Below are 144,179 nucleotides of genomic sequence, written 5' to 3' on the forward strand. Positions count from 1 at the left end.
GGGGTACGTGCGAAGCGCCACGATGCACATCATGAATAGCGCCCTACGTTTTAATGTTTTTTTATTTTTAGAATTAAGGAATTTTATTTATTTATTTATTTATTTCGTGTTATTTTACCAGGGTAGCCCCATCAGTTGTCAATGAACTGTTCTCCCTGGGGGCCCTGGTTATATAGCTGCAGCTGTTTAAAGGGTGCAGGCCAGTAAAGCGGTCCGAAATTGCATAGGCCGGCCAAATCACGATTGGCATGCCCTCAAATTCTTCAGTACTTGAGCATATTGTGGGCCATGCACTTGAGGGTTCGTAAACGATAAGGGTGGAAGCCGTTCACAGAAACGTGAGCTTGTATTTCTGTACAATTTGGATGAAATCGGGACCCCGAAGCGCTCTATTTTTTAATGGAGTGTAGGCACCGTTTTTCAAAATGGCGATGGCCTTCAGGACTACTTTTAAGGGGTGATCATAATTCGGATGGAAATTTTTCCCAAAATCATCAAATTACCCCCAACAAACTGAAAAGAAAAGGAAAGATGATCAAATAAGCTTTCATTTTGATGGTGTCTCGAACACCTTGGAGAGTAAATTGTGAGTGTTTTTCCCGACTTTCTGAAGTGGGGGCACTTATCAGTTGTGAGTTTACTGCACCCATAGAGTCACTTTTACAAGCGAACACTCATGGACACTCTCGGACAGTAGGTGGCGCTCTTCATCCTTGCCGACTGACGTGACACGCTTTTTCCGACAGGCAATTTGACACTCTACAACACACCCAACACCCGCCCCCTCCCCCAGCAACTATTTTTGAGAGATAATCGAAATACATGTACTGCATCGTCACGCACACATTTAATGAAGTATGACATTTTGTAAAGTTGGTATGTATAGGGCATTATCGTTTCCGGACTTGCAAACATCGAAAAAATAAACTACAAAGTTGTTACGAAATCGTGACCTTACTATGATGTTGGTAAATGACAGTCTAAAGCATCCTGTAAAATTAGGGCACCTGCAGTCTGGTGGTGGTCATTTTCAAGAAAAATGATACTTTTGTATACATTTCCAAAGGTGGTCGGCCGACCACCGTTGGAAATACCTATAACTGTTTTTCAACTACTGATCCAAATTTACTTGTTTTTTTCAGTCCAAATTTTGTTTGCTATTGGTTGCATGTTCATGAACGGGTGCAGGCCAGCTAGACTGGTTCCCTTACCTTACAATTTTCCGGCATTTTTGATCCATTTCATCTTGAGTGGAGTCAAGGAACCAGACTACTTGAACATTTTTGTTTTTCTTGGTTTTCCAGCATTTTCGAACACAAAACTTCAAACATGTCAGTGTAACAATATTTGATCTATTATACTAACCCCCCAAATAGTTCCTTTCTGAACATTACAGCGAAAGCCAATAATGTACATTCCCTTTGAAGGACTACAACACCCTGCAAGAGGCCATTCAAATTTTCAATGCTTTTAAATTTGGATTTTTTTTTCCAAGTTGTTTTGACGCACCTACACACCCCTATATTGAAAAAAGTGATTTGTTATGCAGTATTAAATATCAAATACATGTACATGTACATGCACTTGCATGCACACACATTCGTAAACACCGGCAGTCGTGGACCCCCTTGATTTTGTACACACATTTCAATCGAGGACTATCGGTCAATTGTGGACGTTTTGTTTGTGTCCTTACATGTTTGTCCTTGGTCCACGATTTCCGGTGTGTAAATACTCATGTACACACAATACATGTACAACAGGCCCGTCTGTACTGTTGGTTTGTATTGGGGACAAAGTTGGAAAACAAATGCACGCAAGGAACGCTGGTGCATAGGCAAGTCAAAATATCTAGATTTTTTTGTTTTTCTTGCTTTTTTTTATGAAAAGTGAATTTAGATTTTCTATTATACCTTGACCCACCCACCCACAATTTGGAAAAAAAATTCAAATTTAAAAACATTGACAGTCTTTTGAATGGTCCCTTTTGAACGGCCGGGGACAACCAAACCTCGGTCCCTTGGACGGCCGGGTTTTTCTCTCTCTCTGATCGGTAATGATCATTCCGCAAGTTCACCTACAGAAACCTTGTTACGACTTTTACTTTCTCTGAATGATCAAGTTCGATGTCTTCCGGGAGCAGGAGCGAGCCCCCCCCCCCCCCCCCCCCCGCCATGCAAACAAATTTTTTAGCTCAAACTCAGTTTGACAATTGAAAGAAAAAAAAACACCTCCACGTGTTGAGAAACTCCATTTGAAAGTGCACACAACGCTATGGCGTGTCAAACGTTGCAATATTCAATATTTTGTAATATATATGTTGGATGTTCAATATGTGTTTGTTATCTTATACATTTATGTGCGATGTTCAATATAAGTGTGCTATGTTTTCATTATTTGCGCGATGTTTAATATATTTGTGCGATGTTTTACAATATATGTGCGATGTTCAATATATGTGTGCGATGTTTTACATTTATATGCGATTTTCAATTTATATGTGCGATGTTTTTGACGATATATAAATATGTGCGATGTTTTCAATATTATGTTCGATTTTTTGCATTAAATGTGCGATGTTTTTCGATACAATTGTGTGTGTTGTTCTACAATATATTTGCGATATTCTCAAATATGTGAGCAATGTTTCACACATATGTTTGACATTTCGAGCTATTTGTATTCGATGTTTCATCGGTATGTTTGCATTCGATCTTTTGCAATATGCATTTGATATTTCCCTTTTCATTCGATGTTTCTTTAAGAGTCAAAGTGTGGTTACTAGACCGCGAAAGTCTGACTATTTTGCCTAAAGTCAGTGTATGAGACGTCAGGGGATCGCGTAAACTGATTAGAGCCCGACTTAAATGGTAAAAACCGGAATTGTGGGTAATTCTTTAAGCATACGCAATGCGTTCATCATTGTTTGGGTATACCCCCAGCTGTGCCTGTACTACCCATAGTGTTATGTGCATCATCTATGCATTGAAGAGTGCATGACACATGGTCTGAGCTCCAAGGCCGATGTGCACCTGTCCCGTTTAATGATCCAGTTACCTGATAATTTGTTAGCATAAGCCGATGTAAAATTGGGCAAAATTAGATGTTTATGAAAAAAAATCAAATTGTAAGGGGTTTAACCTTGCATTTTCGGGAAAAATCAGATGTTTCTGGAAAATTGCAGATTGTATGGGGTTAGATGTTTATGAAACATTTCAAATTGTAAGGGGTGAACATTGCATATTTTAGCGAAATTGGGCAAAATCAGATGTTTCCGAAAAATTTCAGATGTAAGGGATTAAGGCCAAAAAAAAAATCTCCGGTTTCTGGTATGCGCGCGCGTCGCCGTAGCCATGCGCGTCGGCAAAATGAAAACGTTTTTATTTTCAATGAACGATGATGTCTCAAAACCGCCAAACTCACTGGTTTGACTGGAATCCTGCTGCTGCAAAATTTTAACGTGTTTTTAGATGGGGTTATGATCGAGAATAAGCTTTATGTGGCCTCTCTGGACTCCCATATATTTGCACCAAGTTTAGTCGGGCACCATTTGCAGTCATCAGCCGACATTTGAAGCAAAAAAAAAAAGGTAAAAACAAAAAAGCCGCGTTGCCGCACCACTTTTTGGGCAAGCTCCATACCAGAAACCGGAGACTTTTTTTTTTGGCCTTGCTTTTTTAGTGAAATTTTGCAAAGTTAGATGTTACAAAAATTTCAAATTGAAAGGGGTTAACCTCGCATTTTTTAAAGGCGAAAATCGGAAAAAATCAAATGTTTCTGGAAAATTGCAGATTGTAAGGGGTTAACCTTGCTTTTTGAATTAGATTGGGCAAAATAGGACACAATCAGATGATTCGGAAAAATTGCAGATTGTTAGGGCGTAACCTTGTATTTCTAGCAAAATTGGGCAAAAAGAAATGTTTATGAACATTTTTAAATTGTATACCTTGTATATTTAGTAAAATTGGGCAAAATCAGATTTGTATGAAAAATCTAAAATGGTAAGGGGTTAACCTTGCTCTTTTAGCAAAATTTGGAGCATATTTTACTAAAATTGGGCTAAATCAGATGCTTCTAAAAAATCCAGATGTAAAGTTTCCGCGAAAACAGCTGTTGAAAAAGAGCCCAATGTTGAACTTTACTGAGTCTGAGGTCTATCGAGGGGACGATCCTTATTTCAACTCCCGGAGATTCGCTGACAGTCTCTATTTTTCTTTTTAAGAAAGTCGAAATAGCTGAAGAGGGAGGTGAGAATCTATATGTGCCCAGATACAAAGAGTAGAAACCTACGCGTCTGCCTTTTGAAAATACACAATTGCGGTGTTCATTGTTGCGTAATGATCCGCCTAGCACACGACTGTTTTGCACATTAGGCTGTGTTATGCAGCTTCCTAACAAACCAAACACACTGGGCTCATAATATCGACTTGTTTTTACCCATTAAGGTAAAGCAAATGGACCCAGTAATCTTCCTGGCGCGTTTGCTCACCTATAAAGACAACTTTTCTCAGTTTAAGGAAAATTCTAAGGTAACGAAATGGCCGAGTGGTTACGATTCGTCGTCCACGGTTAGCGGGGTCCCGGGTTCGAATCCCGCTGGTGTCTTTTTTGGTTTTTAACCTATGAGTTCAATTATTCACCATAAGAGATTTAATTTCCCGTCGTAAAGTACCAACAGTACCTTAGCTTAATCGGTAAGCACTGCTGCTGGTACTGTCCGCGAGTTCCAGGTTGGCGCCTTCGTACAGGTTCAGGGCATGTGGTCCACTCGGAGGATCAGGGCTTAGGGGCCGCCCTGTTCCTCCCTTAGCTCTTTGCTTTTACATGGTGCCTGGCCCTCCGGGGTTATATGGATGGATAAGGAAGGAAGTGTGTATTGGTCGGGGACGCCGAGACCCCGGAAGAGAACTAAGGGATCGGCTGGGGCATTGTTATGGCTCAGACCGATCCCTGAAAGCTTGACTAGCACATAACTTTTTGATTTTTTTACCCTCTATCTTTTATACTTTGGTTTAGTTTGATATCTACAGCTGCTCGGCAGGTCTACGGGTAGTATCAAAATTGAAACAAAGGTGTATGTCATAAATCAATGAATATTTCATAATTGACTATAATCAAAACGGAGTTTCGTTCGATCAATTTGACTATCATTATATAATGACGCGATTGCCAATTGACGTAAGAAACGCCATAAATTATACCGGGAAAGAATAAAGATGTACATTGTAATATAAATATTGTTTATACATCTTTCAAACAACGTGTCTTCAATTGTGAGCATTCCAAACAATACAGTAATTCGCAATGGTATTAGAATGGTATATGATAGCACGATCAATGCGTCTCTATTAAATTTAAAATATATATAATTTAGGCCCCTATGTGTGAAATATTCTGTTTATGAAACATTTCAAATAGTAAGGGGTGAACCTTGCATTTTTTTTAAGCGAAATTGGGAAAAATCAGATGTTTCTTGAAAATTGCAGATTGTAAGGGGTTAACTTGGCATTTTTAGCATAACTGGGCAAAATCAGATTTATATGAAATATCTCGAATTGTAAGGGGTTAACCTTGTATTTTTAGCGAAATTGGGCAAAATCAGATCTTTCTGGACAATTTCAGATTGTAAGGGGTTAACCTTGCTTTTTTAGTGATATTTGGAAAAATAAGATGTGAATGCAAAATTCAAATTGTAAGGGGTTAACCTTGCTTTTTGTAGTAAAATTGGGCAAATTTAAATGTTTATGAAAAATCTCAAATTGTAAGGGGTGAACCTTGCATTTTTAGCAAAATTGGGCAAAATGAGATGTGTATGAAAAATTTCAGATGAAAGGGGTTAACCTTGCTCTTTAGTGAAATTTGGCAAAATAAGATGTGAATGAAAAATTTCAAATTGTAAGGGGTTAACATTGCATTTTTTAGCAAAATACGGCAAAACCAGGTGTTCATGAAAAATTTCAGATTGTAAAGGGTTCACCTTGCATTTTTAGCAAAATTGGGAATAATCAGATTTGTATGAAAAATCAAAAATTGTAAGAGGTTAACCTTTGCCAAATTAGGGCAAAATCAGATGTTACTGGAAAATTGCAGATTGAAAGGGGTTAACCTTGCATTTTAAGCAAAATGGGGCAAAATGAGATTTTTATGAAAAATCTCAAATTGTAAGGGGTGAACCTTGTTTTTTTAGCGAAATTGGGAAAAATCAGATCTTTCTTGAAAATTTCAGATTGTAAGGGTTTAACCTTGCTTATTTAGTGATATTTGGCAAAATAAGATGTGAATGAAAAATCTCAAATTCTAAGGGGTTAACCTTGCATTTTTTTAGCAAAATAGGGCAAAATCAGGTGTTTATGAAAAATGTCAGATTGTAAGGGGTTGACCTTGCATTTTAGCAAAATTGGGCAAAATCAGATATTTCTGGAACATTTCAGATGTAAGGGATTATCCTTGCTTTTTTAAGTGACATTTGGCAAAGTTAGATGTTTATGAAAAATCTCAAATTGTAAGGGGTGAACCTTGTATTTTTAGCGAAATTGGGCAAAATCAGATCTTTCTGGAAAATTTCAGATTGTAAGGGGTTAACCTTGCTTATTTAGTGATATTTTGCAAAATAAGATGTGAATGAAACATTTCAAATTGTAAGGGGTGAACCTTGCTTTTTTAGTAAAAGTGGGCAAATTTAAATGTTTATGAAAAATCTCAAATTGTAAGGGGTGAACCTTGCATTTTTTTAGCAAAATAGGGCAAAATCAGGTGTTTATGAAAAATGTCAGATTGTAAGGGGTTAACCTTGCATTTTAGCAAAATTGGGCAAAATCAGATATTTCTGGAACATTTCAGATGTAAGGGATTATCCTTGCTTTTTTTAGTGAAATTTGGCAAAATAAGATGTGAATGAAAAATTTCAAATTGTAAGGGGTTAACATTGCATTTTTTAGCAAAATACGGCAAAACCAGGTGTTCATGAAAAATTTCAGATTGTAAAGGGTTCACCTTGCATTTTTAGCAAAATTGGGAATAATCAGATTTGTATGAAAAATCAAAAATTGTAAGAGGTTAACCTTTGCCAAATTAGGGCAAAATCAGATGTTACTGGAAAATTGCAGATTGAAAGGGGTTAACCTTGCATTTTAAGCAAAATGGGGCAAAATGAGATTTTTATGAAAAATCTCAAATTGTAAGGGGTGAACCTTGTTTTTTTAGCGAAATTGGGAAAAATCAGATCTTTCTTGAAAATTTCAGATTGTAAGGGTTTAACCTTGCTTATTTAGTGATATTTGGCAAAATAAGATGTGAATGAAAAATCTCAAATTCTAAGGGGTTAACCTTGCATTTTTTTAGCAAAATAGGGCAAAATCAGGTGTTTATGAAAAATGTCAGATTGTAAGGGGTTGACCTTGCATTTTAGCAAAATTGGGCAAAATCAGATATTTCTGGAACATTTCAGATGTAAGGGATTATCCTTGCTTTTTTAAGTGACATTTGGCAAAGTTAGATGTTTATGAAAAATCTCAAATTGTAAGGGGTGAACCTTGTATTTTTAGCGAAATTGGGCAAAATCAGATCTTTCTGGAAAATTTCAGATTGTAAGGGGTTAACCTTGCTTATTTAGTGATATTTTGCAAAATAAGATGTGAATGAAACATTTCAAATTGTAAGGGGTGAACCTTGCTTTTTTAGTAAAAGTGGGCAAATTTAAATGTTTATGAAAAATCTCAAATTGTAAGGGGTGAACCTTGCATTTTTTTAGCAAAATAGGGCAAAATCAGGTGTTTATGAAAAATGTCAGATTGTAAGGGGTTAACCTTGCATTTTAGCAAAATTGGGCAAAATCAGATATTTCTGGAACATTTCAGATGTAAGGGATTATCCTTGCTTTTTTTAGTGAAATTTGGCAAAGTTAGATGTTTATGAAAAATTTCAAATTGTAAGGGGTGAACCTTGTATTTTTAGCGAAATTGGGCAAAATCAGAACTTTCTGGAAAATTTCAGATTGTAAGGGGTTAACCTTGCTTTTTTAGTAAAATTGGGCAAATTTAAATGTTTATGAAAAATCTCAAATTGTAAGGGGTGAACCTTGCATTTTTTAGCAAAATAGGGCAAAATCAGGTGTTCATGGAAAATGTCAGATTGTAAGGGGTTTACTTTGCATTTTTAGCAAAATTGGGCAAAATCAGATTTGTATGAAAAATCAAAAATTGAAAGGGGTTAACCTTGCCAAATTAGGGCAAAATCAGATGTTTCTGGAAAATTGCAGATTGAAAGGGGTTAACCTTGCTTTTTTAAGCGAAATTGGGAAAAATCAGTTGTTTCTTGAAAATTGCAGATTGTATGGGGTTAACTTGGCATTTTTAGCATAACTGGGCAATATCAGATTTATATGAAAAATCTCAAATTGTAAGGGGTGAACCTTGCATTTTTTTAGCAAAATAGGGCAAAATCAGGTGTTTATGAAAAATGTCAGATTGTAAGGGGTTAACCTTGCATTTTAGCAAAATTGGGCAAAATCAGATATTTCTGGAACATTTCAGATGTAAGGGATTATCCTTGCTTTTTTTAGTGAAATTTGGCAAAGTTAGATGTTTATGAAAAATTTCAAATTGTAAGGGGTGAACCTTGTATTTTTAGCGAAATTGGGCAAAATCAGAACTTTCTGGAAAATTTCAGATTGTAAGGGGTTAACCTTGCTTTTTTAGTAAAATTGGGCAAATTTAAATGTTTATGAAAAATCTCAAATTGTAAGGGGTGAACCTTGCATTTTTTAGCAAAATAGGGCAAAATCAGGTGTTCATGGAAAATGTCAGATTGTAAGGGGTTTACTTTGCATTTTTAGCAAAATTGGGCAAAATCAGATTTGTATGAAAAATCAAAAATTGAAAGGGGTTAACCTTGCCAAATTAGGGCAAAATCAGATGTTTCTGGAAAATTGCAGATTGAAAGGGGGATAACCTTGCTTTTTTAAGCGAAATTGGGAAAAATCAGTTGTTTCTTGAAAATTGCAGATTGTATGGGGTTAACTTGGCATTTTTAGCATAACTGGGCAATATCAGATTTATATGAAAAATCTCAAATTGTAAGGGGTGAACCTTGTATTTTTAGCAAAATTGGGCAAAATCAGATCTTTCTGGAAAATTCAAATTGTAAGGGGTTAACCTTGCTTTTTTAGTAAAATTGGGCAAATTTAAATGTTTATGAAAAATCTCAAATTGTAAAGGGTGAACCTTGCATTTTTTAGCAAAATAGGGCAAAATCAGGTGTTCATGGAAAATGTCAGATTGTAAGGGGTTTACTTTGCATTTTTAGCAAAATTGGGCAAAATCAGATTTGTATGAAAAATCAAAAATTGAAAGGGGTTAACCTTGCCAAATTAGGGCAAAATCAGATGTTTCTGGAAAATTGCAGATTGAAAGGGGTTAACCTTGCTTTTTTAAGCGAAATTGGGAAAAATCAGTTGTTTCTTGAAAATTGCAGATTGTATGGGGTTAACTTGGCATTTTTAGCATAACTGGGCAATATCAGATTTATATGAAAAATCTCAAATTGTAAGGGGTGAACCTTGTATTTTTAGCGAAATTGGGCAAAATCAGATCTTTCTGGAAAATTTCAGATTGTAAGGGGTTAACCTTGCTTATTTAGTGATATTTGGCAAAATAAGATGTGAATGAAACATTTCAAATTGTAAGGGGTTAACCTTGCTTTTTTAGTAAAATTGGGCAAATTTAAATGTTTATGAAAAATCTCAAATTGTAAGGGGTGAACCTTGCATTTTTTAGCAAAATAGGGCAAAATCAGGTGTTTATGAAAAATGTCAGATTGTAAGGGGTTAACCTTGCATTTTAGCAAAATTGGGCAAAATCAGATATTTCTGGAACATTTCAGATGTAAGGGATTATCCTTGCTTTTTTTAGTGAAATTTGGCAAAGTTAGATGTTTATGAAAAATCTCAAATTGTAAGGGGTGAACCTTGTATTTTTAGCGAAATTGGGCAAAATCAGAACTTTCTGGAAAATTTCAGATTGTAAGGGGTTAACCTTGCTTTTTTAGTAAAATTGGGCAAATTTAAATGTTTATGAAAAATCTCAAATTGTAAGGGGTGAACCTTGCATTTTTTAGCAAAATAGGGCAAAATCAGGTGTTCATGGAAAATGTCAGATTGTAAGGGGTTTACTTTACATTTTTAGCAAAATTGGGCAAAATCAGATTTGTATGAAAAATCAAAAATTGTAAGGGGTTAACCTTGCCAAATTAGGGCAAAATCAGATGTTTCTGGAAAATTGCAGATTGAAAGGGGTTAACCTTGCTTTTTTAAGCAGAATTGGGAAAAATCAGATGTTTCTTGAAAATTGCAGATTGTATGGGGTTAACTTGGCATTTTTAGCATAACTGGGCAATATCAGATTTATATGAAAAATCTCAAATTGTAAGTGGTGAACCTTGTATTTTTAGCGAAATTGGGCAAATCAGATCTTTCTGGAAAATTTCAGATTGTAAGGGGTTAACCTTTGCCAAATTAGGGCAAATTCGGGGGTTTTTTTTAAAATTGCAGATTGAAAGGGGTTAACCTTGTATGAAAAATCAAAAATTGTAAGGGGTTAACCTTTGCCCAATTAGGGCAAAATCAGATGTTTTTGGAAAAAGGGGTTAACCTTGCATTTTTAGCAAAACTGGGCAATATCAGATTTTCATGAAAAATCTCAAATTGTAAGGGTCGAACCTTGCATTTTTAGCAAATTTGGGCAAAATCAGATTTGTATGAAAAATCAAAAATTGTAAGGGGTTTCTGACATTTTGCCAAATTAGGGCACTAAAAGAGCAAGGTTAGCCCCCTTACATCTGAAATTTTCAGATGTAAGGGGGTTTACCTTGCTTCTTTAGTAAAATTGGGCAAATTTTAATGTGCATGAAAAATTTCAAATTGTTAGGGGTTAACCTTGCATTTTTTAGCAAAATACGGCAAAACCGGGTGTTCATGAAAAATGTCAGATTGTAAAGGATTCACCCTGCATTTTAAGCAAAATTGGGAAAAATCAGATTTGTATGCAAAATCAAAAATTGTAAGGGGTTAACCTTCGCCAAATTAGGGCAAAATTAGATGTTTCTGGAAAATTGCAGATTGAAAGGGGTTAACCTTGCATTTTAAGCAAAATTGGGCAAAATGAGATTTTTATGAAAAATCTCAAATTGTAAGGGGTGAACCTTGCAGATATTAGGAAAATTGGGCAAAATCAGATGTTTCTGAAAAAAATTCCGATGCAAGGAATTAACCTTACTTTTTTTTTAGTGAAATTTGGTAAAAAAAATTAGATGTTTATGAAAAAATTCAAATTGTAAGGGGTTCAGCTTGCATTTTTTTTTTAGCAAAAACAGGGGTTAACCTTGCATTTTAGCAAAATTTGGCAAAATCAGATGTTTCTGGAAAATTTCAGATGTAAGGGATTATCCTTGCTTTTTTAGTGAAATTTTGCAAAGTAAGATGTTTTTATGAAAAATTTCAAATTATAAAGGGTTAACCTCGCATTTTTTACGCGAAATTGGGGAAAAAATCTGATGTTTCTGGAAAATTGCAGATTGTAAGGGGTTAACCTTGCTTTTTGAATAAGATTGGGAAAAATGAGATGTTCATGAAAAAAAATCAAATTGTATGGGGTTAACCTTGCATTTTTTTGGCAAAATAGGACACAATCAGATGATTCTGGAAAATTGCAGATTGTTAGGGCTTAACCTTGTATTTCTAGCAAAATTTGGCAAAAAGAAATGTTTATGAAAAATTTTAAACTGTAAGAGGTGTACCTTGTATATTTAGTAAAATTTGGCAAAATCAGATTTGTATGAAAAATCTAAAATGGTAAGGGGTTAACCTTTGCCAAATTAGGGCAAATTCGGGGTTTTTTTTTAAATTGCAGATTGAAAGGGGTTAACCTTGTATGAAAAATCAAAAATTGTAAGGGGTTAACCTTTGCCCAATTAGGGCAAAATCAGATGTTTTTGGAAAATTGCAGATTGAAAGGGGTTAACCTTGCATTTTTAGCAAAACTGGGCAATATCAGATTTTCATGAAAAATCTCAAATTGTAAGGGGTTTCTGACATTTTGCCAAATTAGGGCACTAAAAGAGCAAGGTTAGCCCCCTTACATCTGAAATTTTCAGATGTAAGGGGGTTTACCTTGCTTCTTTAGTAAAATTGGGCAAATTTTAATGTGCATGAAAAATTTCAAATTGTTAGGGGTTAACCTTGCATTTTTTAGCAAAATACGGCAAAACCGGGTGTTCATGAAAAATGTCAGATTGTAAAGGATTCACCCTGCATTTTAAGCAAAATTGGGAAAAATCAGATTTGTATGCAAAATCAAAAATTGTAAGGGGTTAACCTTCGCCAAATTAGGGCAAAATTAGATGTTTCTGGAAAATTGCAGATTGAAAGGGGTTAACCTTGCATTTTAAGCAAAATTGGGCAAAATGAGATTTTTATGAAAAATCTCTAATTGTAAGGGGTGAACCTTGCAGATATTAGGAAAATTGGGCAAAATCAGATGTTTCTGAAAAAAATTCCGATGCAAGGAATTAACCTTACTTTTTTTTTAGTGAAATTTGGTAAAAAAATTAGATGTTTATGAAAAATTCAAATTGTAAGGGGTTCAGCTTGCATTTTTTTTTTAGCAAAAACAGGGGTTAACCTTGCATTTTAGCAAAATTTGGCAAAATCAGATGTTTCTGGAAAATTTCAGATGTAAGGGATTATCCTTGCTTTTTTAGTGAAATTTTGCAAAGTAAGATGTTTATGAAAAATTTCAAATTATAAAGGGTTAACCTCGCATTTTTTACGCGAAATTGGGGAAAAAGTCTGATGTTTCTGGAAAATTGCAGATTGTAAGGGGTTAACCTTGCTTTTTGAATAAGATTGGGAAAAATGAGATGTTCATTGAAAAAAATCAAATTGTATGGGGTTAACCTTGCATTTTTTTGGCAAAATAGGACACAATCAGATGATTCTGGAAAATTGCAGATTGTTAGGGCTTAACCTTGTATTTCTAGCAAAATTGGGCAAAAAGAAATGTTTATGAAAAATTTTAAACTGTAAGAGGTGTACCTTGTATATTTAGTAAAATTTGGCAAAATCAGATTTGTATGAAAAATCTAAAATGGTAAGGGGTTAACCTTGCTTTTTTAGCAAAATTTGAAGCATATTTTACTATGTAAGGGATTATCCTTGCTTTTTTAGTGAAATTTTGCAAAGTAAGATGTTTATGAAAAAATTCAAATTATAAAGGGTTAACCTCGCAATTTTTACGCGAAATTGGGGAAAAAATCTGATGTTTCTGAAAAATTGCAGATTGTAAGGGGTGAACCTTGCTTTTTGAATAAGATTGGGAAAAATTAGATGTTCATGAAAAAAAATCAAATTGTATGGGGTTAACCTTGCATTTTTTTGGCAAAATAGGACACAATCAGATGATTCTGGAAAATTGCAGATTGTTAGGGCTTAACCTTGTATTTCTAGCAAAATTGGGCAAAAAGAAATGTTTATGAAAAATTTTAAACTGTAAGAGGTGTACCTTGTATATTTAGTAAAATTTGGCACAATCAGATTTGTATGAAAAATCTAAAATGGTAAGGGGTTAACCTTGCTTTTTTAGCAAAATTTGAAGCATATTTTACTAAAATTGGGCAGAATCAGATGCTTCTATAAATCCAGATGTAAAGTTTCCGCTAAAAATACAAGGTTCACCCTTACAATTTGAGATTTTTCATATAAATCTGATATTGCCCAGTTATGCTAAAAATGCCAAGTTAACCCCTTACAATCTTCAATTTTTAAGAAACATTTGATTTTTCCCAATTTCGCTTAAAAAAGCAAGGTTAACCCCTTTCAATCTGCAATTTTCCAGAAACATCTGATTTTGCCCTAATTTGGCAAGGTTAACCCCTTACAATTTTTGATTTTTCATACAAATCTGATTTTTCCCAATTTTGCTAAAACTGCAAAGTTAACCCCTTACAATCTGAAATTTTCCATAAACACCTGATTTTGCCCTATTTTGCTAAAAAAAATGCAATCTGAACCCCTTACAAAATGAAATTTTTCATAAACATCAAATTTTTACCAAATTTCACTAAAAAAAAAGTAAGGTTAATTCCTTACATCGGAATTTTTTTCAGACCATCTGATTTTGCCCAATTTTGCTTAAAATGCAAGGTTAACTCCTTTCAATCTGCAATTTTCAAAAATCATCTGATTTTGCCCTAATTTGGCAAAGGTTAAACCCTTACAATTTTTGATTTTTCATACAAATCTGATTTTTCCCAATTTTGCTAAAAATGCAAGGTGAACCCCTAACAATTTGAAATTTTCAGATGTAAGGGGGTTAACCTTGCTTTTTTAGTGCCCTAATTTGGCAAAGGTTAACCCTTACAATTTTTGATTTTTCAAACAAGGTTAACCCCTTTCAATCTGCAATTTTCAAGAAACATCTGATTTTGCCCTAATTTGGCAAAGGTTAAACCCTTACATTCTGAAATTTTCCAGAAAGATCTGATTTGCCCAATTTCGCTAAAAATACAAGGTTCACCCCTTACAATTTGAGATTTTTCATATAAATCTGATATTGCCCAGTTATGCTAAAAATGCCAAGTTAACCCCTTACAATCTGCAATTTTCAAGAAACATCTGATTTTCCCCAATTTCGCTTAAAAAAGCAAGGTTAACCCCTTTCAATCTGCAATTTTCCAGAAACATCTGATTTTGCCCTAATTTGGCAAGGTTAACCCCTTACAATTTTTGATTTTTCATACAAATCTGATTTTTCCCAATTTTGCTAAAAATGCAAAGTAAACCCTTTACCATCTGAAATTTTCCCAAAACACCTGATTTTGCCCTATTTTGCTAAAAAATGCAAGGTTAACCACTGACAATTTGAAATTTTTCGTAAACATTTAAATTTTCCCAATTTTACTAAAAAAGAAAGGTTAACCCCTTACAATTTGAAATTTTTCATACACATCTTATTTTGCCAAATTTTACTACAAATGCAATTTTAACCCCTTACAATCTGAAATTTTCCAGAAAGATCTGATTTTTCCCAATTTCGCTAAAAAATGCAAGGTTCACCCCTTACAATTTGAAATGTTTCATAAACATCTAAATTTTACTTAAAAAGCAAGGTTAACCCCTTACAAGCTGCAATTTTCCAGAAACATCTGATTTTTCACAATTTTGCTAAAATGCAAACTGTTAAATCAATACATTAAGTTTCTCTTTTTCCTTTCTCTTTTGTTGTTGCTATATTTTGCGAATTAACTCATTCGTATGGAATGCTCATAGTCAATCAAAGAATATTTCACATGCATAGGCGACTAAATTATATTTTTCTTTTAAATTTAATAGAGACGCATTGATCGTGCTATCATATACCGTTCTATTACTATTGCGAATTACTGTATTGTTTGGAATAATGCTCACAATTAAAGACACGTTATTTGAAAGATGTATAAATATATTTATATTACAATGTACATCTTTATTCTTTCCCGGTATAATTTATGGCTTTTCTTACGTCAATTGGCAATCGCGTCATTATATAATGATAGTCAAATTGATCGAACGAAACTCCGTTTTGATTATAGTCAATTATGAAATATTCATTGATTTATGACATACACCTTTGTTTCAATTTTGATACTACCCGTAGACCTGCCGAGCAGCTGTAGATATCAAACTAAACCAAAGTATAAAAGATAGAGGGTAAAAAAATCAAAAAGTTATGTGCTAGTCAAGCTTTCAGGGATCGGTCTGAGCCATAACAATGCCCCAGCCGATCCCTTAGTTCTCTTCCGGGGTCTCGGCGTCCCCGACCAATACACACTTCCTTCCCTATCCATCCATATAACCCCGGAGGGCCAGGCACCATGTAAAAGCAAAGAGCTAAGGGAGGAACAGGGCGGCCCCTAAGCCCTGATCCTCCGAGTGGACCACATGCCCTGAACCTGTACGAAGGCGCCAACCTGGAACTCGCGGACAGTACCAGCAGCAGTGCTTACCGATTAAGCTAAGATACTGTTGGTACTTTACGACGGGAAATTAAATCTCTTATAGTGAATAATTGAACTCATACGTTAAAAACCAAAAAAGACACCAGCGGGATTCGAACCTGGGACCCCGCTAACCGTGGACGACGAATCGTAACCACTCGGCCATTTCGTTACCTTAGAGTTTTCCTTAAACTGAGAAAAGTTGGCTTTATAGGTGAGCAAACGCGCCAGGAAGATTACTGGGTCCATTTGCTTTACCTTAATGGGTAAAAACAAGTCGATATAATGAGCCCAGTGTGTTTGGTGTGTTAGGAAGCTGCATATTCACAGCCTAATGTGCAAAACAGTCGTGTGCTAGGCGGATCATTACGCAACAATGAACACCGCAATTGTGTATTTTCAAAAGGCAGACGCGTAGGTTTCTACTCTTTGTATCTGGGCACATATAGATTCTCACCTCCCTCTTCAGCTATTTCGACTTTCTTAAAAAGAAAAATAGAGACTGTCAGCGAATCTCCGGGAGTTGAAATAAGGATCGTCCCCTCGATAGACCTCAGACTCAGTAAAGTTCAACATTGGGCTCTTTTTCAACAGCTGTTTTTTGCGGAATCTTTACATCTGGATTTTTTAGAAGCATCTGATTTTGCCCAATTTTAGTAAAATATGCTCCAAATTTTGCTAATTACCATTCTAGATTTTTCATACAAATCTGATTTTGCCCAATTTTACTAAATATACAAGGTATACAATTTAAAAATGTTCATAAACATTTCTTTTTGCCCAATTTTGCTAGAAATACAAGGTTACGCCCTAACAATCTGCAATTTTCCAGAATCATCCGATTGTGTCCTAATTTGCTTTTAAAAAAATACAAGGTTTGCCCCTTACAATTTGATTTTTTTTCATGAACAATTAATTTTCCCAAATCTTATTCAAAACGCAAGGCTAACCCCTTACAATCTGCAATTTTCCAGAAACATTTGATTTTTTCCGATTTTCGCTTTAAAAAAAAATGCGAGGTAAACCCCTTTCAATTTAAAAGTTTTCGTAACATCTAACTTTGCAAAATTTCACTAAAAAAGCAAGGTTAGGCCAAAAAAAGTCTCCGGTTTCTGGTATGGAGCTTGCCCAAAAAGTGGTGCGGCGACGCGGCTTTTTTTTTTTTTTTTTACCTGTTTTTTTTTGGCTGACTGCAAATGGTGCCCGACTAAACTTAGTGCAAATATTATGGGAGACCAGAGAGGCCACATAAAGCTTATTCTCGATCATAACCCCATCTAAAAACACGTTACAATTTTGCAGCAGCAGGATTCCAGTCAAACCAGTGAGTTTGGCGGTTTTGAGACATCATCGTTCATTGAAAATAAAAACTTTTTCATTTTGCCGACGCGCATGGCTACGGCGACGCGCGCGCATACCAGAAACCGGAGACTTTTTTTTTGGCCTTAATCCCTTACATCTGAAATTTTTCGGAAATTTGATTTTGCCCAATTTCGCTAAAAATATGCAATGTTCACCCCTTACAATTTGAAATGTTTCATACACATCTAACCCCATACAATCTGCAATTTTCCAGAAACATCTGATTTTTCCCGATTTTGCTAAAAGAAATGCAAGGTTAACCCCTTACAATTTGATTTTTTTCTCATAAACATCTAATTTTGCCCAATTTTACATCAGCTTATGCTAACAAATTATCAGGTAACTGGATCATTAAACGGGACAGGTGCACATCGGCCTTGGAGCTCAGACCATGTGTCATGCACTCCTCAATGCATAGATGATGCACATAACACTATGGGTAGTGCAGGCACATCTGGGGGTACTGCCCAAACAATGATGAACGTATTGCGTATGCTTACAGAATTACCCACAATTCCGGTTTTACCGTTTAGGTCTGGCTCTAATCAGTTTACGCGATCCCCTGACGTCTCATACACTGACTTTAGGCAAAATAGTCAGACTTTCGCGGTCTAGTAACCACACTTTTACTCTTAAAGAAACATCGAATGAAAAGGGAAACATCAAATGCATATTGCAAAAGATCGAATGCAAACATACCGATGAAACATCGAATACAAATAGCTCGAAATGTCAAACATATGTGTTAAACATTGCTCACATATTTGAGAATATCGCAAATATATTGTAGAACAACACACACAATTGTATCGAAAAACATCGCACATTTAATGCAAAAATCGAACATAATATTGAAAACATCGCACATATATATCGTCAAAAACATCGCACTTATAAATTGAAAATCGCATATAAATGTAAAACATCGCACACATATATTGAACATCGCACATATATTGTAAAACATCGCACAAATATATTAAACATCGCGCAAATAATGAAAAACATCGCACACTTATATTGAACATCGCACATAAATGTAAAAGATAACAAACACATACTGAACATCCAACATATATATTGCAAAATATTGAATATTGCAACGTTTGACACGCCATACAACGCAGCTACTTTACGATCATTCTTTACCCTACGGGTGCATACCTGCAAATAAACTCCCATAGACACTAGTGCTAAATGCCCGTACTTCAAAATTCTTTTAAAAATACTCAAAACTCTCACAGGTATTCAAGCTGCACAGAAAAATGATGATCAATGTGTCATCTTTCATTTTCTTTTCAATTTATGGTGGGTTGACCATTGACTTTTCGAGATATTTTCACGCAAAGAAGACGACCCCTATTTTCCCCAAAGCGGAAAAGTAGCCATCTTGAAAAACGATCCCTCCACAACATGGCAAAATAGCGCCACTTTCGAGCCCAATAGCATCCAAAATGCTCAGAATTGGAAGCCCCGAGTCCGGGCCAGAGGTTCACTACCATATCTCTTCAATTCCCCAATTTTACGGCGCTCAGAACTCTCTAATATAGAATATTTTGAGGGTATAACTTTTATTCATGAGCTTGGCGGATCGATTTACCGGTGTGTACCCTATAATAGCAGGCAACTTTTAAATTTTAACACAAAATCACATTCAGGACAAGCAGAATATCTCCAAAGTCAATATTTTGAAAAAAAAATGAAAGAAAAATATTATCCGAGGTCGATATTAAGCCCGAAAATAGTGATTGTTTTGCCCCTGCTAAGCTGTAGAGCGCCCCCAGCGACAATAAATTGAGTTCCAGCTACTTTAAAGCTCAAAATGCCCCCCCCCCCCCCCCCTTTCAACTATCAATTGTTGTAATCGGGTGATAGCCTACTGCTCCCTTATGATTTGGAAGCATCTGTTACGGAAAAAAACCCCTGTTGATACCTTTAAAACACTTTTTCCCCCTCCCCGTAGGTTCCGCCCACTGAAAAGACCACTGCCGCGGCACAGCGCATGCGCGAAACGGCCATCTTTGTGATTCTTTATAGGGTGCATACCTGCAAATAAACTCCCATAGACACTAGTGCTAAATGCCCGTACTTCAAAATTCTTTTAAAAATACTCAAAACTCTCACAGGTATTCAAGCTGCACAGAAAAATGATGATCAATGTGTCATCTTTCATTTTCTTTTCAATTTATGGTGGGTTGACCATTGACTTTTCGAGATGTTTTCACGCAAAGAAGACGACCCCTATTTTCCCCAAAGCGGAAAAGTAGCCATCTTGAAAAACGATCCCTCCACAACATGGCAAAATAGCGCCACTTTCGAGCCCAATAGCATCCAAAATGCTCAGAATTGGAAGCCCCGAGTCCGGGCCAGAGGTTCACTACCATATCTCTTCAATTCCCCAATTTTACGGCGCTCAGAACTCTCTAATTCATGAGCTTGGCGGATCGATTTACCGGTGTGTACCCCTACGTTCGGATCGGATCGTACGGCTCTGCAGTGCACGCAGGTGTTACTGCGCCCTCTGTTGACAACAGTGCAGGTAGATTTGGACCTTGCCCCTCCAGAAACTTAGCTGCTTCTAAGTTCTAAGCGTATTTTAACCCAAAGCCTGTGTAAATATGGGGGTTCTAGATGAATTCATTGGGAAAGCTTTCTATTATACCATAGATGCACCGGTAACATTTGTCAGAGGTAAGCTGAATGCGCTTGAAATGTGGTTATAAAAGGGCTCAGTTATTGAACATGTTGAAAGAAATTAGCTTGATAACAACAGAGGGCGCCTGACTAACCCACTTTAACATGTAAAACTCATTCATAGACATATAATAAAACCTAGACACGACATTTGCTATTGCGCCTGTGAGCAAAATGCTGCGCTTATAGAATATGTTTTTTGAAGTAGGCCTTTGCGTGTAAATCAAATTAGCCACAATGATAATTCGCGCATCACGCCAGGCCGCGTTACGCAGCCCGTTTTGCTCACAGAATTTACAATGTAAAAGCAGATAATGTCGTGTCTAGGTTTTATATCATGTCTATGGTAAAACTAGCCCCTTAAATGTGGCCAATTTACTGGACTAGGCCTACCTCTGTAAATAAATGCCACAATTGGAACATGGGCGATTGTAAGTCTGAGTAATTTGGACCCAACTTATCGCCTTCTTAACATTCGGACATGGTCTGGCGATAGTAGGGTCCAAGCTAAACCGCTTATGTCAAGCGACACAACGCTCACATTGACCCAAAACCCCGACATTGCCCAACAAAAACATCAGATTTCACCCTTAAAACGGCCTCCAAATTAATACGCCACCTGAGGTACGAGTAGACACCTGAGGTACGAGTAGACAGTGGATTTTGTTCCCTATAGGAACCGGGCCCGTAGATACACGATCGCCGGAACATGTACCCGAAAATGTAGAACTTTGTCAAATTTTGATTTTCATATTAAAGACTTTATTTATGCTTTAGTTAGAAGCACACTCAGACTAGTATAGACTAGGGAAAGATTTCCATATGCGAAGTTCACAAATTTTCCTCTGTATTGACTAACAAGCCCCCAGATAGCAATTTCATGTCATCAAAGTCAATTTGAGCAGTGAGAAAATACAAGCATTTTCTTAGAAAACACTTAGAGTTTTTCAGTCCAATGTCATAGGGTTTGTACACAGGGTGTTGATTGAACTTCGTATATGGAAATCTTTTCCATCACAGGTTTGCTTGCACACGTTTGCGTATCTGCCGGTATCTAGTAAATTTCAACACGAAATTAAACATGGCATGCAGTTTTCAAAATACACGTGCAGTACGCATGGTACGTACTATATACAAAATGTAGCTGGTCAGCATGCATTGTTTACGTATTCCTCACAGCCAGAGGTTAGTGAAGGAACGTCGAGCATGTTGAGGCTTGGTTGCAGATGTTGTGCCCATTCTTGAAAATCACGCATTCTTAAGAATGTGCAACTGGATCCTTGCGCAATCTTCGCAAAAAATAACTCTTCCAGATTGAGCGCACATTCTTAAGAATGCGCGACAAGATAATGGTCTTGTCGATGCCGAGCACCGGCTACGCTTGGCAAGTCTAGCTGCATCCTCGTTCACTGATTCTCAATAATTATACTGTTGCAACGCACGCAAGGCGCTGAAAAGTAGAGTGGATATGATAAGTATAAGCGTATTGATATGGGGGGGGGGGGGGGACTGGGGAAAAATAAGAGACATAATAATACTAGTGGAAAGAATTCTGATTTTTGGGATAATAAAAGCGGGGGGGGGGGGGGGGGGAACGTAAGAATGAAGAATGTGAAGAATGAGAATGAATACTGCGACATCCCATAGTGGTAATGCTATTTCCCATTTAAATTGCCACCAATTTATTGTTCACACCCCACCATTACGTCGCAGAGCTGGATTCTATCTAGTCAAAAGAGCAATTTTGGCAGCTTCTGGACATCGTTTTTTTTGTGGCATGCATACAGGGACTTGTAACTTGTCTAGCCTAAACAAAGCACTTCCCAGACTAGTTCCCAGTCCTCCGTTATTACAAAACTTCCCATAGTGGGCAGTTATACGAGTACAGAAGCATAGAACATTTTCTTTCCTCTTTATATAAATTGTTTCCATTTTAACCGCTATACATTTCATTTAACATAATTATGTCGTGCAATGTTTGTTAAGATTGGGCAAAATTCATAAATTGTGCACGTGATATTCCCACCCAATCTTAAGAATGAGCGCTCATTCTTAAGAACGCGTGCTCGTTCTTAAGAATGGGCGCTCATTCTTAAGAATGCGCGCACATTCTTAAGATTGCGTGATTTTCAAGAATGGGCACAACACAGACACTATACCTCCACGATGCCAGTAAATAAGCCACCACAGACCCAAATCCCCCACTTCCGACATTCAACAACATGTTCAAATTAAAGTTATTTCGTCTTCTTTCATTTCCTGTTCAACTTAGTTTCACGGTTATAAGCACTTTCATTCCATGGTATGTGATGATGATGTACATTATTGCACATTCAGCGATCTTGCTCAATCGACCTGCGCCGCAACCATGTGGAATTTTGTATGTTAAGTTTTCATAAGATGGAATTTTGCGTCGGGGTGATGTAAATCAAATTAGGGTTTTTTTGGTGCCCTTCACAGACGTATAAACACTGTATACCCAGTGTGTTAAGTTTTCTTTGTCTCAGATTTTGCGCGTCCATTTGTATATTGAACGTGTTGAACAATATTTCACAAGATGCGTGGACGCAGTTCTACAACGATAGGTTAACTGCTTATGCCATGGGGCAAATTTATGCACGTTGCTGTGTACGCATGGTCAATCAAAAACTTCTGCGTTGCCAAGTCATCATGCGTTCCAGCATTCATTCCAAAATACGTCTGCATACTTCCAGCAGCACAAGTTCCTTTTGCCCTGTGAACAAGATGCATTAACGTGAAAGTCCTTTTTGTGGGGGGGGGGGGGAGGGGAGGGTGTTGACCAATGAGTTTTGGTAGAATATTCCATCCAAAGATGATGACCCCTAAATCTTAGTCCTGAAGCCCATCATCACCATGTTAAAAAATTATGCCTGTGTTCTATTGCAAATTTGAGCAATAGTAGGGCCCATTTTCACCCAAATTTCACATAAATATCAGTCATGTCCACCGTTTCGAACCCTTCTTTTTCACAAACCCTCAAGTTTATGGCCCTCAAAATGCTCTAACCTGTTTTTAACCAAACGATTGAGGGCATGCAAATTGCGATTTGGCCAGCAGAGGCAATTTTGGACCTATTTTAGTCTGCACTCTTTATGCATTTTGCCTTTAAACTCATTTCAGTTGTCTTTTATTTCCGTTTGGCAGACTTTGTGGAGCAACAACAGAACAAACGTCCCTACTACTACTACCACAGGCAATACCGGCGTGTGACCCCGGTCGAAGATTGCAATACCGACGACTATGTGTGTCTGTATGAAGCTGAGATGCAGTACAGGAGAGATAGGTATGCAGTACAGGAGTCCTTATGGACTCGGTTCACCATTAACCCTATCCACCCCAACTCCATCAAAATCCATCACCCATTTTGGTGGATTTTGGGGGACTTGGTCCAAAAGGCCTGGCGTGACTAAATATTGATGGAGTATGATGGACTTGGGCCTAATGGCCTGAAGCAGTGCTAGAGGTATCCAATTGAGTTTGCCTAACTTCCCTTACTGCTATTGTGATAATAGCCATGTGTAGCAAGTCCATGAATGTCGATCAGTGCATCAGTGGTGGATTTCATTATGTCATGTACAATTTTGTATTAGACGCACAGTGAATGATAGATTTTGATGGAATTGGTCCAGTTCCTAGTGAAAGACACCAGGGAGTAAAAGTAAATAAACCATCTTGTCCCACCTGCTAACTTTTCCTGCCCGTTCCATTAAAAAAAAATCATACATTTGCAATCTAGTTTGTATTTTTATGTGTTTCCAGCAACATTATAGCCATGTAAGTTCAAAAATCTGGTAGAAAGGGCGACAGCTTTTTATCAACAAACGAGTCAAGAAAACTGAAGAATCCATCCACCATCTTGGAAAATCCGCCAATGCCGCCTTCTTTATTAAAAAAAATTCCAGGAAAAGAAACTTTTTTTTTACTTACATGAGAGAGTTAGTCAGGGCCCTTGAATGCATTGGGGCCATACATGTATGCCTGGCGCTCATGTGAAGACAAAGCAGAGTTCGGCACATTCAGATGAAGAAAACAAATTGTGCATCGCATAACTTGCACTGTGCATGCCCGAACAATTGCACTTACACCAAGTGCGTAGGGTTACAAGTCTAAGGGGCGTGGCTTACTCTCAAACGGCGATAGGTCAATTGCATGTTTTCCTACACTGCAAGGCAGAAGATAGTCTTGGTCCGAGACGTTACTATCTGTTGCAGCTGATGTTTGCTACGCATGAACGTGTACACTTTCGCATTATATTCCATCAACAGAGGGTGCAATTAACAGGACGAGAGCGCTATCTGATGACGGTGGAAGTCCAGAATCGAATAAATGTCTGCGGGAGTTGATATCCGCTAGAGAAACATAATCCATCACAGAATTGATGAATACTGTGGAATCGATTATAAGTAAACAAATTGGCATTAATGTTTGTGGGCGTGTACATAATTCCCCCCCCCCCCCCCAAAAAAATGAATGCAAAAAAAACCCCACAAAGGTCTTGGAACCAAGACCAAGCAGATGAAAGGCAAAATGAAACAGAAAAGATGGCTTTCATTGTATTCACTGTGTTCTTTGTTGTCATTTTTTATCCTTCATCTCTTAGGTTGGTGGATCAGCAGATCATTATCCAGCTCCAGGAAATGGTCGGGGAGTGCTCGACGAGGGAAGGACCCAACGCCAAGTCTGCATGCAGACCTCTCCTGGATGAATATGACGAGGCTGCGACAAACTACGACATCAAATGTGAGTGAGACATGTTGGAGATTATATTTTCTAACAAAGTTCTGACAGATCAGTTTAGGGGAGTTTTTTTTGTTGACATTGTGGGAATATTCCTGGATTCCGCAAATAGCATTCGTCACTCTCATGACAGCCACCTCTATGTGTGACAATTTCCTTTCAATGGGACCTATGATAGAATGAAACAGTGCTCCCTCTAGATAAAAGCCAAGCTGTAATAGGTCATCAAAAAAGAGTGCCATAAAGTTTTAATTGAGCACCGTGCATGTACGCTTTAATACTTCAATTGGCTTTCATAATATCAATCACCCGAACTCCCTTTTCTAGGATGCAGCCTTAGTCCTGCAAAATCATCCAACTGCCTCCATGTACAAATTGTATACAGCCTCAATCCTCCAAAATCCTCCGTCATTTCCTGAATGTTATCCTTGTGGGGGTGACCTCTGCCTCAATCCTGCAAAATCCTCCATCAATCACTGTCAATATGTTGAGGCACAGCCAGTGACATCCTGGAGCAGTGCAAAGGATTTCAAGTTTAATCTAGGGCTAAATTATGCATGGCTGAGCAAAAACAATGCAAGGTCCGGCCCAAGACCTTGACACACTTCATCCTCCAAAATCAGCCACACATTTTTGCCATACAACCTCAATCCTTCAAAATCATCTATTTTGGAAAGAGAATTTTGACGGATTTGGGAAGGTTAGGGTTAAGAAATAAAAACTCCCTTTTTTTTTAAAGCCCAAACTACATTGTACCGTCAGAATACTGGCAACATAATAGTATTGAACCGAAACAAAATGAATTCTCTATATTTGATGTTTTTTTTGAAATCGTTGTTACAGATGGAGGTTTAGGGGCAGCTGGCAATGCAGTCAGATGCATGATGAAACAGAAACATCGCATGTTGGAGGACAGGAGAAAAGCCAAAGAAGCCGGTGAATAGACCCAAATGATGTGCAACAACATAATGTATTTATGTAGAGTACATGTACTTGAAGTTCTGGAGTTTTTGACATGTAGGTGATTTTAAGTTTGGAGGAGGGTACATCGAGAGGTTGTTGTAGATTCTGTTTTGGATAAAGAGGGCTTTTGATGCTTATTTTGGCTCTTCCCCTTTGTTGATGGAAACCTTGGGTACATGGTGGGTTCATGTACATTGTGTACTTTCCGGAGGGAATATTAATCTAGGAGCAAAGAGACTGGACCCATGTCAATTTGCTGACTTGCCGATCATCTTCCTCTTGAAACAAACTTGGGCAAGTCTGCCCTTCCAGATTTGTGTGGGTTCCTGAACAGGTTCTACATAGAGACTTTTAAATACATGTATACTTGTAGTGAGAATGGAATGCATGTACATTTGTACACTGAACAAGCAATGTGGGAATGGTATTTGCTGTTGACGATAATATCTATACTGAGGAAATGATTGAATGAAAGATTGTATAAAAATGTGCCTGCCACACTTTTGGCTACACCCAATTGGATCGAGGTTGACAAGGCTTTCCACTTTAGCCCTAACCCCCTTGAGTGGTTTCCTAGGAACCTTCCTCACTCTTGCAAATTCCAACACCACTATGGTAAACTCTACACCCAAACTGTTGGACTGATTGTGGTGGTTTGTCCAACCCCATGTACAGCATAATTGTACATTGTACAGTACTCACTCCAACAGATTCCTACAAACCCTGGTGTTGGAGTTTGACTGGATGGGGATTGTTAAGGTTTAATAATACATTCACACTGTATGTTAGCCAGTACATGTACACTGTACGGTACATTGTGCAGTACTCACTCCAACAGATTCCAACAAACCCTGGTGTTGGAGTTTGACTGGATGGGGATTGTTAAGGTTTAATAATACATTGACACTGTGTGTTAGCGTTTTATGGTCTACATGAAGCAATCATAACTAAGCTGTGTGTGACCGCATTGTTGCTCCATTGAACCACTGGTTACCTTTGAGAGTTGAATAAAAGTTGTTTTACTGCTGAGAAATTGGTTGTTCAGATGTACACTGGTTCTTTTAAAATTGCACTTTTTTGGTCTTAATCATTCAGTATGCTAGGTGAAGTTTTTCTGCGCACTCAAGAAGATAGGGACTACTGAAAGTAAAGATGTGAAGTAAAGATCCTCTTCACCCCTGCATAAAAATACAGGGCATTTCCCCCCCCCCAAAAAAAAGAGATTAACCTTAGCCCTCCAAGGGTATTTTGGCCAGAAACCCTGCCAAACACAGCAACATGCAACACTTGACTATTAGTGACAAGCCTGCCCAGTCTAGCAAGATCCATCAGGTCAAAAGTCTTGTGGCCAAACTGCCAGAGAGTCTCTGGTAACCGAATAAAGCAGGATACAACTGTGGCATTGTTTAATGGGATTTAACTCCCTTTTTTTTCAGAAATTGGCCGTTTATGCACTGGCGCTGAATGCATCAAAATTAAGGCAGAAAATAAGAATATGTACGTAAACTGTACATGTTTATTTAGCGGTTTTTTTTAATACAGATTGAAGGTTTAGAAAACCTTTGGTCATAAACAGTATCCATTAAGTGTGATGAATACAAAATAAATACCACTAGACTTCATTATTTTTAATCTCATGCAATTTTATTGACCGCAAATTCTTAACACATGCAATTGCAAAATAAAAATATTTGTGTTATCTTGTCATCTTTAAAAAGTGTTCCACCAGATGAAACATCAGAAAAACAATGGAAATTGCAAACTCTTTTATAGAGTTACATGTACAAATGGACATTTATGTACAATATGACATGCACTTGTGGTACAACAATGAATTGTTACAAGTGGCAATATTGTTGAGATAGTGCATCTTTCTATGATGGAAAATAAGTAAGAAGGATTAAATTAGGTGCTAAAAAAACAGTTACTGTACATACACAATGTTCAAAATTTACATACTTTTCTTCCAAAAGATATGTTTAGGAATAAGCCCAGATTTTTTTTCAAGCAATTTATCCATTTCTCATGCATTGCAAAGACTTTTGTCGAATATCAAAATTGCTAATCTATGTACAAGCTGGACGGAATCATTTTCTGTGCAAGATTCATCAGGTTGGGTATTGGTAAATACATGTAACTATAAAAATAAGTGCATTTTGGTGATATACATGTAATTAATAACCATTTAATATTCATGATTTTTTTAATCCCCAACATGTACAAAAGAAACCCCCACTGATTTTAGCATTTTTGCTTGAACGCAATTATGAAAACTTTGATTTTTATTAAGCATGCAGCGCACTTACAACTTCTCGGCTCTCAACACACCTTCATTTCGTCAAGGGATACACACTCTTAGCATAGATCACAATAGACGGTAAATCCCCCCCCCCCCCAGCTTTTCAGACAGTAGTTAGAAAAGACCCAGTTGATTGCATCATTACTGGTAACCAACCAGTCTGGAGGTTGATGGGTACCGGGTGCGGAATTTCATGCACTTGTCGCGGTCGATGAAGATGCTGTTTTTCTTGAGGGCGATCTGTTGTTCCAGAGACATGCGGGTGGCCATCAGGTCGTTGAGCGAGGCGCGGGAGTCGGCGAGTTTCTGCTCCAATCGATCGATGGAGTTCTGGACGTCGCCTACTTCTTGGACAAGCCTGTAAGCATGACCCCAAAACAATGTATGAGTTCACATAGAATGTTTTTGGGTTTATTTTATCATGATTCTAAGCTGGGTTATAGCTTTTTTCTCCAAACTCTATCCAGAAAATGCAGCGTTGTGATCGATCAGAAGTCCATCACTAGTCAACCAGTCTCAAGCCAACTCACAAGCTATTCAAATGAACTGTTATCATCCATCACAGGTTATGTGTACTTCTGAATTGACTTGTGAGTTACTTGCGATCGGACTTGAGATATACTTTTGATGCATCGCAAGCAGCACGACTACAACACTGGGAAAATAGACAACAATCCAACAGCTTGGCTTAAAAAATGGCAGACAATGGGAGACTTTTGAGATGTTGGTGGCAGCAAACATACCGGTCCTTTTTCCATTGTTTACGTCATGCTTATGTCATGTTAAGCCAAAGGGCGCTTGCTCAATGTGACGCAAACAATGGAAAAAAGGACCAGTATGTTTGTTGCCACCAACGTCTCAAAAGTCTCTCGTTGACAGATAAATCAATGGGTTCAAAAGAAATACATTAGTTAAAGTTTGACGTGTATAATTTGATTCATACCTGAATTGGGCTGGGTCTCTGCACAGCTCAACGTTAGGCCGGTGAGTGCGGTGATCCAGGCGTGTCTGGGCAACCTTCATGGGCGCCTCCTTGTTCTTGATCTCCTGCTCCAGGAAATCAATATTCTTCTCCATCTGGGCAATCTCTTCGACAGTCTGTTGGCAAAATGAAAATATTGAAATATCATAGAAACAATTTCAGAATCCAGGAGGCCTCTTTTCAACTACACAGTCAACCAATGTACACTGTACTTGATATTTTACAGCACTTAATGTCATCTTATTCTTTACATGAGAACATTACAACACAAAAACAAATGCATTGAACATGTATGCCATTTTGGCAACTACTACAAGAAGACGTTGAGATTTTTCTTAGTGCACTGCGTTGAATTCCATCACCAAGGTAACATCTCCCTGGAGCACCTGTCTGTATCCCGTTTGTTAGTAAAAATGTCACAGACGCGCGCACCACTGATAACTAGCACCCATTGGCTAAATACTCAAGTTGCGTTAACTTTTGGTTCCATTCGTGCTATGCTACACCGTGTGAGGTTCGCATGGTTAAGTTCAGATGAAGTCACACTAACGAACCTGATCGTGAATCAATCCCATTTAATGTAAAAAAAAAAAAATTGGTTTTCTTTGGCTTACAGAAAAGCAACTTACACAAGACTGATCTAAAAAGCCACGCCCCATAAAGTTTCGACCAATCACAGCAGTGACTGCACAATCACATATTCAACAAAAGTCTGATTAAATATCTGTGCACTTAGGCATCACAAGCAACTCGAATATGCAGCGTGGCACGGCACTGGGGAAACGCACGAACATATGAAGTGGGCGGGGGCTTGAGCCAAATCCTGAACGATCCATCGGACATGTGAGACTGAGTCGCAGCTGGAGCATTCATAACAGCATTGGGGAGACACGTGTTGTTGCCCATGACCATGTGCGAAGTAAGCAGGGCTTACCTTCTGAAGGTGGTTCTCATGCGCCGTCTTGGCATCATTCATCTCCTGGATGCGGTTGGTGAACTCGGCGTTGACGGTGTTGCACTGTTCCCTCATGTCGTTGGAGGTGTCCGTCAGGATCTGGTCAATCAGATTCCTGAGGGCCTGGGAGGCCAACCGCTCATGCTCGGCACGGACAATGTTGTCGTGGGAAAACTGAGCCCAGGACTCGGGTGTGGATTGCCTGAAAGATTTAAAAGAGAAAACGTCATACATGTACTGCGATTTTATTACAAGTTTGCACAAAGTAAAACAAAATTAAACAATCACAAATGGTATTTGATAGTCAAGGTTTGGTTCTCAATTGTTTTGGGGAGGATTAAACTGAAAAGTGAACACTTTGAGTTGATTTCTAGAAAGTCATTTTCTTTTGCAGGGAATGCGCTACTTGTACTATACCATTTCTAGGTATTGAAAAGTCTGTTTTAAGAAATCTCTGGGCTTCTATTTGTAGTTTACTGAGTTGCAGATGGTTGGTCCTTTGTTGAGTATGCTGTCCATAAGAAGCTTTTTAATTCATGAAATATTTTTCAAGTCATTTTGAAACTGAGCCGCTATCAATTACGGGTAAGCTTCGTTTAAAAAACCCTAAACAACGGAGGTGTTTAAAGGTGAAAGATAAGCAGTCTTATGTAAGCTGGTGGAAATGACAAAATCAACGATTAGCCTTAAAATTCAAAACTCCAGTAGGATGCAGAAATACTTACGATGCGTCAAATTTGGCAGAGCCTTCCTTGTACTGGATCTCTGTTGAATTGTTGTTGAGGTTGGCGCACTTTTCGTCAATGTTGTAGTCTCGGACCTTGTCAGACCAGTCCATGGTTAGCTTGTGTTTTCCACCCCGGTTCAATCTGGAAAGTAAGGCATGCAAACATTTGACTTTTTATCACAACGATTTGACAGAGAAGGGCGATAAGTGTCCATAGAATTCTGTACAGGATCAAACCAATCAAGAAAACAAAATTGAGGAGTTTTCTCTCTTTTCTGCATTCTTAACATGGTTTCTTTGACCAGCACTATGATTAGTACAGGTCTACATTGTACACTGTTGTGCTGTTTGTGTTGAGAAGGGGTTGGGGTTGGAAGGTTCTTCCTTGCGAAGATGAACTTACTTGATTTGTCTGTCGGCTTGCTCCAAGGTTCTCTTCAGCAAGTCCTGAACTTTACTGATAATTTCTACCTCCTGTGATCAATAAAAAAAGATGTTAAAAATTAAGCTTTATAGAAGAATACATGTATTCTGACAGTATATTTAGACAGCCTTGGATTGAGAAATAAAATTAAAACCATTGGAGTGGTTGCTCATTTAGGTTCGTATCAATCACCTTATTCAGTGCCAACTCCACTCTGTCTCCAACCAAGTCAATTTCTCTCCGCCTTGCCCGGCAGTCAAGGTTATCTCTTGCGATCATCATAGGCAGCTCTGTGGCATCCAAGGCATTGGCCAGTCGTTTCTTCTGGGCACAGAGGAGATCGGTCTCCTCAATCATCTCCTCGATCTCCCGATTCAGCTCAAACTTCCAGAAGTTGATGTCGTGCATGCGCTCGGCGAGCTTCTTGGTGACGTCGGCCTGGACGCGCTGTGTCAGAGCCTCGGTCTCGTTGGCCAGCTGCTTGGACTCGTGCCGCAGCCGCTCGGCATTGTCCCTGTCGGAGAAGCTCTGGTAGTACTTGGAATAGTTGGCCTCATGCCACTCCTGGGGGATGTGCTTCCCCGATCGGAAGCCCATGGATACCGGGGCACCCATGGCCGAGCCCCGGATGCCTGTCTCAGAGAGGTTGCTCATGTTGGCCAGGCTCTGGGCCAGCTCGGCATCAGTCCTTGTCCCGACCGTGCCCTTGTAAGGAGACATGGGCATGGTTGGGGTGCGAGATTTGGAGAGCAAGGTGGATCCTGCCATCGCCATCTTGAGAGGTGAATTTTGACTGTGAAGTTTCTGATGGTCAAACAAATCTGGGGAAAAAAAGAAAATTCAATAATTTGAATAGAAATGTGCACAACTGTTTTTAATATACAGTAGGCCTATATAGTACAGACAACTTTGTTTTGTTTTTTTAGTTGATAAAGATTAATAATACTGGGCCTCTAATTAATATCAGAAGAAGTAAACATCAAAATAGCTTGGCTAGCTAGCCCAAAAAAATGGGGGCGGGGGGCAAAACAAAAAGTGAAAAATCACAAAACCTTTCTTTTCAATTTCAAACAAACACTGCCTAAACATTAAAAATATACAAGCTAGTTCAACCATGGTGCAAAGAAGATATTTCAACTTTCCATGCTCTTATCAACCATTGTAAACTTGGTCCTCAGAGCCCGGCGAGATGACAGCCTGCTTGTCATTCCAAAATTACCAACCTGAATTGAACTGAAATTAAATTCGGACCAAGTAAGAGATCGTTTCACTTTCAGAAATGAAAATTTCACTTGTCGAATACTAATTCGTTCCCTTGAATTTATAATTTACTCAAAAAATTTCGAAATGCATGATTACTTCAATCTACCAGAAATAATAATCTTACCGGAGTGCACTAATAAACACGCGTCCACCTGTTTCTTCTTCAGTTCATGGAATGAATGGAACAACCTGTCCCCTATCAACAACACGCGACAGCGCCCCTATGTTACTGGTTGCTATGGAGAACGTATTCTACATATTGTTCTCTGGATTATGATTGGGTATCGGCCTTGGCAACGGCGTAATCTCGCAAGATCTCGTGAGCCCGGACTAGTCTGCACCCCTGACCTTTGTTTGCAATGTCTGCGATACTTTGTATAAATAAACAGGGCACCAGACATTTATGTGGTTACGTCTATCCGACGGCTGATGTATGAATAGACTATACTTCTATAAAATGTTACTGTTTCATGTTAAATATTACTGTTTCATACTTATTGACAAAGCGCGGATGTCCTTATTTTTCATTTTTATGAATCGTTTCAAAAACGTGGTATTTAATTCTTATATAAATCAAAATATTACTCAGTTGTATCTTTTTTTTGGGATGAAATTTTCTCTCAAGCCCGTCAACTCTGTGCATGTAAAGTTAAGCTAAGTGGTGCATTAAAAAAACCACAGGTAGGCATGGTGGTCACATGGCATGACGTCATGCGGTCATATTAGGTGATCCATCACTTCCTGTCGATCTGATTCCGCAGCTGTTGTGAATCTGCGATATTCTGCATTGAGACGTCCAAGAAAATGGCCAAAATATCCGGTTTGTGACATCGCTGAAAGCCGATGTGAAACAGGTATGTAGACTATAAAATCAAGAATTGCGTATCTTGTGAATTGAAACAGAATGTAATTTTTCAAAGGGGAAATAAAAGTGACCTTTTTGTTTGCCGGAACTAGACGAATGTGAATCTTTTCGTGTTGAGTGTTGTGTGTTGTGTGCATGATGTTGTGCATTGTTCGTTCGGGTAAGCGTTCGTTCAACGACAACAATGAGTGCATCAACTCAAGTTCGGTGTGTGGCATTGCGGCTTCGTCATGTTCATTGTTGAGCTGAAGTGTAGAATTAATCATAATGTTTTGAAGCAACTCTTCCTACTTCGTTAATATAATGGTAAGATTTACTTTGTTTCCTCATAGTAAAGAACACACTGACTGTCGCTTGATAGAATTTAAAGATCACGTGGCATGGCATGGCACTTAGGCCTACCAAATTGGCCAAGTTCGGGCAAGGACCATGGCATTAGTCGACTAGTGGTGGTTGATTTGTGACGTACCTTACGCCTGCGCACTAATAGCAACGTGCGAACGTCTCTAGTCAAACGCTGGACAAAATGTCATCGCAAAATTTCTGGATCCTGGCTCTCTGCTACTGCTAGTGCTAGCGTTATGGATGAGCGCGGCTATTGGTTACCAGCGAAGCAACCAACCCCAGCAGGCTGGTTCCAAATAGTCGACTAGCATAGTCAACCATCGTCGACTAGACAGAGTTCGGGCAAACGTTAGTTAACCATTGGTCAACTATAGTCCTTGCGCGAACTTGGCTATTGATTCAATTTAGCATAGACATCACAGTAAACTTCCAAACCACCTTTTTTAAGAAAATAGAAAAATAGATTTGGTTCAAAACTAGAGTATGACTATGAATAATAATAAAATTAAACTTTATATTGCGCGGTCTACATAAAAATGATCGAATGCGCATTACATAAAACACCAAGGAAATTACATTAAAAAAAAACGAAATAAAATCGTTACAACTTATGTTAAAAGAGGGGCAAACTACTGGAAAATATGTCAAGACAATAAAAAATTAACAATACACCGATACATAAACATCAACATTAGATAAAAACCTGTTTAAAAAGACGACTGAACAGTAATTCTGGGGCTGATGATAGGCGTAGATGAGCAACAAAATTAGTTAAAAGCCAGTTTAAAGAGATAGGTCTTTACTTTACACTTAAAAATGTCAATGGACTGCAATTGTTGGATATCAGCAGGCAACTTATTCCATACTCAGGGGCTGCATATGAAAAAGATCTACCCCCCAGTATTATGAATATTCGACACTTGGGATTTTCCAAACACACTTTATTGTTGGAACGTAAACAGTAAGCGGACGTCTTCTTAACACCAACAAGATCACTGATGTACTTTGGGGATAGACCGTGTAAAGCTTTTAACGTTAAAAGAAGTATTTTAAAATCTATACAAAATTTTACTGGCAGCTAATGTAATTGACACAAGACCGGTGATACATGTATGTGGTTTTTAGAAATGTCCATAAAGACAGTAATGTCAATGGGAGGATCATGCCGATCAATTTGTGTTACATATTCTGTGAATTGGGTTATTAAAAATTATGCTGACCCAATACTGACATTGTTAGGGAATACTGTCCACAGCAACCCGGGAGCAGAGCTTAGAGTCATAGATGGCAATTGATAGACAATATACAATGTATGTCAATGTTTGTAGTACGCCTAGTACTACACGACATAAAACAAATGTATATGAACAGGAATCCAGTGCTAAAAAATGCTGTAAAGTTTGCCCCTAAACCCCGTCTGATACTTTTGACATACACGTATATGCATAGCCTAAGCATGTACGGTACCAACCAAAGAATGGGTGGAATCGGTCCCGATTTTGCAAAAAGGGGTGAAAATTTTACCCTGAAACAACATCCATGGACACACTTACCTGTGCACCAGTGTGCACATTGGAAAAGTGGCTGCGATTGACTTGCCTGACCATGGCTTGAAATGACAACACGTCTATGGGATGCCGCTGCCGTAGGCGCTTCTTAGCTATATCCCAGCATGCCTTGGTTATGACAGTAGCATCAGATGGGCCAATCCCAGGGCGCTTCAATAGATCTCTCAAAGGGCGCCATCTTCATAGGAAAAACTGCCATCAGGTATATTCAACGCCATCAGGTGCGTGTGTACATGTACATGTACGCAGTGTACAAAATGTTGTAAACAGGTGCGCATGTTGCTCAAAATTTCTTCGAAATACGGTGCAGCCGATGCGTGTCAAGAAAATTTGATGCCCAAAATGCCAATGCGCATGGCAATCTGTAGGAAATAACGTCATTTGAGAGAGACCTTGTCATGCTACATTGTACGTATCCTCGGCACGATAGGATGTATTTTCAGTGAAATGCTGAGGCCGTTTTGCAAGCTTCGGCTCCGTCTCCTGCTTCAGCTCCATTGCCAAACTGCATGCCTGAAGCCAGAGGCAAGGACAAAGCCAAGACTTGGAAAAAGGCCTCAGATTTACCATATGACCACACATGCAGCAGCACCCTCCAAACTTTCTCCAGTGTTCAACAGCTAGAATCAAAAGGATCTCTTCAAGGACCAAATCAAATTCAGATCAAATCAAAATTCAACAATTATTGACTGGCATTTCCCTTCAGGATTATTGTTGTAAATAAGCAGGAGGAAAAAATGTTGCAACCGGACGCTACTTCCACGACTGTCTACAAAGTCTAAGGAGAGTCAAGAAAATTTCCTAACCATTTCCTAACAAAATTGGAAATGTTTCTCATTCCCAGAATCATGTCTTATCATCATTTTTGCAATGAATGACCTTCATTGAGATGATGAAGAAAAAAGTGGCGTCAGGTTGCAACATTTTTCCCAGCAGGATTTCATGAAGTTATTGAAAACTGGTATACATTTCAGTGTTTCATGTTTCTTACAATATATTTTTAAGGAGTAGGCTACTAAATCTCTACTCTTTTAACACATATCAATACTCTTGCATGATTCAGTCTAGCAGGAAATTGTTCCGGACTGGCCTCCAGTTTATCAACTTTTATGCGCAGCGTTTGACACTTTAAATGTGATATATTGGGAGACCAAGGCTCAGCACTAAAATAAATCCAAGCCTGCTTGCTGGGAGGGTTAATAATTGTCTCAATGTGGACATTGACTCATGAAGCTCAAAATGTGGGAAAGAATGCCTCATTTTTTATATCTTGGTCATGAATGATTTCCCGCTACACTTGGTCACTCAAGAGTTCAGAATTGCATGTAATTTAAATGGGAAGCGATGCACATGTACGCATTGTGTTTCTGTTACAAAGTGTGAAATCCTGTACATGTACTACATTGTAGTAAAACTACAGAATGATTTTCAACAGTAACAATTTCAGCAGGAACAAAATCAGCTAAATTATTTCAGTCAAATTGTGTAACACTACCATTATACATACACCGGTACATAATACATAAAATACATACACCGGTACATGTACAACAGGCCTTTTGTGTTCAAATGTGTTCCTGGTCATTTTAAAATTTTGATTTGTGTTTATTACATGTACATGTATGTGGATTTGCAGTTGGAAAATCCTCTGAAAGTGATGTCATACTAATTTTTGCACATACATGCATTTTGTACTGTACATAGGACCGGTTGTAAAGGAACAGGAAACTTTAAATATTCCCAAAATAAACACTGTAAGGCCAAAAAAAATAATAGTTCTGCTTTCAGTTACCCTACCTACACATGTAGTACATGTACGTACATGTACCCTATTTTGACAGCCCCTATCCTAATTTGGTTTGGGAAAAATGAGAAAAAAAACACCAAAACTCATCAATTGCTACAGGTCATTTACCCTTGACTACATGCAGACACCTCCATATGATCGTACACAAAAAAATTGCCAAAAAAAACAAAACTCGCTACCTACCTATTTTCAAATGCCATGTAATCAAAAGCATTTTTTTGACCTAATGAGTACTAACATACATGTAGCCTTTAAAAAAATGACATACATAATTTGTAAATAAGTATGTGTCCCTGAAAAGATATGTAATTAAAGTTACAAAAAAAGGACCAGGAACTAGAACATACATGTACCCTGTATGAATGAATCTTCACCAAAAGAACTTGCTTGCAAGTTGAACTGTTGAAAGCATGATTTGCACTCAAAGTACCGGGTACTTTTAATGCCATTTCTTTTTACTAGTACCGGTACATGGACTTCAAGCATAAAAACAAAGGCCACGTGTGTATTCATTAACTGATTTCTAGTGTTAAAACTGGTGTACCAGTACAAATGAACACATGGCCTGCATGTGTTCCGTTCTGTGCTTTGTCTCTGAAGTTCTTTGTCCAATGGCTTTCTTGTGTTGAACTTTTTACGCTACGTTAAGTTTTAATACTGCTCTGTGGTCAGGGCATCATGGGTACCAGCCAGTCTGTCATTGATCAAGCATGTGCCATGTTGAAACAGCAGGAAAAAGAAATGGGGGGATTTTTCAACCAGAAATTATACTTGAACAATACAAATGTTTTTAGAAGAGTCTGGTTTATGCAACATTTTGAAAACTTTTTTTTCACATTGTGGGCAGGTGGATAGACTCTACAGCAGCTTTACCTAAAAAATAAATTCTTTTTTTCAAATATGTTATTTGTCAAGTGCTGTAAAAAAAAAAATGCAGCGTATTTAGAATTTTACCCAAAGTGTACATTTCTTCCTACAAACCTTGGGGTAATTTACATTCAATTCATTAATACCATAAGTTACACATGTGTAAAAACTGTCAACTATGATTCTGGATAAATTTTTAGCTATGACTCGCTTACCCTCCCTCTCTGGCTGTCAAATTCAACACAGCTATCCCAGCAGTCAAAATCAGTCAAGTCACTGTTTTTAACAGTTAAGACCTCTCAGCCTACAATAAAGCAGGATTGACTGGCTGTGACTGTTTTAGTACATTTGTAACTTGATGCAGCTTTGCCTTGATGGTTGGTGAGTGTTTATAAAGCCAGTTGTACCTACCGGTACATGTATAATAGTGTACACGTTTGCTTTTGTCTGTTGATGGAATTGGACTAGCCACAGTGCTTCCTTGAAATATGATCTGACTGTTGGTGACTAGCCTGTGGAAAAGGCATGGCAGGGGAAGAGGATTGATTTTTTGACTCTGTGACTGTCCAGACAGCAGGAGGGTTAAGATTAAAGAGTAGAACTTACTTGTATACATATCAGTCACTATTATCAAAAATTGCCGACGTCATTTCTAGTCCAAGTTCGTAAATGTTCTCTATGATAGAGTGGCTGATAACGTTCACTTTGTGAAATTATACATTATGGAACTTTGCTAGTTTGATGTGTAAATGTTAATTGCTGTGTGTGAGATCGTGTTGCCTATTAGTATTACTAGGCATGAAGGGGCTCTTGGCAGACAGCACTTAATATGTGTTGGTTATTCATTCATAGACCATTTGCAGTCCACTTAAAGACTTTTTAAACCTGTAGTCAACATAATGTCTTGTGGGCCTGTAGTGCTGATCTGAAGAATGGTATGTTGAGTGTGGACTGTTTAAAATTCATCAGTACTAGGAGGGTTTAAATTGTGTGTGCAGATTTCACAGAATGTGTGTCAGATGATAGGACTGTCCATTTTTGAATAATTTAGTTTTCGATTATTAAAAAAGTCTGCATAATTTGACTGAATTTTTGAATATTCGGAACTCGCTGATCAAGTTTTGCATGCGCCAGCTGCAAGTGCGTGCTGCACCAGTCGAAAATTGCACTCAAAATGCGCCTGTTAAAATTTAGTGTGATGATTGAAAGCTGCAGTATGGGCTGAGAGTGTTTTGCTTTATTCGCCTAGTAAAACTGGATAGGAACAATGAACCGCCGTTGACAAAAATGTTACCGTCGACAAAAAAGTAGTTAACATCTGACAATAAAGCGCCATGACTTTACAATTAAAACAACATCACAGTCGTGCATTTAGTAGCTTTTTCCCTCTAATATTCAAACCAGCAAAAAGCTATTCGAATGTACTGTTGATGATTGAATACCGGTACTTTAATATTCAGTATATTCGGGACAGCTCTATCCGATGACATGAGCCCAACTTCATGGAGTGTCTGAACAGAAAATATTGCTGAATAAATAATGTGCTGAGCAGTACAAGGGTAAGAGCCAGTCGCAAGCAACAAGGGCCAAGTTCGATCAAGGACCATAGACTAACCACAGTTCAACTACATGTAACTCTGACCGAACGCACCCTAGTCGACGATGGTTGAACTAGTCTAGTCCACTTTTCAGGACCAGCCTACTACGGCTGGTCGCGCCACAATACATAGCTGGTTATCAATAGCAATTTTTCATAGCTTAGGCCCCCCGAAAAAGTCTCCAGTTTCTGGTATGAAGCTTGCCCAAAAAGTGGTGCGGCGACGCGGCTTTTTTTTTTTTTTACCTGTTTTTTTTGCTTCAAATGTCGGCTGATGTCTGCAAATGGTGCCCGACTAAACTTAGTGCAAATATATGGCCACATAGAGCTTATTCTCGATCATAACCCCATCTAAAAACACGTTAAAATTGTGCAGCAGCAGGATTCCAGTCAAACCAGTGAGTTTGGCGGTTTTGAGACATCATCTTTTATTGAAAAAAAAACGTTTTCATTTTGCCGACGCGCATGGCTTTGGCCTTAGTGCAGAGGGGACCAACTATCAAAATGTCAAAACCTAAAACTCTGTGCGAGTGCTAAATTTCATTTTCATTGCATAGGTTTTCCATGTTAGTTTACATGCGCGTATATGAATCTGTCACTTTTGTCACCATTGTTCAATAACATTGGCGATACACACCAATGTAAACTACACAATCACTTATTATTTGTGGAAATAAACAGAAACATCAAGTGTCGACAAGTTCTTTAGCCGATACGACCGCCATTATCTCACGGTCATTGACACGACAGTGGTTTGACTAGACTCGTTCGCACTTCAACTGCAGTGCGCATGTGCTTGAGGTACGTCAGGAACCAACAACTAGTTAACCCATTGGTCCTTGATCGAACTTGCCCATGTATGAACGTGAGTAAAACCCACAACATTTTAGCTGGTAACACATTTTTTTTACAGAGCAATTATGTTGTGCTTAGGAAACCTTTGTTCTTAGCAGCTTCTCGAAATTTGCCCCTGGTTAAAACAGAGATAGTCCTTGGGCAAGAAGCTCTGTCATTCCTTGAATTCATGTGTTCAGATGTTAAATTGTAACAGAAGTGTTATGGGCTTGATGGACTGATCAGTAACATCAAGAAAAACAAATTATGTGTTTACGGTAAATTCGGTAATGCCCTGAAAATTATCCAGGTACATGTAGGTAGACCTGTACTACTACATGTAGGTCGGAAAATAACTTTATTTGGCAGCTTTTTCTGTTTTGTCTGTCGGTCTTTTACATTTAAATACCTATTTTGATTAATTTATTAGGTGCTTTTAACGGTATATTGTTTAATTAACCTGTTAACAAAATGTAAGTGTTTAATTAACCAATAGCATACAAAAAACCTTGCATTGAGATTTTATATTTTCAACATACGGTAAATAATACATGTACATGTTTGTTTTTTGTTTTTTTAACTTTTGGCCAGATGTGGCAATAAACAGTTTTGAAGTTGGAAATTTGGCGTAAAAAAATCCACGTAGGTCGGCAGACCGTAAACTAACATTTTGTAAAAGCCTAATCATGTACATATACGTACCAGCTTATAAATTTATTATACATATTCACATGTCGCAAAAATGGATACACGTGAAGCTTTTTTTTGTTTTATGTTTGGTTTGAGCTTCTAATTGCTATCTTACTCTGACAGGAAACGCACTATTGATTGAAGTCCGAGCAAAATGAACACAAACATGTAACAAACTGCCATTAACGGGAAGGCCCACGAAACGAACAATTACCGGTATTATCAATGCTGTGATGAAGAATAATGGTCAGCCTTGTAACTAGACACACGATTGCAATGACTAGTGTGTACATGCGGAGAGCAAACCAGGCCCAATGATGGTTGATGATTCTGATGTTGATGACATCGGTTTTGGTCAGTCAGAATCGTGTTGGAAATTAGCAAGTGGCCGGCATTGCTTTTTTTTTCTGCTGGAGTCCCATGAAAGATTCTGATGAGCTTGATTTGCAAAACTGCACAACAGAAAACAGTGCTTTGTAAGTTTTAATTTTTGTTCCAAAGTTAAAAGCAGATACATGTAAATTGGTAAAAAGCATAAACTGCCAAAATTTAATTTGTGTTCACTATCTATTTGCAACCCTTTCATGCGGAATTTTAAGCACATGCTCAGAATTACCATATGTACATGTACATAGTATACATGTGTAAACAGTCAAGAACATTTAATTGTAAACAAAAGAGGGAAATGTTTGTTGGCCCGTTCTGTGCAAATGGTTCACAAAATTTCAGGAAAGCTGTTATGTACATTAAATTAACGTTCATGTGTTGCATACAGCAGCATTAACCCGCCTACATGTACATGTACATAAGGCAAACATACCGTACATTCTGTGCCAAGTTGTCCTTTCAGTCAAAATCAATCAACTGACTGTTTTCAACAGTTAAGAGCTCCCAGCCTACATACCGGTAAAGCATGATTGACTGGCTGTAGCTACCGGTAGTTACGTAACTGTAGGTGATTGATAAGACAGCTTTGTTTACATTCACCAGTTACCTGCTTTTGTCTGTTGACTGAATTTGACTATAGTCAGAGTGCTTGCGTGGTGACTAGCCTGTGTGAAAGGCTTGGCAGGGGAAGTGGATGGAATTGTTGACTGTCAGTGACTGTTCAAACAGTAGTAGGGTTAATACATATATACATACATTATTCTATGTATCTCAACACAGTACAATTTATGAGGATACACTTAAATTCAAGACAAGCTTCCCGCACTTTAGTGAAAATGTAATGTTTACGTTGATGCAGCCCCTGATCATCATGTGACGCACATCCAGCCAAATCAATCGTTAAGGTTTCTGTTCTGGACTGAGGGGACTGATGATAAATAGTATCCAAATTGCACTCTAGTACCATGGTGCGGTGCACTGTGGAGCGATCAATTACTAAAATGTTTTTTGTTACCAGACATCAAAAACATGGAATCATAATTAACTGCATTACATATTCTGGTCATACTGGCTGTACATATTTTAGAGGTCTACATGTATACATTGACATGTTTCTGATGAGTGAGTATTATTACCCGAACTTTGCAGGCGGATGGCTGTTCCTGCAGTTTTACTGTCAGTTGTCATGGCAAATAGCAAGTAATTTACCATACGGTAATTGCCTGAATGCTAGATGGCCTTATAAGCTAGAGCCAGATAATGCTTGGTGAAATCGTCTCGTACCACAAAGTGCCAGTAAATGGTGGATGTTGACTCACCTGAAAGAACGCTGCTGGAAGGGAAAAGGGAGAAAACACAAACAAAAACAGGAACACATGAACAAGGTTAACTTCCTCATTACTTCCCTGAATCCCAGCAGACAATTTCCATCTTCATAATCCCTGCAGAATTTTATTTGCCATTGTTACGGTAACTGTTACTTGTTTACTATAGATTTTCTTTTACTACAACTTTTGATCTTTAACAAAAGTCCTCAACTTTCAGAAACAACAAGAGTTACAAGGTTTTTAGTTCCCCCTAAAGCTGTAAATGAAAACAAGTTAGAATAGTGACAAAACATCTATTGTAAACATGTAATGATGTATGTATACATACACTTTGTGTCTAGGCAGATTCAAAACAAGTTGTTACACAATGTAGACAGAGCTTCTGTTCCAAATTTAGCGATAATGGGGTCATTAAAACTTCAAGTTAACTCCCTGTGGGAAGGGAAGGGTTTCTGTTGTGTGCAGCAAACTTTACATTGATGAACTTTCATTTTCAGAATCAGTCACACACTAACGAGGATGTGTAAGGCTGTCCGTAATATGGTTAGCAAGCCCTTCAGGACACATCGGCGGACTTAAGAAAAGGTTGTCAAAGATTATTGGTTTGATATTATGACATTTGCTCATTACGTGTACATGTACCGTAGAATTTTGGAGGCAGTACATGTAATTCTCATTCCAGCAGAAAATGGATGGAATTCAAAGCGAATTTTTGATTATTTTATTATTTTGAGTTTTTGAAGCAGAGCCTTTATTTTACGTACTAATGAGATTCCCCCCCCCCCCATAAAAAACGTTGAATGATGTCAATTTGTCCAGAACAATTCAACTCCATGCATGTTTCATAGCTTATTCTTTTGTTTATTGAAAATCTTTTGTAAAATTGTTTAACAGAAATGTACGTTCAGTGTAGGCCCTACACATGTTCAAATACATTGTACATTGTACTAGTTTTTTACCATTATAAAATATACCGGTACGGTACATGTAGTTTGATTAAATTTGCAATGACTTCAGACTTCTCCCCAAATACACATGTATGATTTAACCCCCACCCCCTTTCCCTAGGAGACACTTTTTCAATACAATTTGGCCTTCTTATCTGAAGAACAAAAACATTCAATTGCAAATGGTGTTCATTTTCTTGTGTGCCTGAGGAGTCATTCTTGTTGGAGGTGAAAAAAAATAAATTTACAAGTGAAAATATGGGCACTGGCATAATATTGGTGAGTGATGATTTACCAAATTTACATAATTGACCTTAATATGATTTGCACATGTATGTAGTGATGCTGTGCTTGACTACAGCCAGACAGTTTACATTACATGTACAGGTAGGTGATACATTGTTAACAGATGGGCCACGTGATTCTTATAAATTATGTACTGATACACGTAATATCCCTGTCTGGTTGGAAGATTCACCCTTCATAATTTATCCTACCGGTACCTTCCGCGTGGCTCTGCAATGTACGGTACTTTCAATTCACGCATCGTCACTCTTGTAGGCTGTTGCTTTCTAAATTTGTTTTTGTCTCAGCGCCTGTTGCCATGCCTACTGGGTACATGTTAACATTGTATTCTGAGCTCATTAGGCTCTGTATCTATAACGAGGTATTGCTTCATTGGACAGCGCAGTGAGCGGATGAGAAGACCTGAGCATCACGTGCTGGTGAGAGCAATTTTTTTGTTTTTCCGGAAGACATTTTGAGCCATGAGGGTTATGAATTTGACCCAAGAAGATTAAGCAGAAATTATGACAAGCATTTTTCTTGTTTTGGAGTGAGGATGCATCTTGAAAGGGTGAGCTATGCATCTCATGTGGATGCAGGTGTACAGAGATGACAAGTCTTTGTACATGACATTCATTTCTCAATCGGTACGAGGATCATGTTAGATTGTTTTATGTGGAGCTCTGCGACCATAAACCCTGCGGGCTTGCAAGCGGCTGACTGGCAGGCACACATTTTGTCTCGTGACACTTGGGTAAGCTGGACAGGTACGTTTGGGGAAACATATGGAGTCAGACATCTTCTGTGTGGTGAATTCAACAAACAAATTGTGGAGTTTTTACACGGCAGTTGTGTATAAATTATTCTAGTTAGTATACATGAGCGTAAATTACATACATACATGTACATGTACCGGTACTGTACTGTACAATGTAAATCTCTATGTGTTTACACAATTTAAATCCTCATCCAATTTTCCTTCTTTGACCTTTCATTTTATGACTGTGATATCAAAAGCTTCAGTCAGTAAGTTGTTCTGTGTACATGTACTGGTACATGTACCGGTATACATACATACTGTACGTACCGTAATCTCCTTTTTTGTGAATGGCTGTAATGTTAGGTCCTGATCAGGTTCCGTTGATACAAAAGCAATGATACATTGTACAGGTACTTCAACAAGAGTTAAGTGCTCCAAATTACAAAGTACGTGTACATTAATTTGTTTGTAAAGTCTGTGTGCGTTTTTTTTCTTCTTAAATTTGCTTGTAACATGTTTTGTTAAGGCGTATATATTATATGCACATGAATGTGTACGTACCGGGTATACTGTGTAGAGCCTAAGAGGTACGGGTAGGTGTACTAAAGTGTGAGTGCACTACATGTATGTATACTGGTACAGTATACATGTCCATGTATGGCATGCATTATGCCAGCTTAGTGTCATTAATTAATGCCAAGTAGAGCTACCGTATTTCCTTGTAATCAATCCTTTCAATGTATGTACTCGAATGCTGTAGCATGTACATGTACGGTTCGTGCACATCATGTGCCAGTCTTTGTACTTACTTTCTCGTTTTACTAACAAGAAACCTGGCTACTGCATGGGCAACATTGGTCAAATATAATTTTTTTACCCCAGTTGTTACCGGTACATAGTGTCTTGTACTTTAATTCCATTGGTCTAGAACGGCCACATAAAAATAACCGTTTACATCATATATACTGCGTTGCATGTACCGGGACCAAATCACTTCATGTACTGTACATTGTGTTGCATTATAAACCACCTCTGCATGCATGTGTACAGTAGGGCCTGCTCAATTGCCTCATGACTAGGAAAGTCTGCAGCAACCGCTCAGTCACAAGTCTGGCAGGAAAGCTCGTGCACCTCAGTGATTTACATGTACATGTACATGTAGTTTACATGTATTTCTAGCATAGTAATTACACTTTACATACATATTTACAACCCTTTACCTTTTTTTAATTGTTGGCACGATGTAATTACAAAACAATTGTTGACAATTGTTGGCTGTGCTGTGGTAAATGGCATTTTTAACCCTCCCGATATCCCACATCACAGCTGTCAACAATGGCTACCGGTAATTGTTAATATCGGTACACTAACTGGCTTTTGAGTTTACCAGTCAAACTAACGTTTTATTTTGATGAAGCAAGGATCAGCACGATGAAAAAAAATCCATACATAATGCAGTCCCAAAATACTACCATGGTTGATCAGAAACACAATGTTTGGTGGAATACATGTAGTTATTTTATGCATGATTTTTTGCTTCAATAAATGCACTGTACTGTACATGTTGTCAGTTGGAATTAATGTGAAGGATTACACTGTATCTATACTCTACCGTACGGGTATAATGTGGCACGATTAAATAGAATTCAAAAGCATAATTATTGTGGGCCTGTAGTAGGGTACAGCTGTAATGCACTTTGCCAAAATTCAACACCTGATTTCAAATTCACAAGTGAATACTGCAGAGCTTTTATTGAATTTTTTCCCCCCAAGGCTCTTACATGTAATTTGTGGACTTTGAACAGCTAGGATGTTAGCTTTACCGTCTGGGAACTAATAAATTAAGCTTGGATAATTTACATATTTTACAAATTCCACATTTTCAAGCTTTACATAACGTGTACGTACATTTATATTGTACATTGTAAATATTATTCACAAGTTCTTCAGCAGTTTAATTTTAAATCTGTGCAGCATAAAAAAAACTGGCAGTACTGAACAGTTTCAATTTTATTATCCCATGAATGTTCCTTATAAAATGGCAATGTTGATAAGAAAATTTGGCTATCCAACAAATTATGCCTTACAACCATGGGAGTTTATCATGGGTATATTTATAATGCAAATGTACGTACTTAAAACATGCAAGAGGTCCCTTTTTGCACTTACTGCACATGCCATTTCGAGAGCTTACATGGATTTTTTCAGATCATTTCATTAAGTTCCTTCTTAAGGGGAGGGGCCAAGTGGCAGGCTGGGGAGGGGGCTATTGAATTTGTTGTTAGGTTTGATTTCTTTATCTAATTTATTTTCTTTCAGCTGCTTGATGACTGTACATGGTAAAATATTACTGTACTTGCAATGTACATGTACATATGTAGTTACTTTTTTGATGTCTCAGTGACCACTTTTAGGATGGATAGTGCAGCTTTTAACATAATCCAGTACAATGTAACTTAAAAGTACCGGTAAGGTTTGGCCTTTTGTGTGGAATCAATACAGTAATATGAGGAAACCGGATCACCGAACTGTTATGGTAGGCCACTTTTATTCAGGAAATATGACACCAGATTTCCTCGAATAAGCTGCTTTGTCTTGTCTGAGAACTGGTTTCGCTGCACACAATGCACCTTGCCTCATGGTCAGTATACAGCCAGATCTGGTAAGTCAGGGAACCGGTAAGTAAGTCAGTCTAGATGCATTGAGCAACTTCATACCGTACTCATAGTGATATCTCCCCCCCCCCCCCCCCCCCCACAACACCAATCGAATTAGGCATCAAGTTATGGGGTCTGAATTCCAACCTAGGGTTTGAATTACTGTGGTGAGTATGTGCTGTTGTCATAATTTTCCTTGTGTGTATTTTTTCATAGATAGTGAACTACATGTATGGTACCGGTATTATGAATCTCAGATCTCTTGCCCAATTGGGTCTGTGTGTCATTTCTAATAGTGTAGATATTTCTTCTCTAAATATTCTGTAGACTAATTATGTGTACTTTATACATGTCTGATGTTTGTTAGAATATAGTATGTGTGCATTGTAAAACATGTACCGTAATTTCCTGCGGATAAGACGCGTCTTATCTGACTTTCTAGACCACAAAAACATCGCTGCGCCTTATCTACAGGTGCGCCTTATCTGGTGTCGCTTGAGTTCAAAGTGACGGTCTTTGTGTGAAGAATTCTTTCAATGCCGCAATCAATAATGCGGTCAACCAAGGCTCAACTCTCCAGACACTGTGACCGTATTTTCATTCCAACAATGCCGCGATGTGTTGATCCCCCATGATCGTGCTTTCATTCCAACAATGCCACAATGCGTTGATCCCCCTTAGTGATCGTGCTTTCGTTCCAACAATGCCGTCATACAAACGTTTTTCTTTGTGGCCGTTTTTTCATTCCGAAAATGCTGCAATCAGAATTACTTAAACGTTTGGAAATCGCATTCACTCAAGTTCTATTGTGTGAACGTTGAGGGTGTTTATTGTACAGTTTATTGTACAGGATATACATACACCGCGTTCCCACTTGAATTGAAAAAAGGTGGATCAAGATCCGGCATTTTGGTGTGATCGTTATCTTACCGCAACGAAACCGCAAGTCGCGTTCCCACTTATGCTTGATCCACCTTTTCGTACGGAAATGTTGGGTCCGAAAGGTCACTGAGTTCGGAATTACGCGCGCTCTGTGGGAGTGCCATTGTTGCATGGTTGCATGCTAGGCCAGGATGGGTCAGTTTTCAAACAGCACTATCAGAATTTACAGACAAAAATTACGCGAATTCACCAACATAAATCACGGATCCGTAGAGGATCCGTGCGTGCATAAATTAACAGGTGAAATCCAACAGAGCTGCTCATTGTGTGACATCACGGCAGAAACCAATGCATCGATAAGGGATTCCCTGGTTCTGAAGCTTCTCATTGGTTAGAAACGGTCACATGATGTACTACGACATCATTTTTCACCTTTGTACGTACCGCGTTATCGGCACTATTCTAATCGCATACTCGTAAGCTTTTCCATGATTCTGTGCCAAAGTGAAGTCTTTTGGTGAGTGCGGACTCAGAGTCATTTATGGATGGAAAAATAAGTAAAATTTCAGGCCAAGGAAGGCCAGGATCGGAAACCGCAAGCAAGCATGCACAGCGTGCGTTGGCTGAATGGATGAAGGTCGGTATCAATTTACATTGGTCTTTTCTTCATGGCTCTACATGTGTTCAGCCAATGTGGTTACGGTTTAATTCATCCTCCGAATAGTGTGATCGTTCTAAGGCAACACAATGGCCCCTTTGTGGCGATGTACCGACACTGGGTGACGCCTGGTGTTCTTCTGTGTGCGGTCAAACATGCGTCTTATGCGGCGGTGCGCCTTATCTGTTGGCGTTTGAATTTTTTTTGGGTGATTTTAGGGACCTGCGCCTTATCCGCCGCGCGCCTTATCCGCAGGAAATTACGGTACCGTAGTACAATACACGTACATGTACATACACTATACCGGTATGTAGTTTAAGTGTACATGTACATGTTTTCCTTTTTCTTAATTCCTGGATTAACCGACTACAAAACAACATTCCGGTACATAAATAATGTTTAAATAAAACGAGGAGCATGCAGAGAAGCCATACCGTACATGTATGGTGCTCAGGTCCGTGTACATGAATGTGTACATGTACATGTACATACACAGTGATGTACATGTACATGTACATTGTAAGTACATGTACATGTATGCACTGATTGTACTCGCATGTACAGTATGTATGTGTACATGTATGGTTAGCCAGAATACACATGTGCAGCTACATGTAATTTGCAAGGAGCTTGTGAAACACACACTAAAACCCTTGTATAAATATATTCTAATGGCATATCTGTCGATCATGAATTCGGTGTTAGACATGTACACACATACCGGTACATATGTACGCGTCAGTGGTACTCGTAGGTTACAGGGTTTGTTAAATGGCATGGATTGTCTCATTAATTGCATACAATATTTCCTATTATGGATCATATTTTTGTGACACATACATTGTAAATGGTAGAGCATGACACATGTAGCAGTATGTAGGCCTACCGTACATTGTACCGGTACATATGTATGTACCGGTACAAAGTACCGATATACTACCCAAATATAAAACGTCTCACAGATCTATGCTCCAATTTTGTGTCTTCGCTTTAATTTTATTTATTTTGTCCGTTATCTTTTTTGGTTAGTTTAAGTTTTTGGGTTGTTTTTTTTCCCGAGGAAAAGCACTGATATAATCTGAAACTGTTCGGGGTTTTTAATTTAAATGTAGATGGTGAAATCAATTTTTTTATTAATATTATGTTTTCCGAAAAATGTTGCTAAAATAAAAAAGAAAAAGAAGCATCTATATATAATCCATAAACATGTTTGGAGGGGGGATGCTACATGTACATGTATATGTATGTCTGCCACCCTGTCAAATTGTGTAATTGTGGCCACATAATAGAAAAATCAACATTAGACAAATCAACCTTGACAAAAAAAATTGATAAAGTTGCACATACATGTAGTATCATGATAGACATCCTGGCGTTTGTGTATACATGTATATGTGTACATGGATGTTGTCCATTTTAATGAAACATCTGTCCATTCTGCTATGGGAACGCTTCCTAGAAAATCAATAGGGCCAGGAAATTTCATTTTGTCAAGTGTGAACTTGAACGGGCATGCAGTCAGATATTGGGGGGGGGAAAATTGTTAAACTCTTTTTTTTCTTCTTTTCTGTTTTTGAAGTTCACAATGTGACATCAGGCCAGTCTTTCAGACCATGTGTGGAGAGAATGTCAGTGTGGAATGAACGTCTTGTCAGAATGAGCTCAACAGCTGGCTCTTAATTAGGTTCAGATTTCACGTTGGTGTCCTTTCAACAGGCATTCAATGAGCTCAACTGAAGTAATCACAGTTCGTTTTATTTTGTGACAATGTCTTTTTATACGTACCGGTACATGTTGAATGCATGCATGACTTTGTACGGTACCTGTAAAATTAAGTGGTTAACCCTCCTGCTTTTTAAACAGTCACAGACAATCAACATTTCCATCCACTTCCCCTGCTGTACTTTATGTAGGCTGGTAATTCTTAAAGGCCCTGTCACACTGTCTGCGATCTTGCGATCTTATATGCGCTCTCACTGCGTCCTTGAAAAATAGCTGGGGTGCAAAAACAACTACTAGATCGCAGCGACAACTTCATAGGTCGCCAGATGGGCGCCAGAGGGTCTTAATGGTCCCGATGAGCGCCAAGGTCTTTGAACATGCTCAAAACAATCGCAACACCTCTGCGCTCTGGCCAGGGCGCCGTAATGACGCATCTCGGGCGCTGTGCGAGCGTGAATCGTGCGACATTGAAGTGGCATTGAGGCAGCCTAGGCGCAAGGCAGTCGATGTAGTCTCTATGAGAAAGTAACTCGACTGCGATGGACTTGTAGAATAATTTTGAAACTGGACTGTGTATTGACCGTTTTGTCGTGGTATTTATACAGCGCAAGTGACGTCACATGAGCGTATTTTGGTCGAATAGAGAGCGCGACGCGAGCTACTAGGACGTATCAACAGCGAGCAGAGCGTAGTGTGAGCGCAGTGACAGCGCAGCGGCAGCGACTAGATCGAGTAATTGAGCTTGACAGGGGCGCATAGAGAGCGAATTGAGCGCATCGTAAGCACGGGAAGAGCACAGCATGAGCATAGCTTGAGCTTCTTTTGAGACAGAAAGTTGTCATTTTCTTGCGTCCTCGCTGTGATTGTTAAATTTATGAAATATTTTTAGTCGCCGTAAGGTCTCCTATGAGATCGCATATAATGTGACAGGCCCTTAACTGTTGAAAACTGTCACTTTAGTGGTTGATTTTGACTGAAAGGACTATGTACCGGTACATTTTGGCACAGAATGCATGTTTTCATCTAGGAGGGTTAATATACCGATACATAATGTACGGTACCGGTAGCATTGCAAACATACCTACCGGTACATCTGATTGAATTTTTTATAAATTTTCCTCTCGCTTTTACGTAGGTTGTGTCAGTCCCAAAAATAAACCTACACGTACCGGTACATTTACCTACTAAGTGCAGACCTGTAATAGAAACGTACATGTACATGTGTACATGTGTACATGTCTACATTTGATCATGTATTGTCAAGCAAGTCAAATTAAGGAAAGTCACAACTACATTTACATTGTACTTAACTTTAACACTCGATTCAAATCAAAGTTCCCAGTTGGGTTTGTGTATAAATGAATGTGTACGGTATCACACCAGGTACCAGGTACCGTACATGATACACCATTTATTGGACAATACTTCCGTATACACACATCATAATTGTGCCATATTACTCTGTTTTGTGGCAATGAATGACTCATGCTCATATAAGTTGTCAAAACCAGCCCTCATTGTTATGGAACTCTTCAACTATACCAGTACATGTATGGTAAGTACAATACTTCACCCAAGCGTGAATCAGTTAAAGCAAAAGACTTTGAAGCCGACTGTCAAAGTTAGGTTGCTTTACCTGTCCCCACCCAAGTAGCAGTTGCCAAGTATTCTTTATTGTTTTGTTGTTCACAAAACATAAACCTTGGAAACTCAAAGAGCAATGGCATTGTGTCTCAGTACTGGTAAATGTACAAATACATAGGTGTTCAAGCCTTTGCTTTTGTGCATCGAGTGTAAGTCACACTACAGTAACGGTACTTGTACATTGCAGACATTATGCTTGTTCCACCAAGCAGAAGTCTGCACTATATCAAATATCTGTGAACTCACTTCTTTCTGGAAACTGATGATCTTTGCAAGGTACTGGTACAATACATACGGTAAACGGTGGTATGAATTTTATGTATTTGTGGTGTATGTCCTTGGACCATGGAGCTACATGTATGAAAGATGATGAAAAATGCGTATATTTTGTACATGGCGAGGAAGCAAAAAAAACAAAAGACCACATGAACACTGTTTTTCAGTGATGAGTTTGGGAGAGTAATAAAGGAATAAAGAGAACAATTTGTTGTGATACTGTGGAATCTTGAAACGTGAGTCATACCAAATACCTGAACAGTTCAGATGGTAACAAAAGTCAAAAGACAGGGTTCTTTTCAGTCCTGTGTGAAAATGTAGCCAATAACAGGTCGACTCTACCAGTTTGATTGATGCTCATGACTCATTGCCATCAAAAGCGATTGTCAATCATGACAATGTCCCAGAAATGTAGGAGAAGGACACATCTGTAGTACGGTAGAATGAATTACAGAATGATGCAAGTGCGGGTAAAATGTATTAAGTGCTGCGCAGGTCACCTCTGAAGTAAGAAATTGTTAGGCTACATCAAAAACATTAAGGCAATTTGGATAGTTGGCAGGGGTTGGGGATGTGGAATGGATGGTTCATGAACGTGCGTGAACAATGTACAAAATGTACTGTATGTGTATAATACACAATTGTACATTGGTACAAAAAGCAGCACCAAGCCTTACATGTAAATTTGATAGTTTGCATGCTTTTTGAGTTTTATACATTGTACATACAGTGTACATGTTATTTTGACTTGTTAACAATAGGGTGCTATTTAGAATTGGAGGTTGAAATGGCTGACATACATGTACATGTGCATAGTAATATCATAGTATTAAGGGCTCCGTGCGCCAACAAAAGAGGGCATGTTTTTACCACTTCTGATGGCCCCTTGGACGGGACACTGCGTGTGCGCACTGTAGTGGTTCACACGCAAAGTACCGTACGCATGACTTTTATATCCTGAATGTGCACAAAGCCAAGCCACAGCGTCTTTGCGCATGAGGATCAGGCGTCGTCGGTACGTGAATACATTCGAATATGTTCGAATTTAACTTGCGATGTCTCCAGACTAATCCCCGCCCCCAATAACTTTGGATCATTCGAAATACGCAGTGGATGGATCGGGAACCAGTCTAGGTCTCCCCAACTCTCCTTTTCTGGCCGTTGAAGGGGTACTTGTGCACGAAGCCCATACATTGTATGCTTTGAGTTGCGCACTGCATACGGTACTTGTTCAAGCAAAGACGATTGACTATGCACAGAATTTACAGTGTACCAATTGCAGAATTACGCATGTGTATGTTTGAACATTTACGTACATTTAATGTGAATGAACTGGTATGACAAGTTCAAGCTGCAGAGCAGGTCTATTAATTTTGCCCTTGTTTTTTTTTCATGAACTGAACATGAATGCATTTGGCATGTACACGTACTAGTACGTGTACATGTGTACAAGGTGAGACATAGCAGCTGCAACTTTAGTTCAGCAGATATTCGTTCTCTTGGGGGTGTGGTTTCCTTTAAGGTTACGGCAAGTCCTGCGATTCTCTGGGTCTGGGTAAATGGTGCAATGGATCGTTATCAATGCGATAATGGCGTGGAAAATTTAATAAGGACAGGCCCCGGCCTGGGCATCACCGCAGTTAATTTGTATAATTGCCAATCTACGCATTTGATCGGCGGTTTATTTTGCTTGAGTCAACACATTTACTGAGGGTGGGCAGGGAGGGGGTGGAGAGGGAAGAGTAAAACAATTTTTTTTTGGGGGGGGGAAGGGGGGTAATCTCGAATCCCAATAAAACTTTATAATTGCATCCATTCAGAGACTATTTCAGTTGGGCAATTTAATTTGTCCAAATGTTTCTGGCAGTAACTGAATTTTTCTTTGATGGTTTTACAAAAAACAAGCTCTAGAGAGTGAGAAAAAAGTTCATTTTTTTTCACTGTGAAATTTATACAACATGTGTGCTCATGTGTGCAGACAAAAATGTTTTCGTTCATGCACATTAGACATGTATTACAATGTACATTGTTATGATGTTTACAGTGCATGTGCATACAGCATAATTTATTCAATGCATTTAGTTTACAACTTCAAATGCATGAGAATACATATATTGAGAAGCCAAAGGAGCGGTACCGTTATAACGCATTACATGTACACATGCATGTTCAGGAAAAGTCATCTGATCTTGGTAGAATTCCATTGATTAATGCCACATTCCTACATGTGTAGGCCCTATTAACTGGGGATCACATTGCTCTAGCTCTTAATGTTCTTTGTCTTGACTGTCTATGCCACAGTCTACGGTATCATCAGTGGATATTTCGTCTGGGCCAGCAACCCCACACATACAAACACATGAAGTACGGCAGATAGGTGATGGGATTGTACCTTAAAGGGAAGATACAACATTTGCAAACATCACAAAACCAATTGATCCAATTATCATGAAATACCTTACTGAATTGTTAGGGAATGACAGTCTAAAACATTCTGTAAAATCGTGGCTCCTAGTGTGCTGTCATTTTCAAGAAAAATCGAATTTTTCCAACGCTGGTCGGCTGACCAGCGTTGGAGAAAACTGGCTTTTTTTAAAAAGTGCTTCTAATTTTTCATTATTAGTTATTCCGCGTTTTCTTTGCAATTGATCACACGTCTGTGAAGGGGTACAAGCCTGCTAGACTGATTCTCTGACCTTACAATTCCGCAAAGGTTATACATTGCTCTGTTTCATCTTAAGTGGGGTCAGGGAACCAGACTACAAGAACATGATTGGTTTTCTTGGTTTTTCCAGCATCTACAAGCCCAAATCGTGAAACAAGTCATTTTAACAATATTTGCTATAACATACTAATCCTCCAAATCCATTTATTTCTGAAACTTGCAGCAAAAGCAAATGTTGTACATTCCCTTAAAGTTAAAGTACATGTAGATGATACAAGCATGGAATTTGGCACACAGTCAGAGTATGTCATGAGAAAGATATTTTGCTATAGGGCCATTGCAGGTTTGTCCTTTGAATAATATCTATAGGTAGAATAACAAACAATGGCAGCCATTTTGAAAATTTTGAAAAATACTTATGCCTTTAAGCCATCACCGTCGATCACTGAGTATGTTGGTATGCATGTGTGATAATCAGCATTCCAGAAGAGTGGAATATCATGCATGAAAATGCGTATTGTCACCTTTAGAAAAAAGCTTGAATAAGAAGGATGTGTCATTCCTAAAGCGTTGCCAAGCAGATGTCCTCTCTGGGGACTGGTTCATTTACGTCATCTGCATGGCATGTGTGTCAGTATCGACCCTATCAAAATATATTTTTAAAAATGTTTGCAGTAACCAGCTGACAAATTGCATAATGGTGTCCTTTTATGTTGTTGATTTACAATGCATATATGGACATTTTTGTCTTGAAACATATGTGTGGTTCTACTGTACAATGTGATCTATGAAAAGTCTGAGCTTATTGCCTTGAAATTGTGTCCACTGTCGGCACACTTTGATTGGAAAAAAAATTGACTAAAATGGAATTTTGTATCACTTTATTGCAGGTCAGCAGTTTGAGTGAAGAAACTTTCCAAAGAGGTACCTATATGCGATATCAAGTCTAGAGTTGAAGCAGAATGTCTTCAAAGAGATTCCCATTTTCAAAGGATGCTAGGATGATGTGAAGTGTTTTCAGCTGCCACCATCAACACCACAGCTGCCAGGGACACCAAGGAGCCTCAATGGGAAAGTGCTTCTCCAGCTGTACCCAGAACAGTGGCTCAGACAGTCATGGCAAGACCAAGTCAGGCCTGCCGTTCCCGGACAAGAGTGCCACCTTGACGGCTAGAACCTCCTTGCCTGACACCGAAAGTGCCCCGCCCCTTGTGCCCAAACGTGAACCCATCGTTGCATCCACCAACACCAACACCACCACCCCCCCTGCACCCACAACTCACCACCTCACCATGGAGCAGCAGCCGTTGCGCATCTCAAATGGATCACACCGATACTCGGAAAGGTCAAAGGGGATGGCCACCCGCAATGGACTGGATGGAGTGACTCGCCAGTCCAAGTCGGACTATTCTGAGAGCAAAGTGAACCGGTTGTTTGAGCGGTACCGGGACAGTACAGAGGATGCCATCCTTGCTGATGGCATGGAGCGATTCTGTCTGGATCTGCAGGTCAATCCGGCTGAATTCATCGTTCTAGTCCTTGCCTGGAAGTTTCAAGCCTCCGCAATGTGCCGCTTCACCCGGACTGAGTTTGTGAATGGCTGCCGTGCGCTCCGGGCGGACTCTCTCAAAGGCATCATGAACAAGTTCTCAGACCTCAGGAAAGAGGTGAAAAATGAAGCCACCTTCAAGGACCTTTACCGCTTCACCTTCAACTTTGGGCTGGACGTGGAAGGCGGACAGCGTTCCCTCCCGTGCGACATGGCTGTGCCTCTATGGAAGCTTGTCTTCTCACAGCGGCAGGTGACAATCCTTGATCGCTGGTGTGACTTCCTGTTGGATCAGCAGGTGCGCGGCATATCTCGGGACACTTGGCAGATGTTCCTGAACTTTACCGAGGTCATCGGCGATGACCTGAGCAACTATGATGACAACGAGGCGTGGCCAAGCCTCTTTGATGACTTTGTTGAGTACGAGAACGAAAGACAGGCCCGTAAACAGCAGGAAAAGCAAAGGACAGAGAATGTAGATGATGGTTATGATGACAGCGAAGGAGTAATGGTGTGAAAACTAACCAGCAGGCACCTTTCAGATGAGGAGTTTTTGATCAATGTTGTGATTATCTTCTCTACAGGTATAACTAGTGGCTTGGGCAGTACTTTCTGCTTGCATACATGTGCAGGTTTCTTAACCATTCAGGTGTCGGCATTAGTAAGCAAGAGGTTGTAGAGTTTCAACTCCCGCTACAATGGTGCCATTCTAGTAAGAAACACCATAAAGGGAAAACCTTGTCTCGTTGTGTAAACCACTTGTAAAATAAGAATATTAATTTATAGCATCAAAGTTTTTACCGTACATTGGTATAACATGTATCTATAATTGTCTGAGTAAATATTTGGAAGTGGTATGGGTTTTTTTCCCCACTCACAACATAGCGACTCAGCAAGCCTTTTTATTTTAGTAGCAAGGCAATTAGTTTTGTACAAAGGCATTAACATCTCAATGGAGAGTGATTGAAACTATGTTATGTTTACTTACTTTAGCAAATGTAGCAAATGCTACTAAAAGACCTTGGGTGTGTTCGGTAATATTGCAGGTTCCTCTTGACTCAGATGTAGGCAGATCTGAAAGTACTGGTACCGGTAGCCATAGAATAGCAAAGGACATCAGTTTTGGACAAAGCCTACATACATGTACACGTACATAAAGATGTACCGTAAGTCGTGTTAACCCTAACACTAACAGTAGTGGTGGGAGAAGTCAGAGATTTCAAAATCGGTGTTCCTCATTTTTTCAAACCGAATAACGTAAGTCATGTAACGTAAAGTAATAATGTAAGTCATGCCCACAAAAGTGACGAGTAAGGCGCTGCACACAATACCCTCCACAATGATTGGGTATGTACGGTAGTTTGCAGGATTCAATGACCACTGGGCCTTTACAATGAGAAAGCATGGAGCAAATTGGGGGGTATATTCTAGGGTCGTTTTGTTTAGCTTGTGTCACAAAACAGAAGCTTCGAATATATCCAGTCTCCAACATCCAAACGGAAAAGTGGAAGTCAAACTGAATTTCAAAATATCCGCATTTCAATGCCACCCAAAACTGCCATCCAAACCAGGGTTTTAAAGAAACGCAACTTGCAATGCACGACAGCTCATAATGCAATCCGAGTTGGGGTATTTCTGGTCAGCAGATGGCAGCAGACAAACTCAGTGCTGACAGTGCATGAGCACGTATAGTTGCACAGAGACTGTCTGTTGATTGAGCGAAAGCATTGTATGACCATGGAGCCATGGTATGACCATCCCAATATCTGCCATTAGAGTTTCTATGCATTTGGAACATTTACAATGTTATCCTAAACATTTGAAAGTTTGTGAGCAGTTGCCCTTGTTCAATTGAAGATGCTGTCTTGAGAATGTCCAAAGTCACTATTAAAGTGGTCTTGAATACATGAATTTTTGCGTCACACATAATATACAATGTACCTGTATATCCTTTTGCTGTTATTTTCAGAAATGGACGGAGTTAGGGGGTACATGTAAGTATTTTATTGCAAATATCGTTCCTCTGACCTGTTTAAACTTTTTGGTTAATGGATGCCAGAAAAAAAAGAAGGCTGTTCGTGTAGTCTGGTTCCCTGAGCCGACAAGCTGTAAAATGCAACATTTTATGGTCAGGTGAGGGAACCAGACTACATGTACGTAGCTGGCTTGCGCCCATTCACAGATTTGTAACCTATTGCAAACAAAATGTGGAATTACTAAATTAAGTCAATTGTGGGCAGTACTTGGAGAAAAAAAAACATGTTTTTTCCAAAGGATGGTTCGGCCGAACCAGTTGTTGGAAAATGATACAAAATTCCACTTTTCTTGAAAATCACAGCATACCACGCACAAAGATTTCACAGGATGCTTGAGACAATTAGTTACTTACAAGTTACAGTCAAGTAAGGTATTTCATAATAATTTGGTAGTTTCGTTTGTCAATTGATGTTGTACATTGCCTTTAATGCAGCACCCTATTGGTAGCTGTACATGTACATGTACATGTACATGCCTAGGTGTTTAAATTACCACAGGTTGACTCCTACATGTACATCATTGGTCCATTGGACTTTAGACTATGGAAGCCTATGGAAGCAGCTGCAGCCACTTCTCATAGACCCGTGTGTTATATCCAGCCATAGCCAAGTCATCTGGATGCGGCGTCACAGGTATCAGATTTTAAGTGGTTATCTGCAATAAGCCGGAGATTCGAACGCATTATTGTCAGCGCTTGACGCTCATTCAGAGATGCAACTGGTTTATGTGACACTCGGAATAAAATCAGTCGTGCGTACATGTACTTTGAAAGTGGTAAAAATGCGACATCTATTGTTTATGCACGGAGCCCATAATTATGGCTGTGTTCAATTTATGGCTACAGCTGCCTTTAGGTGTATACGGTACATGTACATGTACCGGTATATATGTATTTGTAGTTTGTGTACATGCGTCCATGGGAAGTGGATTGAGCAGCGTCCATACCTTTGCATGTGTTATTGCTAGCCATAGTCATGTACGTAATTTGGACCCTGCTGCCTACATGTACATGTAATGGCAAAGGAAACAAGGGAACGGAGGATCCATGGTTTACTTGCTGAAAAAAAAGATATACATGTGTACATGAACACTTGTCTCTTTGCCAACATATTTCATTGGTACAGGTGTACATTTTCCCCGCTGACCAGTATTCAATACATGCGGCTGTCAAAACCATTGAGCTAGCTCTATGCTAAAACTGAGCAGTGATTTGGCCGACAAGACCTTGAATTACTGTCAAGAAAATATCCAGGGTGAACAGGGACAGTCCTGCATGTGGCCTAGTTAACGGCAATTATAAACCAATTTGCCTGTTTCTCAGATACAGTTGGAGGAGGCTGTGGTATGAATTCAAGGTTTGAATAACTGTGCTGGTCTCGTGGTTACAGCCATGTTGCAGTAAGACAGTCGGTTGATTTTCCAACATCAGTTAATGGAAAATTATTTTGTCATTTGGCATGTCTGAAAATTTAGTACGGTAGATGAAATGATTGGCCTGCAGTTCATTCTGTTCCTAAAGTTCTTAATATCTAGTGAACAGTTGCCACATTTGTCATCCTTGTAGACTTTTAAAAAAAAAGCATTACAGAAAGAAAATACGAATTAGCAAGTGTCATACATGTACATGTATATCATAAATCTTATTAAGCAAAGTGCTACAAAATGGTTTGTGTGCTTTGAAGCAATCAGTTTGGCCAAACGCAGTGCAAAAGGTAACAAAGTTCTTATTGGTTGGCCGTCTGGTTAAAATGCACAACCTACATGTAGTAGATGTGAAGTAAATGTAATTTGAACTGTTTGTCATGAAAAATATCCACTTTGATCACAGTGCCTTCCACTTTTACACTTCGTTATTTTAGAAGGTTTTTTGCCGTTATGAATATGAAGTACATGTATGTGTACACTGTACACGAAAAGAACTAAATACAGCGATTAACACGATAACATACTGTTAGCATAATGCATTGTAAAGGCCCCCCCCCCCTCCCCAATTAACATTTAGAATCCAAGTCGCAAATTTATAAACTAGCAAAGTTGTATACAAAATGCATTCATGAATATTTTTTTAACTGATGTTCTTTGGGACGTGCTGCTACATTTATGTACAGTGTTGGACTAACATATTTTAAAAGTATGATTAAAGGCTGTAATTGTAGGCTTATTCTTGGGGGGAAAAAGATGCAACTGTCCTTTAGAAAGAGAAGCTTGGAGGCACCAAAGATGTGATATCCTCACTTGGCTAATTTATGGCCTCTAGTACATCCGAGCTCGTGTTTGTGGCTTGTAAAATTAGAGCTGTATATTCAGTGTTTGTAGTGATAACATGCAAATATGGCTTGTGTCTGGGGATTTAAATCTAGTGGACTTTTTTTTTTGTACTAGCCACAATATTTGAATTTAATACTAGTCAGTACAGCAGTGCCAAAATAACTTTCTATAGGGTCTATTTTTAGCATGTGGCCTGTAAAACAAAGGCCACAATAGAGGTGAGATAAATCTGGCCACTAAATAAAACTGGCAATACCGGTTTCTGGTCTGGTATAAAAACTAGTGAACGCAGTGTTAAAGCCATGTTGTTAAAGGCCATTCAAAACAAAAAAATGAAAGGATGACGCAACATGGCCTGCTTCGTGTTATGATTCACTTCTGTGCAATTAGTGAAATGCAAAGTAAATTTGTAAGGGGCATTTTCTGTATACTCTTTTGTGTTGCATTTTTCTTGAAGGATAGCGCCATGTGTCCATTAGTCTCGTTTGTACTATAGAGTTACTTTTAGAACATGTACCTAGATGTCGTAGGTATCGTAATTATGACGAATCAACAAAACAGGGTGACTCACTTCCTCTGTAAAAAAAAAAATCCAAGCCAAAACAAATTGTTCCTGTGGCAGCATCTTGAAATTATTTTTGATAAAAAAAGACAACAGAAATTGAGGTGCTTGTCTCTTATTCTGAAGCGTGGAAATGTTTACAGCGAAGTGGAAAAGAAATTGTGCTGTATTTGGTTTTAAAAAAAAAATGTTGTTTATGGTTGGAGGTATACTTTGGTAAATGCTACTGTTTTGTATGGTAACAACATGCTAAAGAATAAATGATTGCAGATTATGTAAATCATGGTTGTTAACTGGTTGTTATTTGGAGATAAATGTTTTGGTGGTCCCAGAAGGCCAGGTAGTGTTTTTTTAGTACTTGTTTCACTGACTGACTCCCCGACTCCCTAACTGACTGACTGACTCCCCTTGCAGAATTCAAGGTTAATTATTTTGGTGTCACTTGTAGGCGACGATAAGCAGTGCAATATAAACAAATTTTTAAGGCACTTTACAAATTATACAAGGCAGTCCAAATAACATTTGAGCTCATTGGGAATGATTTCACTTACATTATACATGTACATGTACATTGTACATCAAAAAGCAAGACAAATTGAAGAGTGACGTTTAAAGGGAAGATACAACATTTGCTTCTGGTGTAATTTTCAGAAATGGACGGATCTGAGGGGTTAGTATTTCGTAGCAAATATTGTTACACTGACTTGTTTGAAGTTTTGTGTTTGTAGATGCTGAAAAAAACAAGCAAAACAATCCTGTTCTTGAAGTCATGAAATGGAGCAATTTATAGACGTCGAGGGAACACGTCTAGCTGGTTTGTACCCGTCCATAGGCTTGTAATTGATTGCAAACAAAATGCGGACTAACTAAATATGGTAAATGGGATGCATTATTTGAAGGAAAAAAGCCAGCGTTGGAAATTGATACAAAAATACCACTTTTCTTGAAAATGTCGGCACATCAGGTGCCATGATTTTACAGGATGCTTTCGACTGTCATTCACTTACAGTCCAGTAAGGTATTTCGTAATAATTTCGTAGTTTTGCTTTCTTTCTTTTTGCAAATGTTGTATATTCCCTTTAAGATAAACATGTCCATTAGTCACATTATTGTCACTGTTGGCAGTTTGCAACTGCTAACGTCGATGAACCTATGATTTTTTTTCACAACTGGCAACTTAAACCAAGCCAATCCATGACAGATATGGATTTGATTAATTTCAGTCTCTGTAAAACTGAATTTAACTGAATTTCACCCTCTGTGAACAAGTGACATCTTCGCGGTTTATGACAAAGACAACGCCGGGTCTTGAAGATTTTCCTGCACATTGCCATTGGGGGCTCCCGCAGGAAATCAGCAAATTTGATCAAAATTAAACGCAGCCGGGAGAAAAGTTGAGTGTAAGGATATCCCAGCTCCCTTGTGGAAAGGTGGGATGGGAGGAACAACTTTGACAAGATTTGTTCAGCTCTGGGAAGTAGAACAGGAAACATTGATGACATTTTTTACCAGGTGACATGCATTGACAAGGGGGTGATATGACAAAACCTAAAGGGCAGACCACTGGATCTTGCAACATTTTTAAAGCTTTACTTTAGTGTACTGAAAGGAAATTTGCAAGCAAATCTCCAATGTGTTTGTGGCACTACAATGTAGTGAAGGAAAAAGTCAATGAAATTTTCTTTTCACCATCCACTTGAGAAAAATAATAGCTACATTGAAAAGTTTGAGTCAATTAATAACATCTCAAGAATATTTTAACAAGTCATGTGGACAGTGAATGTTCATGATCATTTCTCTTCAGAACATATATGGTTGCAGAACATATAGTTGCAGACCAGTAAATATACTGCCATAAACCCCAGTGATAAATACCCTTGCTTCCAAAAATCAGGGAAAAATGACAACTCTCCTCACATCATCTTAAAGCTTATTTCATCATCTTTCATTTTCTGTTCCAATTTCTTTGGGGGTAATCGGATGACTTTTGGGAGAAATTTCAATCCAAAATGATCACCCTAAAGGTAGTCCTGAAGCCCATCACCATTTTGAAAAATGGTGCCTATGTACCCCATTACAAAAAAGAGCAATTTTAGGGCCCAATTTCTTCCAAATTTCACAAAAATACAAGCTCTCAGTCCGATCCTGTTCACGGCTTTCACCTTTCTTTTTTTATTTACTCAAGTTCATGTCCCACAAAATGCTCTAATAGCAGAGAATTTGAGGGCCCATTTACTGGCCTGCAAGTAGGTGTGCTTTTGACTTTGATTTTTATTACCCATGTTGGTTGTGCCTGTAATCCTTGATTGGCCATTTTTAGTGTGTAGGCCCTACATGGGAAACACCCTGCCAGCAGACGCCCTAAACCCCCACTTTATGTCCCTCTACAGGAACAAGCTGTCAGTCAAAATTATGCCATGTTTCCCAAAATGCATATTAGCAATCTTTACTTGGCAACAGTCCACTGTCTATTCCAGGAAAATGACAAGAAGTGATGGCTAAAGCTTATGATTGTGCCAGGTTTTGGGTGAATCAGAGAGAGACATTACGTCAAGCAAACCACAGGCAATTATAAGCTAGACTTTCTGAACCATTAATACCTAACCCTACAATAAAAGGTTGTAATTAACATTGACTGGTATCTAAATTTAGTTATATCAGAGAATTCACAAAAGATCTCTTATTAAAAAAAATAATCTTTTTTTTTTCTGCTACCCGAAAGACCAAAGTTTACTCTTCATTTTAATTTTTAAATCAATTTTTAATGTTCAGCGAACCCTTGTGTGCATTTGTGAGAAATCAATTTAATTTTTAACAGTCCCCATGCACGTGAAGCTTATTTTAATTGTTTTTCCCTGCTGACTGCAGAGGGGAAAATTGCAATTTGTTTCTAAGCCAGTGAGTTCATTATTAAGGCTCAGTCGCAAAGCCAATTTGCAGAGAGTCCTATTCTTTTTGAAACTCAACTGCTGTATTTTGAGGTCAACGGCTGCCAGGGCAACTAGCCAGTCTGCTGACGACAATCACAAATCTGGCATAGTTAATGAGATGCTAAGGACTTGAAAAAATAAATTATAAACATAGAAATAATAAAAAAAATTACAATAAATACTTAATGAAGAGCTGAAGCCATCAAACTTTCAGAAGCTGTGCCATCAAAACCAAAAACTGAAATTAATCAAAACAAAACAAAAACAAAACAAAAAGTTAGTTCGAAACTCATAAATCTACCTTAATTTACAAAAAGGAAAGTGAATGTACAACAATTAACGATAAAAAAGGTCAAAGGGAAAACTGATTACATCCCAAATTAATTTTTAAAAAGGTTCATTAATCTTGAGCTTGTGATGTGTTGATATATACACAAATTTGCAATATTCTTAAAGGGAATGTACATCATTGGCTTTTGCTTTAATTTTCAGAAATGAACTATTTGAGGGGTTAGTATAATAGATCAAATTATTGTTGCACTGACATGTTTGAAGTTTTGTGTTCGGAAATGCTGGAAAAACCAAAAAAAACCCAAAAATGTTCAAGTAGTCTGGTTCCCTGACTCCACTGAAAATTAAATGGATCAATTTATAGATGCCGGAAAATTGTACGGTAAGGGAACCAGTCTAGCTGGCCTGCCCCCATTCATGAACATGCAACCAATAGGAAACAAAATTTGGACTGAAGAAAAAATGATAAATTTTGAGCAGTAGTTGAAAAATAAATTTTCCAACGGTGGTCGGCCGACCACCGTTGGAAATGTATACAAAAATACCATTTACTTGAAAATGACTTCACACCAGGTGCCATAATTTTACAGGATGCTTTAGACTGTCATTTACCAACATCCTGTAAGGTATTTCGTAAAAACTTGGTAGTTTTATTTTTCGATGCTTGCAAATGTTGTAATTTCCCTTTAACACATATTATGTGATATGCTTTTATCCTCAAGCCCGATTTTCATTTTCTGCAAACAATGCTGAAAATCTGAATTATTCATTCCGGTTAAAATAAAATAATTTCATTATGAAATAATTTCATTATTTTTTAAATTAGGCCCTATTGCTAGGAAACAAGGAAAGGGCACACGATATATCTAGATGATCCTGAATGCAAGTTGACCCTAAAAAAAAATTTCTATACACATACCATTCAATGATCTGAGAGTGACTTTTTGTGTTGTATAAGGCCTATCCTTACAAAATATATCTTTTCAACTTTCCAAAAATTTTTCCAATTTTTGACACATTCTAATAACAATGCAGGTCTCTCCTTTTGTCATTTGACTGAAATTATTACTTACAATAATTATCATTATCTCAAACTAAGACACAAAAAACATTGCAAACAGCATGTCCATAATTAATGGACAATTTGCATTGGTATAGGATCAACTCAATTGAGCAATATTAGGTTTCTGTTCCCATTGTATCATTTGATAGGATTTCTGGTGAATTTCTGGGACATGATTTGAATGTCTCAAATTCTGACAGTTCTACTGAATAAAAATCACTTGGGCAGCGCAGCACAACACTAGTTATTGGAAATTGAACACAAGAGGGCGCTCTTACAATGGCCTGTTAAAGTGGGTGCCTGTGATTGATAATGTTTAAAGCCTATCTTTTTGTTGTTTTTGGTGTTGAGATATGGCTTTTTTTGTCTGAATGTGGGTTCTTTAAAAGCAAGTAACATTGCTGTTACCAATACAGAAAACAGTATTATCTAATGATAGCTGTATTTTTAACATTATTGTATTTGTAATCTATGCATGGCATTGGCAAGTTTTTTTTTTCTTCTGAATGTGGGTTCTTATCAAATTAAGCAAGTCACATCATTGCTGTTTTACAATACAGAAAAATAAATGCACTGTGCACTTAAACATGTGTGCAATCTGAAGTGTAAACAGTATAAATTATATAAATATTCTATCAACATATATTGGCATATAACTTGACAAATCTTAAAACTGAACTGTCACCATCTCCCCTCCCTCCCACCCCCCCCCCCCCCCTAAAGTTCCAAACTTGGAAGTAGACTTACCTGGCTTTTGGGTGGGAGACCAACAAAGATATTTTTCCAGGACCGCTAGATACCTCTTTAATCTGGAGCCTTGTTTCAATTCCTATGTTTTGTGAGACATGTATAATTCAAGTGTAATTATTATTACACTGTAATGCAGCTCATAAAAGCTTAATACACGTAGATAACATTTCTGTTTTCATTCCTTTACATGAGCTTTCATTAATGGCACACTTCAAATTATTAAATGAACTCAAAAAGCTTGAGACGATGAAAAGTCTCCCTTCACTTTATCAAAAATCAGGAACTTTGCAAAGAAATGTTTATATCAACGTATACTTGACGTAACATCCGTTAACATGGGTTAATCAACTATACGTTAAAAAGTCATAAGTACCCCCTGTATTTTGCGCCAGAAGCTCAAATAACAGTCCCCCAAACAGTCACCCATTGATTAATTAGCAAACATTGTTCAATTGGCCAGGTAAAGTCAACATTACATTAACGTACAGTTGATTGACCGTTGGTTAACATGTGCTGTCATCAACTACACGTTGAAAAATTAGTGAGCATCCCCCCTATTTGGGGATATTGAAATTTTGATCAGGGGTGTATACCCAACCAGTCTATGGTAATTTCAGGTTGTCCCCACTGCTGTTGCAAAAAAATCTGAAATTTAGCATATTAATGGCACATGCCCTATGGCCTACTTGATTCCCGTCCAGTACTCACTATAATAGTGCTTGGGGTAATGACACGACACTCCAGGGAGAACCGTCTAAGGGCCTTCAAGTTTGAGCCTTGTATTCAAAATGGATAAACCATCCATTAATTTTTCTAAAGCTATTCACCTTATTATGAACAGACAGCTTTTGGTGTAATTTGGCTCAGATTATATTGTCAGCTATTGAAATGACTGCCAATTTTGACACATTTCAACAAATTTGAGACGGTTTCTACTATTCTCACTTGTTTTCTTGTAATGACCAATTTTTTACTTCATGGGTTTCAGTACAACTGAACTTTCTTTAATTATGTAGAAGTTCCTCAAGCACGAAGGTCCTAAGCTGTGAATTCTTTAGACACGTCCCTGCTAACAATGTGTGCACTAATGCACTTTCCGCTTGTTTAAGCATAAATTTAAAGCCCTTTGGCTTAGTAGCTCAGTATTAAAGATCATTGATACTTCTCAGTTCTCACTGGGTTGCTGGTTTTTTTTAAATATTTATTAAAATATTTATGTTAATTCGTTGAATCTCTACTTGACAAATGTTTTTGCTATTTTGGGGGATCCCCATCCCCATTACCCTTCTTTAAGTAATTATGGTGATATCAAGTTAACCCTCCTATGGCAAAACATACATTCTGTGCCAAGTTATCCTTTCAGTCAAAAACAAATCAAGTGACACTTTTCAACAGTTAAGAGCTCCCAGATCCAGCCTACATAAAACAGGATTGACTGGCTGTGACTGTATCGTGATACATCTATGCTTTGAATGTAGGTGATTGACAAGCCCGAGTTGTGCTTACCACTTGCATGTTTTGCCTGTTGACTGAATTTGACTAGCCAAAGTGCTTGCTCGAAATATGATCCGACTGTCGGTGACTAGCCTGTGTAGAAGGCATGGCAGGGAAGGAGGATTGATTTTTTGAATGTCTGTGACAGTTCAGATAGCCGGAGGGTTTGTTGTATGACATTATATCTCGTAATGTGGAAAATAAAGTAAAGTAAGTAAAGTTGCTCAAATTGAGAGAGTTATCATTCACAACTCACCAGTTAGCTTTCCATAACTTCACTGTGTCCGCGGCGGTCAAATGCGAATAATTAACAGTAAGAAGACGAAATTTTAAAGTGTTATTTCCCTCTTTTGTTCCTCCACTAGTACATTGCGGCCCCTCAAATACACAAGGCAACTAAACTTTCTCAAAGCGCGTGAACATACCTGGAAGCCACGTGCTTGAAGATTTTTCCCCCTCAAACCGCGTCAGATGAACGTGACCACGGTTGTGCACGCGCCATTTTTACTGCATACTACACAAAAGTTGTCGTTCATGCATGGCCGGCACGCGCAAAAAAGGTAACTCGACGCGTGCTGATGTAAAAGTTGGCATACTCCAATCAGTCACCAGCGCGTATGTATGTGATCACCTACCGGCGCACTTTGCGAGTTCTCAGCCAATAAAATTACGTTGCATACAGCAAAAATTGTCGCGTGCGCGTACGAATGGGGCGTTTCCAAAAAAGTTCCCTCAGCACGTGACTAAGGGGGGCTACCAGCAGGAGGCAAGGTTGCATGTGCACGGTACGGATACGCACGCTTGGCACATTATGCATTGTCGATGTCACGCCCCAACTATCGCATCGGTCCCAACTATAGTTGGGCCTGTCCCAACTGTAGTTCCACAGTTGGGCTGGCCCAACTATAGTTGGGCCAGCCCAACTATAGTTGGGACGGTCCCAACTGTAAGTTCCACTGTTGGGCTGGCCCATCTATAGTTGGGCCACTCCGATCTTTTTATTTTGCGGTGTCCCAACTATAGTTTACATTGATGTACAACTGTAAAACGTTCCCTACAGCTCTGATACACGTCTGACTTTACTGGGGACCACTGAAATTAGTTATTGATGGGGCGAATCTATAGTTGGGCCACTCCAATCTTTTTATTTTGCGGTCCCAACTATAGTGTACATTGTTGTATGATTATAAAACATTCCCTACAACTCTAATACACATCTGACTTTACTTGGGACCAATGAAATTATCTATGGGTGGGGACCGTCTGTAGTTGGGCCACCGCAATATTTTTATTTGGCGGTCCCAACTATAGTTTACATTGATGTACGACGACTATAAAACATTCCCTACAGCTCTGATACTGTCCGACTTTACTTGGGACCTTTGACATTAGCTATGGGTGGGGCCCATCTATAGTTGGCCGGCCATGGCAATCTTTGAATTTTGCAAAATGTTGCTGGACAATCAACCCAGCAGCTGGACAACTCATCCAACTAGGCAGTACCACGTGACCGGCCAGCCTTGCGGCATGCATGCACGACGAATACACGGTGCCAGTGCCGCGGAACATTTAATCCAACAAGATCTATCAAGCATGAAGCATCCGGCGCAACTCCAGTCCTAACTATAGTTGGGCCGACCCAACTGCCGCACTATAGTTGGGACAGTCCCAACTATAGTTGGGACCGATGCGATAGTTGGGGCGTGACATCTGTCAACAAGAAGATGAGCAAAAGCTCCGTGGCAACAAGAATGAAGAGGAATTTGGCGGGGGGGGGGGGGGGGGGGAAGAAAAACGGCAGAAGCATGAAATGTGAAGACATAGAGAATGATATGGATTCACAGCAAGTGGTTTATTATATAATAATTGTCATGTAATATGATAATAGAAATGAGATGTTACATGTACAGCTGGGGGACCAATTTTACAGAGCGGCTGAGCATAAGCAGGCAAACATGGCAAGCAGAAATACTCAGTTTGCTTGGTGGAACAGCAAGTAAGTAGTCAGTCAGATATTGTAAAAGTTGATTGTTAAAAAAAAATTAGACCAAAGAAACAATACAGCTAGCCATTTTAAGGCTATAAGCTTTTCATTTTTACAAAGGAAAACCAAAGCCCATGAGCCAAGCACAGTGTCTTCCATTGATTTTGGTACGTAAAAGGTAAAAACAGTCTTAAAGATTTCATACTTTGTAGCAGCTCTGTAAAATAAGTCCCCCATAATTAGTTTGCTACGAAGATGGCTGCACATACATCACTACAAAAATGTTCTGCACTTGGTGCGTTATTATGCAACATTAACACAAATAACTTAATTACCAGAAAAAAATTAACGCACGGTTTAAAATATATAAATATAACACTTAGCTATGTGATGCAAAACAATCTTCATAAATACTTTTTTTTTGTTTATATATTTTTAAAGCAGTGAAAACAGCAAGAGTAGATGAGGTGGGCGGAGCTTATGGAATGCTTGCTAATTTGCATACAAGAATCTGCAGATATGACCAGAAACAACTGGGATGAAAAATGAATCAATGCATGTGCATGTTGGACATATATTCAGCCTAGCAAATTTGGAGAAAAAAAGGTACGTTGGACTTTGTATTCTTTGGAAACTTGCTTCAGTATCCCGACGAAACAATAGTCAAATAAAAAACAGTGAATATCATTGCAGGGCATCGTGCGATTAAAAGAAAAGCAACATTCAGGTGTAAAGAGTGCGTCAGCAGAGGAAAAAGGAATTCATTTAAAGAGGAAGACTTTGATAAAATCAACACAAGTAATGGGGATGTGAACTTGTGGTTTTCAAATTCATTATTAACTGAACTGAAGCCAAAAACATTTCCTTTACACATCACATTTGACTTCTAGTTTCAATATAATTTAGGGGTTCACATCCACATTGCCACGCATACCAAAGGTACAGGGTTTAAAGTTTCAGAAGACAAAGTTTAGTTAGTGGCGAACCCTGAGCCTCTGGACTGCAAGTTCAGAGTTCTTAGCAAAAGGCCTTTTCCCAAGCAATCTTGGAAAAATTGTTTCGGAAATTTGTTTATGACTGTTAAATTCTAGTACAAGCCTTTAAACCACCGATTGGTAAAGGGGTTAAGAGTTCTCGTTTATACAAAATATTTTTTGTATGGAAAATGCTTGCCTTTTAAAATGGCACCTGTGTCATACCTGTGAACAAATAGAATCATACATATTACATTTTTTGTCAGGCACCAACTTAATCCAACTGGTACCACATTAGCCAGTTCTCTGTCTACCAAGTGTTTCAAGCATTCTCCATACAAAAATGCTTTGATAACAACAATTAGTTGTCCCACACCATCACTATAGATTAAACAGTTCATATATTTCTTCTTGGAATTTATCCAAACTTTTTATTTATAATCTTGTTAGAAGCTTAAAGAATTATAATTTTAAAATTCATGTACATTGCTGTAAATGCGACAATTTATACTGTAAAACCCATCCGACGCTTCTGGAACGTATTATTTACTGTACAGTCAGACTTTCAAAAGAGAAATTCATCTTGACATATCTTCATACATGTTAATTTGATTAATTTACCGTTCAACATTTGTTCTATACAGTTTTCCCCTAAAATTTAGCATTGTGGCCCTGTATAATACTTACCAAAAATAAAAAAATAATATCTACATGTTTTTAGGCCTTCTTATTTAGGAATTACGATATACGGTACAGTCTCAAGGTTCAGTTGATATTTGTGATGCGATCAAGCTAAATGAGTCATTTGTCAGGAACTTTCATTTGGGGATTCAGGCCAAAATAGGGCCACTTCATCACATCACTTCATCACATCTCTTGGTGTTCCGACCTCCATAATTTTTTAACTAAAGATGGTATCAGCGTGCGGTTTTCTTATCAGTAATGCTGAGATTGTGCTCTTTTCCAAAACTGTGAACAAAATTTACCAGGGTCGATAAACGACTCATTCAGCTTAATCGCATCACCTTTGTTCATTACATACACATGTAGTTATATATTTTATATGGGCATTCCTACATCTTTACTGATTCAAGGAAAGTAAAATTAAGTACATGTTTTAGCGATAAATGATAAAAAAAACAATAATTTTTTTTTTAGAAAACTGCACATGATGTGACAGATTCCAATAGGATGCCACAGTACTAACAAATTTAAAGTTCATTGTTTACATGTACTTTGCAGATCAGCAATGGCAACATTAGTATTGTCCTCACTGTTAGAATTTCGTAATTTCAATGGAGGGGGGTGTTCATTGATCTGATTGGAAGTTGTTCAAGTGAAGAGGTTTTAATATCCTACTCCTAGTATTTAACACTTACAACCGTCACAGTTTGATTAGTCTATATCACAGTGTTACTGTGTGGACTTATCAGAACACTGACGGGTACTTTTTATAAAAGGTTGATTTTGGAGTTTAAGATCAATTAAAAAGATCTTATAGAACAGGAATCAACCATTTTTAATAACACTGGCGTTCAGGCATCTAAGGATAAGCATTTGAATAAATCAGCAAAATTAAGAGCCAACTGCGTTTGAAACAATCAACAACACTAAATAGAAGACAAGTTGTTTTCTTTTTAGGATCTTGTGACAGCCAGGGAAAAACTCTGTAGAAATTTACAATAAAAAGGCTCCATGAAGTTCTTAGACTGACACGGTCCAATCTGTGCAGTAGATCCAAATTTGAGATGTAAATATAGCAATGAAACTTCAGTTCAGACAAAGCCGAAAACTATTCTCAACTGGAAAAAAAACATTAGTAACATATGCAAAAGACTTATAAATATTTAAACACATACTATAATAAGTGTAACAAACATTACCTTCTAGTTCAATATAAATAACACAATGCAACTTTTGCAAAATAGACCCAACAGTAAGCATAACAATTTACAAAGTCTTAACTCTCTGTAAAGAGCTTTTCTCGTCTATCAATTTTTACAATTTGTTATTTTTTAACTTTATCTGTACAATACAAACAGTTATCCCAAAGTGGTTAAATAGTAACCGTCTGAAAATAAATGCACCCTTTTTTAAAAATTGCCACTTTTACCAAAACACAAACGAGGAAGTAACGCAGGGTATCTGAATATTTACTCAAATCACAAGAAAATGGCAAATTAAAATCCATTCATCAAGAATAATGACGCACTGGATTTCATGGACTTTAAATCTTAGCAGAATTTATACATTTGCAGAAGGAAAAAAATATGCACCATTTCTATGTGCTTCATAAAAAAGGAATCATGGTTTATTTTGTTGTCTTTACTTTTTTTAATACATCTATGTACACTTGGCACCAAAACTCAGTGCCTGTGTCGTCATGGTACCAAATGCTTTGGCGTTGTCCTGGCAACACAAAAATTTCAGTGCAGAATTCATTGAGGCTTTTATTTTTTTGTGTTGCGCAAGCTGCATAGTTTGCATAAAAACCAAAATGGTTCCATCAATAAATTTTGCTTGGAAAAAAAAGTATTTTTTTGCTTATGATACATTATATACAAAATTCAAAGATCCACCTATCGATGAAGTTACAATGAACAACACGGACCTAAACTCAAGTTGCAGCCGTGAAAATTGTATTCCCGAAATGACTCTTAAAAGACATCTGTACACTGAAAACAGATCCTTGGGCGGCCATACTGGTTTGCAAACTATTACAAAAAGGACAAACCGCAAGATGGATCACAATTTGTTCTCATTTGAAAATGTTAGCACCCTGAAAATCTAGAAACAAATGAGCCTTTGAATGTCTCTGTTGTTTCTTAAATTCAGAGGCTTTACAGGATTATTGACTCTTCAGCAGTGGAATTCTCTCTCTCTCAGAAAAAACACACCGAAATTCACAAACAGTGAATAGCCTGATATTTGCAGTCCAATAAAGTAGCAAGGCATGACCGTGCCAAGCCACCCAATCGGTGAATCACAACACAATAAATCTATGGTTTAACCTCTTGTTTCTGGTGCTCACACCAAAAAACACCATCAGCAAATGCCAACTGCCAGAACAAGTCTCCAACAGCATCCAAATGCTGTCCCAGTTCTGCTCGTCATCAATTGCCTTTTGCCATCTCTAATTTCCTTGTAGCACACAGTTTGCCATATTTTATCGTAATCCACAAAATGCAGTAAATTCCACCTTTATCTGGGAATGTCTTTTTTTTTTTTTTTTGAATCATTGCTTCTTGCAACAACTCTGTCACAGATGTTCCAAACACAGGAACCACTGAATAATTTTCAAAGCCAACTCTAGGAAGAACATTCTTGGAACCACTTTTTAACGCTCTACTCTCTGTGAAACTGATCGCCTTTCTGCTATTTAGCACAAAGATGCTTGTACAATATCCATGCCGTTATCCTTCATATCGTCTATTTAGGAACCCTTGCCTGGATCAGAAGGGATATCCAGGTTGACTCTTTATTACTCCATAGAGAAACAGGAATCACTTCAACCAGCAACCCTTCACTCCGCGATAGGGATGTTATCCCATACATCGTCTTCAAGATGATGTAGGTCCGTGGGAGTGCTGATGTCATTGAGGTCTAATAGATTCAGGGGGAAGGGGTCCTTCCCGAGAGTGGCCCCAAACGCCCCATCCATGTTGAATGTTGGCGGTGTGGCACTGACTGGCGTAAGTCCGGACGCAGAGCTAGGGATGACCAGGTCTAACCAGTTCAAATCATTGTCTGGGTTGGTGGAGCCTGAAGCCCCGACATCCTTCCCTGTATCCATGCTGGTCTCGCAAGCATCGATGGTGGTCATAGGGATGTCAAAGGGGGCTGATAGGGTCCGGCCTGTCCGCTCTCCCCTGGCCATCCCTCCCCCACCGCTGGTATCCCCCAAGTCCAGGGAGGATATGTTCAGATCTGTGGGGTCCACCTCCATGGGCAGGTCCGTGGACGGGTATGAGTGTGTCATGGGAGGAGGAGGGGAGGGTCCTGGGACAGGGAGTTTCAGATCAATCGAGCCTCCGCGGCCACGCACGACAGAGTGGGTGATTGTTGTCAGGCCTCCTGTTGAGTTGTGAAGTGTTCGTTGCATGTCCCGGAACTTTGGTGTGATTGGGATTTGATCTGAAAATTCATTTAAACAAAAATGAAAAGATACCATTAAATATATATCATAGCAAATTCAGACCTTTTACTTCAAAAGAAATGGGCCCAATAATGTTCCACTGCTCACAATTTTGAATTCAATGTTTCACCTTTTATTTTTACTGATCATATTAGGTGGGTGTTAACCAATTCTGGATATATTTTGTCCCGTGCAAAAGATGATCGGTTTCTATTTTACCACTTTTCCCCCTTTCGGGAGTTTGCCGAATATCGGATTACAAGACATTAGGCTGTCGGCACTAAGGAAATCATCTCATCAAGGATACACAACTTAGTCATTAGTAAACTCACAACAGAAAAAAAATCACTGTTATATCTGTTTAACTGGTCAATTTCTACCAAGTAGACTCACATCCATGATCCACAAGAACCTCCAGTAAGTCATCCAGATCTTGACATTTGGTGCTCCGTGGGTCGCTGTTAGCAATGTTCCCTTTCGGCGGTGATCCCACAGGAGAACCATTCACGGGGGTGTTGCCTTGGCTCTGAAGAAGAAAAAAAGAAGGAAACAATTTTTGTTTAAATGCTACACTTTCAATCCAAGTCCAAAATGTAACATGCTGGAGAAAAAAAACAACTTGGCAATTTTATCAGCAACCATAAATTAGTAACGCACAACAGGTATGGGGTAACTAGTTATGGATAACTAGTTAGGGATATCTAGTAACAGGTAACTAGTTAGGGATATCTTGAAAGGGGTTTTGGCATGCAACCTCAAAGAATTGTAAAGCCTTAACTTCACATGTGGTATGAAAACATTGCAATTATCTGAACACTTGAAAAGTAAAGGCTGAAATGCAGTATTGGAAATAAGTAAGAAGTCTTATTATAAAATATTTTTAAGTCTTTAAGAAAGGTAACATCACTCTCAGAGATAAACTCTTTTTTGACTTCAAACCAGAAAAAAATCCATCTCAAAGAATTGCATACCTTCCTCTCTTTTACCTGCCGGACAGCTTCTTCATAGTTTGGAGGCGGGTTGGCAAATGTGGGTTGAGTGACGGACCGTGTCATGCCAGAACCAATGCCAAGGACATTCCTCTCTGTGGGGCTGCTGGGTAATGAAGCAGCTTTCGACGCTACCATGCCGTTGGGTAGAGCAATGGACTGGGTGTCGGGGCTTTGCTGCTTGCTGAAGAGAAACGGTTGGCCGTTGGGTGGCGGTGTGGCAAAGGAGAAGACCTTGGGCTGTTGGTTCAGCGTGTGGGCGAAATCTTTGCTGTGGAACATGAAGGCGCTGGGTTTACCTTCCGGTTGCAACTGCTGCGGGGATAGAGTAGTTGTCTTTCCAGCAGGCGACTGTTGCTGCTGCTGGTGTTGCTGGGTGCTGGATTGAGAGAGAGACAGGGGCGACAGATTAGGCTGCTGAAGCTGCTGCATTTGGAGCTGCATCTGGGAGAGCTGCAGCATTCGTTCCAGCTCCTGGATCTTAAGTTGCTGCTGGAGAAGTAGGTCATTGCTGATCTGGCTGCCGGCAGTGTTGGTGTCCAGGGACGAGACGTCCATCATGTCCTGGGTGGTGTTGTCACTGTTGAGGATGTCTACTGGCAGGATGCTGGAAGCTGGAGGGAGTGGTTGGGGGGATTCTAGCGTAGGCATGGTCTGGTCAAAGGGGCTACCTTCCCGTCCGGACCCACTCATAGTCTGCTGATTGGTGGTACTGACGGTGTCAGGGCTACACACAGGTGTAGTCAGCACGTTTTGGAATGTGGGGGGCGACATGGGATCAAATGCGCTCCCAGGTGACATGGGCTCTGATGTTACAGAAAATGAAGAGCGATACTCGGGAGATACTGGAGGTGTGCTCAGTGAACCCTGCACAGTGCTAGCAGTTTCGCTAAAGGGCACATCTAGGTCTGTGGAACTTGAGACTCTAGTACTCGATGTAACAGTTGTGGTGCTGACCTCATTCGGTGAGGTCGCTGACGTGGTGACCTGTTGTTCTACGTGCGGCCGCAAGCGTTCAACCAACTGGGGTTTGGTGCCTGATACATGAAGTCCGCGGTTTTTCAGCTCAAGTTTTAGTTCAGAGACTTTCATGTCCTCCAGGTTGGACAGACCGCGAGGTTTCCCTTGCAAAGCGGCGATGTTGGGTTTGACATCGGGCTGCTGCTTGACAGCCACAGGCACTGGTGGGGTTACTGGAGCTGTTGGCACAGCAGCACCAGCAGCAGCAGTTGTCGTCGCTGTTGGGTTGGAAGTAGTGTGCGTGGAGGTGACTGAAGTATTGGATGATGAGGCACTGGCGGTGTTCTGTTTCTGGTTGGCTGTGTTGGGCAGAATCAGCTGCTGCTGCTGCAGCAGCTGCAGCTGCAGGTACAACTGCTGCTGCATGAGTAGTAGATTGTAGGGATTGCTGACTGTGCTGGCCTGCTGGGGCTTACTGGACTGCTCGTTGGGTGGTTTGTACTCATGGAATTTGATCTCTTTCGGCTTGGGCCGCTTAGTCTGTTTCTTGCGGGGTTGCCTAGGGGAGGGGGTTACCTTCCCAGAGGACAGGGTTATGTTTGACACTGCAGATATCGGCGTGAAACTGTTGCTGGTGATTGGAGGAGGGCTGATGAGTCCTGGCTCCTGTTTGATCGTGACAAACGTCTGCCCGGCCTTGGGTGAGAGCAACTGTGAGGGACTGCTAACACTGGACCGCTGCTGCTGCTGTTTTTGCTGCTGCTGTAACTGTTGCTGCTGTTGTTGCAGGGTTTTGGAGTGGTCTGCAAAGGCGCTGGAACTTTGCGCAGATGGTAGGCTCCCTCTGCTGAGTTGTGATTCGGCCTGACTGACGTCAGACTGTGAGGGCGACAGAGCCTCGTCACTGAAGCCTTCTTGGCTGTCTTCGTCAAACTCATAAGGACCAATGTCAAGGCTGTTTGTCTTTAAAAACTTCACCTTGCCATCTGAAAAACAAGAATAGATGACATTGTAACAGCAATGTTTGCATTTCATTTATTTGAATGAACTAATCCCTAAACCCCGAAGGATTCTTTGAGGGTCAAGTACCAAATACTACAGAATACTACTTGTGTTGTGCACTCTAGTGTTGAAGAAAGATACTACAGGTTACTGCTCAGTAGTATTTTGTAGCCTTACAGGCGGTTAGGGTTAATCATTGCCATCTTATTTACGTGTGCAATCTGCACCCACAGCACCTGAGTATCAGAGTCTGTTGTGCGTGCCAAAATGTTCCAACATTTTAATGATTGTCATCTTCCCAATACACTGATATCAAGTTGGCATCAATACCCTCCTATTTTAATGCCTTATCTCAAACAGGATAATGACGGCTAACCTTGAACCAAGCTCGAGATGAAGTGAAGGTTTGGAAAAAACCTTGACTGCTCTGTCTGAATGGCGCCCTCTAGTGTCCTACCTTTGACAGCCTGTTCCACTAGCATATTCTCCGTCTTCAGGATATTGCCCTCAATCAGCTCCAAGGGGCCGGGCCGGTTCTTGATCTTACTGTCCAGGTCTTGCTCTAGACGGGAGCGTTTGAGTCGCTGTTGCGTGGCATTGACCAGCGGGTCCACATGGGTGTCTGAAACATCAAAACAAGACATACAAATGTAAGAACAGCAGCAAACCCAGATGCAAATTTTTACACTCCAAGAGGAGTGTGACACATCTAAGATTCATCGTTAGAAGGAGATGACTGACTGGCCTTTGCAAATTCAGGGGAGGGAGGGGATTGGACTACATTTCATCAATTTCAAAAACAGTTATCACTTATTCTCTGGTTTAATCATTAAAAAGTATTAAGTTAACAATCAAACACTTTTTTCTGGAGGGGGAGGTAGCAGATAAACCTCATTGGGTACTCTGATCCATTTGAGTTCCCACAAACTCATGATGATGCGTTAAGAATTTCACGAATTTAACATCTTCAAATGTGACTCAGTTATGTTCAATGTGACCTCATATACTAAAAATTCTTCATTAACACCGGGGGGCTCATCACGGCTGCCCAGTGCCAAGAATTCCAACAGGACAGTTTTGATTAAAGAAATCAGGGGCACCATCTCAAGATTAATTGAAACGCTTCCACTCTTTGTAAGGCAACTTCCTGCCCGGAATAGCAATTCTAATTACAGTGCCGTCCTGTCCACGTGGTTCTGGTGACACAATGAAGTAATTGGTAATTAGGGAGGTGCTTGATTAAGATAATTAACAGAATTCCTGTCATAAATTACTGGCAAGAGGGGGTGATACAAATGAGGGATTAAGTAATTTTGTGAAGAAATTGCTCGAGTCCTTTGTATCAATGTAGGTTGTACAACATGTGCTTATCTAAAATGTTATCAAGATTCTGTATGAGATAGAGTTGTCTTGGGTGCGAGCTCATAGCTGTGATTTCTAGTTGATTATGTAAATATTGGAATGAGTTTCCGGACTTTCATTGCATAATGGAAAATACCAATCTAATCAGGTGTCGCAGTGATGCAATGCAAGGAATCTTCATATCTTGCTTCTAAAGGGGGACTTTGAGTTTTTAAGCATCAATGTACACAAGAGGCAAATCAGGGATGTTTTTAAAGATGGGAAGGGTTTTGGCCAACTCGTTAAACTCACAGTGACCAAACACGTAATGAACCAAGATTTGCAATACTGCATCAGTTGAGGAGGAACAAATTGGATATCTTTCAGTTATTGTTGGTAATTAACACTGGCACGACCAAAGGTATGTGTCGGATGGAAGTCATGTGGTTAATCGTCACTCCTAAATCCATTATCATCGGCCAACTTCAAGAAAATCACTAACTTTTGAGAAATGAGAAGTCACACCATTATTCCTGTAACCCCCCTCCCCCCCCCCAAAAAAATTATGAACAGATAAAAATGGTACAAAGCTAACACAGATGGCTGTCAAAAGATTTGTCATCTGCCATGGTCATCTGTTAGAGCGTTCCACATCTGCCCACGTAAATCTGCAAGCAGAGCGTGGACGGAATCCGGTCATGGATGAGCTGACTGGGGCAAACAGCGAGCACCATCAGAACAATGAAACGTTTGAGATGAGCCCTGGAGCTAAGTTAGTCTGCCTGTCCTTGGAGAACAAATCTAGCTGTTTACACGGTAGACTGGACATTTTGTCTATGGCAGGATTTTGAGAATATTTCCAGGCAATTTGTCTCTTCTATACATGTACTTCCTCTACAAACATTTGGAACATGTCTGTGAAATAAGTCTAAACGATGAGACATCTAAGTAATTCATCTTGACTTTGAGATGAAATATCTCTGCCCAAAAGCTGCAAAGTTTGTTGTGGATTTCAGTATGGAGCTTATTAAACTCCAGCCGATGCATGGAGATGGCTTTCACGGTTTGTTTAGGTCAGGGCCATGAACAAGGCTGTCACAATTCAGTACTAACAACTCTTCCATTTCAAAGAATGATTCAGAATTTCATGCAAAAAAAACCCACAATTGAAACAAAATGAAAGCGTGAATCATAGTCAACCCACAGTTTTGGGAACACTTTGTACATTTGTATATCTTTCCTCAGCAAGTTGAAACTTTTTGGATCAACATTAATCACGAGTCCCCAAATGACTTCAAAAATTTCTCTCTCAAACCAATTTTTCCAAAAAGAAAAAAGTCAAAGACAAGGTTCCAGTCTGTTTCATTCTGTTCCCCACTCTAACTACCTACCTGCCAAGATGTGCTGATTGACAAGGTGTGACTTCTCAGGGCGAAGACGGATCTTTCTCTGCAAACTGTCCCCAACCTGCAAAAACAGAGAAAAAAATGACATTAGAATTGATGGGCTGGGTGACACACTCCTTTTAACGGTCCGATAATCAAGGGGGGGGGGGCACAGGCAGATATTCTTTGTGCTGAAAGCTAAAAACTGTCTATTGCATGATCCGATACCAACTCCTATGGTGGCTTAGGGTACCACAACGGGAACTGACCCAGTTTGATGGTATCAAGTTGAAAAAGAGCCATTGGTTTCAACTCGAGAATCTGCCACACAGCAGGCAAAAGCAGAGCCCAATTTCCCTGAGCTGCTGAGCTGAAACTATTGCTTTGCAACTTTATGGTGTAAGACGTGGACAGCAGACTGGAGTGTTTGGGATCAGAACCCCCGTCTCCAGTCCAGTCCTACCCCTAACATCTACACATGTTGCTGATCACTGGTGTGCATATTATCCCTCTCAAAACTTTCCCTGATACTTTTATCCCCAGATTGTAGGTTTTGTTTGTTGGATTTGAACAACGGCACTGCTGAGCAAGAGGCTTAACTACCGGGGGTAGATGATACATGCCCTGTGTAAGAATGGTGGCCTGTTTTCAATGCCAAATTTACTGAGGGGGTAACACTACTGACCTAGTCCACAATTACAAAAAATATGGGGAGGAAAAAGAAGGCATCTTGGATGTTGAGGCCCAATGGTTAGAAGTGTAAACTCAAAGGTCCTTTCAAAATTTGTTCAAAGTTGTGCATGTCCATGTGTGTTCTTGAGCAAGACACTTTACCACAATTGCCTCTCAATGCGCAATGATTATGTGAAAGAAGACTTGGGTATCATGTGTCATTAATATAATAACCGATATGTGTGTATAAGAGAATACTTTAAAGCAGTTGGATTCAGGAACATGAAAGCTATTAGTACACAATGCTTTAGAGTCAGAAATCATTCACAATAAGGTACCAGGACAGCAAAGTAGCTTATCAATTGTGAAGACCTCTTAAGTCTGAAGGGCAAAGACAGGGCCACCAATGGAGAACATACCCTGAGGAGTCCAAATTTGTTGTGATATGTTATCAGTGTTTACTTCCTCTCTGGCCCACCTCTACTCTCGAGATACTCTATCACTGAATTTTTTTTACACTGGGTTAGTCTTTATGAATGAGTTCAATTAATAGCTTGATAATTAACGAATGAGTTTACAACTGGCTTCACATCCATTTTGTAAAATCCACATGTTTGTAAAGATGGCTGATGGAATTAATACAAGGTCTATTTGGATCAAAGTAAAGCAAAAGGAGGATTTAAAAAATAAAAGTTTGATAAAATATGGTGACTGTACAAAACTTCAATTCTAACTAACCCTCTTCTTTTCTAATGATAAATGCATTTCAATTTTTGAAAGAAATGTGTATAAGGTCACAACAATTAACAAAAACAAAATATCAAGATGGTTGAGGTAGTGCCTTTCTGGTTTTTAAAACACAGTGAAATGTTAAGCTTCCTGTCTTCTGATCACAGGAATATTATTTTTAAAGACAGAAGAGAAAGAGAAGAGCAAGGAAAGTGTGACTGTATTTTTTAATTTTAGTGAAATATAATTGTTTCGATTGGAGTAATTACCCAAGACATGTTACTTGCATCACAGGACATTTAAGTAATGCTTCTGAATCAGTCCAGGATGGCAAAGTCATCCAGACTGAGGACAGCTGTTGGGTTTGATGGATCAGAGGGACTCTAGAATACTTCCAGAGTCTTATCCTGATCCGATGCTTGCAACAAAGCTCCTAGCTTTGGGAGGGGATTATTGAGCCAGGGATCGGGAGATGGGAGGTTGGGGGGGGGGGAGGGGGACACCAGATGCTCCACTGGTGCAGCAGAAGGAGCTCCCTCACCAATGATGACATCTGGGCTTAGTGGAATGCAATCCTGGAAAACTCGGGGATTCGTTGCTGGACTTTAAAATGTTCACAGCAGTTAATAAAGTTCTCAGGTAAGGATGTCAGATGTGACATTTCCACAGCAATCCTTAATGCGAGTAGGAGATGCCAGGCTGCGCACAAACCTTAAGGCACACCTTTTAGGTCCTGAGACTGAAGTTTAAAACTGTTTTACGTACTCTTTGGAGACATTAGTGTTTCTCTAGCCATTTTGAGGCCGATTTAAAAAAGCAACTAATCAGGAGGGGAAAAGGAAAATGAACAAACGATTGCAATTCAGTCGATATGTCAGGGAAAGGGTTGAATGATTATCTTCTGACCTTTGCTAGAAGAATATAAGGTTTTAAAATCAAAATCGTCATGAAGGTGTGACATGTACCGAACGCAAGCCCACGTAATCATGCATAACCCAATACCGTCATTACCAATATCCTATAAGCAAGTAAAAGTACACCTCCATTTGCCCCCAAAACATCTGTCTGAATGGATGGCGACCTCTGAGTAATTCAGACAATTGGATTTAGGAAATTAGCCTAGGATTTGGGCCGATGGGTTAAGTTCAATTTTCTTTTACGTAGCCATTTTGCCTGAGGCACAAATAACGTATTCGCAACCTCAAAATAGAGCGCAACCTGATACTGATAAGTCGGTACAGTGAAACCCTCTTTGTTTCTTAGTTTTTATTTTCCCGTAGTACAGTTGCACATGTCTTTGAAATTGTCAGGCGGTGATTCTGGCTGACAGGTACTATTTTGACATTTCCAGCACGTAGATGGTGTTTCAGGTGGATGATGTTTCAGTCCCCAGAGGTGGCCGCAAAGAGATTTCAGCATGAACTGTATAGGTGTGTGGTATAAAGCAGTTTAGCAGACTTGATGATTTTCTGCATTCTAGGCATAGGTACCCTTTTCCTGGGCAGGTAGCTGATGAGCCTGGGGGTTGGCCAACGACAATGGTGACATTCAAAATGAATCCCAAAAATGAAGTAGGAAGGATATCCATTTCCTAAAGGATTTAAAACAGATTTGGATTTTAGCGTCTCGTCTTAAAAAAGGGTTACCCCTCCAACAGCCCCTCTCCACACCCATCTCCCCCCAAAAGAAAATATCACAAAATAAGTGACATCTTGTAGTCATCTTGTCTTAAACTCATTAATAATAGTTTCATATGTACTTAACATTTCTTTTTGTACTGTTGGCGAAAACGTCGTTTACAAATCCTCTGATAGTTTTGCATCATTGACACAATCTGATTTTCAACCAATGAGACAGAAATCTCTCCCCTGGGTTTTAAATATCACTGCTTATCATCCATACGTTTATTTCCCTGACTTTACAGGCTGGAATTTGGTGAATGAGTAACCTTTGGAATGATAAAAGATGAGACTGGAAGAATCTGGCTGATGCAGGATGAGGAATTACATGAACAAGAAAAAGGGGAAACTGTCAGAGACGATTTTACTGCTTCCAAGTCTCAACACAATTTTAAAAAATCTTAACGGGAAGTGCTTACTACAAAGGACCAAGAAAACTCATACGTACAACAAATGTTCCGTGGCAGTAAGTCAGTGACCTGATATGATCACAAGAGGGCGATAGACTTACAGTCAGAATTCCGAGGTAAACTCTGCCCAAGGCACATGACATGTAATCTCATTATAGTAGGGATCACAACCTTGCCTATTCATGTATTTTCAGCTAATTTTTTTCTTCTATACTCAAATAGGCTGACTGGTTTTTCTTTTCTGGTATAATTGTCCGTGACTGCAGTGTTGGAATTCTGAGGGGAGTTGTGGAATGCTGCGCTCTTGGATATAGGGTAAGCCAGGTACTGTAGAGTCTTTTGATTTTTATGATTTTTATGGGGGGGGGAGGGGGTCGTCAAAAAGAAATTCTGATGATTGAACATTTCGTTGTGATATTGGAAAGACATGGGATAGGATGGCTAGTGTAGGGTTGGGGAATGTGGCCAATGCGATAAAAATGATGATTGTGATATTGGTTGTGGTGACAAAATGATAGTAAGATTTTGAAGATGCTAAGGATGTCTACAATGATGAATGAATCAAAGTGATGGTGCATGCGTTGCTCACAATAACGATCGTGATGATCGTAAGGCTGACATTGATGAGTCATGATAGTGAGGACTGTGACAATAATGTGGTGTGGTGTTAGTAATACATGAAATGACAACAGCAGTGATGCTGGAAAATGACGAAACACAGAACATTGTGAGGAAAGGAAAACGATGACTTTCAGATGGGATACATCTTTGGCAAATCTCATCACAGGCAAGAAGTGAATCGTGAATGGTGAAAAAAGGGAGAGTGCACAGCCCTTCGATCTGAAAAAAAAAGCCACTCAACAAGTTGTTCAACACTGGCAATGACCATCCCTTCCTAATTTGTTCCTTTGCGGACGCCTGCGTTGCAGTAAAAGTGAAACGAAAGTAACAATGAAACGAAACCCTGCAGCACGCAGCAGCTTCAGTGCTGCAACTCCTCAAGCGTCCTCTGACACGAAGCAGCCAATCTTAACACGAAAACTGACCTCTTAAAAAAGCCGAAAAGGACCACTGCAAAGTTCAAAAGCACCACCATAAACCAAGACTCCAAGACCAATGTCCAGTGCTGTGCTGTCCACTGTGCGAGCCTGGCTCCTGTCAAGTCGAGCCCCTGTCCTATTAAACCTAAGGGGGGTACAAGCCGACCCTCTAAATCAACTTGGAGCACAAGGCACAAGTACAGTCTATGATCCGAAACACACTCTTTGCTTGTAGTTGTTACACTTGTGTTGAAAGACATGCACATGCCTGTGTTACTTGTAGATGCAACTACTGGAAAAATATAATTGAATTCTATGCATTGGACGTAAATATTTCAGTAATCTTATTCATCCACTGTGACATTTTGTACAGTAAAAAAAAAACTTAAAATACCTGAAACCTTAAGAAAATATTTTGATTAGGATTTTTTTGTTGGAAAGGGCAATTAGAGCTATGCAGGATGAATTAAAGTGTGATTCAGTTGGTTGGTATTCTTCATCACCGAGTATTATACTGAATAACAGGGTCATTTAGAATATAAATCTAGTGTCCATAAATGATTTAACAAAAGTGGTATTTTTAAGAAACATTTCCAGGAACGTAAATCCCAATATAGTAACAGCTCACAAAACTGTACACAAAATTCTTCAGCAGAACTTGGGGATGGAGATAGTGAAACAGTTTCAGTAAATTCAACTGTCAGATGGTTTGTACTATTTTCCAAAATTCCTGGCTTGGAAATCTTGGAATGTTGCAAAAAAATTCCGCCCAAAGCCCACAGCCTAAGGAGAAAACATGTCGGACATTTTCTTATTCTGGTCTCCCACAAAATTGCTGAAACTATTCGTGAATGTGGGTGCCATCTGGAAAGGAACGCCTGCTTCTCCCTGAGAGCGGAATTTCACCAATACATTTGGGGGACATCCCGCTCAAATATTTTATTATGTTTTTTTTCAAGGCCTCTTTTGATCACGTTCTGGAGAAAGACATCCAAGGTCATGATTTTTTTAATACTTCCTTTTCACTCAATTATTTAAAATTCTAAATGTCCTTATCAAGTTGGAATATCAAAAAGTTATCATTTTAAGGTACTTTCTAAAAACTAAAACTAAAAATGAAAGTTCACATTCAAGAAATAATACATCAAAGTCATTGCCACAGTTAAAATAATGACTTGTGTTTAAGACTGCCGCGATGTGAGCGACGCGGTAGAGCAGTAAAGATGCTGGCATACTTGCTAACTGAAGGTCTGAGCTTCCAATCCAACCACCATTACTTTTGTTTCGCTTTAAGAGATGTCAAGAAATCAATTGATTGCAAACAACAGATGAGAATGAACTTGACCCTACTTGAGTATTCTGAACAACAAGAAAATTTAGATATACATGTAAACAAAATGTGCAAATTGCCTGTAAACACTAGATCCAATCCAATCATTTTCCAGCCAATTCTGAACCAATCACAAACTGATTCCCCCGGGGAAAGCCCACCCATGCAGACAGCCAGTCCGATCAAAACACAAATTTGCAGGATTATTTTCCAAGGTGCAAATTTTACGTCTGGCGATCAGCTCTGGTGTTTTCCCCTGGTTGAGTTTTTTTTTCTCTTTTCCAGAAGTTGCTCGGTGCACCCTACACTAACAAATTACAACAGCTATGAAAATATTGGGCTTAGGCCTTAGAAGTCTGGTAACCTGGGGGCATGAAATCAGGGGTAAGTGGTTTATAATTGGTGTGTGGGGCTTGGTAATCCATGGTTTAACGCCTCTGTAATATTATCATCATTGTCACCCATTGGAGCGTAGTGTCAGGTAGGTAGGGGAATGCAAACTTCTTCTAAGGTTTTGGTGATTTTCTCGGGTATGTTATACCCTTGGGATGAGGAAACTAAAGGGATGCTTTGATTCTTTTTGTAGGACAAAAGGAATATGAAAGTGAAAATGGGTGGTTAAGAGATAAAGATCAGATGGTAGTACACGGTTGACTAGCCAGGGAAACAAGCAAACCTTGAAAAAACCGAAGCAAAGGGTAGGAAGAGTTTTGATTCCCCCTTGGCTCAGGATGTTTTGGGTTGGTGTTCATGTATGCCAGAGGGAATGCTGCGATTTCTGGACAGGAAAGGGAATAAACAAGAACAGAAAGCTGTAACACCCATGTCCTTGCTAGAAGATAAAACCCGTGAAAAAGTAACATTAGTTCAACACGTAAACAGGGGTTATTCTTGGAAGATGATGGTTTGGTTTCCCCCATGGGAAGACGGAACATTGGGAATACAAAAAGAAGACTACGGGAGGCAAGGAAGTGCATCTTGAGAGATAAAGCACTGATGCAGATGTCAACTGTGTCTCCAGAACAAAATTGACGCTGAGGGGGTAATTGTAACCCCTGGGGGAGGGGAAGTTGTAAAGCCCCTCAAAAGGTTTGAGAGGATGTTTCTGTGTTTGGACAGGTATCAAAAACAAAGGAGTGGAATGAATTCAGTTGTTGTAAACTTTGAGAAGTAGTCACGAAATGCAGGACACCCAAGTTCTGTTGGTGAAATAAAATACTTTGGAGTGGCTGTTAAATTATAATTTTTTGCCTTTACAAAAAAAAGCCTTTATTTTGACTTTTTTTCTTTTCTACATAATTTCTACAGGCATCAATGAAAACATGTGATGTACGGTATCATGTAGTACGTATGTAACTTCATACTTTTTATGGGTGGAGCAAATTTTGAAAAAGAGGGGGTGGAGGAATTAGACAAAAATGTCCAGTCTAATTTTATTTTCCTTTTTTGTTTGTTTCCCAAGTTGGTTGTTCTTTCCTCAACTTTGGACAGAAGTCTCCAATTTGTCGGCAAATCCCCTAGCCGGGACTGTAACCAACGTGTTGACATTTATCATCACTCGCTGTACGTGTGCGTCACGCCACTTCTAGTGTTTCCTCCTCTGTCTACGAGGAGGAGAAACAAAATCCCGCACATTGTGTCCAGCGTCACGAAATAATCCGGTCAACAGCATGAAGTAATATGGTCGGTGATTGTGATGATATACAGTTGTACACAGGGGCATTTGATATCTGGTTAAAGGCAGCGCTGTAGTCGAGTCTAGACACAAGTCCACAAACACAGGTGTACAAGTCAGTTCACAAGTCTCGTCAGAAAGATCTCAAGTCTATTCACAAGTCCAGGCACAAGTAACAGGGGATGAACAACAATAAAGGAAAGCCTTTGCCACAGTTCATAGCTTGTGACTTGAATTGGGACTAGACGGCTTGTGATGGACTTTGGAACTTGTGATGGGCATGACCACAATATACTGTCTAATGAAATGGTAATGTCACCCACTGGGTACACTTCACAATCACCTGAGTATTACTATTAGCAAAACTATTAGCAATCTCTTAGAGAAGGGGTTTGCCCCGGTGTTTCTGGCCTCCTATTTAATAAACTCCCACGCAGAGTATTTAGGAGAAGAACCAACAAAGAACCAAGAACAGTGTTCAAGGTTCGAATCACCGCTGCTCAACCCAAAGTGATGCATCATCAGGATATTCTATAAAGTTATTTGATGTCAAAAATGTTTCAGGAAGAAGTTTGTTGCTCAAGTTAACAACAGAACTGGGTTTGTAACTATCATTTAAGATCACTTTACTAATTCAATTATCCTGCAATGAAGACAACTTCATTAGAATCCTTTGTGTCCCAGCCACTACCAGGGTGGCATGGATGTGTTACCCTGTGTTTGTGGTTTGAGAGCAATCAACCATGCAAAGCCTGGTGTTATCACACAGCTCACTGAGCTGGAAGTGTGACAGAGAAGCTTAAATCACAAAGAAGGGCTACAATGTATGTATACATGAACATGATATAGACACCTCCAAAATGATTGTGTTGTCTGCCACTATTTCACAAATTGATGGGTAACTGGGCATATTTTTGGTACATCATCATACACCAGACTAAGCTGCAATTTTTAAGATAGGCTAACGACATTACAAGTAAGTGCAATGTTTAGACCAACAAGTTTTGGCGCATCAAGAGTGAAATCAAGGAGGAAAAGGGGGTTAGGAATCACCTTACAAACACTATACTGAACAGCACTGTTTCTGTTTCTATTTATATTGTAACTTGAAAATAAAATCTTGATGTTTGTAAAAAGAAATATGATGTGATCTATAGGAATTTGTAGGTTCATTATTGAGTCAAACCAAACTTGCAATTTTAAGCTGGGCTGAGAACATACATGTATAGCAAGCATGCAAGACCTTATTTCTCAACATCCCGCAACGACAAGTTTTGCTGCATTTTTGCGACGCTGCATCATGCCCAGGAATGTTAGACAAAGACATTGATGTCCATCATCAATGTTCACTCCATTTAACATCAATCTAGCATGACATACCGAGGGAGGGGGGGGGGGGGGAAGGCTGGGCTGAGCCTCCTCACGAAACGACCAATTCGGCAGGGAGAAATTGAGCTGAAGTCCAAACAGTTTAGTTTGGTTGTTGCAACGATGCATGGAGAATTTCACATATCGAGAAATGTCAAGATTTTTTTTTGAATGTATCAATTTCCAGTGGTATTTTACCAGAGTACATTACGGAAGACCAATACAAATTTTTCTATAACAGTAATGACAGCAAACTAAAATTTAACAGAGCTTCCTAAAAAGTTTAGTTTATGAAAATGCTATTTGAAAAAAAAATAACATACTATCTATTTTTGTAACGTCAAAGTTAAGAATTCCATATAAAAGCCACATTATTTGAAATAGAAATATAAAGCTATTTTGGGAGAAAGTACATGTCTACTTGTAGCTCAAGATGGATAGCCAACCGTAACAGTCGTCCGGATCTAATTATAGTCTGGTTTCTATTTTGAGTGCAGACAGTACAGTACGTGACAACACCACAGTCTAGCCACAGACTATACACACACTGGGCTATTTTTGAAAAGAAAAAATCTCTGACCGATGTGTAGAGAGAGAGCCTGGCTGCTATTTGTGGGGCATCGCGAGGAAAAAAAATTCAATCCGGATGTTTCCGGGTTACGTCAAGCTGCTCGCAGGCTGTACAGTTGCTGCTTCAATGGTTCATGCACACAGTGCTGTCTGAATGATCTTTTTAAAAAATTCAACAGCAACACTAAGACAGTGGCACATTATTTTAAGATGTTAAGGATGACAAGTTACCTTTGCTCTTTCTAGCCTTTGCCGCTGCTCATGGAATCCTGGCGAAGATTTTAAAGCTAAAAACAAAAAGAAAAGAGCAATCAAGTATTTTCCTTTTCAGAAAATGTGGACTAGGTTAAGGTCTGGTAGTGCCTAATTTTATTCAATATACGTTCATCTTCTTTTGCAGTTCTCATCATCTATTGAACAAGTGCACTTGCTCGTAATGATGCAAGTGACAAATTAAATATTCAAATGTGCTTATGATTATTCAATAGTATAAACCTTACAATGCACAACTTTCATGGGTATGCTTGAGCGGATGTCTTTTCACTTTCAGTGTTGCCTTACCACGCTGAATTATGACTCAGTAACCATGTGCAGAAGTGATTGGGTTTAGATAAACGCTCCACAGTTAGATCTATTTTTAACCGCGCTTGGACGATTGGCAAAACGCTTCACGGAGAAAACAAAGTCATGGTCTTTGTTACTAGGTTGATGAGGTTGCAGGCAGGTAACATGTATCGCTGTGCCACTTACATGGTCTGGCATTTTGCACTTGAACAGATATTCTGATGTCCATGCTGAGTCATGGTGCCAGACTCACTGCTTACGCCCAGAGAGATATTTTGATGTCATGATGAATGACCGCGGGGATTGAGCCCAAGGTCCAGCACTAGGGCCACTTGTAATTAAATTAAGAGCGTGAACATTTATGTAATTTCCAATATAATCTGGCCTTCCGCAGGCGCTCAAAACTTGTCTAATCAAACTACCCATGGTGTTCTACTCTACAGCTCAGCATAACCCCAACTCCGCGCACAATTCTGAAGAATGTGAGGGCATTCTGAAAGGGAGGAAGGAATATATTGATATTTCTGGTATTTGAGGAAACTTCTGGAAAACTATTTGGGGGAGGTTTATCGTTTGGTGGAGGATGAGACAAACAAAGATTCCTGGATGTTGTAAAAGAAAACATGAACATTGTTGCGGAGAAGAGTTATGCATTACAGGGGTCTATTTATAGCTGGTGACATCACCGGCGGTGGATTTCATTGGCTGCCTGTTTAGCGACAGAAGGGTCGCGGTTTGTTGAAGCATGCCGTAGCTATCTTGTCTGATGACGTCAAAGCAAGGCACAATCGATGCCTTACTACTATCTCTTGTTTCTTGTCTGACTGAAACATAAAAGCAAGGCACGAGAGAGAAGCAAGGGGGAAAAAAAAACGAAGATGAAAAAACTAGATGACAGCCGTGAGGCAATATCAACAGTCAGGCATCAGATGTTGAAGCCCTGGATTCTGGTATGCGTGGTATGTGCTACGTCAGACCGCGGGTCCGTGTTGTTGCAGACTTTACGAGCACGGAAGCAATAGCTACGCTAATATAATTTTCCTCCTGCACAGTCTATGGGTGCATAACGATGATGATAATAATATGCCCAGGCCCATATGTTGGCTGCTATATTTATCAGGCTTCACTGATGATAATACTCCGTAGATAAATATATGCACGGTTGTAATAATTTCCTGTGCTTGGCCTTGAGGCCGTGGGAGATAACGTCCGAAAAAAACTTCTAGAAACTTCACGTCATAGGATGCTGCTCTTCTGGATACTATAATTTATCTGCATTGGTGTGGTACTGGGTAGGGTTTGGAAGACGAAAATTAATGGTGACTACTTTTAACCACTTTGAATAAAAATTGCTATGGTGTTAAACTTGTCATTGCAAGGTACGTGTATCGTATACTATTCAGAAACGTCTTGGCCAATTTGGAATAAAAAACAAATAAATAATGGAGGACAAAAAGAACGCCATCTTACCAGTAAGTACATGGTACTTGTGGTGTTGAATACTTGAACACTGTCGCCAATATGGTTGGCGATGTTCAATTTTCTTTTTTTTTATTTCAAAAAATTGCATAATGAACTCATAAAATACTTACGAGGCATAATTCCTTGGCTGACAAGTTCTTCCCTGGGCCGTCTGAGCTTGAGTCGCAGGGCAAGTACTGTAGGACAAAAGAAGAAAAAACAGAACAGACAAATCAACAATTTGTTATCATGGAACCTGTAAAATCAATTTACGATTGATGACAATTAGAACAACGAAGGGTAACTGTCCGGTAATGTCCTTCTTTGCCGTCTGAGTGCAATGACCATAACAGTTCTTCGTGACCACTTCTTGTTAGAACCGATTCTTTTAGGAACTGCCTCAAGTCAGCTGAAACACTGTTGGTTGCTTACAGTTCCTGCAAATCTTTCTACCCTAAGGCTGTGTGTAATAAGGGGATTTTGTCAATGGCTATGGCTCTGCATAAAGCAAGTCAATGTCAAAAATGGAAAGTCATAGCCACAAAAATCCCTGAGATTTAAAGTACACTCGTTCTCTTTTATCCTGTCTGTGCACAAACTATTGGGGTTGCTGCAAGTATCGTTTCCCCTTCAGGACTTGTGGTGAAGACTCAAAGAACCATATGCTCCAGGTCATTGGCTGTCAGGCTAACCGCACAGCTGATACTGAAAAATGAACGTATTCAGATGCAAAAGCCTTGCTTGCCATCGTACTGCGATTACTAACATGTGGACTCGTTTCTCGAACAGAGGGCATCAACACATTGCTATATTCTTTACAATAATTATTCAGCTCTGCACATCATTTCCGAGACGACAATGCTTACCAAAACAGAAGCTCTTAGTTTACAAGAAGACGGTATCAAGTATGCGAAAGTCACCATGGGTCCAATGCACAGTAAAACACTCCAAGATCCAAACTTAAAAGACTTGGGAATAAAAGTTGGCAGCTGTGCAGACAATGGCTCTGCCAAGACCACCAGATGAAGACTGACAAAGAAAGTTGCCAAGACAATGGTTCCAAACCCAGCCCAGGGAAAACAAAACTCCAGACACACACACTGTCCTGAGATGGCACCAGGAATTTGACATTTGAGAAAGAAAGGTGAATTTCCAGCCCCACGCTGGGAGTATAACAACACTGACGGTGGAAAAACCGATATCTGTGTGAGAAATTTCGGCTGGAGGTTTGGTTGATATAATTTTTTTATTCTGTGGCATATAAGGTAAAACCGTGGGATAGGAGCTCATTATAAGTTGCACAGTGGGAACTTTAAACCAATAACGAGGGGAATAGGGAGATATTTATCAGGCTGGAATTTTTTTAGGGGGAATTCTGGGGAGTCTGAATTTGCTCAAAAACGTTTGTTTATTTTGCTTGTCTGGCTTTAAATACCCTGGATTTTATGAAGGGTAACTTTTTTTGCTCAAGTGGACCCTTTATACCGGTACATTTAGCATCTGCCACTAAACAGGCATCTCAAGTTTGACTACATGTGAGTTAAGAGCATTACATGTATGTAAAGCAGGATTGACTGGCTGTGACTGTTTATGTAACTTGATACAGCTATGCTTTGACTGTGGATGATTGATAAGCCAGCTGTGCCTACCACTCGTCTGCTTTTGTCTGTTGACTGAATTTGACTAGTTGCAGTGCTTGCTTCAAATATGATCTGACTGATGACTAGCCTGTGTAAAAGGCATGGCAGGGGACGAGGATTGATTTTTTTAAGACTGTTTGTGACTGTTCAGATACAATGTAGCAGGAGGGTTAAAAACCGTTTTGTTTTCATGTTCAATTCATCTGAGATTCTACACGTGTATACTTATTATGTACATATACCAACAAAGGCACTCATTGGCCGTGTCAGAATTAATTGGATACGACTTGTAAGTGCACATGCACCAATGGAAGCCACTGAGTACACTTTTCACTATGTTCATTAGTGCAAGCCATAAGCCAAGAAATATGGCCTGAACTGTCCAGGCACCTAGAGGTCAACACATTGGAGGGGGTCATTATTAGTTAACCTTTGACAAGAACTGTGCAACTTCCAAACAATCCAAAAGTATATACCAGAGATCAGCCAAGTTTGGAGGGAAAGGACTGAAAAGCTTGTTGTCTTTAAACAGGTGTGGTGTTAAGTAACGACTTGTAACCATGACAACTGTTATGACAACAAACTGCTAACCATGACAACAATGTAACTGTGTTATTATGGTCAGGGTCCAATCTCATGAATCTCTCAAGTGCAGAAAAGGTGGGTGTAAAGGAAATTGGTTAGAGCAGGATAGCTCAGATGGTACAGCGCAGGTACGGAGTTCTGCAGGTAACGGGTTCAAATGCCGCTCCAGTCAATTTCTTCGTTAAACCTTACATTTGTTTTAGCTAAGTAAGGAATAGACGACAAAAAGAAATTGTCTTGTCACAATACGCTTATATACATTGATGAGGACATCAGAGCAAACTAAAAATCTAAAGCAACTCCAAAAGCTATCAATCTTGTATTCTTCACGAAAGTGGTCTCATTATTGTGCTATTAGTTACCATCCCTGATAATATTTCCGGCATTTGCTGGCGATGATTTCCCCACCATCACTCCATTGACTGGCACACACTGACCTCCCGTGACAGATCAAATTAATCTGTGATGAATTCATCAGACTTCTATACGGGGTTCGTTACAGATGCGGAATCTGAAAATTAGTTTCGGTTATTTATCATGGTAGGCTGTAAAGTTCACGACACGTCGGAATGTATCAACTTAAATGATTAAAGATCGCGTAGACGGAAAAATCTCAATTCCCAAACACGAAACTAAAAAAATTCCTACGCTGGGATTGAAAAAAAAAAAATTATAGAGAATGATATAGACAGTTACTCCCATTGGTGGTTTTGGTATCTCTAAGAACATACTTTTCCCTGGGTGTTGCCAAAGACCCTGGGGGACAGTGTTATACAGCAGGTAATCCATAACGCCCTCACCTGCTTCCATCGTTTCTTACCTACGACAGAAATTTTTCAGACAACCGAATGCATTCCAACTGTTGCTGTTGCAAAAGAAAGAATGTACATTGTAAAGGAGTCCTTACCACAAACGCGTTGGAATCAATGCCCCAAGTTTGACTAAGTCCCTGTAGTAAAGGGAGGGCTTCTTTATGGGCCCGCTGAGAAAGATCTTTTGTTGGTTGGTTTGTCTCTGCTTCAGAATTTCTCTCTCGTTCTTTCTACCTTCTGCTGTGAGTTTTGACATTTTGTGACGTGGTCCTCCAGCTCCGCAAATTGGGTCTAATTCTAGCGAATGAGAAGCCCGGATCGTGTTGCAGGGGTGCGTAATGGGGCGTAGGATCGGGTGACGGGCACGAGCCGGGGCCACCCGATGGGAGGGGCTAGGGGGCCCCTAGCACCCCTGGAGGGGGTACAGTGTGTCGCAATGCATCTCAGGCCCAAGCCGTGGTCAGATAACAGCCAGTGCGGTTTACTTGGCATAACTCTTGACTAATCCTTTTAAATATTTTAAGCGGCACAATTAAATCATCTTTTGGATTTCAAGTTGTGATATTTCAAAAAGAGACTTTAGATAACGGGCTCCCTTAAACTGGAACTTTCAATTGAGAATGTAAATGTGACGACTTTCTAATTGAAATAAAATATGAATTTTGATGACTCTGCATTAAAACAGATGTATCTAGATGTTTCCCAGTAAAACCAAAAATTTGGTTAACTTTTGAGTATGAACCTGGGGCGCTCTAGTTTGTTATAATCTACATGGTAACTTTAATGGAATAACCTGATTCCAAATGCCACTATCTCTAACTATGCAGAAGAATGCACCAAGTAAACAACAAAATAAAACTGTCCAATTCACAAAACAGGTGAAGTAATATACCATTACAGTTTCCTCTCAGTACAAGGATTTACAAAATAAACTGTCCAGTAAAGAGTCAATTGCAAACCTGTGTTATTAAACTTCCATCTGTGCAGAAGTTGAAAGTCACTGTTTTTTCCTGATGGAAAAAATGGCCATAAATTCCTGGTTGTCTATCCTGGAATTTGGAGTAAATCCTGGAAACTAATGAACACCCGGAGGTCGTAAAGAACCAAAATGTGTTTTTTCTTGACCAAGGTTTATTCAACACCCACTCTGGGGAATTTGTATTATCTCATGGACTTGGAGCAAATTTGGGCTGGGATAATCGAATGAATTTGCCCATTATTTTGAGCATTTGTTCTTAATGGCTTCGTGTCAATGGCTGTTAGAGAGGACATGGCACTCATGGACGATTACTTGGGGGAAAAAAGCTTCCAAAACTTTAAAATATCTGGAAGAAAACAATATATTTGAAAAGTTTGAGGAAATTGGCTTCAGAATTTATTGCTGACAGCACTGAAAATCTTTTTGCATTGGGTCAAAGCCTTTACTTGGCAGGGGAATTTGGGCATCTATTTTCTGGCATATGGTTGTGAAACGGCCCAAAGCTAACTGCCCCTTAAGGCCAAAAATATCCAAATTTATTAGATTTTTGTTATCACAAATAAGATTAGGTTGACCTTTTTGCTAGGCACCAGGTCTGAAATTGAAACGAAGAGCCTGATTGGATGGAAAGTGACAGGTACAAGTCTTGAGAATTGCCGACCCCTCAAAAAGAGACGAAAAAAAAAAATTGGAGTGTGCCGGCCACAAGACCACAGCATGCCCGCATCTTGCTGGTTCAGCATATGCAAATGAGTGCGGTCAGGCTGTCCAATCAGAGGGGCCGACCGGGACTCAGCAGTGACATGCAAATGAGCAAGCCACCCATCAACAGGTCTTGCGTTGGCCAATCAGGACTGAGCGATACAATGGGTGTGATTTGTGTATACATCATCTTGAGGAATGCGAGCGCTGAACGGAGTTGGATAAATGGATGGACGGAACAGTTGTTGTATAAAGGCACCCAAGCAATTACCCCCCATCCCATAATAGTTAGCCCGGGCGATAACAAGCGGCACAATGCCTCTCCCCTGGTTATTGCAGCTGTCTGCCCGAGCCCAGGCCACGAGACCCAATGAAATCGGACACCAGTTATGATGATGCCATGGTGGTGATGTTGATGAGTGCCTAGTGGAAGGGCACCGGCTATAACAGAAGGGCACCGGCTATGTCATCATTTCAATAATAACCTCCCATGATGCCTTGGTCACCGGCTAAAACAGAAGGGCACCGAATATGTCATAAATTCAATAATAACCTTACATGATGCCTTGGTCACCGGTTAAAAACAGAAGGGTACCAGTTATGTCATAATTTCAATAATAACCCCACATGATGCTTTGGTCACCGGCTAAAACAGAAGGGCACCAGCTATGTCATAATTTCAATAATAACCCCACATGATGCTATGGGCAACTTTTCTTTTTCCCTCTTTTATTTCTTTTCATGTTGACCTTGATGGTTGTCTGCTCAGCCCTTTACCATCTTGAACCTGATTGGTCCGTTGGTTATGAAGACCGGGAGCACAGGAATGGAATGAGGCACGTGCCGGGCAGAGGGTTCGCTGGAAGGTTGGGGGTCGTAATGACCCAAGGTATGGGGTCCTGGTCAGAGACAATGGCTAGTGACAAGCCAGGGTCACTTGCATTACAGCCACCCGGCTGTCCACTTGTGCCCTCCCATCAAAAATCAATATTTTAGTCAGGGATTTACGTGAAAGGCATTTTTGTGTTTTCCAGAAACCCACAAATGACCTTTAATTTGGTAACAAAAATTCACAACAAATAAAATGACAAGCAAACAACAAGGTCAGGAGACAAGAAATGCAGGCTCAAGAATCAATCAAAGATGACGTGATGAACAGAGAAGGGCTGGATTTTCTTTTTCTTAATAAAGAAAAAATAAATTATCTTTGCTCCAAGGCTGTCAGATGATGTTGGAACATAAATGTCCCTCTAACACTTGTTGTCCATATCTTTCCAGACCCCCAAAACGCAGCATTATTTTGTGCAGGTCTAATCTCAGTTTTGGATCGGCTAAGATTATAATGGACGCTCAAGTACATGCAGCACTCGAGATATGACGGTTCCTGTACAAAAAAAACACATAGTGAGCCTGTTAGGAGTTTGAGATCAAAACGTGCCATTTATGGCCATTTAGAGGTTCATGTGGATTACGTCCGGATCTGCACTTTGTCAAATTTCTTGATAATCGCCACTCCCCCTAAAAAGTTGTTGCATCTGATGATAAACACAAACTATATCACATATTTGGCACATGTTTTCTGATTCAGATTTTAATGCGCTGGTGTGTAGTAGTAGTATAAATAATCCATTCACAACTGAACTCATTGCCAAAGGTTTGGAAATCAAACATCTGAATATTTTTCATGGATAAAAAAGACATTTCCTCACTCGCTTGACAAAAAAATGGTATTGTAAACAATTTTTGAGGAACATCGACTCTTCAGGGATATCAAGAACGCACAACATTCGACTGAATCAATTTAGGATGGCTATTCACTGGATGTCTTTTCATGCATCTGGTCGTGCACAACAGGCTGGATTTAGCCCCATTCATTGGTGTTACGCAGTTAACCTATAGGATAGCACTGCCCAGCTCACAAGTGACAATGAGTCAGTCAGTCAGTCAGTCAGCTGGTACTACCAAAAAAGCAGGCTCTCCTATAAATACCCGGTATGTATACACTTCAGACTACTCCGTTGATAAAATAGTTTGGATAGGTTTTTTAATTGACGTTCTAAAACAAAATACACACTATCAATCTAGTAGATAATGATCGACTTTGAGGCACTTTTTAATACAGCGATTTCTCCGTCTGGCAGATTTCCCCCCCTCCCCCTTTCCACTATATATACAAATAATGAAAACAAACAGGATCATAATGCTAATAAACCAATCTTCACAAAAAAAACTTTGCCAGGAGCAGGGACCAACTAAAAACAGCCCCACAGCCCCACTCGGCCAGCAGACCCTGTTTATTTGTACAAGAATAAACAATATTCTCTCTCAAATCTGGCATACAAGCGTGCATGCTTATGTGAAGACTTGGGAGTTCTGCAAGGCAACAGCGAACTTGTGCGCGTGAAGTTTTGAACGGATTAACATTTAGCACATGGGTACATTGTATGAGGTTGTTAAAAGTATACATACATGTAGGTTATTAAAAGTATAGTTTGCTAGTCTTCATGGAAATGTGCAGCATCTATGATCGAGGTTGTTAATGATCGAGGTTGTTAAAAGTAGATTAGACATCTATTACTCTGACAAATCCACCACTAGATTTCAGTGAAGTTTTCATAACTTTTCAAACTTTAGAAAAAATCCCTGAACATGATACATTACAAATTTAAAAGTCCATATTTGAAATACATCCAATCTTCTAAATTTTTTATTTTTACAGCTACCGGTAAAGTCCCCCTCCTCCTTAAAAAAAGCCAACAAATTTACATCAGTCCAGCTCAGAGAATTGTGTGGAGTTCATAAGAGGACAAACTTCAAAAGCCAAGATGCTACTTCTTAAGTCACCGTGAAGACACACACGTGCCGAAAAACCAATAAGAAAGTGACGCCCGCGCGAAGGATGTAAGACATGAGCTGAAACAGCATGAGCTGAAGCGGTATTTAATTACAGTCATGTACGACACGTTCAGGAGCTAAAACAACCTTACAGGGGGCATGCCCTGGCATGATATCACACAAGGCTTCAAATTGATTAAAACAAAAAAAAAAATCTTGGAAGTGTCTTGTGGGAGTGTTGGTGTTGTCTCTTTAATCAGACGTGGCACTGATTTGCCGAGCAGTGACCCCGAGTTTGGCGTTGGGCCTAATGAAACAGCACGGCTTGCATTAAACCACTTGCTGGGTTGCTACACGTCCGCGTTGATGAGATGTCATGGATGAAAAAGACACAAGCAAGACCACTTCCAAAGCACGGAGACCAAATTCTAAACTTTGAGGTTCATGAAATTATGGCTTCGTCGCCAGCTGTGGCTTCATCATTATGGCTTCAGCATCATTTAAATGAAAACCAAAGGAAATATTAAACCATAGTCTTTGATGTTGAAAGGAAAAATCCTCTCATACAGGGGCACATCAAAGAACGAAACAAAAACTTGGTGTAGACAAACACCCATTTGAATAATGTTTTAAAGTGACTTATGGGTTTGAAGAAAGAGTTAGACCTGCAGCTTCTGAAACACCATAAGCCTACTGCATGCAGCTCTACCAGCTATCCACCCCAATGTTGGTGGTCTCCAAATTTTGCAATGTTTTGTCTAAGTGGCTTACATGATTGTCTTCATGCCACTCACACCTTGATGTTCGTTTGTGAAACATTGCTTGCCAAGTGCAGCTTAAGGTGCTTATATACCGGTATTTCATTATTCTATGACCAGTACATCCCTTTAATTTTAGCGGTTTGTTTGTGCTATGACTTGTTTATTCCATTTTTCCTCCTAGCCTATACCACAGAAATGTTGTAGGCGGATCTTGGCATCGGATGTGTTGACATTATGAAATGCCTATATATCATTATCCTACATCATTTTCATGTGTGTAGTCATCGCAGCATCAATAGACATACAATGTGCATATCTAATGAGATCAGGATATGTACATGGATTCCAGAGTGCAATAAGACTTTTTGTAAAGTAAACTTGGGAATGTTTCTACTAATGTACGTGTACATGTACATTCCACAGTGGCACAAACTATAAAAAAAAAAGGCCCAGTTTATGAAGTGAGTAACTCATATAGAGAAATTGATCTCAAATTTGATCTTAAATGATGGTCAGAGCTTACAAACTGAATTGTCAAGAAAATATCTGGTTCTTCTCAGAAGCAAAGTTGAAAGTTATCCCAAAAGCAACAATTTCGCTACCACAAGTAATGGGTATTGTACTGATTAAAATTTGGGTGATGACAATGTTGCAAAGGGAGGATGTAGACGAAACAATGAAAAGTACTGATGAAAAATGAAAAATTACTTATGAAATTAATGACGTAATGTACAGAAATTGCCGGTCTGCACAGCCCATTGAATTTAAGACCACAAGTGCACTGAACTGCTATTGATACATTTGGGAGGTCATAACAAAAAGAAAGTGGAGGTGATGAACATTCTGACTTTGTCAGGGAGGCACGTTCCTCTGAACACGATCCCCCCAGAGCACTTAACAATAAGGCGGCCCCCCTGGTGTGGCCTGCTGCAATATACTAATGAGATGACGAGGGGAATTGGTTGGTACCCGGTAGGGCATGGCTGCCGTGCAACAAGCTCCGGATACCAAGGAAGACACAATGATTGGTTTTTGGGTGTGTTTTGGAGGGCACGTGGCGAAACCAATTACAGGGAGATCCGTCGACTAAGGAACACACCGAGGGGTGAAAAAAAACTGGTGTCCTGATTGAGCGTGTGGCACTCGGAGGTTACTGGTTACCGGTTGAAGGTTCGTTGTTTGTAACAAGTCATCAGCAGGCGTGCCAGACACACCAATTAGTGCAGGGGCTCGCAGGCTGACCTGGTCAGGACAGACTGGAGAGTTTACAACACCTTACCTAAAAGAAAAAAAAAAGCTTCCACGTGTCGATAATAAATCATAAAAACTTCAGCAGCGCAAAATGAAAAGTTTTGAGGAAGCGCTCAAGGGACCCGTACTTCTGTCATCCATTCCCAGAAGGCCGTAGCGGCATCCTCGGCAACTCAAAGGGAAGCAGGTTTTTTTTTTAGTACCTGATGATGCCAAAATGTGTGATGGTATGCCAAACTGACAAATTGGGCCGCTTTAAGTGTTTTTTGGGGAAGCTAGGGTGTCCCAAATGGGGTGAAAATTGAGGCGTCGTAAAAGTTGTGATATAACAACAATTCGGGCCTGATTGGGGTAATTGTGGGGATGGGGTTTGCTTAATCCAATCCAGATGCATGTAACACCAGACACATATCATGATTACATGTTTCCAGACAACAAAATGCATAAAAATACCAATTGCTACCGTATTGTCACCAGGGCTGCTCTAATAATCTTAAACATTCAGAAAAGGGACCTCACTGGGCTCCATAGAAATTCCATAAAATATAAGACACTAGTTTCTCACATGACATAAGCAAGACACATCACATACACGTACATAAGATGATTGTTAAGAAAGCAGAAAAACCATGTAAGTAATACTTCATAATTGCAAAATTGCACTTTTTAAACCAAAATCTGAAAGACCTTTTTTACCTGGTTTTCCAAAATCTCTTTGAGTTGAGTTTCTTATTCCAAAGTTAGTTTTAATCATCAGTGTTCAGATTCTTTAGAGTTTCAGAAAGAAAAAAAAGATAGTCAGCGAGTGTTTTCTCCAAAAGTTCTTTATCTATCAACCCTAATTATTCAACAGGGCATGAAACAAAAGATTAAATTCATCACCGCGTCATTTTGCCTCTGAAAGAAGATCTTGTTAAGATCCCAACGTCAGGCCGTCTTAATTTTTTTTTTAATTCATCTTTGTCAATTTTAAAACAATAAGCAGAGACTAAGCATCAGCAAAACATACTCATGAATCATATTTTGTCCAAACAAAACTCAGTTTCTGCCCTCATGTGTATAGACATACTACAATGTGCAGTCTTCACACTTGAAGAGAGAGAACCCTCAAGATAGCCAATTTTTCTTAATAATCACCCAAATTTGACCTTAAATGCCCCGTGATGGTGGACGGGGAGGGTTGAGGGGTAGAATGTTATGAGCAGAGCCCAGCGTGAGGCTTGTTATTATCAAAGAGACTTTTTGGGATGGGTGTTTACGGCTGGGGGACAATAAACCTGGGGAGTGTGAGGGAAAGTCTCCAAATTTTATCTCTGTCTGGGTAAAATCAGAGTATGATGAATATATATAAATCAGTGGAGAGAAGCAGGAATTTAGTTACCAGTATAGGTGACAAATTTTTCCATGAATTAAAAAACATTGCCTGACGAAAATGACGTGCCTACAATAGCCTTTAGGGTGTCCTAAAGATACCCTTTTTTACTAAAAAAACTAGGACAAATGGGTTAAGAAAATAAGACCCATTCTTCAGAATCAGAGTGACTGTTGGCATTCTACGCTAATCGATTCTTGCAGCCAGGAAAACCTGAAAAAAAAAAAAACCACTAAAATGCACATGTAGGCCTAAATGCACTCCAAAAGTTCACATTTAGTTTATACACACAAGCCTGCAGGATACCGCTCAGCACATAGTGTAGATCCTGGAATTTCATGCCTAACATCAACGAATGTCCAGTCCCCATATAAAAGAGGGACTCGCTCCACCTGCGCAGCGCTGAAATACAGTCTGGGCTCAAAGACTAAAACGTCTCTCTTATGATTACTCCCGGTCTGTCCACCTCAGGGTGTGGAATTTACTCGCACTTTACTGGGATTTGGACCGAAGAGTCCCCCGTTTTATTGCGGGACTAAATCTTTTACAAATAAACTGGGAATTATCGGGTTTTGGCAAGCAATTCAGGAAGGATCTCTGATATTTGTTGTGGGTTTATGGGGGACGGGGTGAGGAGTTTGCAGGTCGGCCCTGTGTTAGTAAAGAGTGATTGTAGATGTACATGTAGATGGCTGGCTAAGAGATGTCATCTCGATTGGTGTTGAAATGGATCTCACTCAGAATGCACAACCGTTAAATTTCTTTTTAAGTTTTGTGAAACTTTTCAACAAAATTTGAATAAAAATTCTGATTTTGAAAAATGTCCTCCAAAATTTGATACCTTCTAAAATTGTATTCTAGCTTCCTAATTGATATACACCTGCAGTTGATTGACAGCATAAGCCAATTTCATGGCGCTGCTAAGCAGACAGTATTACTCAGCAAATGTAAGTGCTCAGTAAGCTAAAACTAGCTGGGAACCAGCAACAAGCAATACACTATACATGCACTTTTGGCTGGTAACCTGATCTCGAATGGGAAGTAATTTCCGTGCTTAGAAAAAAAATCTTGTGATTGGTGGCTCTGTGAACTTCGTCCTAGGGGTGCTCTCTTATTTCAAGAGGGAAAAGTCACTCCATTTGAGTGAAAATTCACTCCCAAAGACTGAAACTATGGACCAGATGTCTTAGAGTGAAATTCATTCCATTGAAAAGATCAAGTTTTCACTCGAGCTTCAACTGAAGTGATTCGTTTTTCCAGAGTTTTTTAATCTAAAATTAGAGTGATTGTCACTCTAAATCGCCTGGTTCCTTCTTTCACATTTTGAGAGTGGTACTGTACTATCTCTGTCCGGATTCAGCAGTGTCAAATTTCAATCCAACATTCATTCAAATAAAACTCCAACACCATTACAACCACCAACGACCTCCATCTTCCGATTTCTCAAAGACGCAACTTCCTGCCAACTCTTTGGGGAATCCACCAACGAGCAACCTTAGACCCAGACAACTTATCACTAAACACCTAAGCTTGTGTCAAAGTCAAGGATACCGCAATGAAAGGCTGGAACTTTAAAAAAAAAAAATTGTCTGGCGATTCCGGCCTTGGAGCATGGACAAATTGGACTTGTGATGATTGGGGGAAGGGAGGGGGGACGATTGAGTTTGTCCGGAACTTCTTATTTCCCCAGACTTCTTTGTAAGAACTTGGTGTTGGGGTTGGAAGTCAGTCAGTGACAGCTACAGAGTTTTGAGCCGATTGTTAGAACTTCAGTCTACAGGCTGGTGGGGTGATAAGTGAGTTCTTTGTTCTTCTTTGGGGTGAGGGAGTGGGTGGGTGTTGGGGGGGGGGGAGATGGGTGGGAACTGATAGCCTTGGTTTGTGGGTCATGGTTTCTAACAACACAGCTGAAACGAAACCACCGGTTTGGGATTAAGGGGACTTCCTCTTGGTCAGCATTTGGGAATCATTATCGGGAAGTGGTGGTTTGATCTGCTTCGTCATTAGAAGATACAACATCATGCTTAGATTTACATGCATCCTAAGAAGCGAGCCAGCATGTTTTCTTAATTTTGATCTTTCTTACACCACACATATTGCAACATGCCCATAAAACAATGACGAATCACACAACTCCCGCACAAAAGACAAACTTTCAAAAACTGCCATTGTCAAAGTATATAAACTTTTCAACAAATTTGCCAAATCACCAGATTATAATGGACAGTAAGCACCGTCGATATCTGAATTTTCAATACTGGATTATCAGAAATCCAATATCGAGAAAATCTGATATCGAATATCCCATGTAAAAGTTGAAATCCCCTTTGTGAGTTTGTGTGGTTCACAAAGAACTCAATGTTTCATACTACCACAAGCTCTGCTCGTCATCAAGAGACTGAAGTACTGTCAACTTGAAAACAAATTTCTGAACACAGAAGTCCAATACACCTTGATAAAATATCAGTTCAAATTGTTGGTTTGCAATACCCACAGGCATCGCTTATCCGTTCTTATTTTTTAGAAACAGAAATATGAAGATTTGACACCATGCCTGGGGCTCTATAGCTGGCCCTATGGCTAGTGGGTGGCCAACTAGGGGACAGGTCTCCAAGGTAGCTAGCTTGCTCCCAGTAATAGGCCCCCATTGGCTCCCTACCTGCACCCTCTGACAATGGTTAACAGCTGCACAAGTTTTTCTCCCCTGTTCGATGCTCATGATTGTACACTTCATTTTGGAGTTCTGCTGAAAGCTTTGTCTCATGAAATAATACTTACAGTTTGAAACTGCCATTCTTTTTTTGAAAATTATACTAGCAAAAAAAAGAAGAAATGCAACTTTGTTGTAAAGCATACTCAAATGCACTAATAATGAATTCAGGATTACAGGTGACCGTGTTAATTGTTTTCAGCAACAAGGCTTCTCAATGGGAGTCACTGAGGCGTGACAACACGGATCAACTTTTTTTTTGCGAGGTTTGAGGCAGTATTGCTTATCACAAGCAAGATTATCTCTTTTACTAAGTTGCATTTCTTTCTTTGGCTAGTACCAATACAGAGAAGAAAGGAAACAACACAGGTGAAGCATTTTGAACGAATTTAAATTTCAAAGAATAAAAACATTTCAAGAGTTCATGAAATTAGGCCTATAACAAAAATGCTGTCGTGGAATATTGTCACCTTAAAAAAAAAGTCTATTGCTATTTCATGAGCTGGCATTTGCATAGCCCCATTCTTTAACTAAGATCCCAGTTAATAGCCCAAGATACATGTATATCATCGCCATATCTTTACTCAACCGGAATTACACAAACACACACACACATGGGTAATATACACATGACTTCATTTCCAAATTTTCTTTCAAAAAAACAAACAAGCCATGGGTTACTACATGTATCTTTAGCCCACATAGACAGTTGTATATCTTCAAGCCACATTTTTGCTCATACTTTTCAAGAAGACATAATGCTGACTACTTGAACAGCCTCCAAAATGTGTGGGTGGAAAAATAATTATAATGACAACACCACCGGCACCAAAACATTGGTTGCCAAGACCAAGGTTGTTTGCAAAGATCGTTGATTGGGAACCCTTGCACAATTTTTTTTTTTAATTTTGGGGTTAAATGTCCCCCATGGACAGTAAATATTACAGGCGTAAAAATCAAATTACCGGTACGATATGTTAGAGGTATATTTTATCCAGGACGGCACGCACATTACAAATCATTGTCGGCAACATTCAAAAGAAAAAAAAAAGGTAAGAACCAGAAGGTTCTTCTTATTCACCTCTTAATAAACGAGTCGCAGGTGTGTTCCCCCAGGAGTGACTTTTTATCGCGCTTGCACTTCCAAAGGAGTTATGGGGAACACTGGCATGATTTTTATTAATTTTCCCCAACGGACTGGGTATTTACCGGTACATGTACATCTTGAGTGCTTCCTCTGTTTTGGGGTTGAAGTGTTTCGGGACCTTTTTTTATAGGTTTAAAATACGTACTCCAATGGTACATGTATTTTTGCGCATGACAACAGATCTAAATATAGAGAGAATTGGGCTTTGCCTTTGCCGAGTGCTTCTGGCTCGCAAATACATGTACCACTAGAGGGTGCCACACACAATTGACATTTAATTTGTGACACTGGTGAGAGTTGATTCTTAGGTGAGGCAGAGGAAGATAAAACTCCATCCTCAAAGGAAGTTCAACAGAACTGCATTTGCTCATCTACTGGTGATGTGTGATCCTACTACCAAAAACAAAAAAAGTTTCAACACCTAATTGCGACAAATATCGCACATATCAAAGTATCACCCTTGTATGTAGATCTGTACAAAAATCAAGGCAGCCAACATACATATGTACCATCACAGAACAAAAGGACCTATGACACACGAATAATGTCACATAGTTTTCTAGATAGAGTATCATTCGGCAAATATTCACAGAATGGATTTTTATCTAGGAAATTATGAATTTCTAAGTGCTTAACAGACGAGAACAAATTGTCGTGTGCCCGGCAGAAGGGCATATGTACATATGCCCTTATGCATATGTACATATGCCCTTATGCAATAGCGCTTAATTACCAAAATGTTCCCAGCAAAATGATATCTGCAGCAAACTGCCTCTATTTGAATGAAATTTAAACAATTTTGTCAGAAATTACTTCCATTTGTTCCAAAACTTATGATTCATATGTGTGACAAATTTCAAATTCCTACGATTTATATTACGTGTGGGGGAACATTGGATTCATGATACACGCGGGGGAACAATGAAACCTTTCAGTGCAATTTTCTTGTAAATGATTTTTGCGTCAGAACGCTCATATGCCCTTCTGCCGGGCACCCGGCGAAATATGTACCACAAAATAATCTGCAGATTAAATACTGTAAGCTATGGTACATCATTAAAAAGAAAAATGAACAAAGAAGAGCAAAAGTAAACTGAAGACCACAATCCACCCCCAAGAACAGGAGGTACCAGGCCTGAACCGGCAAAAACGAAAGTCTGAAATGAGTAGAGCCAGGAAGTACCTGGGTAACATACCTGCACGTAGAGAAAGCAGTGAGAAACCCTATCACCAAGAGGGTCAGGTGAAAGGGTTGGGGGGGGGGGGGTAATGCTGACTAACTCGACCCTACTGCGCCCACCACCCACTCTATAATGACACGTGTCGGGCACGTGTCACATGACATTACTAGGAGGGGCCAGGTCAGAACATGCTGAGGTGCGGAATGAGTTTTTCAGTTTGGAAGGGGGGGGGGGGTGGAATGGTTGGTGATTGGAGATTTGTTTGTTTGGGCACGTGGGTAGAGTCAGGGTAGGGTTGAGATTGAAGTGATTGTTGGCAAGTTCAGGAAAAATTTATGGTACGCCAACATGAATGGTGCACTGAAAGTGCCTGAATTAATGTAATCATTTCTGGAAAAAAAAATTTCTGGGAAAAAAAAATACTTTTCTTGTTCAGTTTCAAGTGAAATACTTCCATCGTGGAATAACATCTTTTTATTGGTAGCTGATTCTTTTAGATTAAAAAAAAAGAAACTAAAGAAATCTAGCCTTCCTAGACTTACATAGAAGCTGAACAGAAATGTGGACTCGATCAAGTTTCCATGGAAATGCTGAGCAGAATATAATTGATTAGCATATCAGTGCCACGATTTTAACAGCTGGTAACCAGTTGCAAGCAGTTCACATCACACAGCTTTTTAACTGGTAACCTGTCATTCTGCTAAGCAGCAATATTAATGCAGATTCCCAACAGGATAAATTAGCCCTCGCTATACGCTGTTGTTTTATGATAAAAATGAAAGATGACCTAGGGGCACCGGTGATAACGGGGCACCGGTTGATAACCGGCACATACCACTCCAAGGTAAAAATGTCACCTCTTTATTCTCGCATACTCATTATGCAACTTTTACAAGGGGATTGTGAATTTGTTTTCATTGTGATTATAGAAATTGTTAGTAAGTCAAAGGATGTGAAGAAATATGTACTAGATATCACCTACCGGAAAGATTGCATACATTTGTAGACAATGTGGTACCATAAAGTGTGAAGGCTGATTGCCTAAAGTTGCTTCTTCAAATACATACGTGTGGAGAAAAGAATCGAAAACAATACATTGAATCTTTGCTGGTGATTCAGTTTTGAACTTACATGTATCAACCATCTCAACCACAGCATCTCTTTACATCTATCTTGCAATAAAACTCACCAGAAAGGTCAATTCAATAACGCCTTTCTCCCAAACAATCAACATAAAATCTTTCCGCCAAATGGTTACAACCTGTGTGTCTTGTTAATCCTGCCTTCCTTGAACACCAAGAAATCTTGGCGTTTCACTACAAATCTACCAGGAATGGCCTTTCCTTATCAGCACTTAGGGGCTCACTGTGTGTATAAACTTGTCAGAATTGGCGCAAACTGTCCATATAAATCCATAATCCACTCCAAACCCGTGGGGGTAGGCATGGAGTGGTTTGAGAGGTGCACGATGTGATCTGGTAAAAGCTTGCGTCTTGGCCATTTTCAATATTTTTTAAGAACACCAGTCCCTCCTTATCGGCAGATAGTTTATCCAAAGCAAGCGGGAGTCACGACCATATGGAGAACCATGGAGGGAACTTAAGAAAACAAGCAAGAAAATGAGGAATCTAAGGAAAAGTTCCATTTGTTTACGGATTCCTAATTGAAGAAAGAATCTATTTTTTTTCTAAAATGAACTTTTATCAAGTAGAATTTCCAAAGTACAGTTTAAAATGTCCAGCAACAGCTATGGTAAACCTGTTGACAAAATTTATTGACAATATTCGCAAAAAAGTAATTTAAAATGAAACCTCTTCAGAAACATCTCTTTGTTAAAAAAAAAATCAAGAAACCACACCTACTCCCTCAAATCATGTCATGTACCGGTACATACCGTAGGCCTACATGTGCATGTACTCAGAAAAATTGAAATATCTACCATCTTTTGGTAAAGATACACTTCAATGATGTGTGAGCAAGTAGTTGACCTAATGACTTTCTGGACAACATGACCGACTAGTTTTAATCTCTTAAAAAACTGCTTATATTTGTATTACATAGACTCTTACACGGGGGTCTTGCTGAGCTGGCAAGTCTATCTGATCAATGATCATCCAATGCACTAATGGTTCCCCCAGGGGGTTAGCCAGAACATCATCTGAGTATGAGTCAAGTGTGCATTATTGTCTCCCAAAGAGAAAGTGAAACCCATTGTTCACGTGGAAGCATTTTGTTGGCCACCTGGGGTTTCGCAATGGCTGAACATCATGCATTGAACAGTTTATGTGTGAAATTTAATGTGTGAAAGTAAGGATTAATATGACTCCAGTCTTTTTAGCTTTTGTTTGAGAAGTTACACACTGACATGAAATGTTATACTTTAATGAAAAAAAAAACCTGTTGACCTTAATATCTTAATAAAACTGTGAACCTTCTCAAAATACCAACACTTGCATTGCTCATAATTTCAAAGGCTACTAATAAACAAAAACAAAGGTCGATGGAACAGCTGAATAATCAATTTCAATTTGCGAATAATGTCTTTGTGGGTTTAAATGAAAACAAGAACCTCATTTTGAAGATGTTCCAAGGAAACTCGGGTGCAAGGCAAAATGTGTATTTCCAATATGAATAATCCAGCTGGACTTGTCCTAAAGGTTTGGAGTTCACTCCGGCAGTCAAGGATGATAACATGGATGTCTCAATTAAATGATGATCTTGGAGAGGAGACAAGAAAGATGACATCCCGCAAATGCTGCGATAAATCTCCCTGGATGAGACGGGGCTGGCCTAGACAGAAAAAAAATCCTGTCATTGAGTAGGTCGGACAGGAGTCGCTGGTGGTAGAGATGGATACGTGGAGGATCTAGGAGGAGAAGGTAAAAAATACGGTGGCAGCATCCGAACACATGGATGATAAATCTCTCGAGGGTGGGAACAGAGACAAAATGCGGTCGTTACGATCTGGCGATGCGGGGGAAGGTTGGAGGCAAGAGACCGTGGGAAAGATGGATGAAGGCAGCACAGGGACAAAAAAAAATGACAGCATCCCAAAACGTGATGATGTATCTCTAGACGAGATGACGATCTGGTCTTTAACATTCAATGATGCGGTCAGAGGTGAAAGGTCGATGGAGATGAGCCTGACAGATCGGAGAGGAGAAAGACACTCGCAACCTCCCACAAGCATGATGATTAATCTCTCATCGAGACGGAGAAATCTCCTCATTAATCCATTTTGAGAGAAGAAGGTCAGATGCTTGAGGAGTTGGATGCAAGGCTGTGCGGTGTCCCATCTGGGGGCCAATTACGGTAGAAATGTGCTTAGCAGGTTCTGAGGGTCACCAGCCAAACTCGTATATAATCCTATACACATGAATATCACTGGTACCTTTCTTGTGCTAATAAAGCAGACTTGCTTATTCACTGGATACCATTCACAAATCATACATGTACACAAGGTATGAAAATATCAACTGGTAGCCTGCCTTGTGATGCTTAGCAAATTTCTGTAAGTGTATTTCTCCTCTCGTTGATGCATCTTTTTGCGTACGATGGAGAAATCAAGTTTGTAAGATCCAATGATGAGGAAAAGGGTGATGACAAGAAAGAGGGTGATGTTAGGGAAAGGACACAGAAGACGTTTGATGGGAGGAGGATGCCTGCCATCATCGGATGATGCTCCTCCTGCTGAGATAATAACAGAGAAAGATGCAACGTCTGCAATCCCCAGGGCGGCGTAATCAGGTCGGGTCGACACATGTTCCGTCTCTCCTCATCATCCACATGCTCCTCATCATCATCATCATCTTCCACTTCTTCGCGGTGGCATTCCATCCTCCCGAAGGCCAACAGGTGTGCGTAATCAGATGCGGGGATGACACCTCCTCCTACGGTGGGACACCTCCTCCTACGGTGGAACACCTCGCCTCCCGATTGGTCCCTGAAACCATCTCATCTAAAATCAACTCTCACCTTCACTGACTGAAAAGGTCTACTGTTTTTTCCCCCTTCGTTCTCCTTTCCTCCGGCTATCTGGCCATTAATTACATCTCGAGTGATTGAGAGATGTGACGATAAGAATGCAATTTCCTTTGGAGAATGTCTTATTGAAGATGTGGTGGTATCTTAGCAACCGTCCTCACCATTTCGAAGATGGGGAGCAACAGTTGCAGCACAACATATTGACACAAACAAGAGGCATTATCAATCATTCCCGACCCAAAATAAGAAGAGACTTTTATTTCGTGGTTAAACAAAAACAGATTGTTCCCCCTGCCTGACAGAACTTTTCAAGTCAAAGATAAACTTCTTATTCATAAAACCAAGACTTTAAGATAGATTTATCAAGGTTAAAAATGGTTTTGCCAATGATCCCCCAGTTTAAAACTCTGGTTTTCCCTTTAAATCCTACTGCAATTGCTCGAGGGGATCAGGTATGAATTTGATCCTGTTGGCGCGTGTGCCTCAACCACAATGCAGGATAACCTATAACTGCATTGGAATGCCCGCTGCATATTTTTACAGGGAAAATTAGATTTCTGATTTTTTTTTTTAGGGGGGGGGGGGGATTTTGATGGGTTGGCCTCATTTTTGGAGGAGAACATCACAGTCCGATTTGCTGTATTGGTAATTTGGGAATAATTCTCAGATGGGGAAGAGGGCATCTGGCCATCTATGCCAAATATTTATAAGTCTGATGTTATCGGAAAATAATTTCAGATAACATGGGGAATAGTACTCATGTAGGTGATATGGTCTCTACTTAAGACTTAAGTTACTCGTGGATTGGGGTGATTTTTAACACCTACAACTTCTTTTTAATGACAGACCTTGAAAAAACTACCAACTCAAAACTTTTGAAAAACACAAGGAACTATCATAATGACTCATGAATACATATGTTATGGCTTTTACAAATGAATTAATATAAAAAATCTAAAAAGAAAAACAAGATGTACATGTACAATGCCAGTGGAACTTTTTCCTCAAGTTTTAAAAACAAAATCTTACAAATAGAACGATGACCAAAATGCGTTTTTTCAAAAATAGAAAACATTTTGGGTGGAGTGGGTGGAAGAAGAACGAGGACTTACATTTTTTGTCTTGCTTTTCCAGTTCCTTAGCAACAGCACTCTTCCTGCTCTTCTTGCTCCGTTTCTGTTTCTGTTTCTTAGTCATGTAAGCTGCCGGGCCGGTAACCATACCAGGAGAAAACACAACGGCGAAGGCTCGCGCTAACAAACTCATGCAGGATCGCTCCGTTTTCACTGGTTCCCCGCGGGCATGGAGTCGACGATGTGGCGAGTGGCGACAGAGAAACGGTGTCCCGGCAAGGATTCGGAGAAATGGAAAGTGGAAAAATTGGAATGTACGGTGAAGACTGGCTGCCACCGGGTGAGCCGTTCTCGGAGGTTTGTAGCGTCCTCAATGGAGTAGGTGCTGGGTACCGTCGGGTGCTGGGTACCGGTTTCTGGAAGAGCCGCCCGGAACATTTAAATGCCCACCTCCTTGATGATGTCTTGTGGAATGACGTTATAGAATGATTACGAGTAGACGATGCAGAAACAAAAGTCAAAAAAAAAAATTAGAAAAAAAAAATTGATATCCAATAAGACAAGTGTCTAAGGAACGACACCAAAAAATGGCTGGAAAATAATACAGTCAAAAGTGGACAGGAAAGCCTAGATGTAACACCTCAAAAAAAGATGCATCTAGGGGGGACAGCTACTACAGAACAGAAGACACAGGCTGGCAGAAGGCAGCACACACCACCACTAAGGCTACTGCTTTATGTTAGTGACCACATCTCAAAGGCAACAGCTGAGCTGACTGGTAGGCTAATGTTTATGTAAGTAGGACTCCTGATGTAGACCACTTATTGGTCCGTCTAGTGGAAGATGAGGACGGGGAGAAAAAAAAAGTTGACATTCCGATGGAGCCTCCGCCTCCTGCTAGCGTGCTTGCAGGACCAGTGGTGTCTTGTATTGTCATTAATCAGTTGGTGATGGAGTAGGGAGTGTGTGGCAAACGCACGGCACAAGCCAGCCATACGACAGGCAGCAGGCTTGAGAAGAAAAAAACAAAAGTTGCTGGGTGCCTGTGGTGTGGACCAATCAGAGGGCTTGGGTAGTAGGGTTAGAGGGGGAGAACTGGGCCCACTCTTCAAGGATGCAAATGAGGAGTGACAGCAGGAGTGTGGCTGCCCAGCAGGGGGGTTCTTAAGGCTCCAAGCCTGGCGTGTGCCGCTTAACCCAGGACTTGGTGCCAGGCCACACCCCCTTCTGTATCTTATCATCAAAGGACCACAAGGCACAGGGCATGACACACGCTCACTCCTGGGTACCAACATAGTGATGCTGGGATATTATTATGAGAGATGGTTGGTTGAGATAAGCCATTGGCCAACTGGTTCGCTTCAGAGGAGATGTCAGTCATGTTGGGACTTTTGGTTGCTGGTTGTTTTCCCTGGTGGGCTGGGGGAGATACCCATGAAGTGAACTAAATGGTCCAACTGTTGTCCGTGCAAATCACATACGAACACAGGAATTCCAAATATAAAAAAATGGCTTTGATTTGAAATTCCCCCAACTTTGAGAAACTCTGGATTGGAATCAGATGCAATGAAGGAACGTATTCCTTTACTTCCCGAAGTGACCAGTCAAAGTTATCCTTAAGGTTGAAGAAGAAATCGCAGTATGGATCCCATGGAGATTGAAATTAAATCTGTCTGAGCACTAATAATTTATTTGTACAGTTTGAAAACTTTGTTTTGATAGAGAACATTTTGAACACTTTTCGATACATGTACAAATGTATAACGGTTGATATTAAGTGCTAAGGGGAGCATGGTGTACTCTTATGTATACAGAAACTGGAAAAAGTTCTTTACAATTATGATTCATATGGTACAAACATCTGCGTCTGTTAATGCTTTATGCTAGACACAAATCAGGTTAATGAGTTACGAAACTAATCCTGCTAAATGAATTACTTCACGAACTGTTACAAAAAAACCTTAACCCTTCGTTTGAACAGTCCCAGACAGTCAAAACATCAATCCTCTTCCCCTGCCATGCCTTTTACACAGGCTAGTCACCAACAGTCAGATCATATTTCAAGCAAGCACTGTGACTAGTCAAATTCAGTCAACAGACAAAAGCAGGCAAGAAGTAGGCACTGGGTTATCAATCACCTTCTATCAATGCACAGCTGCATCAAGTTACATAAACAGTCACAGCCAGTCAATCCTGCTTATGTATATACCGTACCGGTAGGCTGGGAGCTCTTAACTGTTGAAAACAGTCACTTGATTGATTTTGACTGAAAGGACAACGTTGCACAGAATTTGTGTTTGCATAGGAGGCTGAATTACACATGTACCGGGTAGCTTTGTGCCAGTCTGCCAGACAATACAGTTCGGAGGGGTTCCAATAAAAAGCCAAAACAGACTTACACACTTTATTCTCAGGCCTTTAAATGTTGTATGGATTTTTCACTGTGAGCTGACAATCAAACCAACTTTAAAATTGACTTGTTGCTACAGAGAGTTTGTAAATAATGTCCAATCTGGAATGTGGCATGCAACCCTTCTTTCCTGGGATACGCTACTCAAAAATTACAGACTGGTTATCGTAGAAGTATGTTGAATAAGTGCATGACATTATATATCCCAGTTTCTATGACGTACGGTATACACTGTCAACACATTAATTGGGTTACGGGATCTCACGACGTACGTGTACAGATAATCGCTTCTCCACAACTTGCATGATGTTCGACCACATACGTAGACAACATACATATGTGACATTCAGGATCTGGGTTCCAACCACTCCGTCAAAAACATCATGCAACGAACACATGTTTCAATGGTATACAGCAATAAGCGAACGTTACAAATATGCCAACTGAACCAACTGCATATACTTGTTTCTATGGGGTGCATGGGGGAGCTGTAACTTTGCGGCATACATTGTAATTTGGCCTGTGTGTTTTTATGATGAGTGTATTTAAGTAAAATATACATACCGGTACATGCACACATGTGGGCGGACCGTCACCGCGTTATGGGGAAGTTTTTTATTGTCAGGCAAATACCGATAGGACCGAGTTATGGGGACTTTCTGCTGTCCCCATAGCGTCTTCGGTCCCCATATAGTACCATGGGACAACACGTGTGTAGTCCCCATAGTTACAGAACAAGTAAGTGTGTATGCATGTATAAACAGTAGCTCACTCACTGGACTTAGAAAATTTCTCCATGTCTTCCTTTAAGAAGGAAATACAAAAAAGTAAATATTACACTAAGATCTGTGTTTTTGTACATTTATTTTCCCAACTCGACGAAACTGCCAAACATTAGTCTGTCTACCACCCTGAGGCCATCTCAAAAACGTTCCCAATTATATGATTTGGTCATTCTCACCTCTTCTTTTTTAACCCCCCTTCAATAGCAATCGCCCACCCTGGGTGTCAAAAATTGAGTGACCACTCCACTCGCCCCTCTCCATGTCCACCAAAAAGGCTGGGTTGTTTTTCTTGCCCCGGGGACCGGAAAAGAGCGTGAGCGAGTGCCCCAATACAACCCAACCATAACACATTTGAAAATGTCCATGTGCGTACACAAATATCCTGGTCCCTATCTATAAACTTGCCTTTAAAAAAAAAAAAAAATTTGAGATACCGATTAACAATGTGTTGGTAAAGTTAGAAAGAGTCTGCCTCGCCCACACACACTTGAGTAGCTCTTGTACAAATAAATCAGGGTTTTGGAAACAGCTCCCAAGCCACTGTCAGGTTGGCCTACGGGGCACCAGACTCATAAACACTAAGTGATGGTTGACTGGCTGGCTGACGGACTACTTAAAAACTACACCAACCGGTACCCGTGCCTGCGTGGTCGGTACCTGCGCACACACACCAGGTAACTGGTGACCTTTCCTCTGTTAGTCATAAACACTACTGTGAGCAATAGAGTGGCAATTCTACCATCGGGGGATTTTTTTTTTAATGCTAATAATAGATCACTCCCCGCCACGTGCAGCTGTCATTATGCAAATGAGGTGAGGAAGGAGGTCACAGATGCAGGTCAAGACCGGTATTTCAGGAACCAATTTGACGACCCGATATGATATCATCTGGGCTTTTTTTTAGTATTGTATGATTCCAGCATACCAATACACAGGCTGCCTGTTCAACGGGGCTTAGACTACAGTAACAAGCTTTGTTTTCAAAAAGCTTTTGCTTTTGGGGGGTTGGAGACATTTTTATAGGTTTTCCAAACACTTCTGGATATACCGGTAACTTGGAATCCTAGATAGAAAAAAAGTCTCACTGATATGTATAGAGTTTAGATCTCTTATTTTCCCGACTTTAAATCCATTAATGGGTTTGCAGATATTTTCATAGAATATTAAAATATAGCAAGTCACAATTGTTTCAAAGTTACTGTACATGGTAAGTGGCCTATTAGGCCCCCCCAAAAAAGTCTCCAGTTTCTGGTATGGAGCTTGCCCAAAAAGTGGTGCGGCGACGCGACTTTTTTTTTTTTTTTACCTGATTTTTTTGCTTCAAATGTCGGCTGATGACTGCAAATGGTGCCCGACTAAACTTAGTGCAAATATATGGGAGTCCAGAGAGGCCACATAAAGCTTATTCTCGACCATAACCCAATCTAAAAACACGTTAAAATTGTGCAGCAGCAGAATTCCAGTCAAACCAATGAGTTTGGCGGTTTTGAGACATCATCTTTCATTGAAAAAAAAAACTTTTTCATTTTGCCGACGCGCATGGCTGCGGCGACGTGCGCGCATACCAGAAACCGGAGACTTTTTTTTTTGGCCTTAGCTAGCAAAAGAACAGTCCACTTGTTCCTCCAAACAAAAAACTACCCAGCGCATTTTCTTGGCATGCCTGCTATCCAGCAACAATCAATAATGTTGGAGAATTATTTTACCGAGGCCGTGAAAAAACAACCAGCCCTGGAGTGGATGGGCTGAAATTTAATTGAGCATACCTGGCTTGCAACCCATGGGATGATTAATTGTTTATTGTTGCAAGAAATGATGACTGCTGTGTCCACACATACACACACACAACAGACAGACAGGCAGTGATGCAGTAAATGCCTCGACACCCACAAATGTGTTGCAACTGAAGTAGGCGTTAAGTTTGGTATAGTGCACTTTTAATTGGAATTACAATCAGAATTTGAAAACCCTTTCTGTTGTAGAGCACTTTACAAGAAGACAACACAATCAGAAAGCATAGAGGTCGGTTAATACTTCACACGAATCTCAGTGCAAAGCGAATTTGTTACGGATGCGATTTGTTGATGGAGAACGCCACAATGAAATTTCAAGTGTTGATGTCGTGAAATTCCGTTCGCGTAAAGTACCTGCATGAACTGGCCTTAACACCTTGTAGTTTGGTAAAAAAAAAAAGAAGATTTTAGGATAAATACAGTAGCTACATGTAGGTTCAAAACATAGGGAAACTTACCGATTTATTGTAAGAGTTAAAGACGTTAGAGATACGGTAAATCAAGAATTAAATTATTTTTCACGATACAATTTGGCGATTCACAATGCACTGCGCCACCAAGAGTTTGCCATGGAGAGTTCATTTTTCAAGTTTACGGTCGACAAAACATGGCCCATTTGGACGAGTGTCAGTAGAAAACTTGAGCTAATTTGTTATAGATTGGGGCAAAGCGTTCTGCCGCCTTACAGAAAACTCCATATCGATAAAACGAAAACAAAAGGGCAAACAGATACTCGAATCATACGCTTACGAACTTTCTGGCCGTAAAAACTAACAATTTCAAATGTCCCGCGCTGCGAATTTGTCGACCATCTCCCACAATGCACTGGGAAAAATTAACTCTCTGCGGCCAACTCTTGGTGGCGCACTGCATTGTGAATCGCCCAAATTCTCTGGTGTTTATGTTCAAGCGCACAAAACAATATAGAAACGAATTACAGCCACGGGGCAATTTTTGCTTTCTGTACATTTATTGAATAACGGCATGTGCATTCATGAACGTCTTCTCTTCTGCACATAGTGATGCAACAGTTTCATATCTCACAATTTTTTTCCTGCACCTTGGTACCGACCCAAACCCAGCATTGAACATCATCACTCCCACGGCGACACAATTATACCATACGGCACCATGGCAACCGGCTTCAGCGTACTGATTGGCTGTTGCTATGCAAGCCCCTTTGGGCATACCGGCTCCTGATTGGTTCTTTCAGGAGGAGCTGGATATAGCAATGGGGATTCTCTTCCAAATTCTATTGGCACCATGGGGTGCTCATAAAGCTCACAACTTTCCAGTGGATGGCCGTTTTAATGTTAGACCCTTGAAACCAAGAAAACAAGTTAGCACTTGGAAAGATACCGGTAGGGCTGATGCTGCTGGATTCCTTCTTTACTGCAACAATGGAGGAAAATGTGGGATTTTTTTTAGGGCAAAGATCAAAATACACATGTACAAGTAAAATTCTAAGTCTGACATGAGCCAATGTGGCCCATCAAGCCGGCATTTATCTCCGGTTTCAGTAGCATGAAATAACTGGGAACATTTCTACTCCCCCTGGATGGGATGCTAGTCCATCGCAGGTTACTCCCCAGCTAATGCCGGTACCCATTTATACTCCTGGGTGGAGAGAGGCAAGTGGGAGTGGAGTGGCTTGCCCAAGGACACAACATATGACCAGCAGCTGGATTTGAACCCCTGACACTCTGATCAGGAATCACGAACCCTTACCACTAGGCCACACTTCCCCTAAAGTTCTATAGGTATTACTTGAATAATCACAATATTTTTAAAAGAAAACATCATGTTTTCCATATAAACTGGAAATACTTATAGCAGAAGGCAAGGACTCTTATTTCCAAGGAGTGAGAATTCACTCAGGCTCTATAATTTCCTCAACCTTTGAAAATCTGCCAAAAACTTTGGTTGAATTTTGAAGGATCTGGGGTGGGGGAGTGGGCTCCGAGTTATAGTAGAGTTTACTTAACATGGAAACCAGCATCAAAAGAGAAAGGGTATTACCATGGAAGGGTACGAATACCTCAAGCAACCAAAAAAAAAGGACTTTCACCCCCAAGAGTATGCAGTAGGATTGTTGCTCAATGGAGAAATGGAGAACTTCCTTCGGTACCATATAACAAATAGGTTCTAATGTCAAAGTGTAGTCAAGACATGAACACAGACCTATGGGTCAACCAGCAAATGGGCCTCATCACCCACTCAAGCCAATCACTGCAAGACAAATGAGCAGTAATTAGCAGGTGCCATCTACCTGCCAACACCAATTACTCACTTATTACTGGGAGGAGATTAGGAGCCAGACACCCCCCTGCAGGATGGTTAATTGTGGGGATTATTACTGTCAGCCCTAGGGCTGTATAAACTGCCTGGGTTTTGGGGAGGATAGGGCAACTGGGGGAGGGGAATGTTGTGGGTTCACTGTGCCCTGGTTTTGTCTGACCAGTCTGACAGGGGTGATGGAGGGTGGCAGATAGAGGGGTTGATCTTCTTGGAAGAGATCGTTGGGGAGGATTAGCTTGATCATTATGTGCAGATAAGGACTGGGAGTGGGTAAAGTGTGGCCATTAAATCACCTTGAAAGCAGACCGTTGGATGCTATGATCCATGGTGGTGGTAAAAGTGAGCCGATATCATTCAGATCCGGGATGTCATGAAGCGTGATTTGGTGAACTTGCTTCATGTGTATTACATTTGCTCAAATTGTAAATAAATCTGTTGTGCCTTCGAAAGCTACAATGAACGGTAACTGCTTTATTACAATGTACATACATGTACCGTATGTATATAAAGTCACCATTCCAAGTTTGTCTACATTAAATGTGTACAGCTGCCCTTTTTTTTTCATTTAAATATCTACATCAGAGTTGTCCGTCCCTGTAGAATATTTTGAAGAAAAAAAAACTGTACATGGAAATAAGAAAACAAGAAGAGAGGGAGGAGCATGAAATGATGTAACAAAATCTTACTACAAACTTGTAGCTGATGGAAAAGGGGGCCTTTTGCTTTGTTCTGTAAAGTGTTCAAGATGGAAAAAGCGGAAGATCTTCCCACAGGAATGCAGGCCAGATGGGCACACTCCCCTGTCAATTAAAAAAAAGTGCATTTTCCTGTGTCCTGTGCCACACTTTGCCTATTATTTATGCACTATCACACTCCTAAACAAAACTGCAAAGTGGTAGAATGGGCAATTAAAACCAGTTGGAAGTGCTTGAGAGATGAGCTCGGAAATCAGTAGCCTGCTGCCTAAATTGATACCATTGGCAAGTGGGCATGTGTATTTTTGCTGTACCAGTAACCTGTAACAGTCACTGCTTCAATTAATTGGCAGCTATTAGGAGAGGGTTTGGGAGGGGGGTGTGAGTTCAGAGGAGACAGGGTTATCTCTGGCCAGATAGCAGGGAGAGGAAGTGATGATGCCAAGTGACAAGATACACAGCCATGGAGAAGATAAGACAGTCTCATCACCCACAGTCTTCAAGACATCTGCCTAACGAAACATTCTGTGGTTGTGGAAGTCAGTGTGGTCCTATCAAAATAAATTCTGTTTGCAGTTCTGGTATAAACATGGGGGTTTTTCACCTTTGATCCGGACAAAACAAGACAACAACAATCTTGTGTTTGAAGACATCTGTTGCATTGTATATTTACAGGGCAATTTCCTTCAGTTTAAACAGTGTGTGTGTGTGTTTGTGATGGGCACATATACATGTAATACAATTTGTCGACTTCGAGTTTGCTTGTCAATTGAAAATTTCATTTACAAGTTCAGATATCATGCAGTGTTTAGAACTTAAGTGTTGTTTACCCAACTTGTCTGTCTCTGTTTGGCCTGTCATTTTGTCCACTATCCTGACTACTTTAGGGAAATTTAATAGCAATAATATATTAGTTATCCTGCGCGAATGTAACGCAGAATAATGTAGTGCCTTCGTGGTCCCACATGCCATGAGGCTGAAGGCCAAGTGGTAAGTGGGAAACAGACGCAAGTACATATTCCATGTTCCACGAGTGCGAGTGGGACAACAAATTTATCTTCAGCCAAACTTGACACACAAAGATGGAACACGCATGCTGTACACAAACTTTTCAGCAGTTATCCTATTACTCGTGCATGCAGCGGGAATGGCGCTGATCTTGGAATAACGTGATACGCAGACTGCAATATGAACCATGGCATAAGGTTTAATAAGCCTATAGCACAGTTTGTTGCAATGGATTGACCAATCAGGATCAAGGATTCAAGTTTGCTTGAAGATGAATGTATTTGGTTTTTTGCCTTCGCCGAGGTAATTCTTTTTTTTAAGTGTGTTTCCCCGATGCAAATTCAACTTTGCAGTTTATCATGGACTCTCTGAATTCCATGCAGAAGTACTTGCTTGGTTTTAAATGAATTGCCACTGCGCACCTTGCAATTGCCCAAAAATGTTATGGGTTCCTACACATACACAAAAGTTAACTGGTACCCGTACATGCACACAGTCCCTCTCACGAGTGGTCACAGACCATCATGCACTGTACATGCCTAGAGTCCATGCTGTGAGTAGAGTTTTTCTAGATGTCTATATCTTCGCCTGCCTAATTAGCCTGTCATTCCATCCGCTATCTTAACTGCTTAATTAAAATTTCAACAAACCCAGCCATGAGCTCAATTAACTTGTCCTGATGTAACCTCAGTAGGGATGTAAACAGGAAGCGTAGAATCCATTCAACAGGAGAGTTCCACAGTGTAATGACCAATTAGTTGAGAGTTCAGACTGATAGATAAAGCAGGCACCCAGCTCATCAGACATTCAGGCACACGCCAGTAATTAATGCTGGACCCAATGCTGACCACAAAACAGAACCCTGGGGTGCTGTTTGGTGCCCCTTCACTGGGGTATCAGGGTTTAAAAAGTTATCATAGGCATCTGTGTATGTATTTACTGTACATGTACATTGCATGTAACATACATGTTTGAAGAAGAATATTGACAAGCAAATTTTGGCTTGTTTAACCAGTTAGCGCTGGGATTATTTTGACATTGACCGGACCCAGGCGCGGGATTGTTTTTCACAAACCTCGATGCCAGACAAGTTCAGGCCGTCATCTGCGGGTAGCACACCCTGATATTTCCAGCCTTACTCGGTGCGAGTAGGTCGCAGACAGATATTGCCAACCTTGCTCGTTGCGTGTTTATCTGTCATCAGTACCGAATACCGAAAAAACTTTGTGCGTCTATACACGTCATCCGACCTGAACTGGTTAATACCTGTTGGGTAAGATTTTCATGATCAAGACATTTCAAAATAAGTGCAAATGGTGTGCTTTCTCGATGGTTTTACTGACTTGAGAAACATGGTTTGTTGCGGTGTTGGTCCAAAACTTGATTAGGATTTTGATCTCAAAATGCATCCAGTCCTTGACAAGCGCAGTCAAGCCAATATGGATGCAATAAGAGGATGCTATCAACAAGATGAATCAAATCTAAGTCTTGGGAATGTTGGCACCCCGACCCCAGAAATTACATGTATGAGCTAAACTCATATAAACACACATTAGCTTGAATATAACTTGAGTGAGGTATGCTCAGAATTTCTTGGGTCTAGTATTAACTGAATTTTTCTTTTTTTAATTACCAAAATCCAAAGAAAAAACAAAGAAAAAATCTGACACAAGACAGGCACATGGAAAACCAATTTTTTTTTTTTGGTAAAGTACGCACTTAATGATATGACCACCACCATGCCCAGTTCAAGGTCTAGATTGACCCCAACAAAGGTTGAATTTGTTGTTAAGTAATTTCCTTTGCCCCAGGGAGAGGAGGCTAGACATCCTGATGGAGATAGAGGACTGACCAGGAGGGCCTGCTGAACAGACCTTGGGCTATGCTTCTCGCTGATTGATCAGAATGCGATGTGCACTCTATCCTGCTTGTACTTTGCGTGGGTTGCAAAATCAAAGTTGTATCACAAGTCCCCACAAACCTTGCAAGTACATGTACTTCGCAAGTCATCCAGTCTAGAGTTAAGTCACAAGCTACCGGTACATGTATTCCCCCCCCCCCTCCCCCCCCCCCCCCAAAAAAACCCCCAACTGCGACAAAACAGTTCATCTCGGACGATGTGATCAACTTTGTGGACACAGACTAGTGTTGTGCATCAGGTCGGGTTAACCAGGCCAAACAGACACGAAACTGTAAAATGTGAACTCCCTAAAACCTAAAACCGACCCGACCCGACCCGACAAAAATTCAATGAAAATGTACCCGAACCGACCCGGTGAATATCTGGCTTGGGCAACTATGTCCGCTTTTTTGTTGTCTCTCAGTAAGTGAATCATACCGTAAAGTACTCACAACGTTGCCTACTGGTGGTAGACCGTGCGTGAGAAGACCGCAAACTGCATTTGGTCTTACCGGGCACAGTGTCTCTGCAATAAATATTGCACCATGTGCATTCCCCAACTGTTTCAGGTTTTGTGTGTGTGTGTGGGGGGGGGGGGGGGGGGGGGAGGTTAGTTCGGGTTTTTCCAAAATGGCTTAACCGACCCGACCAGAAAATAGCAAATGCAAAACCAAAACCAGCCCGACTGAAATGATGGACAAACCGACCCGAACCGACCCAAAGTCAGTTTTGGGTCGGTCGGGTCGGTTTAGGGTCGGGTTTGCACAACACTACCGGTCACACACAACAGAAACGCGGCAGCCTAATTTGCATGAGCAAGTCATGAACACACATACCGGTACATGTACATGTACGTGTACACTGTTGCGCTTTATAGCACAGCAATGATGGGAAAAAAGCTTCAGGATGGAAATGCAATGCGTTAAAATATTCCTTTGTAGTTATCTGTATGATGGTCAATATCTCATTCATAGTTTGACTGCAGTGTTGTAGTCGAGTCCATAGAAATCCTTTCATATTAAAATCAAGTCACAAGTAAACGGGATGAACAATGACAAAGGAATGCCTTTGTATCAGTTCAAGAGCTAGTGAAGAGCTAGTGACTTGACTTGAGACTGAAGGACTTGTGATGGACTTGTGATGGACTTGCAGGGACTTGTGATGGACTTGTGATGGACTTGTGATGGACTTGTGATGGGCTTGTGATGGGCTTGTGATGGACTTGTGATGGACTTGTGATGGACTTGCAGGGACTTGTGATGGACTCGATTACAACACTGTTTGACTGTGGCTTAAAAACAGAGAATAAGAATAAAAACCCTGAGAGACAACGAACACACAAAACAACATCTCATCCCGCCCACTAGTAAAATTGAGCTAGACAGCACCGCCTTGTTCTTAAAGGGAAAATACAACATTTGCAAACATCGAAAAATAAAATGACCAAGTTTTTACGAAATACCTTACAGGTTGTTGGTAAATGACAGTCTAAAGCATCCTGTAAAATTATGGCACCTGGTGTCAAGTCATTTTCAAGAAAATTGTATTTTTGTTTACATTTCCAACGGTGGTCGGCCGACCACCGTAGGAAAAACCTAACTATTTTTCACTACTGCTCCAAATTTACCATTTTTTCAGTCCAATTTTGTTTGCTAATTGGTTTTATGTTCATGAATGGGTGCAGGTCAGCTAGACTGGTTCCCTTGGCGTACAATTTTCCGGCATCTGTAAATTGATCCATTTCATCTTCAGTGGAGTCAGGGAACCAGACTACTTGAACATTTTTGTTTTTCTTGGTTTTTCCAGCATTTTCGAAAACAAAACTTCAAACATGTCAGTGTAACAATAATTTGATCTATTATACTAACCCCTCAAATAGTTCATTTCTTAAAATTAAAGCATAAGCCAATGATGTACATTCCCTTTAACCACAATCGCCTGGTCAAAATTGCTTCCACAAATTGAAAAATCTCAATTGGAGAGCTGCGGGCTGTGGGTTCCTCCTGCAGATCTGCGGTTAGTATGGTCAGTCAAGTTTCAGTCGTTAAAAAAATAATAATAATAACTTCTTGGAGTTGATGAGCTTAGCAGATATGCACGGATTGGGTTTGTAATACTCGTCTGGGGTTTGAGTTCTATATGCCAGGGGTCTTCAGTTGATGTGTTTTGGGTTTGGATACCCAGTTTTTTTGGGGAGATAGCGTGCGAACTCTGTTCTGGGTTTATCTGGAAGTACCCAATTTCTGAGCGCGGAAGGCAGAAATGTTAACTTGTTATAGCTTTACCAGGAAAGTTTCCTAAACTGAACAAACATGAAAATTAGTGTCAAAACATGATTATTGTCCAACACATGGAATTTTATTCAGCGTGGACAATTTTAGAAAGATCTTTGACTTTTCAGACAAAGGGGAGTACCGGAAGTGATTTTCTTGCACCCAACACCCACGAATTGTGCGTGGGTTCGGGCTGAGTTTAACGCACCATGTCAGGATAGCATGGATTGCTGGCGGTTGTTACGATTTACCCACAATTCTCTGCATTTCCTGCACAAGATTTTGTACCAGCTCATCGCACTGTGCCAGCCGGTTTGAGTGACTGAATCCGGTGGACAACAGAAAAAATCCGGTTGCTCATAAATATTAAAAATCATGACTCCACCACAAACTTCTTTCTCAACATCACCATGCTCAACCTTTGAAAGCTTTTTTTTTTTTATCCATGCGCAGTTCCTTGAAAGACAACTCTATAGTCAAGGTTATTACCCTCTCTCCGCCAGCAACACACAATTACAAATGGATTTAAAATTTACGATAAATGAACATTCCAACGGCTGTGAGGTCTGTGACATCCTAACAGATCTTCACATGAAGAAACACACGCGCACGCTGTTTTTTCTATCAGCTCGGGTGTTAGTGACACGGACTGGACCTGGAGAAAAAAAAATGTCGGAAGATATTTACGATTCCGAGACAGATCTCGAGGCAGGAATGATGCATCCTACCACAAGTGCAACATCAGTCTTCCACTGAACCGAGGGTTACTGGTACTTGTACTGGAAGAGAAGTCCATTCATGAGGGGAAACAAAAATCTCAACAAAAGTCGTATATTTCCGAGGAGTGGACAAGGGGTACTTGAGGGGTCAGGACGCGGCTGGTTGGCTGGGGCTGACTGGTTTGGCCTGCTTGGGGGTGATGTAGGTTCAAGTACCCTGAGGCAACCTGCACTATTCACCAGGGAGTTGGCTTACTACTTGAAATATGATGGGTGTAAACAGCTTGCTAGTAAATGATATACGCCGAACCTTGGTTTTTTCCCTCCAGCTATGATTAACTGCATGCACAAAGTTTTCAGTGCGTTGCTTATTAATGAGCTGTTAAGCATGATTTTTCCACACAGAAAATGCTGGAAAAACACTACTCCTCCCACAGTCCAGCCATCACAATTCACAGCTTATGTGCTCTTCTTGGTTGGGTTTTGGCTTACATATTTAGCATAAAATTTACAAAGTAATATTTTCTGCTTAATAGTACTCAAAATGATTTTAAAGTTGCTTTCCCCGTATTCTTCAACAAGTTCGATTTTTTTTCTCTTAATAAACTTTTAAATTGTGTGTTTTATTCAAACCTTTTGTTTTCTGGGTTTTCGTTGTTGGTAGTGTCTGCACCCTCTGAAAAAAAGAAAACCCCTCCGCCTTGAGAGAAACTGGTTTATGGTCCCTATATTATTGAAACTGATTGTGGGGCAGGAACCAGTCTATCCCACAAGAACAAAATTATTGTTGGGCGGCATGTAATTTGAAATTTGTAAAGTACATATAATAGTTCAAGAAGTTTATAGGTGTTTATTTTCTCAGTGGATGTCTCATTTAAAAGTGAATTATTTTTTGTATTGCTAGAAAACCAGCAATTTAGAAAAGGAATCTATTTCTAGGAATGAAAATCAAAAAAAAGCACGGGGAACGCAACTTTAAAACTAACAATTCACATGCTTAACCACTTCGCGCCGGGATTACTTTTGCTGGAAATTTCGAAAGGCAAAATTTTCCAACCATCTTCTGATATACAGCCAATCGCCACAACAACTGATTCGCAAGAGTAATAAACAGTATTTGAACGATATTTCTTGCCGAAACCTTATATGTTTCAATACTGTGGGTGTGCACTGGAGTGTAAACTTTGTACAACAATAGGCCGTGCACAATGGCCAATTCAAGATCAACACATGGTCCGACTCCACAGACTTCACGGACTTTGTGTGCCTGTACAAAAGGCACGAGGGATTAGCGTGTTTAGACTTCACTCGGAGGTGAGTCGAGGCAATCTCGACATCTTAGCCTATCAGCCGTGCCTGTGTGTGAAACCAGCCAGTGCGTGTTATCACGTCCTCCGACGTGAACTGTTTAATGCTTCTATTAAAATTAAAATAAAACTATTCACAGAACAATGTTCAAATGTCTATTGCTCTGAGTTGGTACTCAGAGGATACTTGCCAACAAATCAATTTGATTAGCAATCTTGCAACTAAGGAATCACTAACAGCACAACCAGTCTGCCAATCAAAAGAAGAAAAAAGTAAAATCAATAAAACCATGCGGACAATTTCCAAATACTTAACATTCCTCAAAAAGCGCATATCCAAACTTTCTGATGCGGCAATGAAATCCTCCTGTCAGAAATCACCTGGTGTCATGTGCTTTGTATCAGGCTAGTCTGAACTTTTCTTATTGAGGCCAGTTGCTCTTTAACTTCCCCCTCATTTTGCCATATGTGCGCCATTTGTCGAGAGAGAGAAAGTAAAATATGTTTGATAAAGCGGGGTTTTTGTGCATTCTTGTAAAGTTTTCTCCGACTCTTAACTTCAGGGATTTTTTTTGAAGAGCAGTGACAGCCAGCTGGTGTGGATGCCTGGCTGATGCGAGATCAAGGTTGAAAGCTGGGAACTTCCGGAGGGGGCTCCATCACTGACCCCGGCACTGGGACGTAATGAGGCACATCGGTGCTGGTTGCTGGGCCTAAATTGGGGGTGTATGGAGGACAGGAGTCCAACATGCCACTCAAAACTAAGGATTCTCTGTCTTAGAAATTGCCCTTGAATGTTGACAAGGGACAAACTGTTCATTGTGAATGTTGGACTTGATGTGATATTGATTGTGATGATGATGATAATGATAATGATGGTGGTAAGGATAAGGACGATGGTCAGGAAAATGGTGATGATGGAAATAAAACTGATAAGGATTCTGGTAGTGATGATTTTGGAGTCCACTTCTGTCACAACTGAGCTTTATAGTCATATTGATTTTATCTAAAAACTTGTGGGTTATCTATACTGCGGACATTGGCAGTTCAAAGCTGGGATGTAGTCGAGTCCATCACAAGTCCCTGCAAGTCCATCACAAGTCCTCCAGTCCAAATTCAAATTGCAAGCTATTCAAGTGAGCTTTGACAAAGACATTACGTTCGTTGTTATTATTCATCCACTGATTCTTGTAAATGGACTAACGATTTACTTGTGACTGGACTCGAGATGGACTCGACTACATGCCTGGTTCAAATCCTGCTCCAGTGAATTTCTTTGTTCAATCTACTCTTGATAAGAAATGAACCTATATTATTTAGTGTAAGCTTTAACCCTTACCTTCCCAATGGTCCAAAATCATCTTTGCCAAATGGAAAATTTTGCTGGATTGTGGCTACATGTACCAAGTGTATATGGCAAAAATGTGTAGCTGATTTTGGAGGATGCACTGTGTCAAGGTCTTGGGCTGGACCTCCTGCTGTTTATGCTCAACAGCTCAACGTTATACCTGAAATCCTCAGCATTGCTCCAGGATGTCACTGGCACCAGGATGTCACTGGCTCCACCTCAACATATTGACAGTGATGTTGGAGGCTTTTGCAGGATTGAGGCAGTGGTCACCCCTCCAAGAAACACATGCATGCAAGGCTGTATGCAACTTTTACATGGAGGCAGCTGGAGGATTTTGCAGGATTGAGGTTGCATCCTAGCAAAAATGCCTAGGGAGTTAGGGTTAAAATACTTGACAGGTATACAAATCTCATCTCAAAGAAAACATCATCTACAGGTTGACAAAACTCCACACTGGTCATCTACCAACTCCATGCATGTACATCACAACGTTAGGATACACTGGGGAACCAAATGGAGTAGTAAAATCTGTTACATCTGTATATCGGTACATGTAACTCTTCTGTTTGAAGAAAAATTTCTCGGATATTTTCTCCATTAATTTCAGTATTAGAACCTCCCCCCCCCCCCCCCCCCCCCCCCTTTTTGGGTCCTGACAAAGTCCCTCTGTTCTGTCAAACGCTGGTACCCGTGTTTTCATCTAGCTTGTTCTGCCCAATTTATCGCCTTGCTCCACACACCGGTTACGGATGGCCAAATCCAGACCTCAACACTAGTATAATAGGCCCCTGCCTAATTTGCACCCTTGGGGACACCCCATAGTCCCCCTAGCCACCAGACCCCCTAACCCCTAACACACTGATCAATGTGAAGAAGTCAACATACTCAACCTCTCATGACCCCTTGCCTCCAAGTCGCCCCTAACTTTGATATTTTTTGGGGGTACAAATTAAAACTTGGACCACTGACCACTGGCACTAGTCAATACACTCAGCTTAATACGACCTCTGGGACCATTTTGATGGAATATACCCCAGTGTTCAGTGGGGATGAGTGATGCTACACTTAAAAAAAAAAAAAATCAGGCAAGAGCTATCCACAAATGTACAGTGGACTATGAACTGTGTAACTGAAGTAGCTTGTTGAGGACATCTGATCTTTGATTGGTCAATGTGAGGCCTCCTGCATGTACATGTGGTTCATGAGAACCAATCAATGCACATTATTTTGTAAAAACTATCTCTTGAAAGATGTGCATCTCGGTAGAGGATAAAAAAAGACCTCAACCACAACAAAACTACAGATTGATGAGTTCAATTTCAGTTAAGTATTTTGCATATTTTGCTGTACGGTACTTGTATCAAAAGGTACTGGTACTTAACATTAAGCAGAGGACTGAACATGTACCGGTACATGTATAAATGTGGCAATCGTTAACTCATACATGTAGTTAATGATTCTGTTCTGAACTTCCTGTACTACAGCAGGTGGAATAGATAAGTAGCGCTGTAATGACTACTCAATGGTAACAACTTGCACAAGCGTTACTAGCAACAAGTACTTCATCAGATGCAATGAAGAGGGAATCCCGAGACAGGCTTTGCATACAGCATGACCATGACTTGCTCTTGAACAATGTGAAGATTAGTCCATTGTTTCTTACAAGACTGATTCCTATACTACAACTGTACATGTGTATAAGATGAAGAATCCAAATGAATACAAGATTTGAGGCTTGGCATGGTGGAATTGGAAACTTACTTTTTTTCAGGCACACAATGCAATTTACAGTTTTACACAATGATCTCACATACATGTAGGAAAGAGCATTGGCTATTTGAGGAAAAAAGAGATTGAAGACAACGATACATGAAGACATACTCAAAAAGCAAAATTGATGGGTGCACTATCACAGTAGCCAAATGCATGATTCAATAAGCCATGGGAAAACACAAACAACAAAGAGGGAAAAACGGAGGATTTTCTCAACCCTCTCCCTCAATCATGCCGAGTAGTTTCTGATACCAAACTTTTTCGCCTCTCTCATCTCCATTGTTTCTCCTCAGAAACCTTGGTCCACAAACTGACCCCCTTTCTTCAGACAATTAGCGGACAGCCCCTGGTTGACAGGTATAGGGTGGTTTATGGACAAATTTATTTCAGTATGGGAAGGGCCGCAGGAATGTCAGTGGTGTAACTAATGAAACAACCCCGGTCTGCAAATGGGGATTCACTGTTGAAACATCTATCCCAGGTACAAGAGTCAAGTCTCTGCATTTTAGTGCTGACCATGGCACTTGCTGTGGAGTACAGCTTGGATGTATTGAGTTTTGCTTGCTATGCTAGTTTTCATTCTCTTCATTTTTCAGCTAGTCCAGCTTTCACCCAAATGAAAATTACAAATTTCCAACTTTCTGGCTGAAGGTGATTTTGTTTCCCTCCCTTCACTGTTGTCTACAGTCGGGTTACCAACAGCAATGCCACAGTAGAACTAACTAGAACTCTATGCATGGAGCGTACTCAATGCAAGAATATACCTGTGCACTATACCGGTAGGCCAAAATCATCAAGAAGGCTGAATTATTGATAGACCCGTAGCCATTTGGTTCATTCTAAAAATTTGGGGTCCACTTTTTTCCTGTCTCTTTTACATCTGACATCTATGATTTTTTATTTCTGGATGCACTCCTTAATGTATTCTTCCTCCAAGAGTGATTACATGTATGTGAAGCAAACGACCTACACTGTACCCAACCAATAAAACTTAGTTTGAAGTCATATTTAATGACACTTGATTGGCAAATTACAAAATTCAGAGTTGACAGGGACAGGAAAAAGTCACATTGGCCCCTAAATGTACAGAATGACCCATGTACCGATAACTTTTACTATGTTTTTCCAAGCAAGATTGGTGCTTGAAGTGCAGGTAGGTCTTTTTAAAATTCATGCAGTTTTTGTATCTATAGTTTCATCCTCAAATCTGAAAATGTCATTGCATTCATAATGTTGGCAGCCAATGCACAGCAGCTGCATCACATACAGAACCCTTAGAAAGTATTCAAGACAGTGAGAACAAAAATCTGGCCACATGCTAGTCGCATCATCACAGGGAAATTTACCAGCAAAGCTTTCTTCACCCCTTCTCGTTCCAACAAACTTCAACAGGGCATCAGCTGTTACTGGAGGTCCTTGGACGAAGCATCCTCCACCCCTCTTCAACATCACCCCCCCCCCTTCCCCCCTCCAACATCCCCACCTGACATTTTCAACAGTTGTAAAAACGCTCATGCCCCACTGAGAATCAACAGTCAACGTACAGCGCTGGGGAGAATATTTATCCGGGAGATGCAAATAACAGGTTTTGGCCAGTTTGGGTAGAGATATGAAATCATATACCACTCTCGGCCAGTGTATATATTTCACAGCTTGGGGCTATATCAGTCAGCGCACCCTTTCCCTTCTCACCCTATCTGTCTGCGTCCTGTCCGGTCAGTGCGCAATGCATTCCTGTTAGTGCTAAGTTTCTTCTTTATTCTCTCTTCAGTCACTATATAACAACACACAGGGCGTTAGTGTTATTACCATGCTGAGAACTTTGATGGAGAATAGCGATGGAGGTTCATAAATATCCATACACACAAGTTTGCGTTACGATCCAAGAAAGAATGGGATGGGCGTGGCTTGAAGTTAGGGGATTCTGATAATGAAACTGAATATACTGAAGTACATGTAGTGTCAAGTGGAAGGCAACAGGCCATGTACAAATACAGTGGTACTGCCCCAGCGAAATTGTTCTTAAATTCAAATATCCAAGAGACTAAACTATACTGTAGGCCTACCATTTTGCTTTTTCTGCTCCCATCTCAAATCAAGCTTTTAGGAATCCTAAATGTCCATCCCCAGTCACTGGTATACTGTCAAGCTTATTTCAGAACATCACATAAAACATATAGCACGTCTCCATGTGCAACTAGTCAATTATGGGTAGTTAATTGCACATGCTAAAGGGCATTCGTAGTCACGCCCATCAATTTTTAGTTAGTCGACTAGTCGTTATGCTGCAGTCAAACCACTATGCCGCGAATAGTGGTTGCGCCAAAACTACCGATCTTTGCCCAGCGACTTAGGTCTCACCGCACTGCACACTGAGTCGGAAGTGACTACTAAGTCACGAAGAGTGCAGTCCACGATGTGCATGATTAATTAATAATTTCACTGATACATGTATGTTGATCAAAACTGCCTCATAATAACCCATTAAAAAGGTATAAACTACACCAACGCGAAAATAGATACATTTAAGTGTGACATTGTTCCGAATTCTTATTGCGAATGCGCAGACCCATACATACGTTACATGTAGATGTAGATCCATTAACCAGAGGTATTACTGGATAAAGAAATGATGTGTTAATGAGTCGCGAGTCGGGCAGTCACAATTTTTACATTATCCCACGACTATAGTCGACTATTGAAATTCACTGGTCGCACACGCCTAGTCTGCATCTTTCTTGCCTGAGACTTTCGATTAATTTATCAATTTAGAAAATGAAGAATATCTACAGGTGTGAGCTTCTGCACTGTTTGTGTTAACCTTTTTTTTTCTTTCTTAAAGACAAGATGCGTTATGTTTGTTAGTGGTTACGATGAACAACATACATGTAATAATTCATAAAAAATCTCTGTCAAAATATTTAACAAAGATGTTTTTGAGATCATCATTAGCAGTCAAAACAAGAAAAACTGATCGGAGACATCTGCGGAGGATGCCAATGCAAGGCAGATGAAAAGGAAGTATTGTTAACCGCATTTGATGGAACCGACATGAGATACATAAATGTCTTGCATTAATTATGGATATATCTTTCTCATGCATGGTTGTATCTCAGTAGGCCTATTGTTAAGCTACGAAAAAGTGCACATCAAACTGGTGCCTCCATGTACATGTATTCTCTGGATGAAGTGTGTATTGAATTTGGATTTCAAATTCCTTTATCCAGAATTTGCATTTCTTGTAAAAAAAAAGGTAAGCTTAAATTTTCTTCCAGAGACGGCACTTTTTCAAAGATGATGTACTGGCTTGGGGTTTAATGTTTTATAATGAACTTCAGCAAATGTGAATGAACTGAATTCCCAAACTTTTAAAACTGTTGGCAGTGCTGCACACTTTGTGGAAAAAAATGTAGAACGCTCTTAACTAATTACGAAACTTGCCTTCTGTAAGAAAGACATTAGCTTTTTTACAAAAAAAAATTACAAACTTCCCTAACAAAGTGTATCTATTTCTTTACTAAAAATGAAAGTCATGTACCTACATGTACAAGCTGTATCAACTATAAACCACACCAATCTTTTCATCTCTTTGTCTCCAGGCTCAAAAATTCCTTTTTTTTCTTGACCAGTCATTTTTTCCCCCCAACTTCCAAACCACAGAAATTGACAGCAGACAGGAGTTTCTGTTTTCAGCCTCTAAACGCTGACTCTGTTGTGCAGAGAGACCAGAGAGGGAGAACCTATACAATGTTAACCTTAGATCTCGACCCCTGCATTCCACTGCAGTAAGAACAACAGCTGTAGTAGTGAGCCAGGCTCCCGGTCGGTCGCAAGACTGGGATGTGGTGGGGAGCGTGGGCTGTCGGTGCATATGGGTGCAGCACTTTGGTCGCGTGCCGGTTTGAGGGGGGGGGAACACTCAGGCAAGGCATTAAAGGGACTTGTAAAGGTATTTGTAAAGGTATTTATAAAAGTATGGCCAGTGTTGCTTGCCTTTGCATTTGGACTTGTAGGTGAACAAATTAAGGCGGCTTAAAATGAGATTTTGAGAGGTACATGTAAGCAAATTTGAAGGACCTGGCTTTCAGAATTTTAAGATCATTTTGATATTTCTTGAAATAAACATTGTGAAGCTTATAAAAATTTGCCCAAAATTCTGACCGAAATTCAGGATCCCCTGAAAGCAGGGATGTAGTCGGTGGTCCGTCACATCTTTAGAGAAAAAGTTGGCACCTTCGTCTGATATTGTTAAAGGAACAAGGTTAACTGAGAAATGTCATCTTTAGGAAAACAGTTTGTATCATTTGGATATGGGACTACGTTTGTGTATTCTTTTCTTTACATTTGGAAAGGGAGAACAAAGGTGTTTTCATACATCTTTGATTCTCAAAATCCGGGAAGTGTGATGCAGCGGGTGAACTCCATCATGTAAAATAATCTGGCCGTTTTTCTTTCAATCTTTAGGCAACTAGGGTCAACAACACAAGATATTTCAACAGATAAATTAGTTTCATCTTAAGAGTCCAGCGTGATTTGTGCACACATGCATTACATTTCAAAGAATAAATTGATGTTTGCCGTGTTTACATTTACATAAGAATTTTGTTTCCTATCACAACAAGACACATGATTATGGGGTAAATATTGTCAAGAAGATATATTTCCCTCGTAAATGACATTCCAGTCGTCAACGCATGTAAAACCATTTTTACGACATTTTTCTCCGGCTACGCAAGCTGTAATTTCAGAAACGCCCGGAGACCCCCCCCAAAAAAACCTGCCGATTATACTAAGCAGACAGAGATTGCTGAACATACATTAATACCGGAAACGCCCACTCAGAAGTCAGATCGGGTCTCGGGACCAGACATCTTTTCAATCCCGTCTTTTTTTTCCCCTACAATTCCAAACATTCATGCTTAATACTTTGTATCCAAACAGATGTGTTTCTAGGCTAATTGGCTCACGTTTGTCCCTTATGTGTAGCTTTTGTGGTCCTCAGTTATTTATAAGACCTACTATCAAGATCTGGAGAACATTTGCCAGAATTCACTGGGTTGTTCCCCCCCCCCCCCCCGACTCTTTGCTGCCCCTACCTAACCCCGTTATTTTTACGAGCTAATAATGTCCCTTTGCTAATGCCGCTTAATGCTCCTTGCTGCTAAGTATACATGCTCTCATTATTTAGCATGGAGTTTCCATGCAGAAACCACCTGGTTAACGTAATGCAGATGGACAAAATATTTTGTTGGGATCTTCTCATGTTTTTTTTGGGGGGGGGGGAGTTCGTGTTTTTTCATCTTTAATAGAATCGATTGAGTTTTGATCTGAAAGTACAAAATTTGTTACTTAATTTTGACAAGGTTCAGAGAATGCCAAAATGAAACAAAACTATGAAAACTTGTCAAATTACAGCACAATTACCATCGACATCCAGTTCACGTACATGTACATTTGTAAATACTCAATGCGTTGTATCTGCTTTTTTTTAAGTTCAGCACTATCATAATTTTTTTTTTTTAAATATTTCATTCGTAAGTGGTCCACATGCTTGTTGTCAGTGGCATTTGTTTACAGTCAGCGAAATCATCAAAATATCGCTGAAATCCTTCACATCATGTAGATGGCGTCAGCAACTCAACACTTCATTCTTTTAGGTCATGTACTACATAAGAGCCAACGTTTCCTTCTATGAGGCATGTACAAATATAACAGAAAGCTCAGAACAGATCTCATCGGAGAGTCTTTATTCATGGAGCCAACGTCCCACAAGGGATGCAGGATGAAGGAAGAAGACTATAAAAGTGTGGTGTGAGGAAAAGAGCACTCAGGATATTTTGTGGTGACGAAGAACTTTTTTGCTTTACATAAAGCTGCCCCTACCCTTCCCCAAACGCTGGCATCGTATCCATACACTGCTAGGGTGTTCCACCAGGGGCTTGCAATACAGGGGTATCACCTCGGCAATTCATGGACCCTTCGCCTCACCCTTTGAGTGCCTGCTCAATAATTTTTCCGCCCAAGTATAAACAACGACACGTGTGTGTGTGTGTGGTTGTAAGTTGTTGGAGGGGGGTATGGCTGCCGCGATTTCAGGCAAACAGTATAACTGTGGAGATGGCGACAGGGTGTTTATGTGTCTTAGATTTTAGATGGCCATTTTTTGTCGATGACAGAAACTTGTTCACAATTAGCTTATTTTTTAGGAGGCAGAAATTTTGGGCAGACAAAAGATCAATTAAATTTTGAATGAAAGAAAAAGCACATTTTTTTAGGAGGCAGAATTTAGAATGAAAGAAAAACACATTTGCTCAAGCACAGCACAGTTGAATATTCTGCTCTGACAGTCTCAAACCATTACAAATTTGTATTATTGTTCCTAATGACCTACCAACTATATGCGCTATTTCCAACATATGCTCAAATTTTGTATTAGAAATCACTAAGAATTGGTCAGAATAGATTGCTTAAAAATTTGAGTTCAAAATATGGTCAATCCCATGTTCAAGTGTTGCGCCCAAGTCACATGCCACACAAGTCGGGATCCGATAATCAGCATCCGAAAAAAAAAAAGTTCAAAATGCTGCAAGCCAACATCAAGTTTTTTTTTCATCACAAACAAATCCTATTCATCACTCTCCAAAAAAACGGAAAAAAATTGCAAAAAAATCTTGACAAAAAATTGACACTGAGGTGCAGGCTCTAGCTTGAACAAACAAAAGCTGGCTGCCAAGGAATGCAGTTGCCATGGTGACAAAAGATGTAATTTATGGGGTGAGGACAGCCGTGCTGATTCCATCTTGACCTTGACAGACGTCAGATGAACTTTTGTATTTCCTCTGATGAAACCATTTCTTCTTGAAGCAACAGAGAGGAACTTGTTTATGGCATGAGCAATGCTAGTTCTAAGTTTGAGGCAAAAAGGAAGTGAAAAGTACATGTACGATTGTAGATTGTGCAGTACGCATGCATTTCTTCAATGCAGTGCTTCCAGTACTTAATAACACACACATACCGGTGTATGTACGTACAATGCCAGACCTAAAATCTCTGGTTAAATGTACATACCAAAAGCACTGATATGGAATTTGCAACAATTCTGAAAAACAGCCTTTAGAATGTTCTTCATGGGTATGGAATACATGTACAATAAAAAAACATCGTTCTATACATGTATGTATGTGATCTCTACAGAAAACTGGTAATATTTAAGTAAACTCCGCAAAAAATAAAGTCCACACGCATTGGAGGGGTCTTAATTTTGAATTTGATCATCTTATGATGACGTCATTTAAATAGACTGTTGGGGATTTTGTTAGCTACGTTTTGATACCCTGTTCGCTACCAAAAATTGTACACGTAAATCGTCCAAGTTTGACAACGGTTGGAAAACTTGCAAATTTAGAAGATTACGCGAGGAATAACCACACATGCCCGTAATTGGCCCCTATCGATTGCACAGTGCCCGAACAAAGCGCGGGTCATTCCAATAGTTTCCTTCGTCAGTTGTCCAAAGCGTACACTTCAGTGCCAGGTTTAGCCATGTGGACATGCTTAACATGCTTTAATTTGAAGGAAAATGTTCCGACTCGTAGTCGATAGACTTTTACCGTGCTCAAATTGCCCTATGTGACCCAATAGCTATTGAACACCTGGAAACCGCTTTGGCCATTATGCGCCGATTACCAACCAATTTCAGATCTCTGAAACAAAATCAGGCCAATCAGGTGCTATCAGCAAGACAAAGTGAGCAGGCTCATCAGATGGGATAGGCAGGCGGTCGGCCAAATCCACCCGAATGCCAAGAGTCTAACAAAAATAATTGGCCAGCACCTGCCCCAGATGCAAAGGCAAGTTCAAAGTGCAACCGGCGTGTTATCGGAGAAGCCTTCTTCTGTGAGCCGCTGTCGGGTTGGGACAGGGGAGGGGTATATGAGTTGTGGGGTACCGGTAGTGTGAGTTCAGAGTGTAAGGGTGTGTCTGAAACCTGTGTCCAGAGTTATGGCTGTGCTTATTGCCAGCATGTACCCATGTTTTTGTCCAGTAATTGTTACTAACATAGACCTTAGCCCTATAGACAAAAATTTTGATGCTGTCTTCCTGCCTATAGTGGCGACCAGAATTAGAAGCTTTTACTGCAGTGGTGTCAACACTCACGCGCATGCTGCACGCGTTCTGAAAGACGAGGCGCACGCGTATTTTCGCATTCCTATTGGTCAAAGGAGACCGGAGTGCGTGTGTACTCCCTGAGCGCAACTCGCGCGACCCCGGTGCCACCACAAAAATAGCTGCCACCAAGTTAGTCTATAAGCCATGGAAGGATCATGATTGCAAGACTGGTTGGCCGTACATTTACGGTACCAGACTTGCAAAGAAATGAGTGCTACAGCAACATTTTGGAGAGGCTAACCCTATTGCCCTCTTAGACCCTTTCATCCACAAGGAGGAAGAATTTGCAGGGATGATGACATTACAGCTGATTTTATTTTAAATGCCTGTAATCAAGACTGAAATATCTATACTGACTTGAGCAAAATATGGAGGTCTACATGTGCATGTAGCACAAACGGTACAATTTCAGTTTTGATTGCATGAGGCACGAAGATCTTTCTTTCTCTAGCAAAAATCCGGCCCAGATGGTTGGCTTAATGGAGTAATGGATGAATTAGGCTAACAGGGGATTAAAATAATACCCATAGATGATCCTGTCTCATGGGGAGTGCAGCTAAGGTCAGGGGTAGAGGGACTACCGGAAAGGAGGGTACATTGGGGCCTGAAGCAGGGGTGCCAGATGGTGTGCAAGTCTGGTGCTCTTAATCCAGCAAAAGGGACCGCTGAACAAATGAATCAAGTGCAGGTGCCATGTGGGGCTCAGGCGGGTTTTTAAAGGGGTATGCGCAGCCATCTTGGTCTGGTTTCTGGAAGTCTTGGTTGCTGTCAAGTGCTGTGACATGGGATAGCACATTTTGTAATAAGTGACCAGATAACTTTGGATAATGACCCACCGAATTGTGTGTGTGATAAAACCAAGATGTAACATTAGACCTCAATGTGCAAGTGTTTACCACTAGATCTCTATGACATCTTGGTCTGGTGTCCTGAATGAAACACATTGTTCAACGACACAGTCCTGCATGATACTGTCACCTGACTATGTCTTTATTGGGAAATCGATGGTTGTGTCTAACACGGCTTCATTGTGGATAACAGCTTCAGAGTTTGCCAATGGCCTGCCACTGTGTATACCGATAGCAATAGTCAAACTGTACAAACGGTGCAAAAGTCTCAGTCAGTCATACATAAATATGCTGTTTCAGACAATGTGCGAGGATGAAATTGCAGTTAAATATGAAATTTCAAAAGCCCATATTGATGAGAGACTGCTGGCATTATTTCTCACTGAATGGAAGGGAAAGTACATGTACACACGTGAACATACGGTACATGTACATGTATATGTACGGTACAATGTACACATCATGGACACCACCTTGTCAACTTTGAGTTTCCTGCTGGCCGAAAATCGCTACAACGAACAAGGCCTAAAACGAACATTCCTTTGTGGACTGCATGTCTCCATCGGGTTTGTTGTAGTGATGTTCTGCATGCTCTTTTATGATACAGGTAGGAATAGATGTAATGTACTTCACACCTCGTACATGTACCCAGTGCATGTAGGTCACACAATCCACCAGGTCACCATGCAGGTTAACCGTGATAGTTATCAGGGAGGAATTCAATATCTCCAATCTCAAAGAATTGGAACCCAAAAAAGCCAATTATTTAACAGGCGCGACAAATAAGCTACAAGATCTCATTCCTTGTCTGTATGTGTTCAACTCGGCGGGTATGTGCATGGGGGGTATGGCCCTGGGTTTTCGTCAAGCTTTTGTTTCATCGACTGATTTCAGCTGATCAAAAAAACTGGATAATGTTTCACGCAATCATGTTCTAGTTATATTTGGAGTTTCTAAACACTGAGTTGATTGTTAACATTTTTTTGATAAATCCCTAAAGGTGGGTCGACTTGTGGGTTCTTTTCTTTTGATTTGAGATTCAGCTGGACTTTTGTTATGGCAATTTCACCTGTGACTTGAAGTGTCATTCGTTTTTGACAAGGCACTGTAGACATGCTTATTATAATATTGTTCTCTGATCTAATCTTTGAAAATCGAACTGTATTAGATGTTAACACGTGACGTTATTTGTCAAATAATGGTCAAATACTTCTTTCCTTTGAATTTTTTTCTCTTTTTTAGGGGGGCATTTGAGATAAATTCTCCAAAACAAAACAAAACAAAATTAATGACCACAACTTTCCAAATATCAACAGTCTCTAAGAGGTCAGGAAGTTGAAATTGAAATTCCACAACGATGGCGCCAAAAAAAAAAAAACCTGGACACAAAACCAAAATGACTTTTCTCGGAATCCTATGCGCCTGGGAACCTACACATGCACTAAGGTACTGCCACCAGCGAAACAATATATTCCCAGCAATCACGTGTTGGCACATGGTTCCACTCAAGTTCAGGCACATGTGTGATCCCTGGTAGAAGATGTTCAAATACATTGGCTGTAATTCCTTGAGGATGTGGCTCGGCAGAGAAACTGCACAGACGGTTTTCGAACTTCATCCAGTATCTTACGTCTATTTTTATACTGTTTGATTGTCTGGAGAGTTTGGGACCGCGAGTCTGGTATTTTTGGAAACTGCGCCAAATGATGTCAGCCTTGAGACAGACCCACATTACGTTATTTTTACAACACAGTATGCCTACTCACTCATTGTCCAATCAAACAATCTAGGGGTTTAGCTCTACAGTCCATCATTTGCAGCTACCGTATCCAAAAAGTAACTGACATAATTATTGTTGAAGAGCATCTTGGTTTAAAGATAATTATGGGACTAAACTCCCTGTCAAATTATTCTTTCTGGCAAGCTGTCATTTTGAAGAAAACAATGAGAGAAGGCCTTTCCAACGATGCACGCATCGTTAGAAATTTCCGTTATACATGTACATTAATTTTTAATTCAGCGAATCGCGCGCAAACGTTGACACGACGCTCACGGTTGCTATAATTTGTTGGTTCAGGCACGACATCGCGTAGCTGCAATCGGCTGGATGAGAACATGTCCCAGACGCTGAATCAGGCCAGCGTTTGCCTTAGTTTTTAGTGGCATGACATGACTGTCATCGGTAAGAAAGGAAACCGAGTTGGGGGAGACCACTGGGAGTGGAGAGGGGCATTCAAACGCAATGCTGGCGAAGACACTTTGTGCACATTTGCAATAAAACTACATGTACATGTAGTAATGCATATTTCGTACTATACGCGCGCAAACAAGTACCGGCACACGCATTGTGTCCTGTCCATGGGGCTTTCAAAAGTGGTTAAAAAACGCCCTCGCTTGCTTGCGTATGGAGTGGATACCACACTGGTAATTTGGTTGTATAAGATGGTGAAAAGAATCAACTATCATGTATCACCAATTAGCCATGGTCCAACTCTTGCCCCCCCCCCCCTCCCATTACAAAAAGTACAGAGATGAACTGACCCTATCAAAATTGACCAGGCTGTTTCCGTTTATACAATTATCAACTAACAGTTCACCCTAACTCCAACTCGCCAATGATGTGACATCCAATTAGCGGTAGGTACCCTATGGTATTTCTATTTTGCCCTTTAAGTTTGGTCTTCTCCACTACCAAGTTTCAATTTTAATTAGCCTGTGTTCCCCATCACTCCGCGCAATTAAACCCAACGCGTGAGTGTTTATTGCAAAGTTACCGGTAGGCAGAAGGGGAGGAGGACTCCGGAAGAACTTCTTTTTCAGACAGACCTTTGAGGCAGCAGATGCAATTCTGGATTGTGTTACCTGTAAATCTGATTCGTATACATGTAGGAGACACATGACTGTCACTTCTCATGGCATAACTTCTTGGCTGGTGTATTGGTATCTGGGTCACACAGGTTGGACATGTGGTGTGATATGTCAGCTATAATGTACACATGATGTACATGTAACGTGCACTACTCATTCTAAATCACTACAATATATTTCTTAATCACTGAATAAGTATGCTACATGTATTGCCCATTTGAAACCTGGACAAATCAAGGACCACACTTAAGTACCGGTATTGTATCATCATCAAACAATAAATACAGTTTAAAATCTTAGGGTGACAGGGCGACATCAATGTTACTCCTGTCTGACTATAGCCAATACTGTATGTACACTACATTCTGAATCTATTGCACTCCAGAAGGAGCTACCTGGTAATGTACAATGCACATGTACATGTACATTGTATGTATGTATCGGTACGTTTACAAGGAGTAACAGAACAGTGCCAATTAAATTTGAAGGACTCCACTGACA

At 39.9% G+C, this 144,179-nt stretch overlaps 5 protein-coding genes and 1 long non-coding RNA gene across 7 annotated transcripts in view; 2 read left to right on the forward strand and 4 right to left on the reverse strand.

Annotated features, from left to right (window-relative positions):
* LOC119734614 (mitochondrial dynamics protein MID51-like) overlaps positions 1–2,064 on the reverse strand; it is an 11,327-nt gene extending 9,263 nt beyond the window's left edge. Inside the window, exon 1 of the mRNA XM_038208150.1 lies at positions 2,012–2,064. Coding sequence (XP_038064078.1) covers positions 2,012–2,064 — 53 coding nt within the window. The remainder of the gene's footprint in view (positions 1–2,011) is intronic.
* Positions 2,065–19,895: 17,831 nt separating this feature from the next.
* On the forward strand, positions 19,896–26,836 carry LOC119734510 (NADH dehydrogenase [ubiquinone] 1 beta subcomplex subunit 10-like). The gene is made up of 4 exons (XM_038208046.1): positions 19,896–20,079; positions 23,248–23,386; positions 24,704–24,843; positions 25,684–26,836. Exons 1-4 carry the CDS (start codon positions 20,007–20,009, stop codon positions 25,782–25,784), a joined length of 453 nt encoding a protein of 150 aa, XP_038063974.1. The 5' UTR covers positions 19,896–20,006; the 3' UTR covers positions 25,785–26,836.
* A 589-nt stretch (positions 26,837–27,425) lies between these two features.
* Positions 27,426–32,693, reverse strand: LOC119734508 (tektin-4-like). The gene is made up of 7 exons (XM_038208044.1): positions 32,578–32,693; positions 31,383–32,011; positions 31,170–31,240; positions 30,765–30,908; positions 30,019–30,241; positions 29,046–29,200; positions 27,426–28,460 (listed from the first exon to the last, which is right to left on the reverse strand). Exons 2-7 carry the CDS (start codon positions 31,962–31,964, stop codon positions 28,244–28,246), a joined length of 1,392 nt encoding a protein of 463 aa, XP_038063972.1. The 5' UTR covers positions 31,965–32,011; positions 32,578–32,693; the 3' UTR covers positions 27,426–28,243.
* Positions 32,694–33,088: 395 nt separating this feature from the next.
* LOC119734509 (DCN1-like protein 3) lies at positions 33,089–61,933 on the forward strand. The gene is made up of 2 exons (XM_038208045.1): positions 33,089–33,307; positions 56,128–61,933. The coding sequence occupies exon 2, from the start codon at positions 56,305–56,307 to the stop codon at positions 57,301–57,303; it is 999 nt and encodes a 332-aa protein (XP_038063973.1). The 5' UTR covers positions 33,089–33,307; positions 56,128–56,304; the 3' UTR covers positions 57,304–61,933.
* A 2,070-nt stretch (positions 61,934–64,003) lies between these two features.
* LOC119734511 lies at positions 64,004–68,680 on the reverse strand. Its single transcript, XR_005272080.1, has 3 exons — positions 68,438–68,680; positions 66,685–66,766; positions 64,004–64,821 (listed from the first exon to the last, which is right to left on the reverse strand). It is a non-coding gene; the product is annotated as an uncharacterized LOC119734511 (long non-coding RNA).
* A 1,334-nt stretch (positions 68,681–70,014) lies between these two features.
* On the reverse strand, positions 70,015–114,242 carry LOC119734226 (myocardin-related transcription factor A-like). Of its 2 annotated transcripts, none has more exons than XM_038207597.1 (8): positions 113,521–114,242; positions 92,581–92,646; positions 90,656–90,711; positions 80,958–81,033; positions 78,683–78,847; positions 76,261–78,209; positions 75,668–75,800; positions 70,015–75,273 (listed from the first exon to the last, which is right to left on the reverse strand). In XM_038207597.1, exons 1-8 carry the CDS (start codon positions 113,672–113,674, stop codon positions 74,663–74,665), a joined length of 3,210 nt encoding a protein of 1,069 aa, XP_038063525.1. In that variant the 5' UTR covers positions 113,675–114,242; the 3' UTR covers positions 70,015–74,662. The 2 variants fall into 2 exon arrangements, with proteins under 2 accessions (XP_038063525.1, XP_038063524.1); XM_038207596.1 differs by having other exon boundaries at positions 76,246–78,209; positions 113,521–114,239.
* Positions 114,243–144,179: the final 29,937 nt, after the last annotated feature.

The sequence above is a fragment of the Patiria miniata genome, unplaced genomic scaffold (assembly GCF_015706575.1).
Source record: "Patiria miniata isolate m_02_andy unplaced genomic scaffold, ASM1570657v1 HiC_scaffold_27, whole genome shotgun sequence".
NCBI classification, from domain to species: Eukaryota; Metazoa; Echinodermata; class Asteroidea; order Valvatida; family Asterinidae; genus Patiria; species Patiria miniata.

Excerpts from the sequence above, each read along its gene's own strand:
- LOC119734510 (XM_038208046.1), top strand. The coding sequence starts at position 20,007 with ATGGGGGTTCTAGATGAATTCATTGGGAAAGCTTTCTATTATACCATA. Across the intron at positions 23,387-24,703 it reads ATGCAGTACAGGAGAGATAG|GTTGGTGGATCAGCAGATCA; the intron begins GTATGCAGTACA and ends TTCATCTCTTAG. Across the intron at positions 24,844-25,683 it reads GACAAACTACGACATCAAAT|ATGGAGGTTTAGGGGCAGCT; the intron begins GTGAGTGAGACA and ends TCGTTGTTACAG.
- LOC119734508 (XM_038208044.1), bottom strand. The coding sequence starts at position 31,964 with ATGGCGATGGCAGGATCCACCTTGCTCTCCAAATCTCGCACCCCAACC. Across the intron at positions 29,201-30,018 it reads ATGAGAACCACCTTCAGAAG|ACTGTCGAAGAGATTGCCCA; the intron begins GTAAGCCCTGCT and ends TTTTGCCAACAG. Across the intron at positions 28,461-29,045 it reads AGAGACCCAGCCCAATTCAG|GCTTGTCCAAGAAGTAGGCG; the intron begins GTATGAATCAAA and ends TCATGCTTACAG.
- LOC119734509 (XM_038208045.1), top strand. The coding sequence starts at position 56,305 with ATGGGAAAGTGCTTCTCCAGCTGTACCCAGAACAGTGGCTCAGACAGT.
- LOC119734226 (XM_038207596.1), bottom strand. The coding sequence starts at position 113,674 with ATGAGTTTGTTAGCGCGAGCCTTCGCCGTTGTGTTTTCTCCTGGTATG. Across the intron at positions 92,647-113,520 it reads GGAAAAGCAAGACAAAAAAT|TACTTGCCCTGCGACTCAAG; the intron begins GTAAGTCCTCGT and ends TTTGTCCTACAG. Across the intron at positions 81,034-90,655 it reads AAAGGCTAGAAAGAGCAAAG|GTTGGGGACAGTTTGCAGAG; the intron begins GTAACTTGTCAT and ends CTGTTTTTGCAG.